The 121,896-nt window shown below is 37.6% G+C and overlaps 2 protein-coding genes, 1 non-coding gene and 2 pseudogenes across 4 annotated transcripts; 1 reads left to right on the top strand and 4 right to left on the bottom strand.

Moving 5' to 3' along the window:
* Window positions 1-5,202: 5,202 nt before the first annotated feature.
* On the bottom strand, window positions 5,203-32,551 carry UGDH (UDP-glucose 6-dehydrogenase). Its single transcript, XM_033106521.1, has 12 exons — window positions 32,394-32,551; window positions 25,224-25,392; window positions 17,761-17,862; window positions 14,177-14,377; window positions 13,892-14,089; window positions 13,273-13,420; window positions 11,320-11,414; window positions 9,672-9,802; window positions 9,313-9,446; window positions 8,803-8,894; window positions 8,577-8,687; window positions 5,203-6,520 (listed from the first exon to the last, which is right to left on the bottom strand). The coding sequence occupies exons 2-12, from the start codon at window positions 25,386-25,388 to the stop codon at window positions 6,410-6,412; spliced, it is 1,488 nt and encodes a 495-aa protein (XP_032962412.1). The 5' UTR covers window positions 25,389-25,392; window positions 32,394-32,551; the 3' UTR covers window positions 5,203-6,409.
* Window positions 15,954-16,261, bottom strand: LOC117022446 (ATP synthase subunit g, mitochondrial-like; annotated as a pseudogene).
* Window positions 32,552-43,127: 10,576 nt separating the features above from the next.
* On the bottom strand, window positions 43,128-101,713 carry SMIM14 (small integral membrane protein 14). 2 transcript variants are annotated; one of them, XM_033105954.1, is made up of 5 exons: window positions 101,414-101,713; window positions 80,134-80,243; window positions 57,065-57,113; window positions 48,487-48,629; window positions 43,128-46,255 (listed from the first exon to the last, which is right to left on the bottom strand). In XM_033105954.1, exons 2-5 carry the CDS (start codon window positions 80,206-80,208, stop codon window positions 46,223-46,225), a joined length of 300 nt encoding a protein of 99 aa, XP_032961845.1. In that variant the 5' UTR covers window positions 80,209-80,243; window positions 101,414-101,713; the 3' UTR covers window positions 43,128-46,222. The 2 variants fall into 2 exon arrangements, with proteins under 2 accessions (XP_032961845.1, XP_032961844.1); XM_033105953.1 differs by having other exon boundaries at window positions 101,441-101,568.
* LOC117022699 (U6 spliceosomal RNA) lies at window positions 59,650-59,751 on the top strand. Its single transcript, XR_004423103.1, has one exon. It is a non-coding gene; the product is annotated as a U6 spliceosomal RNA (small nuclear RNA).
* On the bottom strand, window positions 72,984-75,839 carry LOC117022176 (histone RNA hairpin-binding protein-like; annotated as a pseudogene).
* Window positions 101,714-121,896: the final 20,183 nt, after the last annotated feature.

Below are 121,896 nucleotides of genomic sequence, written 5' to 3'. Positions count from 1 at the left end.
GAGGTCTATACAAAAATTCTTGATTGGGCAGCACAAAATAATGCATCAGTGGTCTCCAATGTATGAAAATGTATGTGCCCGTTTCAGTATGTCTGATCTCTTCCTTTCTGTAGTACAAATGGCATTTTTAAGAAAACGAAAGTGATAAATGCACATGGTTTATAAGAAATCAACAGTACAGAGTACAGAGGTCCCTGCCCCTTTTCAAACCACTGAATCAGCCAACCCTGAAAGCCACCTCCTGTTTGGTGAGATAATGTCTTTCTTCATGACACCAGTTTGAATAGGATTTTATCTTACTTGATGCTGAAAGCATCTTAACTTCAGAAGTACTACATTAAGAAATGTGAGCACCAGTGGCCGTAGGCAAAAAAAGGGAATAACACCCAAAAAAAGATTCAGAATGTGAGTAGAGCAACACAACAGCAGGAGCAGCAGCTGAGGGATCTGAGTACATGGCGTACATCCCCCTGGGGATTCCAGCAACTCAGAAGCCACACACACACACGTTTATACTAACAGTATACCATTTTAATGTATTTTACATTGGGCTTCCATAAAAATTTCATTTGACAATGAATGATTCCCTTGGTAAAATTTTGGACACTACATTTTAATTTTCAAAAGCTCTTCTCTGGGCCGGCCCAGTGGCTCAGGCGGTTGGAGCTCCATGCTCCTAACTCCGAAGGCTTTAGGAGTTAGGAGTTTAACTCCGGTTCGATTCCCACATGGGCCAGTGGGCTCTCAACCACAAGGCTGCCGGTTCAACTCCTCCAGTCCCGCAAGGGATGGTGGGCTCCGCCCCCTGCAACTAAGATTGAACACAGCACCTTAAGCTGAGCTGCCGCTGAGCTCCCGGATGGCTCAGTTGGTTGGAGCACGTCCTTTCAACCACAAGGTTGCCAGTTGGATTCCTCGAGTGGACCTGAAGCTGAGCTACGCCCTCCACAACTAAGACTGAAAGGACAATAACTTGAAGCTGAACGGCTCCCTCCACAACTAAGATTGAAAAGACAACAACTTGATTGAAAAAAAAAGTCCTGGAAGTACACACTGTTCCCCAATAAAGTCCTGTTCCCATTCCCCAATAAAAATCTATTTTTTAAAAAAAGCTCTTCTCTGATAATTCCTTTGTGTTTTTTAATTTTTTTTTTTTATAATAGCATCCTGTACCTGTTTCTTAGCTGCAATTTCTTCCATTTTTCTCTGAGAATTCGCTTTTTGAAGTTGGGGTTCCTCTGCATTGAGCATTGTCTGTTCCATGTGTTTGTTTTGGTTTCTGCCTTTTGTGTTGAAAGCTCTCCTCAAATGTCTGGTGATCCTTGGCTCTGCATACAGTCTACGAACCACTCTAAAGCTGAAGGAAAGCTGGGGTAGAGGATGCTATCTAATTGATACAGAGCTTCGCTGTAAGTGGGGGATGAGCTGGATTTTTCAATGAAGGACTCACAAATGTCACGATTATTTCCCTAAAGCCATTCAAGTTGTTTTCTGTGTTTTTTTTAATCTGAAGCCTCCTGCCTGGAGGGTTATAAACTGCTGCCAACTTTCTCAGAGCCGGATGGCTTAAAGCAAGTAGGCTAGGGGAGTGTGGGTCTCTGTTCCGCACACAGGCTTTAATTTACTTCCCTTGTTTCTTCTGGCATCTCCCCAAGTCTGAAACTCTGATGCTATTTCCCCTGAAAATCAACCTCTAATATCTTATGAGTAAGGGGTGAGAAAGGTCCTTTCTTGGTGTGAGGTGGGGTAGAGACTTGGGTGCATCTATTCCATATCTAATCTTCCAACAAAGTCCCATTTTCAGGCCCACACCTCAACTCCACCGTTTGGGGTATCCGGTGTCTCCAATTCTTGAGAGTGTCTAAGGGGCCAATTACCTGCAACTAGAAGGCAGTCCTTCCTGTGGGCGTTGAAGTTTCTGTTTGCTCTCCTTTATAGTTACATAGCCTTCCACCTTCCAAAATTTGGTTGACACATCTCATCCACGAATGTCTCCTTTCCTGTTCTCTTTGTCCTTGTCTGTTTACAGCTTTCTAATGCCATTACTGCCATTTTAGTACGGTTCCAGAAGAGAATAAAAATAGCACGTTTAATTCAACCCTTTTAACCAAAAGTCCAGTCTTTTGACCTGCTGGCTTTGCTTTAGGGCAAATGCAGCTGGAGTAAACTTTCCCTTTGTGCCCACACTGCATTTGTTTTTATCATTCAGGGCCATTTTCATATTTAGTCAGTTATTTCTGTATGTGTCTTAGCTTCTCTACAAGGTTGCTCATTCATCTACGTGTCCTCCATTTCTCAGCACCTCACAGCATCTGCCTTATAATCCCACCTAAGTTGAAATATTTTAAAGAGTTACCTGACTGTTAGTACAAAGGAACTTACCTCGACAGCTAAACCTTAATTTCACTAGCTTGTCTTGCCACCCTACCCTCTCTTTCCCATTCCCAGCCTCTTGAACCTCAGAGACCCCTTTCTAAGTGAGCAGTTAGTTGGGAGGCCCCAGGAGGGTGAAGGGAATGTACTCACACCCTTTTCAGCTGTTGCTTATGCTATTTGGCCCTCCCCACCTTCTGATTCTTTCCTTGGAATGTTCTTCCATTCTGCCTAAGGCCACAGGTACTCATTCCTCTTAACACCTCTATAATGAGGATGCCTAATCAGGAACTTCAAGAAAAGCTCCTATTCAAACTGTTGTGACCGTGAGGAAGTTAACTTCATCTTTCTAGCCTTCCGTCCTTCATCTGCAGATGGGAAGAGGACTTATCTCAAAGGAGTTATGTGAGGAACAGATGAGAAAATACACCTAAAGGCCTTAGTGTAGTGCCTGCCCTGTAATGCTGTGTTAATTACTGTGCTCGTAGTGATTCCAGAAACTACCCTCGGCTCTGGTTCAGTGGGCCCGGCTTGTTACGGTGCCTAACGGGAGTACCTGCCTACCCTCCACTGTGCCAGTAAGATCTTTGTGTAAACATTGATGTCATGTAATCCTCATAACAACGTTTTGAGTTACAGATGAGTATCTCTATTTTAAAGATGATGAAACTTAGCCAAGATATCACACGCTAGTAGGTGATGCATTTAAGACTTAAAGCTGTCTTTAAAAAAAAAAGCTGTCTTATGTGGAATAACAAGTGATTTTGCAGAGCACATTGTGGGAGAGATTTTCATTTTTTTTTTTTTTAACATTTTTTTGGGGGAAGGGAAACAGGACTTTATTGGAGAACAGTGTATACTTCCAGGACTTTTTTCCAAGTCAAGTTGTTGTCCTTTCAACCTTAGTTGTGGAGGGTGCCATTCAGCTTCAAGTTGTTGTCCTTTCAGTCTTAGTTGTGGAGTGCACAGCTCAGCTCCAGGTCCAGTTGCCGTTGCTAGTTGCAGGGGGCACTGCCCACCATCCCTTGAGGAACTCGAGTAGTTGAACAGGCAACCTTTTGGTTGAGAGCCCACTGGCCCATGTGGGAATCGAAGCGGCAGCCTTCGGAGATAGGAGCATGGAGCTCCAACTGCTTGAGCCACCAGGCCGGCCCCAAGATTTTCATTTTTTATATACCTTTCTGTAGGTATTTTTTTTTACCACTTCCATGTATTATTTTCAGTTTTACTTAGCTAATAAATCTCACCAATATACATTAACCCCCACTAAAAATATTAGCTAATAAAAATAGAAACTGTATTATCAATTTAAAAAAAAAAATCATGGTCTTTAAATTTCTTAGTAGGGGAATTTTTCACACAAAGTTCGCAAATTACTGTTACCTCCCCAGTTACTGGTTTTTTTTTCCTTCCTATCACAAACATCAAATTTACATGGCTCTACGAATCATCTTTTTCCCATTTTCCTCCACTTATCAATTCTCCTACCTTTTAATCAGTAATTGTATTTTTTTATACATCAATAGTAGGCATTGAAACATGCTGCAAATAAAAAAACAGTGCCTAATTCTATCTGCTTTAGCAAGACATTTTTGGGTTATAATTCCTTTACTAGAACATAAAATTATTAAGCATAATACAAGAATACCAGGGATGCCAAAAAATACGTATACAAGTGGACACTTTGGTCAACGTTGCTCAAACAGTAGTTCGCCGTAATCAGAAGGGTCTGAATGCTGATGGCAACCACTCTGAGCACCTCTTGTAATTGCAGAAGTCAAACGTCACTTGTATTCATCTTTTGTTATCAGCATATATTGAGTATTACAATTTTAAGTTTTCCTTTCTTAAAATGTGTATACATTTTTTTGGTACCCTCTGTATTTTCAAGCAGCAATGTAAAGCAAATTCTAATTAATAAGCTCATCCTTACTTACAGATCTTATGAGTAAAGGATCATGTTATGTTCCAATACTCTGGTGTTTCTCTTTTAGGGGTCTGCAAATACTTTCTTGAAGGACCAGGTAGCAAATATTTTAGGCTTTTCAAGCCAAGGGGCAAAATTGGGGACTTACATAACCATTTAAAATGTAATCACGTAAAAATGTAAAAACCATTCTTAGCTCACAGGTGGCTGGCCAGATTTGGCTCAAGTTATAGATTGCTGATACCTAGACTACTTGCTAAATTTCCTCCCTTTCTTGCATCATTTGAAAGTATGATTGCATGCAGTGAACCCAGCTCCCGCTCCCCGCACAAGAACGCACGATATGGTGAGGCCAAAAAGGAACACCAAAGGAGCCATAGATAGGGCAGTCATACCACTATATTCTCAATGGTGGCTGGTCGAGAAACAAAAGCAAATATCCGCCAGCACCCCAATGAGGGGTCCTCCTGCACCCCAGCTTCGCCGGCAGCTGGGCGAGACAAAGGAAATAGGATCAACACGATCCGCGATCCGCCACCCACGCTTGCTAACCCACCTGATAGCCGCAATCGCCGTCCGCTTCTCTGCCAACCAACCAACTCCACGTACTAGCTGCAATTCGACACAACCCGCGCCTTCTAGACCAGCCACAGCAGTTATATCAGTGGCCAATGGCTAACTGGTTACAGCTGATGGCCAACTAGTCACAGCTGATAGCCATCTACTACCCCAGCCAGCACCTTTCCCCGTGAGGTTGAGAGCCTGGAAACGGCTCTCCTGTCTCTGTCCTCACAATGATGCAATGCCCTTTTCTCAAAAACGTAAGGAGTGACTTTTTCCTGTCTAACATCAGACTGTCATGACTCAGTTATTTGCACTGTGACAAAAAATACACCCACACAGTTGTTGATGCAGAATTTTTATTTATGTGTTTGATATCTATACAGATGTCTTTGTCCTTTATTTGTTCCTGTGTTCTTATTGCACAGCATTAATTCCTAAAGGATGAGGCCTGTATCTGCTTAACTCAGTTTGTACACTTTCAGCAGAACATAAGCATCAAATGGATATCTGACATATTTCAGTAATAACAAAACAGAAGAGAAAACAATCAAATATAAGTCAACAGAAGACATGAGAAAAAAGCAGATGGAAACACATACAAAAATTCTTATTTTAGAATTATGCTATATGTAATTCACAAAACCTGTCTTTACATTTATATATGAGATTATATTGGTTTTCTTATATAAAGAAAAGGGGAAATTGCAATGAAGAATGGAAATAAAAATGCAAAGTCAAGGTATTTTTGGCTCTTGGACTAAAATAATAATGATCAGTGAGGAAAAACGAAAAGTGAAGAGGAATGAAATAGACCACTACTGATTCTTCTGTTTATGTTAAAAAAGAAATTGCCTTTTACTCTTATTTGGATTAATTGGAAATAGGAGTGATGACCTTTTTGGGCTAAAAAACCAACGACACGGCTCATTAAAACAAAAGGGTTACTTCTAACATGGAAGCATAGAAAAAAATATTATAAGCATTTAAAAAAAAAGGTAAAGCACAAAAGGCCCCATTTTGTCCATCGCATCCAAGAAATGGCTTGGAAAACACCTTACCCAAATAAGCCAGAAACCTCTAAGTGACACTTTCTGAAAGGATAACAGGGTTAGCCCAGCATTTAGCACAGCAATTGTATGGTTTAAAATACATATTTAATGACAAATAAACAAACCGATAATCAGAAAAACTGAAGAGTGCCTTTCTGTTTACAATGCGATATTAAAGTGCTGCCTGTGGATATTTTGTAAGTAAAAAGTGTTTGAAGTTTAATTTTTGTTTTACAAAAATCGACACCATTAAAATCAACATGATTATTTACCACTCATCCAATCACTGAGGTAACATTATATTATAAAAATATGTAAAAAATATTCTAGATTCATAATTACCAGATACGCTGATTCCCATATAGCTAGTATAAATTGATTATTAAAAAATAGTTTTGTTTCCTTAAAAACACTTGGTTCATTTACCATTAAATATCTGATAGATATTTGCTATCCTGAAGTACCAAAAAAAAATTACAAATAAAAATGGCACTGTCTACACTTTGGGTTTCTTGTTAGGTGGATCCTGCAGACTGAACTTGGGAATTTCACAAGAAGGAGCATATGGAATTCTCTTTGAAGACACCTTTTTGCCAATTGTTTCAATCTAGGGGAAAAAAAGATTTTAGAAAGAAAACTATTAACAATTATAATTCATAAATGTAAAAACTATAATGAAGTATAGGAAAGCCTAGATTATTTTTTCTTTTTAAAAGCAGAAAATGTTCCTCAAGTTGTCTGAGTTGCAATGAAAGATCTTTGGTTCCTTCCCTATTTTTTATGTTCCTGGAGTCAATGTACATGCCACCTTTCATAGTCATATCTAAACACCCTCACTCCTGCCAATCCCAACCCCAGAACCCTTCAGAGTAGAGAATCATGCCTCTACTGTTTTAGTAGCATATATGAAAGCAATTAAGAGACTAATTCCAGTTAATTCACAAGCTCTCCTATACTCTATTCTCATGTCCACTTCCCTTATTCTAAAAAACTTCCATAAGCTGTAATAACAGTTTTTAGGAGATCAGACTTCAGAGTCTAAAAGGCCCCCGTTGGAATCCTGACTGGTAATTGCTATGTTAGCTAAACTCTCTAGGTCTTTCTTCTTTGTTTGTATTAATTCCACCTGCCTCAAAGGGTGTGGTTAAGGATTAAAGTGTTCAGCACGATGTTTGGCATACAAGTCAGCCTTCAATAAATAAAATCAAATTTTATTTTGCAGATTACATTTTTACTGTTTTTATATATCCAAAATCATCAATCTTATCTTTAGACACTGCTTCTTTAATAGCCATAAGTTTATCTCCTCTCTACAGCAGAGATAAATATACATGAAATTTTCTTAAATGTCTTTTTGAATTAAATTCAAAATGTTTTTTGAATTAAAAATATTTAATTCTGACTTGTACCACAAAGGAAGGGTTTCTGCTTTGTGTTAATTGATCATCTTAGTTAATGACTTATATTAATAAAGTCTGGTTTTTTCGTGATTCCATTGCTAATTGCTTTTTTCATCCTTACTAGGGAAAGTTAACATGTAAGAACTCAAACTCAGTTTAAATGTATACCTCTTTATATATCTTCTCCCTTAGATGCGTAAAACAGGAATGAGAGAAAATTTGTCTATGCCTTGCAAATACTTTTTAAAAAGTAAATTTCTGAGTTAAGTCCTGACTGGGAAAAGTCATGTTGTTATTCACTGAAGAGGGTTGGGCCAGAAGAACCCCAAGGCCCTTGATGGAGTATTAACAGACAAGGATGCCATATGATGCTTGGTGCAAGTGAATCTCTCATGAATGAGAAATGGACACTGAATTCTAAATAAGAAGGCGCTTCAGCAAGTCGGTGACAGTTTCAGACAAGCAGATATTCTGAACAGTAGGTGAGGCCTCATCGTGCTTCCAGGACAGCTGGCGCTGAGCAAATGCGCACGGCCGGCTCTGAACACCACCTGTCTGCTCTGCTGGAGGACCACGCGGACAGCAACCCCCTGGCACATTCTTTATACTCCCTAACCTCCCCCTGAGCCTCCCACCTCTATACATACTGCTGGGAGGAAACAGAAAGTAGCTCCTTCTTAGTAATACTTTTGGGACCCCTGGTACAACTGAAATAGATGCAACATATAAACGTACTATTCTGGGCAGAGGTTCTGTCAGTTCTTGAAGCATTCCATAATTAACTGACAAACTTTGAATGAGAAGAGGGCCAGTACCACTGAAACTTCCATTACGCATTTTGCAGTTTTCACCACATTTGTACAGGAATAAAAGCCCAGGCCTCTGAGGGGAGCAGTGTGCTGCAAACAGTTCAGTATAGCAGGCTTGTGCTCCAGTAAAAAACTTTGTTTAGTATTTTCTTACTTGATCTTTATATGAGGTAAGGCAGGGCACATTCTGTCCCTATATGATAAGCAACTGATGACTTCCCAGACAGTATGTAAGGGAGACAAACACTGAATGACCTTCAGATCACAAACTTAAGGAGGGAGTGGAAGACTTACAAAAATCCCATAGAGACTTCCCAGAGCACTGATCCACAACCATGTTGCTTCAGAGTCATGTTATTGCTAAATGAGCAAATATTAAAATTCTAAAACACAAAGCCATTAAAATGCACATGACCAAGCAAACAAAACCAAACCAGCCCAGGATCATGATTACCTGAAAGCCAATGGTTTGTAGTTCATTGTGGAGCCCATCCAGGACACGTCGTCCATCAAAGATAAAGGCTGGCTTCAGCATTTTTTTGTGAATACGTTCATAATCTAACTCCTAACAAAGATAGAACCAAAGGAATAATTAGAACATCTACATGAGCACATACTCAACCCCAACTGATACCAGAACACCTCTAAAACTTTCCTTAATACCATTTCTGTCACCTCACCTTAAACATGTCCCACTCGGTGCAAATAACAACAGCATGGGCGCCATCACACGCTTCATACGGATCCTTAGAAATGGTCACGAGTCTGGACACTGTAACAACAACAGCAACAAAAAACTGTCAATAGGAAAGGAATTATTTGAAATTATGTATTTTTAACATTAGGATTGCAGGTGGACTTGAAGGTCTGAATGAAATGGAATAGTCTGGTTGAAGTGTCACTGAGCGTAATGATGTGGGGCCTGAAGCACCCCCAATCTTACCCCAGAAGCATCTCCTTGGAACTTCTAGAGCTTTTTAGAATATGTAGAAAATATCGTTAGAGTAACTACATCACTTCAATTCAAAGCTGACAAAGGAATGCCTAAGAGTTTGATTTTAGACAAATGAGGTTGAAAACAGGGCCTGCCAATGATATAAATGATAAAAGCTGAACCAACAAAGGTTTCTGGAAAACAAACAAGTTTTGGGGCCCATACTCAAAGTCACTCATAAGACTCAAGGCCTTACCTTGGTCATCCTCTGAAACTCCTGGATGAGAAAGATCCACAACTATTTGTTCCCTTGGTACTTTTGGATCATATATATGGAGGTGTGCACCTTCATCCATCAAATATTTGCTAACATATATACTAGAAGATTCTCTGAAGAAGAAAAAAATCAGTATTGCTAAGCTGTTTAAATGGCATATACTCTAATACCTTAGAGGTTTAATATATAGGTAAGATCCTATTTCTTGTGAGATTATGGATGTTTATTTTTATTCTTTATACTATATATATTTCACACACACACATCCACCAATCAAACAGGATAAGATATGGAATTAGTACTCTCAACTGGGCTGAAATATTTTAAAGAACTGATACCTTGTATCACCAGTGTCCTTTTTGAATGCAAACCCCAAAATCGCTATCTTCTTATCAGTCACTGTATTAAACAGACTGTCTATAATCCGGGAAGCAAATCTTCTTCTCTGGTAGTCATTTATGTCTATGACCTGAAATTACATGTATAATTATGCAATGGTTAGTTAAAAGAAGTGAAGCTTGTGCCATACATTGCTCAGATTTTTATCATGAGTACTACTGTATGAATCCAAGCCTTATAAATTAATAAGAGGCAAAGATTAACCAACCTCTATAGTATCTACAGATTAAAAAAAAATTTATCCCCCACGTTTATAAAAAAAATTTATCCCCCAATTTTTAGCCATACTAAAAATTTTAATGTTCCTATGGCTTTATCTTTCCATGCGTCAGACTGGGATGGATGTAAAAATGGGGAACACAGCTTAAGTTTCAACCCCATTTGAGGTCCAGCTCCGAAGACAGCCTAAATAAGGTACGCAGAAAACAGTGTTCTCCTTAGACTTCTCCAAACTCTGTGGAAGCAAGGCTGTAAGCAATCAAATCCCAAAGTACTCCCGCATATGCTTACCCTCACCCCTCACCAAAACTGAGTGTGAATCGAAAGTGGACAAAGAATAGTCAAACAATGTACAGAGTTACAGCTGCCTCTGGATGAGCCATAACACCATGAACATTTGGCAGTTTTTAACTAAATGTTGAGTAAAAGTCTCTGATCACCTATCTGTTACTCTCCTAAGAGTTTATAAACAAGACTTCATATTGGTGGCTAGATGAAGATAAGGATTAAGAGACTTTTTTTGTGTGTGTGTTTTTTAAAGATTCTAAGCTAGGGCCTATATCAAACCCTGAGAACTTGGGAAATGAGCCCAAAGTATTGGAAAATCAAGCCTTTACCTGCATTTTTCCCACAATGGACAGTAAGATAAAGCCATCGTGATGGACTGAGTGAAACAAACTTAAAAGCGTACACTTCCATTAAAAAAAACGTGCATTTCCTTACATTTCCACCCAGTGTTGAAATCTGAAAAATTATAAACTTGAGGGGAAAATATTGGGGAAAGGTATATACACTGGTTGGTATTTTAGACAAATTACTTAACATCTCTAAGTTTCAACTTCCTCATCATGGGGGATGATGTGAGTGATGAGGACGAAAATGAACGCTAAGCAAAGTACTTAAAAGAGTCCCCAGCGCAGAGTAAGCCCTCAATAAATGTTAACTCTATTTCCAGTTTTGGAAAGGATTTTTAATTTTTAGCTTTGTGACTCTCAAAGGGACAAGACAAACATCAACACATGCAAACCACTTGAAATCATTATGGGTTCTTCCTTTATTTTTATTTTAATGCCTTTCAAGATATAGAAGAATTATAATTTAGAATAAGTTCTTGCTTTACTGTGGGAACAAGTTTAGTTATAAAATTAGAAGAAATACTGGTTTATCAGAAACTTCCATCACAGTTGATTAGCAAAAAAGACAAATTAAAAATATAGAAACCCAATAATAAACCTAAAATTACAAATTGCATATAATAATAATGGAGTTCCTGGAATAAAGAAATCCTATCAAAAATATTTCACAGAAAAAGGGTAACGTGTTTTATTTAGACATGAATCATTAGTTGTTGACTATAAAGCTTAATACCTGCTGCCAATAATGAGCTACTTCAGGCAGATTCAGGGCCTCACAGAGATAAACCAAATTCAGAACATCTTTTTGAAAGCAGCTCCCACCAAAACCTAAAGAAAAAGAAAATAACAATATATTCATTTAGAAGCCACACAACTGAATCACGTGACAAATTTCTGTCACACTAAATCAGAAGACCTATGCTAGGATTTTTAATACTAAAATTCAGATATTGGAAAATGAATGGGTTTATAAATTGTGTGAAATTTGCAAGCAACTAATCAATTCTATAAAAAAATCTCAAATAATTTTTTAGCTAGTTTTATTATAGCTATATTTTCTATTTTTTTCTTCACTCATCTGGTATCATTGCCCCACATATCTAACTCTAGCACCAGGCTGGCAAACCTTTATAAGCCAGATAGTAAATATTTTAATCTTTGTGGGTCATACAGTCTCTGGCACAACTCTTCAACTCTGCCTTTGTAGTTCAAAAACCATCATAGACAATATGTAATCAAATAGGCACCGCTATGTTCCAATAAAACTTTATTTACAAAAACAAGCTGTGCACCCGTTCTAGTGCAACACAGTACACTGTGAAGGTTGGCATGGGCTCGGGAGTCAGAAACAACTAGCCACTCAATAGTTGTATGACTCCTAGCAAGTTGCAAAAATTTCCCTGATCCTCAATCATCTATATAAAGGCTCTATACAGCACCTTCATAATAGGTCATAAAGATTAATAATGAGATATATAAAGTGCTGATTCAGAACGTGGTGCATAATATGCCTTTAGTAAATAGTTGCTATTTTTATTAAATAGTAGCTAGAAGAAAATATCAAAAAGATAGAAGAGGCCAGGGAAAGCAGTATTAGGAAATGGCGTAAGGCCCCGAAATGCAGGACAGGTTGCCTATGGCCCTATAAAAGGTTCTATTTACTTTTACATCAACCTTATTAACTTATATTAAATAATACAGTCAGTTTTCATTATAATCGGTAGTTATGTCCTACAAAATTGCCACAAACACCGAATTAGCAAATGCTGAAGCACTGCTCCTAGGTAAAGTGCAGTCAGGTTCCTGTAGTTTCTGGTCACATTTTCATCAACCAGTCGATACATAACCTTGTTTTATGTGTTTCTATTTATAGACACCTTATTTCATATGTATTGTTGGTTCATTAAGATTAAACTCACAGTCAACAGCACTATAACTTGTACCTGAATGAAGCTTATCTAATCACATACATTTTCTCCCTAAGGCACAGCACAGCTTTCTGGCACTTCAGAACACTAGATAGCACTTCATCAATATACTTGCGGGCCATTGTAAACAGTGAGATCACCAACAAAAAGCACAAAAATGTGAAAAACGGGGCACTTAATAGACCACAAAAAGAGCAGATGTTTGAAGCACTGAAAGAAGGAGGCAAAGGGTATTGCCTTATTCAGCTTCAGCTGAGAATGTGACTCAAATTTTTTACTGTTCTGTTCATGTCTGCAAATAAATGACCACAAAACACTATGAGTATTGATTTGGGGGTTACAAATAAATTTTAGTGAGTAAGCTAACTCACAAATATGGAATCTGCAAATAATAAAAATGAACCGTATTTCACCCAGGCCACATTCCGAAAACATTAGGAAAAGCAAATGATAGTGAATTGTTTATTACCTGCTTTGATAAGGTGTTACTTGAGTCATTTATTATGTGGTCCCCCAAGCTTATTCTTCCTAAATAAATACTAATTTATTCCTTCTAAAACACTGAACTATGTTTCTACTAATCAGTCAGTAATTATGAAACAATGCAAGTAACTGCTGCCTCATTTAAAAAGTGCATGAAAGGCCGAAGGCTGCATGTATAATGGAATAATTATTTTAAGGACATTGAGTTAAAGACTTCCTTAAATTTAGAGACCTTGCTAAATGAACCTAGTATGTGCCAAAAATTTTCATTTTACCAACACTGGCTTTCAGAAACTTATTTCCAATTCTCTGGTCCATCCCGATAGCCCTGGCCACCTCTTCCACGTCGGCTCCTGTAGCTTCACAGAGGGCACTTATAGAGTTAATACTGCTGATTCTCTGCGCAAGAAAAGCATTTGCTACCTAAAAAAACAAAAGGGGGGGTGGGTGGGTATGATGAGCTAAAATAGCAATTTTATACATCTGGGTTATATTTCTTTGAGTTGATGCCAATTACTGAAAGAAAAAAGTTATGGATGGTCTCCATGTGAGGTGAGGAGGCAATGGATGGGCTGGTAAAGGAAAATGTTTTAATTAGAAAAGAAAGATGATTAAGAAAGAGGGTAAAAGAAGGGAAAGAATGGTTTTAAAAATTATTCTTTTAATGTATCCTCCATTTTACCTTACAGTTCATGAAAATTTTATAATTTTCCAGACTATTTTATACACTAATATTTGGTCCCCCTCGTGAAAATTACTTCATAATGTATAAGAACACTATCTTCAAAAGCATACCTTTTGTTAAGAAAGTACTTTTCTATGTCACTTATTAGGTTTAAGAGAAATAAGTCTTTGGCTTTAAATTTAATGGAGAGTTGAATGTCATGTACCAACCAGTTTGGAAAGTTCTGAAGACCAGGTATTGGTGGTGAGGATCTTTTCTTTAGGAACCCAGTGCTCATATACAGCACACAGTGCCTGCACCGCTCTCTGGCCTTCTGGGGTTTCATCCCCTCCAATCAGTACTCTGTCTGGGTTCTTGAGGTCCTTGATGGCCGTTCCTTCTGCCAAGAACTCAGGGTTGGACAGCACCTAGAATTAATAGCATTAATTATGAACAACTTTAAGGCATCAATGTTTACATAAGAACCAGATTCTAATGCTTCCTTTTTTTAATACCTGTAAATTCAAGTTGGGTTTTGTGTTTGCATCAAATATTTGACGAATACTTTCTGCTGCCCGCACAGGAACTGTGCTTTTCTCGGTCACAATTTTGTACCCATGTGAGTTTTGCACAATGCGTCTAGCACAAGCTTCAATATACTTCAGATCTGCTGCACGGCCTTTCCCCATTCCATAGGTTTTTGTTGGAGTGTTCACCTGGTGAAAGTGTAAGGGAGTAAGAACAGATTATCTATGAGATACTCAGTGATTTCCAGGTAGGCCCTGGACCATCAATTAGCTAGTCATGTGGGAAGTTAACTACCATCAGTAGCCCTGACTTGAACCCTCTATCAGTTCCTGGAAAATAATACATTTCATAAATATAATCACCAGAAGGAAAGCTTGAAACATCTGGAGAGCTCATTCAATAAGTGTTCACAATCTGAAATGAAATGTAAGTTTTCTCTTCTTTCCTCTCTTTTTTGTAAGTAAGATATTACCATGGTCTTTAAAACTAAACTTCAAACTCCTTTTTCATTCTCCATTTTTATAGGCCTATATCAAAAGCTTTAAAAAATGTTTACAGTATCATTCACAAATGCTTTTTTGGCTCATTAAAGCTAGGAATCATCTGGCATCTTCAGGATACAGAATACTATATAGACAAAGACTATCAAATAGAAAGAAAAATAAATCATGAGTCCAGAGTCTAGGCATTTAGTTTTGGCTTAAATCTATTATATAACCTTGGGGGAGTGTGGCTGCCTTTGCCTCAATGACCTCATTGGAAAATGAGGCTAACACACTTTCTAAAATCTAACACATGAGTTTTATAACACTCTGATAAAAATGAAAGTACTCTGAAAAGTCCAAAATTTTATAGAGGAGTAATTTTTGAACCAGTAATAAGTAGCACCAATTGTCTTCCCTCGACAAGTTTATGACCTAATGGGAGACTAAATAAAGGAATTAACCAAAATAAATCAAAACTTAAAGATTGAGTTGAGGTGTGAAAAGCAGGAGGAAAAAATTGTTTCTGTGCATGGCACAACTTAGGAAAAGACTTAGTCATAGACGGCGGGGTGCAGTGAAGTCAGAAGGGCAATGACAGCTGGCTGATGGGATAAGGTAAAACATGCCAGAGATGGGAGATGATCAGATGGCTTCCCCTGGTAAAGGAGCGCTGAAGATAACAAATGAAAACTGATTTGTATAAAACGATTCGCATCTGGAATTTGCCTTAAAATATCTGCGGTGGGAAGAAGTGGATAGAAGTAGTAAATGAAACAAGATCAGCCATGATAACTGTTGACAATGGAGAATGAGTAAATAGGGGTTCATTATATTACTGTGTTCACCTTTTGTATACGTTTGATAGTTTCCATAATGAAAAGTATACAAGCGAATTAAAAAAAAAATGATCCAGAGAATGGAAACTAGATGTGAGTTATACAATAATAAATTACCCAAACAGGCAGGCACACAAAGCAACAGCTTGGAAAAATTCAGGGCAGCGAGGCAAATGTAAAACCAGCTACCTGTGCCAGCCCACCTACGGTGGATTCTACTGCCTAAGAGTAGATTATTTTTAAATACTTTCTTTACAGAAAATTTCCCAATTGCCATTCCAGGGTCTGGTTAGCCAAACTAAGATAATCAGAGAAATAAGGTAACTTTTTTTTTTCTTTAACATATTTTATTCAAATACCAGTTTGATCACACACGGCCCAAGAACATTCAAATAATAAACCCAAAAGAAACAGATTGGTCTTCAAAAGTTAAAGATTGGTCTTCAAACCTTATAGCCAATGATGCCAGCTTGCCTATGGTCTCACCGACATGAAACCACATCCCCACCTCAGTGGCCACCTCATTCAGCGGCGCTTCCTTAACTGTGAGCTGTTTGAAGCTACCAGTTTGAGCCATAATGACTTTTTTCCCTAAGCTCTGAATAACTGTAAGGATCTCAGCAGATGTTGGAGGAACCAGCTCAACCTTGGCATAGTACCAAAATGTGGCCAACCAAGGCTTCGATTAAGTCACAGCACCGTTGACCAGCGCCAGGGCCTTCTCTGTGAGGTTATGGACAAATTGGGCCATGATTCTAGGATGGAAAGTCAGTAACTTCTTGATTAACTCCAAGTATCTAGCTACTCCGAAATATTTTCTCATTTTCTCTGCCTCTTCCCTAACCTTCTGCAAACTTAAGCAGAGGATGGGTAGGTAAGTCAGAGAAGCTGCATCAATTTCTCTGAAGCAATTAAGGATGCCAAAAAAAGAGACTTAATTTATTTTTAATTTTCTTTCTTTCTTTCCTCCTTTCTTTCTTTTTTTAATTAAAAGTTTATTGGGGTGACAATGGCTGGTAAAGCTACATAGGTTTCAAGTGTACAATTCTGTAATACATCATCTAACCTTTTTCCCCAAAAATAAGACCTAGCCGGACAATCAGCTCTAATGCGTCTTTCGGAGCAAAAATTAATATAAGACGTGGTCTTACATTATAGCAAAATAAGACTGGATCTTGTATTAATTTTTGCTCCAAAAGATGCATTAGAGCTGACTGTCCGGCTAGGTCTTATTTTCAGGGAAACATGGTATACATCACATTGCGTGTTCACCACCCAGAGTCAGTTCTCCTTCCATCACCATATATTTGATCCCATTTATCCTTAATTTATAACAGTTTTACCACTGGCTTCATTACCACTTTCTTCTGGAGTTCACAGAGCTTCACAGTACTGCTTTTGTCTCACCAGTCAGAAAACCCCTTATTCAACAATTTACAGACCTTAACAAATGTATAATCAATTCAACAGCATCTACCCTCTATGGACCTCATAGTGTTTCCTTCCTTTATCTCATAGGACCCCATCAAAGCTCACACCACTGCCTTGCCCTTTATTCTTAAGGCCCTAAAGGCCTTGAGTCATATAACACCCTAGGTCAGCCACCAAATGGTTCATAACTATACCATCACACACAGAATATTTGAGTAGATGGTTACCAGGACATCAAGAAATAAGTTACCTTGGTTGAAATACTGAGTTACTAGAGTTTACTCCCAAGCATTAGACCTGTTTCTTTTTCATTGCAGAGGCACAACAGTTTAGCCAAATTATAAGCTGAAAGTGCCTGCGGAAGAGCCTGATAACATAACCAACATATGCCAACTTCCAAATAATTAATTTAAAATGACTTTTGGAACATAATTTACCTAGTTAGGAGATGTCTGTAAGTTTGCAAGTAAACTTTACCTGATTCTCTTTATCTTACCTCTACCCACCAGTGGAAACAAGAAATGATGAAATAGATATACTATCACACATGTGCTCATACATTACCAGTACTTCCTAATTCTAGATATCAGATTAGAACTTTCTCTGAATTTGTTTAATGGTCTGAAATGACATATTTGACCAAATGATTATAGGGTTTGGTGAAATGTTGGACAAAGTTAGTGACAACCAAAATTCAACTGCACAATGGCTACTAAGCAATGCTCAGGCTTAATACAATGGATTTACTATTAAAATAAAATGAAACTTCTATATAGATAAGAATACATTAAAACTCCCATAGCAAAGGGAAATACTTACAGAAATAAATACAAGATCAGCTTCTTTAATGGCATCATCAATATTGGTAGAAAAAAATAGATTTTTTCCTCGACAGGATTCTACCACTTCTTTTAGTCCTGGCTAAAATGAAAAAGAGTTGTGTATATACTGTTTACCAGTCATGTAAAATAACCTAATAGTATAGAATTACATGTGCTAAAGCAGAAGTTTATACTGTAATTTAAAGATCTAGACTTGCTCTCAACACCTTTGTAGAAAAATCAAAGACTATACACGAAAGGCCTTAAGTAAACATTATGTAACATTACTAAATAAAGCAAAATTGAACTTACCACAATTAAAGTAGTAGCTCAGTTTAATGCTGTGTCATTGTTTACCATGTACTTGACAGTCCATAAGAGTTAATAATTAACTCTGAGTATCAACACAATTATCAGAAAATTCAATGTCTTCAGTGATTTCAAACAAACACTTCATTTCTGCATTATCATTATGAATACAGGATTTTACCCCCCAAGAATTTAGGTCATTCATTTGGTTGTGAAACAGTCAGTGTTTACACATACATAAACATATTTTTTCTAAGTCCCTATTGTAAGAAACCTTTAATGAAAATTTTGTTTTCCCATACAATTTAACAGGAGATGCAGTAATGTTAAGAATATTAAGCTATACAACACCACCTAATGAGTATTCTTGGGAAAAAAAGACACAAAAAAATCAGGTCTAAATCTGATCAGACTAGTCCAATTAGCAAAATCCAGACTGTGAAAATGTCTACAGGATAAACAACCTGGTTTCTGTAACAAATAAACTAAAGAGAATAACAGAGGATGGGGGGTTGGGAGTGTTAAAATACTGTGTTCTTAAAAGACACTGAAACAATACAAATCTGTTACAATATATGGATCTTACTTGGAGCCTGATTCAAATAAACTAGGGATGAAGAACACGTATAAGAATTCTTAGTATTAAAAAATTGTTTAAAATGTTAGTAATGATAAGGGTGATGTGCTTAGGTTTTAAAAACTATTCTTTTTAAAGACACATAACGAAATGCTTATGGATGAAATTATAAATAATCAGGATGGTAATAGGTGGGTGAGGGGACTGGTCATATTGATAAATTTTTGAAACATGGTAATGGGCACATGGGGATTCATTATACTATTCTCTCCGTTTTTATTACATGTTTGAAATTTTCCATAATAAAAAGAAAAAAAAAAACAGACCTAAACCACTGAAGCTTACTTTTCTTGGGGAAGAAGTTTCAAAAAATACACACAATATTATGGATGTTTATAAAACTACCTATGTAGATAACAAAATAAAAAGCCACTACAGGTTTAGAATTATATCCAGAGGCAATTCACTTTTCTTCATGGTTCTGGGGCCTTTGAACATACGCAATTAGAGGAAGTGTAAAATGTAAATTCAAATTTCCATTAGTTTGACTAAAATGTTTAACAAGACCAGCAAGCAAAATACATGAACCACACTACAACCATGAATACAGTGTCATCAATCACAGTAACTGTTTCCTTGGTTATTTTGACTAAGTTCCAGAAAATGAGTGTAAAAGGTTATGAAATTTGGGGATTTAGCAGAGAAAATTTAATACAGGCCTATATATAAAATTTCTTAATACTGTGTTTAAATTGAAGTATCCTAAAATCAGAGCAATGCAGAATTTATACTAAGCCTTAATAAGACCTCAAAATGAACTACATTATTCTGTTAAAACCAACAGGATATTTGTAGATCTTCAAAATGATGGAAAAGCAGTTAATATAGGTTCTACCTCTTATTAGAGTCATTATGTAATTATCATAATTAGTATTTAGAAATTACATGGTGCTTTTTTTTTTTGGAAGAACTCAAATCCTTTCACAGGGTAAAATTATCTTTTATTTTATTCAGAAAAAGAAAAGCAAATTATCCATTTTTTTAAAAGTAGTTATTAAAAACACTGATGAACAAAGTTAACAAAAAAGCAATGACTATTCAACAAATATGGTAAGACAAAATAAAATGTTTTACTTGTTAAATGTTAACAGTATCTACTATACTATTTTCTGAGTAAAACTGAAGTATCTTATTACCACATTTTACCTAATAGCCTGTACTATTTCTTTCTCTGGCAGTAAAAATGACTACTTTTTTACTAATACAGTTTTGACCCATAAAATATAAGCTTATAAAATTAGAAAGAACGACAGTAAACAGAAGCTGATGGGTTTTCAATGTGGCCCGATAAATCTTTTTACTTGTCCTATTCTCAGATTACTGACTTATGATGGTTCGACTTACAATTTTTTGACTTAACAATGATGCGAAAGCAATATGCATTCAATAGAAACCATACTTTGAATTTTGAATTTTGATCTTTTCCTAGCTAGTGATATGCAATACCACACTCTCGTGATTCTGGGCGGCAGCAGTGATCACCAGGGTGAACAACTGATACTCTACCAATGTATGTACTGTGTTGCCAGAGTTTTTTGGATGTTGTGTTTTTGCATCCCCATCATGTCTACAAAACACCCATCTGTATCTCCTACTCTTGGTGAGAAGAGGAAGGCAATTACTCTTGAGATGAAACTGAAGATAACTGCTCATCAGTAGGCTACTAACGGAAGTATTCTGAGGACGTTTAAAATAGGCTAGTAAATTATGATGCTCAGCAGGTTAGACATAGTAAATGCATTTTTTACTTATACTGTTTCTAAGTTACAATGCATTTCTCTGGACATAACCCCATTTGTAAGTTGAGGAACATTTATACTGCTCTGACCCTTACTTCACGCAAGTCCTTGACCTCACACTACCCCTTTTATCTTCTCCAGAATATCTCACTTCCCAATTCCAGATTATTAAGATTACCAATATAGAAGTCACCTTTATTTCATGTCCCACCAACAAAACCGTATGTATCTTTATCCATCCTTGTTTTCTTCCCTCTGGTCTCCAAAGACGAGGCTTTCAAGGCCAATCCCTCCACTTATGCTTTTGATCCGATCCTGTTGCTATCTTTCTAGATTTTATTCCACCAAGTAGATCCTTTCTTCTTATGCTTTTGACCTTTCCTTCTCTATGTGATTTTATCAGATGCTCAATCCTTTATCAACCACAGAAAAGTATATGAATAAAATCACTTCCTTTACCCTGTGTCCCTCTCCAGTGATCACCCCTTTTGTTTCCTTCTAAATTAAACTTCTTATGAGCCTTACTCCTTGTCTACATTCTCCCACCCTCAATCTCCTACCATTTGGAATTATTCTTGCAAAAGTTACAATGGCCCCCATAATACCAAATTTAACGAATGTGTCTTAGTTCTTATTTCTTCTGCATTTGGCATAACTGACAGCTCATTCATTCAGCAAAAATTTATTGAGCACTTAACTAGGCATACACATCTTTTAGGAGCTTGAACTACTAAATCTATTCTGGTTTTTGGTTCACCTTCGCTGAACTACTCTTCATTGCTTCTCTATGGCATTCCCTCCTACAACCACCATCAAACATTAGAATTTTCTAGGGTTCTGTCCTTGAGCCATGCTCTGTCCTTTCTACCAGCTCTTCTTGGCGAGCTCAGCTACACTGATTTTAACTACTACCTGCATAATCCTAACTTTACATTTCCAGCCCTGAATTCTTTTCCTAAACTTTTGATATACACCCAGTGGCCTCCTGCAAATCTCTATCTGGACATCCCAAAGATTTTATAACTAAATAGGATCAAACAGAATTCACCATTTCATCTCCCATTACCCTCCACAACACTCTACATTCTTGATCTCAATAAATGGCACAATCATGCACCCATCTTTCAAACTGAAAACATGGATATCGTTCTAGATTCCTTCCCCTCCTTCATAACTGTTCATAATCAACAACCAACTCCTACCGTTTTCCTTCTAAATATTTCTCTAACTAGTGAGTCTCAGAGTGGATAGAGTGAAGGTAGAACAATTCTCAAGGAAACTGTGTACTCAAAAGAACACACTGAATATTATAATTATATATTAGTTACCATTTCTCTATTAGTGACCATGAGTCACACATTAGTCACCAATAGGGACTTCCTGACATGAAAATATATTATTAATATTTACAATGAAGAATCAATGTCATATTTTAAAAATATCCTTGAAAACAAATATCAATTTGGTTGTATATTTAAAAATGCATTATAGGATACAGATTTAAAGGAGAAAGTTGATTGCAATGCAAATATATCCAAGTTTTCTGTGAAAATAAAAATATTTCTATGCATTGTACAAGGTAGTCTGCATAAATTACAACTAGTAACAATATGTTTAAGTTACTCAATAAAGCAATTCAGAAAGCAACATGAACTTTGGTTAAACCTATACCATTCATTTTTCTTCTTTTATAGTTGTTCATATTTGACATTTCACTTAATATTTCACATCTCTAATATGGCCAAGGAAATATGCAGGGATAGTTAATTTTACAACATAAAGAAATAAAAATGGAACAAAGGCTAACATATCTCTGAAAATGGATATTGGATCATATAATTCATTTCCCCCCCCCTTTTTTTTCTTAAACACAATCTTACAGAAATCTTTTTTTAAAACTTGATTTATAAATTTCTTAAGCAGGCATATTTTAACAACTGATGTCTTAGAAAGACACATGAAAATTATATGCCTAAAATCACTTATGTGCTAAAAGGAAAATCATTCTACTTGCTAAGAAGATTTCTTCTAGAATTTTAAAGTTGCAGTGCCATGTTTATAATCTCCAAAGCCAGTTGGTTTTCGGAAAAAGATTTCATTTCCTTTGTAGGCTACTCCAAGTAGTACAGAACTAAAATAGCTGCCTATGTTATCATCATTTAATTGTCATATTAAAAAATGAGATAAAATTAAGACTTTAATAGCAAATAACCATTTAGTTAACTAATAACCATTAAATATAGCCAATACCATTATGGGATTTCAGAGTTCAGAGACTCACACACTGCTTCTTAATGAGCACAGACTTTCAAATATTTTATATTCCAGTTAGAGTGACTTAAAGAAGAAAAAATTTATGTATAAAATAAAAGTGTGAAACAACCAAAAATACTTTCATTTTTTTGTTTATAAAAGGTAGGTTATTGAGGAAAAAACAAGATATGGAAAATAAATCATTTTAGATCTTAACACTCTTAATATGACTATATATTCTAAATGGATTAAACGTCAATGTACAATACACTATTTTAAATTTAAAGCACTGAAGTCTTAGGAAGAGAGTTTCAGATATCAAATAATAATAGTAATACCAATAATAAGAGTCTGACTGAATAAGAACCTGGCCAGGAAACATGCCCGGCCAATTGATTTTTTTTTTTTTCTTCAAGAAAAATGTCTAATTCCAATTGATTTTTTTTTTTCTTCAAGAAAAATGTCTAATTCCGATATATTACATATGGTTTATACTTTTTTTCTTGTCCAGGATACCCTTTGTTTTTTCAGTAAAATTTTTATTGAAGTAAAACAAAAATACAGAAAAGTGCATATACATTAGTATAGAAAAATGTTTAACTTAATTTTCACAAGTGAATACACTTGTGTAGCCATTATCCACATCAAGAGTTAGAAGAACATTAACAGTAAATCAGAGCCTGCAATGTGCCCTCTCCTAGTCATGACCACCTTTCAAATTACCATCATGCTAAGTTTGTCTATTTTTGAACTTTGTACAAATGGAATTGTATAGTATGTATTATCTTTGTGCCTGACAACACATTACTTTTGTGAGAATTTAACCAAATTCTTGCATGCAGTAGTGTCATTGATTTTCAATGCAGCACAGTATTTTATTACAGGATGGAAACTACAATTTATGTATCCATTGTATTGATAATGAACATTTAGGTCATTTTCCACTTGGGGCTACTATGAATAGCACTGTTAATACCTGTCGTTTGACATGCACATATGTACGCATTTCTGTTGGATATATATACACTTAGGACTGAAACTGCTGGGTCATAGATTATATATATTTCAGCTTTAATAGATACTGCCAAGAGTACTACAAAGTAGTTGTACCAATTTACATCCTGATCAGCAGTGTATAAAGTTCCAATTGTTCTAAATCCTTGCAAACACTTGGTATTGTCAGTAGTAAAATTTTAGCCATTCTTATGGACGCCCTTTGTTTTTGAAGACTAGAATACACTGCTGGCAGAATTAGTTACTGAATGATTGGCTATAAATATGGTTTACAGGGTTTCAGATGACTTGTAGACCTTTTATGGATATCAGAATTATAAAACTCATTATCAAGTTATAGCTCCAAAATGTTTTTAAAAATTCTCCCAAACCAAACATAGTAGTAATGTTGTAACGGGGAAAGAAATGCTATTATACTGAGGTATGTAAAGAACTATTATGGGCGGTCATTTGGTAGAAGAAAGGGTAAAGTACAAACAGAAGCTACCACACACACAGAGGATATTTTCTAAAAATCTTAGGTCTGATTCACATGAGTAAATCCACGATGTTGAGTTGTTACTACTCTATGAGTGCTTTTTCATGGATTTTTATGTTTCATATGCCAATAAATAGCAGGGAGATTTATCCTACAGATTGAACTAGGCTGATACTTCCCTTCCAAAGGCCTAACATGCCTAAAGACTATGGTTGATTATAATCTTATAAAAAATAAAGCTTTTTGAGGGTGGTGGGGGGTGTTTTATATATATATACATATATATATATGTGTATATATATATATGTATATATATATATATATATATATATATATACACATACACACATACATATATATAAATATAAATGTTGGATAGAAAATGCTACCACTAAGTTTTGAAACATTTTCCTGTTGGTCTTTAAAAGCATAATATCTTGAACTCATTTTGTAATATAATAAAAAATTGGACAGCCAGCTTAATAAAATGGTTAAAATATATTTTCTTAACCATAAAACTGTAAATTCCTTAAATTCACATAAATTTTTAAATTCCAATTGAACTAATTTGTGATACTAAACACTAAATATGAAAGACATCATTTAGCCATCCAAGATTTACCTGATATAAATTTAATAATCTAAAAACATAAGACTTACATGAATTCATATTACAAACATCCAGTTTTATTTTATTTTTACAGAATGCCACTTCTAAATTTTACTATTTTAATATGATAACCATAATAACAGACAAAATTAGAAAGTAGAGAAGAGAAAAAATTACCCACAATCTCACTGCATTAATACAAGCATTATTAATATTCCAATATACTTTTTTCCAGTCATTTTCCCTGGTCATACTTGACATAATTGTAATAATAATGTCCTTAACATTGTGTATCTAAATGTTTTCATTTAATTTCTCACCAGTTGCAGTCATAAACTTTTATATCAATAGTAAATTTTTTAACAAAAACAGTGAGAAGATAAAGAGCATAAGAAACAAAGAGTTGTTTAACATGATTTACCTCATAAATAGGAAGCGTAGGAGAGTTCCATGCATTGATTCTTGATTCATTGACATCAACAACCGTTACCCTGACTTCAGGGCACATCTGAGCTATGACACTACACGTGGGTCCTCCGACATAGCCCGCACCGATGCAACAGATCTTCTTAATTTCAAACATCATTGTACTAGAAGGGAAACAGTAAGACTGTTTTAGTATTGAGAACAGAAAATTTAAAGACATCACATTGCACATTCATCACACTTTATAAAAACTGTCAAGGTGACAGACATTTGGAAAGATTACCTACTTTCACACTCATTAAAAATTATGAAAATAGTGATAAAAAATAACATTCCAATTGAATAACCTAGCCTGTTCTCGACTGCACTTGCATGAAACATACGGAAAAAATTACTGGAACTGAAGTTACTGGAGAAGAGCCACAAAGATTATAATGACCCAATATTTAAGAAAGTCAAGAAGCAGAATAAAACCTTACCTTGGCCTCTAATACACTAGGGCAACTTGACTGCTGAGGGAAAGTTCAAAGGTGAACATACTAGCGTAATTCTTGCTTAAATAAATGCTGGTATTCAAAGGTCAGCCTTGAGACAGGTTTAGACTAACACAACAGATATTAAGATTAGCTCCATAGTCCAAAATTGGACTCTGAGATTATATTCCCTACCCAATTGGACTTCAGTTTATTTTTCCCTATTTGACAATGACCTTAAACTCGATTTCAAATTTAATCAGAAACCATGAGAAGGTTAAAGGAAAGTAGTTACCAAAGCTGTAACACAGATTTTGATGTTTTCAAAAGCCATTAGGTAAACTGATTCACACTAATCAAAACTACACAGGGCTGATTTATACATAAAAATATTGAGTTTATTCATTATGAGAATACAAATTGTCAAACTGACCAAGTTCTTAGAATTTTAGTCCTGGCCAAATCCTCAGACATCTTTTAATTCGTGGATTCCAAAGAAAAGGAAAACGGTAGTCAGAAAGTTTAACAATTTGTTAGTATACTCCTGCATGGATCTAGAATGCTGATCTAATTACAATGCCTGGCAAGTATATCCCATTATGAAAAAAGATACACAAAGCACATAATTAAGATGATCCAATTCCCTTTGGTCTGAATCTGTATTACTCAAACTACTTTCTAATCTTCATTGGTTCTCTGAGTAGATTTCCTTATTGGAAGACAATGAGCTGATATAAGTATACTGGTCTGCATTAAGAAAACAATTAATCTGGCATATAAATTGATCTGTAGTTGTCATGATTAGCAGATATCGACTCGTAGAGTCTGATCTCTAATGACTTTTTTAAAACTATAAAAAGAAACAGAATTTTCTGAGCAGAATTTGGAATCTAATGATTCTATGAAAGAAAGCAATATACTTAGCAATATACATAAAGAAAAAAATCTTCATTTAGTTTTTGTTTTGAATAGATAATACATTCATATGGTTCAAAAATTAAACCTGGATAATAAAGTATATACACTAAGAAGCCTCTGTCCCCAACAACCCCTTTATTAGTTTCTTGCATATTCTTTCAGAGTTTTTAATACAGTACAAGTAAATAGACATGTATATTCTAATAACCCTTCTTTCTAAATTCAAAAGGTAGAATACCATATACACTATCAACATTTGGCTTTTTTTCACTTAATGCATTCTGAAGACCTGTCCATTTCCTCTCCTCTCTCTTGGTTTTTGTTTTTTTTTTCTTAATAGTTACACTGTATTCCATTGTTTGGATGTACTATATTTTGCAGTCTATAATGTGCACCCACGTTTTTGGCCCAAACTTTCAGGGAAAACAAATCTTTGGTTTTAATTTTTTAATTCAAATTTTTATTTGTTTACATTTAGGTACTTGTTTTTTGTATTATAAAGGAATTTTAGCATTTATTTTTTCAACATATTATGATACAAGAAATTTTATAATATATAACAAATAATTACAAGACACAAGAGCAAATACAAGGTATAAGAAATTTTATGTACCGGTAACAAATTTACGATATTTAGGCATCATAGAAGGCCAAGAACTCTTCATTGTTGCAAGTTCGTTGTAAGTTCAACAAAACCGATTATCATATTCCAGCGTATTATTTTGCATATGGATATTGCTATTGATTTCTAGAGTTACACTTTTAACTCATATGCATAAATAAAAGAATGAAAAACGTTTATATAGATAAGGAATTAGTACTACCCATGTATAATGCACATCCTTATTTTTCTCTCACAGATTTGGGCAAAAGAGTACGCATTATACATGGCAAAATACAGTACTTACCAGGCAATAGTAAAACCATGCTAAATCTGGTAGATTCTCTCCTTAATAATCTAAATCAGTGGGTTAAGAGTTCCCTACTATCACTTGTAAAGGCATAAAAATATGATATTCCTATCAAACATTTAGGATTCCAAGATTCACCTCAGCAAAAACACAAAATTTACTTTTGGCAACCATTCATCTTTCATTTCTTCACCTTTCTTCTTTTCACTTCTGCCTTTTACCTCTCTCCAGGCTTCAAGTGCCCTATCCACCAGGAGAAAGAGAAACTACGCGGGAGGAAAAGACTGCATTGGCACTGATTGCTAGTAAGTGGCTAAGGCTCAGGGGAATGTTTTCCTGAAAAGCTCCCATCTGTGGGAGGGACAGCTGAGCCTGGAGAAGGCTTACCAGAGATATGTCTGTCTCCAGCATTTACTGCTGCTGTTCCCACTTCCACAACAGAAAAGCCTTAGCATCCGGTTTCAAAAAAATTGCTTCAACTTGCTTCAGGCCTATTCTCTCTTCTTCACCTTCATGAAAGATTAATATTCCCAATTTAAGGGTCTACTGTGTGGGCATGGTAGAGAATTTGGCCAGAGAGAGATATAGGTCCTGACACTCAAGTATTTACAATTTATTTAGGGAATAATTCAATCAAAAACCATTAAATACCTTACTACGTAACAGTCACTACTGATCTATATACTGTGGCTACAATAGTGAACATGGCATATGCAGTTCCTACTTTACATAGTTATAGTCTAGTAGGAGAGCACACAAACAAAATAATGGCAGCTGTGGTAAATTCCACATAAAGGAAATAAACTTGTAGGAGAATGAGTGGGAAAGGCTACTTGTGGAGAAAGGACTACTTTAGATAGGGTAGTGAAAGGACTCTCTGAGAAGGGGACTTTTAAGCTAACTTAAAAGATGAAAAGGAGTTAGTCGCACATAAGTAACATGGTTAAATTATAAAAGGCAGTATAATCAATTAAATGAGAAAATGAGTGTTAGAAGTCCAGAAGGAAAAAAAGAAAATCAAAAGAATAAGGCATCTACATCAAGGCAAATGTAGAATCAAAGCTTGGCCTAATGAGTAGGCCAAGTAGGATGGAGTAGGATGGAGAAAGAAAGGTAAGTGGGGAAGGGCATTCCAGATGAGAAGAAGGGAATAACTAAGAACTTATACACAGAAATGAGATCTGCCTATTTGGACAATAAAAGTGGATATTGAGAAGTAGTGAGCAGCAATAATTGTCTCCTAGAGTGGAAATGAATTGCAAGTGGGTCTTGAATGTCCTTTCAGGAAAGCATGACCGTAACAATCCATGAGGCTATAATTTAACAGTTAACGACACACAGCTGAAAGTAACCTAAGGTAAAGTAAGCTAAAACCTAACAAACTCCACTGAAGGGAAAAAAGGGGGTTAGCAAAGGGAATGATCAACCTGGAAAGAGTTAAGCACAAGAATGACAGTGTTTATTTCAGCATTGTCTAGAGAAGACTGGCACAGACCCTGAAGTCAGAAGTATTTTGGTTTCAGAGAGGGGAGGTAAGAATAGCCTTTCCCAATGCTTGGACGGTATATTCCCCAAAGATTCCTTGTTCTGATTCCACGCTGCTTGATGCATTCAGATTCCCAAGAACCATAATACTAAACAGGGATGGCCTGGATTTGAGACACAAGTATTCCAGGCACTGGAATAAAAAAATGTCCCTACTGTTATAGCTTAGTTCCATTCATTCCAGTGTATTCACCAATCTCTTATGAGCTTAATCATCATAAGTTAACATCTAAAGCCTCATTAATTCTGGGTCCATGGGGGGAGGGAGGGAATCTACTTTCCAGATATGCAAGGCTGAAGATTACGTCCTGAACTATGATGGACCTGAAGAATATCACACACTGTTGTTGTCACACAGCTGCCTGCCCATCTGTCCCCTCGTGCCTACCCCTAAAAAGAAAGAAGAGTCCGTGAGACTATTCCTTTCAGGGACATTGCTTCACCTTTATGCCATCTCCTTGTTTGGCCCTAAAGGATGGCTGGCTAGCCAATGACAGGTAAGATTCCTCCAGAAAGGAACAACCTAAGACAGGCGCAGTCGTGTGGGGACCACCAGGAGAACTTACGGGGTTGACAGAGGTGGGCACAGCCCCCCACCTTCCCCCATTTAAGGAGAGCTTCTGCCTCTGTGGCTCTATTCCTTCCCACAACCTGCTTGGGAAGTGATTCTAGATGTGATAGCATCAGTTCTCCATCTCAGTAAGTTTTCAACATAAAGGTTTTGTCCCCTAGGGAGGTACAAACAATAATTATTTCTACATCATAGGACTTTCGACAGGCAAGGGTGATTGGTTTGAACCAGTTTTCTGGTATGATGGATGAGACTCACAGACCCTAGAAAAAACAATGCTACTTCTTTGTATGTGCATCAATAAAAGCCACAAGGTGGCCCAATTCAGGACTCTCAGTCTTTTGAGGCTGTGAGACCCTTGGCCCGTTTCAAAACTTTCTTGATTTCTGTTTCTTTCTTAACCCTTCCCAGCCCCTTCTCATTCTCTCACTGCCCGTGTTGCGCTGGACGTGACACACTGTAACACCCTTACTGGACAGGTAGCCAACCTCCCTCCTAATTAAAACCAGTGTATCTAAAGTACCAAAAACATGGCATCTCAAAGTATTTTTGAAGCAGAGGAACTTTTGGGGTTATCACTTAATCCCATAGCCAAGAGGTTATTAGGGCAGCTTATGCTCACAATCACAAGCAGAACAGGTTCTGCTAACATACTTATAATAAACATGGATTGAATGTCTACATGAGGCAACTCAGGTTCAAGAAGTTCATAGTTGAATAAAGTGCTCACAGGCTAACAGTTCCTATCTGCTGTTCACCTCAACACCTAGAACAGTAGGTGATCAATAAATATTAATTGAATGAATAACTCTCCACAAGGGCCTATCTTTTTGAGATAAGACTGTTATTTGAGTATCTTTAGTTCAGATGGCTGATCATAGATAGTATTTTTGCAGATTGTCCAGAATCCTATCTTCTTCTCTTATTTAGGTAGAACTTCAGCCATGTCTTCCCAGAGTTACTTCTTATCCACATTGATTGCCAGGCTGTATTCAGCTTGCCTTACATCCAGCAGTTGGGGTAAACTATTGATTGCGGGTGGACCTGTATTATAGAATGCATGTGTTTCTAGGTATCCCTGCATTGCTGTTTCATAAGAAGTATGGCTTGTAGATGACAATGGGAAAAATACAGAAGAAGCTAGATGTACAATCTATGCAAACCCAAATAAATTATTACTTGGAATTTTCAATAAGCTTTAAAATGGAGAGTGATACAATGTTAGTGATATACTTTCCCTGACACACATGTCTTCTGATTCTATTTTCTATTCCTATTTTTATGGACCTTCTGACCCTCTCTACTGTGCTGTCTGGGAAATGGAAATGTTTGCTTATTTTATAAGTCAGTTTGAAATGAGTTTTTACCTCTGTATTTTGGAAAAGCCACAACACACCAGGCCATTCCACAACTACTGCTCATTTAAAATTTTATAAATTCAGATCAATAGTTCAAGCTAGAAGACATGGCTAACAAATAGGGGAGGTCCTACTACAATCTAAACTAAATATAATCCCCACCCTTCATCAGTATACTCTGCATAATTGCCCAGTAGCTAAAGCAATGGATGTTATAGCTAGATACATCAACTCCACAAATATTAATCATTTCCAAAAATTAAATACTATCAGATGCTTGACCCAAGAAAAATACTTAATCAGGGAGAATATTAATGTTATATCTAAAGGGTTATCATATAAAGCTGTAGAAATAGCAAGAGGGAGGATGGAATATGCTTAGTAGTTATAAATTTTATGTAGAGAAAGAAGTACAGCAAAGGGAGAAATCAGATCCTTTCAATCAGGGTTGTCTACCACCTACCTTGAACTAGATGCTTGGGTACGACCAAGCACATTTCAGAACAGACAGTAAGATCTTTCATTTCCAGAACGCCCCTGAAGAAACAGACCAGACCACTATTTTCAATTTCTTAGGGGACTTGAAACTCAAAGACTCACTGTGTCTTTGAGGGCAGTCAATGGACAGCTACTCCTCTGTATATCCGTGAAAAGCTCCCTACCAGTGAATCCCTCTCTTCTATATACCAGACTTCTAAACCCTACTCAATATATAATATAAGGGTATAATTTTTCAAGGTCTCACACAAACATGATCTTCTGAAGCACTTAAAAAAGGACTTCACTGACATGAAATAAAGCAATTATATGGTGTGGTGGCCAACAATGGGTTCCAGGACAGCCTATACAGACGTCCCGATAGAATGTCTTAGGATTTAGCCCTCAAAAGGGCTTTCTGGCTTCGTTTTCTCTTTAGTTTCTTAAGAAAGGCGGCCAGTGCCGTGAGGAAAGCAACAGACCCCAGGTGAGCAGACTTTGCACAAACAAAAGGCAATACTCTGAGACTAAAATGGGGTCCCTAAACAGAGGACCACTTCCTTCGATGGACCGTCGGCTTTCTCAGGCGCCGGAAATAATTCTCATTTATTTCAAGTCAGAAAGTGGGAAAAAGAAGAAAGATGCGGCTGGAAGGCTCGCGAGTCTTGAATAAAAAGCCTAACCTATCCCATCCCCAAGGCAGCAGATCCAAAAGGCGATTCCCGCCCAGAACCCGAAAGAGGAGACGGGGTTCGTGAGACTGGAAGCCCGGGACCGAAGGCAGGGAGCGACCCGGGGCAGCGCGCACATCCCGGGGCAGCGCGCACATCCCGGCTCCGCTCCCTCCACAAGCCGCCGGGATGCCAACGCATCCCCACGCGGCGGCGGGGCCAGCCCGGGAAAGGTACTTACCCACTTCCAAGCACCAAGTGCGGCTTCCGCTCCTATCCTAACGGCTCCGACAGCTCCTCCCTCTGGGCCGCACTGCCGCCACTCCGCCAGATCTCCTCTCACCACACCCCGAGTCCCGGGCCCGGGCCCGTATTTAAACACTTCTGCCCGAGAAGGCGGAGGCTTCATTCCCCCGTAGCCAGACCCTCCCGGTTTCTGCCCTGGGCCGCAACCACACTCCTCCTCCCGCCACACTAGGCCCAGGACCCGCCCCTATTTCCTCCAGGGTCCAGGGACCGGGAGGCGGGGGCGCGGCTAGTCCTGGATGGGGCTGGGCCCGCCTGGCCGAGCCTGAGCGAATCCGCTCTGGCCAGATCAGCGGCCCCGCCCCTGCCGTGAGGGGCGCTGGGCGGAGCTGCGAGCGCAACGGGTCCGTTTTCGCCGCGGGGCTGGATCTCAGGCGCCTCACACCCGCGGCAATCAGAGGCGCAGTCTTGTCTGGCCTCGCTTCCCTCCCGGTATCCCGGTCTTGACGGACGATCGGCTCTAAGGTCGTGCCGCGTGCGCGCCAGGTCAGCCATACTCTGGGGCTGCGGGTGTACTGTGCAGGCTGCGGCCCAAGTGGACCGGAAGATCCCGGCCCTCTTTCCGGTCTCCCCAGCAGCCTGGCGGGCTGGCTTTTGTTTTGTCCCAATAGACCCTGCAGGTCAGACCCGGCCTGCGGCTCACTCCCCTCCCACGCCCTCCAGGCCCCTGGGTCCGCCGCACCCTCCGGGCCCGCGGCCTAAGGTTTAGTCAGATCCCTTGTGACCCGCGGCTTCTGGGAAGGAGGTACCTCACGTCTCGAGGATGCTCTCAGACGAGTCATGACTGGACCGGTCACTGCCCCCGCCCTGATCCCTGGGAGGAGAAGCGGGACGCCCACGCCCTCCAGAGATATTTTCCAGAAGTGGTACTCCTGCCAAATTCGGGATGTGGGGTGTCCGTGCACGATGTTTAGAGTATGCAGCATGTAAGTGGTGTACATGAGGAAGGTTAAAATTAACATACGGAGCCTATCCACTTTTAATGTGGAGGGCAGTTCCGTTCCTCTTTCCCCACGCAAAGGTCATCTTAAACCAAAAATAAGAAGAAAAAGCAGTCATGACTTGGTTTCCCTCATTAAATTAAGAATTACATCATGTGACATAATACGTACTTGAAGTCAAACATCATCTTTAAATGCGTCATGAGGAAAGTGATTAGGAGTTTATAAAGACACATTAAAATACCACATAGATAATGGTTTTCTCGATAGGATCATGACGACGTTTAAAAAGTTGTTGAATGTTAGTTAAATACAGTTTTCTGTGAATTATAGAAAGTGTAATAGGATATGTAAAGGTTGTACATTCTGTGCAGTTAAATTTATCCATCAAATATTTAGTGTTAGACATTATCCTAGAGAACAAAGATGCAAAATGAATGAAAACCCAATTCCTTCTTCCAAACTCACAAGCTAGCAGGAGAGAGAAATGAACAAGTAATTGCAATGCATGTGGTTGATACTATAATAGAGCTATCTTTTTGAACTTGGCATATATTAATACACAAATTAAAGTTTCCTATTACAATTGGCTTTCTAATAAAAACCACTATTCTATTATTCTTCCCTTTTTTTCAATTCAACATTTTGCTACCTATTATTACTTCACATTCTTTGTTAACATTTTGATAATAATCGTAATCTTCAAAACAATGGACCTTTGAATCTACAACAGTTCTCAAAATGTGCTGACAGTCTTTGAGACCCTTTCATCGGATCCAGGAGTTCAAAACATTTTCATAATAAAACTAGTATTACTTGCTTTATTCACTCTGTCACAAGTTTACAGTGGAATTTTTGAAAGGCTCTTTGACATGTGACGTTACAGACTGAATGCAGATTTATAGATTTATAATAGATTTACAAAAATAAAGCAATACCAATGTTCTTACTAATTTTTTATTTGGAAATAATAGTAATTTTCATTCAAATATACTACTTATGTTAACATGTAGTGGATTTATTAATCACTTTTAAAGAATTAGTGTATTTTTCATAATTTATCAGTTTTCATTTCTAATAGGGTAACCAATAGATATAATCAACAAGAAAAAAACTTTTGGGGGTCTTCAAATTTTAAATGTGTAAAGGAGTCCTGAGAACAAAAAGTTTGAGAACTTCTTGATGTAGGCCAATTATTTTCAAATTACGTGTCATGAAACCATAAGTTTCTTTGGTGGTGAGTCAGCCTCTGAGGAAAGAGAATGAGCTGAGCGGGAGGTTAAAAGAGGCAGGGCTCTGGGTCTCCCGCATGTATCTCCCTTCTCGAAATCATAGCGGTTTTACTATTACCTGCTTTATATATCAATTTTCATGTAGTATTTCAATTTATAAACAGGTTCCTCTTACAATTTAAAAACCATTCATTCATTCATTCATTCTGTATTTCCTCCAAGTGTTTATTACATGATAGGATTGTGCTAGTCACTAGGAATATAATTGTGAGTAAAGAAAAATTCATTGCCTACCCTCATAAATTTTACTTTCTCTGGGGAAACAATCGCACAGATAAATGTAAAATTATAACTTTAGTAAGGGGAGATACATAGTTTTATGAGAGTATACAATAGGAGTATTTAACATAGCAGGTCAAAGATGCTTCTTCAGGTTGTGATAATTGAGTTCCTAAAGGAAATACAAACAATAACTAGGGGAAATAAAGAGGGCAGTTAGAGGAATAAAACGAGTGAATATGGAGAGAGCAATTCAGAACTAATTACAGTTATCAAGAATTAGCATATCGAAGGCCGGCCTGGTGGCTCATGTGGTTAGAGCTCCATGCTCCTAACTCCGAGGGCTGCCGGTTCAATTCCCACATGGGCCAGCAGGCTCTCAACCACAAGGTTGCCAGTTCGATTCCTTGAGTCCTGCAAGGGATGGTGGGCAGCGGCCCCTGCAACTAAAAATTGAACATGGCACCTTGAGCTGAGCTGCCGCTGAGCTCCCAGATGGCTCAGTTGATTGGAGTGTGTCCTCTCAACCACAAGGTTGCCGATTTGACTCCCGCAAGGGATGGTGGGCTGTGCCCCCTGCAACTAGAAACGGCAACTGGACCTGGAGCTGAGCTAAGACTGAAAGGACAACAACTTGAAGCTGAACGGCACCCTCCACAATTAAGATTGAAAGGACAACAACTTGACTTGGAAAAAAGGCCTGAAAATACACACTGTTCCCCAATAAAGTCCTGTTCCCCTTCCCCAATAAAATCTTAAAAAAAAAAAAAAAGATTTAGCATATCGAGGATAGTAGCCATGGAGATTCAGAGAAATAAACAGATTCAAGAGATGATCAGAGAATAAAAGCATTAGGACTTTGGTAATAATTATACACAGCCTCCCTTCCCTGCCACACACAGACACACACGCACACACACACACCCTCCAAGGGTGACTGACTATATTATCCAGGCTTCTCACAATAAAGGTTAGTTTTGCCTTCCTTGCACAGATATATTTAAGGGAATCAATTTCTAGCTCCTCAGCATCCACAGGTCCCCTTCCCAAGTGATCTGCCTGAGAACAGTCCATTTTACAAAAGAAAGGCTTACCTTTCACTGAAGCAAAACCTTACTATGATCTATTACCCAGGGATAAAATTCTCCTGAGTATCAAAGACATAAACTGAATTCTGGTTTGGGGGAAGTCCCCTACAATGATTAATCAAGACACTTCAAATCTGTCTTTCCTCATTTTATACTTATTTTTGTTAAGGCTGAAGTTGAGAGTTAGAAACAGGACAGTTTGGCCTATGTTTGGATGTTCTGAATTCCAAAACAAGATGCCATATAAATTATGGCCTTGATTATTTTAAAAGCAACTTGAGTATTATGCAGGAATACTAAACCTTTCAAGAGATGTTGGATAAAATTTACAAGACTTATTCAGTAAAGTACTTCAACTTAGTTTTATCAAGTCTTACATTTTCCAGGCTGTTGAATCATACTGATTCTGGCACACTGGACAGCAGCTGGGGTTGTAGTTATCTTAGTGCTTTGGAGCTATCCAATTTTGTCTGCAAGTTTTGCAAAATCTCTTGTAGTTTCTGCGTTGTGATTTTGCTGTCACTAGTGGCTTTACCTTGTATTAAAATAAATAGAGGTAGTTTTGAATCTGGCGTAGAGATTCCACTTCGTTTGCTTACAGATGGAGCCAAGTTAAGTAAGTGAAAAGGTACAAGTCAAGGCTTAAACCCCCTTCTGCTTCCCTGTTTATTTTCTCCAAATAGAAAAAAAAGAATTAAATGACACAAATAGTATGGTTAGCTGAGCTTTTGAAGTGGGAGGAACACAATACGAACCTTTTTACGGGAGAGCATTAAGATTGCTTTGCATTTCAGTTCTTAAAAGAAAAAACCATGCAAGACAGTAAGGAGTTTTTAAAAATTCTTTTAGGAATATACAAGCAATAAAGGTAGCAATTACACATCTAGAATATGCCAGTGGGAGTGGACGGCTGCAGTTGTATGGAAAACAAGATCATTGGAGAAGAGTTAGGGGACTGAATATTGGAAGGATTGTCTACTTGGATGTAGGTATCACCAAGAATCATGACAGGAAGAGTGCTGGAAAGTCAAGCAGAAAGTCCAGCGCTAAAATCTTCAAGGAATGAGGACTGATCCCAAGGTCTATAGATGACTGCAACAGATAGGGTACCATGTGGAATACTCCGTCAGCATGAGCTTTCAAAGGATGGAGAATTTTAGGGAGGAGACAGGGACAGCCTGGCAGCCAGAAGGAGAAACGGAAGCAGCTCTACATTGACATTCTTTGGTTATATCGTTGGAAAAGAAAACAGCTGCCATTTAAGAGGGCAATGGGAGGGTCAGTGCCATTAAGGAGATGCCAGGTTCAGAGAAAAGGTTGAAATTTTTGCTGATGATGGCCCTTGAGGTTCGGGATACGAGCAAGGGTGTGAGTGAGATTGAATCAGTTTAAGGGGATGGGTGAGTGATGACCTGAGGGCTTGGATTTCTAGTGGATGCTGATACAAAAGGTATAGGACACGACAAGATCTATCGTAATAGTCTGTAAAGCCAGTTATAGCAAAGCCATGGATATAGGGAAATAGTAAAAAGGTGGGCTTGAGGGAACCTTGGCAAAAACAGGCAGATGTCAGTGGGTCTTCCTCCCAAACCTGAGAGTACTGCTGATGCCAACAGAGGGTGGACATCACTGTGGGGAAGTGGAGGGGGTCTGTGGGTATCGCCATACAATTCTGTACACACTCTGGTCTTACATCTTATCTTACATAAAATAACAATAAAAATCTCTCCCTCTCGCTCCAGACCCTATTCCACTCAAGTTACCGCCCCATTTCTCTGCTCCCATTCATTGTAAAACTCCTCTAAAGAGTTGCTTATACTTTGACTCTCCTATTTACTCCCAATTCTTTTCCTTAACTACTCCAGTTGGGTTTTCTTCCTCATTATTGCACCAAAATATCTTTTGTCAAGTTCAACCATTGAATCCTTTTTCCCAAAATGTTCAATTCTCTAACCCAATGGTTTGATTTATCAGTAGAATTTGACACCACTGAGCGGTCACAGGGTTTTCTTCTTTCACTGGTTGCTCCTTCTCAATCTACTCTGTTGGTTCCTCTCTCTGAACCCGAGCTCTCAATATTGCAGTACTCCAGGTCTCAGTCCTGGGATTTCTTTCTTTACTGTCTTTTTAAGTGACAGTCCCAAAGATTCAAATACTATCTATATTCTGTTGGCTTTAAATTTATATGTACTTTTATGATGGAATTTTAGTTCCATACATATCTATTCAACCACCTACTCAAGAGCTCCAGATGGATGTCTAATAGGCACCTCAAAATCATCATAGCCAATGCAAGTATCATTTTTCCTCTCTGGCCGTGACTGCAGCTGACCCCTAATTCTGTTTAGTAATAAAATTCCCAAATTTCAGCTGGTAAGATATTTCCCAAAAAGAAGACTACATTGTCTAACATCCTTTGGGTATGGTCATATGGCTAAGTTCCGGCTAAGGGTGTGAATGGAAGGGATATGTTCAACTTCCAGGAAAAACCCTTAAATGAAGAGACAGGCCCTCCAATATTTGCTTTCCCTCCTCCCCTCGGGCTGGAACACTGATTCAATGGCTGTTGTGGGGAACTATATTTGAACATGCAGACAAGAACATTGGGTGGACCACACACCAGCAGTTTGAGAAGCACTGTCTGAGGGGTCAGTGGAGCAATACCTGAGGCAAGAGTTTCAAATCCTTAATTGGTTATATTTTTGAACTATAACATGAAAGAGAACTGAAATCTATCTGGATTAAGCCACTACAGTCTATTCCAGCAAGTTAACCTGTATCTTAACTGTTAGCTCCTAATCTGTTTCTTCTGCACCTTCATTTCCCTTACCATAAAACTTTCCCATCTCAGTTTATATCGTCAACCACCCTGTTGTTCAGGCCCCCAAACTAGACGTCATTCTTGCTTTCTGCCTTTCCCTCATTTGTTGCCAGGCCATCAATGTGGCCTATTGGATTTACTTCAAAAATAAATCCCAAATCTTATCTCTTATAATTCACACTGTCACGAGCTTAGTTAAAGCTACTAGCATCTCTTATATGGACTCCAGTGGCTTACTAGCTTCCTGCCTCCCTTATTGATACACATTTCATCTTCTACACAGCAGCCAGAGTAAGATTATAAAGTCATAAATCAGGTTAGTCCTTAGTAGCTGTCTGGGTTATCAGATTGACTGTCAGTATGACAGTGCTTGCATTCAAGTAACCCCTATTTTATTTGATAATGGCCCAAAGTGCAAGAGTAGTGATGCTGACAATTCGGATATGCCAGAGAGAAGATGTAAAAGTGCTCCTTTTAAGTGAAAAGCATCTACGAAGATAGTCATAATTTTTAGAGGATTCTAGTCAAGATGGTGCAGTAGGTAAACACTACTCTCTCTTCCTCCCATGACCTCATCAAAGTTACAACTAAATAATAGAACAGCCCACCTGGAGAACCATCTGAAGTCTAGCTGAAAAGAAGTCCTATAACTCGGGATATAAAGAAGCCACGTGGAGATGAGTAGGAGTGGAGACATGAAATGGGCTGGCCCTCCATCCATATGTGGCGGTTGAGAATGAGGAGGAATATCCTGGTTGCAGAGGTCCCCCTTGAAGAGCGAGCGGTCCCAGCCCCACACCTGGCTTCCCAGCCCAGAGCTCCAGTGGTGGGAAGGGGAATCGGCACAACAGCTGGCATTGAAACTCAGCGATATTCCGTCCAGTCCTGGTGAGGCAGAGGGCTTCTGGAAACCCAGATACCCTCTCAAAGGGCCCAGGCACAGACTCACTCACTCATCTTAGGTCCAGTGAAGGGACAGAAGATCAAAAGGTGCCAGAGATGTATGGAAATTATATAAAAGTCTAACCACTATGCCATACTCCTGAAAGTAATATAAAATACCGAATGTCAACTGTTACTGAAAATGATTTAAAAATCATCATCAGATCATATGTCTCCCACCTCCTACCCCAGTAGCTTTTATACTCGTAATAGAATCCAAAATCCTTACTTTGGATTCCAAGATCCTACAAGATTTAGACCTTATTTCTGATCTTGTACAGGTCATTTACCCTTATTCTGGTCCTTTGAAAATGCCAAATCGGTTTCAATCTCAGGGCCTTTGCACTTTTTTTCTCTTGGAAAACTGCCTGGATGTTTGCATAGCTGTGTCATGCAGGTCCCAACTCAAATCTCTTCAGAAGGCTCTTTCATCATGATTGTTTTAATTTCTCTGTAGCAGTTAGCAGTCCCTGAAACAGTCTTACCTCATTTGCTAGCTTTTGTATTTGTCCCCTGTAAATAGAATATAACCTTCTTGAGGACAGGAACTAAAAACAAATGACCTTACTACAGAATTTATTTTTCAGAACAAAGTTTATTTGTGTGAGGAATGAATATTTACCCTATTAACATAATTTTGATCCAGTTCCTTGTAAAGTAGTATCCTACCTGTATTCCTTATGATAGTACTGTTTTTGTTTCCTTGGACCTTTTTTTTTTTCCAAAAAACACAATTTCCTACCTATATACAGTGTGAAAGTATTTTTTCTTTGTGTTTGTCTTTAATCTAGAACTAAACTCAAGGTTTAGCATTCTTTATGGTCACTGGTTATCACGCTTAGCTATTGGAAATCACCTATAGATCCACTGGCCAAACTCCATACCAACTAACCCCATACCAGAATCACTGAGCTGTGGGGCCAAAGCATCAGTGGTTTTTAAAGCTCTCCAGGTGAGTGCTATGTATAGCCAAAGTTGAAAACTACTAGGTCTAATAGTTTGCTGTTTAGCCTTTCTTGGAATGGATTTATTCATCTATTCAAAATTTGCTTTACTGTTTACCTTTCAATGTTTTAAAATTTTGATTAGAATTTTTAATCTTTTTAGAATTTTTAATCTGCAATATTTTAATCTTTTTAACATTTTTTATATGCCAGCCACTGACCTAAAGGTGCCATTGTCCATTCCTATTAGGGTGCCTTCCTTCCAATGGGAATTCAATGGAAGTGTCTGAAATTCAGTGTCCATATAACTTAAGGTTTTGAAGTGTGTGTGTGTGTGTGTTGGGATGCTGAAGGCCTTTACATAATATTTATTTTGGGTTTTACAAAGCATTTTTACAAACATTTCATTTGATCCTCACTTCAGTTTGCTATGAAGTAGTAGTACATGTGATAAAGGAGGAAATTGATGCTCTGAATTAAGTGGGCTGCCGAAGGGTCATATAACTTGTGTTCCCTAGTCAAGGCATTGGCTGCTCAAAATACCATTAGTCTCGCAGTAATTGAAAACATATGAGGTGTGACAATTAAGTTCAGGAACTTTTTGAAACGATGTTGCTAACCTTTTTTGGTGTCAGAGGGATTATTTATTATGAATTTGTACCAACTGGACAATTAACCAAGTTTACTATTTGGAAGTGCTGAGAAGCCTGCATGAAAAAGACAAAAACGACCAGAACTTTTCGCCAACAATTTATGGCTCTTGCATCACGACAATGCACCAGCTCACACAGCACTGTCTGTGAGGGAGATTTTAGCCAGTAAACAAATAACTGTATTGCAACACCCTCCCTGCTCACCTGATCTGGCCCCCAGTGACTTCTTTCTTTACCCAAAGATAAAGGAAATATTGAAAAGAAGACATTTTGATGACATTCAGGACATCAAGGGTAATACGACAACAGCTCTGATGGCCATTCCAGAAAAAGAGTTCCAAAATTGCTTTGAAGGGTTGACCAGGCACTGGCGTCGGTGCATAGCTTCCCAAGGGGAGTACTTCAAAGGTGACCATAGTGATATTCAACAATGAGGTACGTAGCACTTTTTCTAGGATGAGTTCACAAACTTAATTGTCAACCATGTATGTATAATTGCATCAGGGAACATAGTGCAACATTGAATGCAGAAGTAAAAATGATAACCCAGCTTTCTTCTATTAAGCCAGCCATTAAAGAGATTTGCAAAATGTAAAACAGTGCCACTCTTCTCACTAAATGGGGGCACCAACTCTATACATTGAGATTCTGAACTGAAAAAAACGACCAGATGAAATGGCAAGAAGCGAAAAATTTATTTTATTAGAATTCCATTTTCTGGGAGGAATACTAGTATTCAGAGTCATTAAATGAAAAGTTAGTTTTAATGGGGATTCAGCTGTCCAGTTACATATCTTTGACAAACTTTAGATTTAAATCGTTAACTATCTCCAGGCAATTATGTATTTCACAAATTTTGCTATTTTAAACAACACTGAAGTATTACACAGGCACTGACATCATAATCATGCCAGAGCAATTTTACCATTTTTAACATGTACACAGTTTTAATGATTTTTTAGTATCTGGATCCATTCCAGGTAACAGAACAAAAGCAAATTTTCACTTTTGTATGTTTTCAGTACAGTTACATGTCTAGCTCTTTATGGGTAATATGTCTGCTCAAATAATTAATTCTGTTGAATTTTATTCCTTCAAAGCAAATGTCTATTGACCCTGTATTCTAGGAAGAAATAAAAAATAATAATGAGGGGAGGCTGAATGGCTCAGTTCGTTAGAGCGCGAGGTCTGAACAACAGGCTTGTTGGTTCGATTCCCACATGGGCCAGTGAGCTGCGCCCTCCACAACTAGATTGAAAGCAATGAGCTGCCACTGAGCTTCCAGAGGGGATGGCTCAAGTTGATTAGAGCATGACCTCTCAACAAGGTTGCCGTTCAATTCCTGGATGGGATGGTGGGCTGCGCCCCCTGCAACTAAGATTGAAAACGGCAACTGGACTTGGAGCTGAGCTGTGCCGTCCACAACTAGGTTGAAGAACAACAACTTGGAGCTGATGGGCCCTGGAGAAACACACTGTTCCCCAATATTCCCCAATAAAACTAAAAAAAAAAAAAAATTCCCTATATAAAAAAAAATGAAAGAAATAATAACTGCGGTACTTTACTAGAGATGTTTAGAATTCCTACTTCTGAATACTGGCCCCATACTACTGTTACATAAATATTTTTCTTATATAACTTCAAGTTCTCTTTTAGGAAAGTCTTTAGTTGGGGGTAAAAAGTCTTACTAAAAAACTTTAATAAAGGATGTTAACATTTTACTAGGCAAGATATTGTTTCTCTTCCCACAAAAGCCAAACAGAAAACAATGAGTGTTACTAATGTTTTCTATTTATTCATTAATAAAAAGTGCATAGTACAAGCCCTTTATCCCAATCCAAGTACTCAGTAAAAGATTACAATAAACCCTGGGTGGCACAGACATAATTTGTTTGGCATGGTTTAAACATTTAAAAACAGCAATTAACATATAGTATATTACATGACCACTTTTGCTTTTCACAAAGTAATCATCAGACATGGTAACAAATATGTATGGTTTTTCATTTAGAGATATTATAATGTTACGACAAAACCTACTGCAACAACAAAAACTCATTAACTGAGAACTCTCATTTTTTCTTCAAGTTGCTGTTTTGTGTCTTAAGCTGAACTGGTCAAATTTTAGCACATATTCATTTAAAGTGACAGACTTTCATTCAGAATGATAATTTCCAAGGTTCCTTTAAAAATGTAAGAATTTGGTAATTCCATAAACACTGTCATATCACATACCACAAAAACACAAAAGTAACCATGGAATAGCTGAACTTAACAGCTACTTCAGAAAAATCTCTGCAAGTTGTTTAAAATATGACGTGCTGACTATGGGATAGTGCTTGGATAGATACATGATAAAATCTTTTACTACACACAGTTCCAATGTTAACTTTTTCCACATGGAAAGCAAAAAAACAAGTTATTTTGCATAAAAGAACATTAAATGACTAAGACAAAGTAAACTCTTAATGGCATTGGTGGAATGTTTAAGAGCGCAAAGTGAGTAAAATGTGATGATTCATTTTTTTCCAGATTATTTAAAAATGATTGTAGTCATATAGTTCAGGTGAACGTTTACAAGCCAAGTAATGACTATGAATGTGCTCAATAAAAAATTGTTTAATAAAGAATGTTAACATTATATGTAGAAGCTTTAAGAGTTAAAAATAATATAAATTATAGTTAGGTTAACAGGAATACTTTATATGCAGTAGTACACTGTCTATTTCAGGACAACAGAGAAATTTTATAAGCACGAAACCCAAGACTAAATGCTCCCCTAAAAACTTTTGTTACTAGTTAGACAGATGGTCAATATAGGAAAAGGTTAATTTCTAGATGTAATGTTCATAAAGTGTGTGTGACAGAAATGAAGAACCAGGAATAAGAATCTAGATTTCTAGGTCTCGAGCTAACACTAGACATTGTTTCCAAGTCATGGCCACATCTTCTACCAAAGCCAATTCTCAATTATTTGTGAGCCGTTGATATAGTGAATATATCCATATTTCTGCTAGAGATTGGCTTTCGAGCAGCTTAGAGAACAGATATGCAAGCCTTCCAAGGTCAAGAGGCAAGGGCAGAAAAAGGAGTGCTTCTAGGCATTTAGCTCCACCTGATACCATTTGTGCCCTCTGGGTTTTAAATACTTTAACAGCTGTACAGCTGGGAAGGCTTCCAGTAGGCCACAGCAAGAAGAAAAACCTTAACTAGTGTGTGTTTATCCAGGATTTGACTTACCTGTGTTACGATACCCCTCGATTAGCACAAGTAATTAAGAGTAGATTATGTTAGTTCAAGAAGTTGAGCACAAAGCCAAGATGTACAGGAGGAACGCAAGCAGTCAATACTGGATTATATGATGAGATGAAGCCCTTACAATGTTTATGGCCCAGAATGTAATCATAATAAAGGGAAGAAAATACCCTAAGAGCATCACACAATTGTATTAGAGACTCTATTAAACAATACAATGATATAGAGAAGTTTATTCAATTCATACAAGTAATTTCTCAGTTTGATACAGTAAAAAGCTGGACAGTCTAGGGGAAAAAAATCCTTAAGCTGATAGCAAAATATCTTCTAGCCCTCATAAATCATCTGCAATCACTTGCTAGGAAAAAATTCCATAACCACATAGGTCATGCAGACTTTTAAAAAACGCCATTTATATTCATTTTCTTTCTGACCCAACAATCGAACCTTTTACTTTTTATACATTTCAAAATTTTACCTATATTGCTCCTCCCCGACCCAATCTATCACATTACCATACAAGAATGAGATAAGGGGTAAGCAAAAGATCCTTTTCCCTTGGAGTAAACCAAGAATTCGTTAAATATTTTTTTAAAGTCTGAAGGATAACGAAAGATTCAAATTTTTTTCTTCAAAGAAAAAAAATAGAGCAAGTAAGTAAATAGCATTCAAATGTCAGTATCCAAACAGGCCCTCAATACAGCTGTAAGAGAGTTTCATTTAAGAGGGAAGTGTTAGAACAGAAAAGAAGCTTTGTGAGAGTCACCCATTTTTAAAATAAATTACAGATTAAATTATTACTGTATAGATTATAGCTGGCAAAGGCAGAAAAAAATAAACTATTTTCCTCCTTTCATGAGCCTTGCAAGGCTAGTGTACAGTGGCTTCAAATGTCATATAATGTACTGTAAATCATCCACCATATTTAAATCATGTTTAAAGTTTTCTTAATATTAGACATTTTTATCAGAATAAAAAACTTAGTAGACAATTATTTCATTTTTTTTCCTCCTCCTTTTCTAGTCACATAAGCCAGTTTTAGTGGATGATACAGATTTCAGCTGTAACTTGTAAAATATTCCAAAGGCTGCCACAGTGCCAAGAACTAGAGAAAACTGCCACCCACAAACTACCAAGGTAAATGTAAATACAGTGTGGTTCTAATTTTATTTCATACAATCTCAGACAATCCCAAGTAAGTTTATAAATACCTATGAAAAATGCAATTTTAAAACCTATCAAAACTATTTAAAATATTTAAATGCAGAGATCTCAAATTTCCTTCAATCAGGCCAAAAATCATCACAGAAATTATGATCATGGTTACAAACAGAATGAGTGGAATGTGTAAGTTTAGGATAACCAAAAGGCCCATGTAACTTTTTTTAAATAGAATCATTTACTCAAATATATTGTAAATAGGAATGGTGATAACACAAGAAGCAAAAATAAGCTTGTAAGTGAAATTTCTAGAAGCTCATGAAAACAATACCATCCCATATTGCAGATGCAAAAGGAAGAACAGTTCTAACGGGGTTAAGAGTACTCTGGTCATCTTCGTTCATTTGGTCGTGCAAGGTGTTAACTATTTTCACTTCCCATATCCCAGTTAGTCCACAGGTGGGGCTGGTGGATCCTGTCCCTGGTGTTAGAGAGAGAGAATTTATGGAACCGACTGCTTAAATGCCAGTGCACCCACCCTAACACACACAGTAAGAACTGAGCAGCAGTGCCCCACCCTCCCATCCCAGATCATAACCTTAGTTGGACTTTTCATGTTTTTGCACAAGGGAACACTAGATTAGCACTGTGATTCCCCAACATTTGTCTCATTCTTTCCTGTGGTCCAGAAAAATGGAAAATGTGTAACAGTGATTCGTTTGGGGTGAAACTGCTCCCCCTGACAACTCCAGAGGTGATATTTAAACCAATAAAGGTAGTTTCATCCTTCTTGCTATGCTGATTGACTGAGTACAGCACAAAGTGAAGCTAGAGACTGTTTCTCTACAGAATATCAGTGAAGACCCACTGTCTCCAGTTGCTATTGGCAGCCATGTAATGACCACAAAGGGAGCCCACCTTGGAGTGAAACTAGGTCTTTAATGACACTGTTAAACCTTCTAAACACTGACCCTACCTCTCGATATTCTGATGTGCAAACCAATAAATCATGTATTTAAACTAGGTTGAGTTGATTTTTGTGACTTGCAATAGAAAGCACTTGAACTGCGAAGGAAAGATCAGCACTTGTAGGACCCTTCAGGAAGATTACATTTGTGTACTCTGACACGCTAACATGAGGCCCTAGTTGAGGGTGATCAATTTTTCTATTTGGAATTAGCTGATATGTTTTCTTGCTTATTCTTAGGGCAGTAGGACTACTATTCCTAGAATTCCTACAATGAACTAAGATTCAGCGTACTGTAATTTTGCATTTCTGTCACTTTTAATGGCTTCTAAGTCAGCTTATTAAGTTGGATTTCTTTAGCTCCAAACACTGAGGAAGTTTCTCTTTGATATGAAATAAAAATGTACATAGAGAGTAAGAAAAAAGGCTAAGGAGAACACACTTTATCAAGATTATACAGGATGTTTTATGGGTAACCCCCTCTCCAAGAAGAAACAAAAATAAATTCAAGGCTTTTTATATAGTGTTAATGATGCCGTCTTTCTTAATTAAATCAGTCACCATGCTACATATGTACATGTTCTAATCCTAAAGAAACTAAAGCACTGACCAATTAACATTACACATTAGCTTTCTCTTGTATAAAAAATAAGTCTAACTGAACTTCTTCCCTGTATTAAGAAAACAAGAAACAGTTATTTTGGGAATTCCACATGGTGAAGGTTGAAAAAGATAGTGAGATAATTTGGTGTTCAACAAGTGAATCCATAATGGAAATATTTCTAAAGAGATAATATCGAAATCAAATAAAAATACATGTATAAATACTGATTCTGAAAATGATTAAAAGGAATCCTTTAATGGAGTTTCCATCAAAAATAGTACCAAAAACTCCCTGTTGGGTCACTTTATCATGTTTTTTTTTTTCATTTAGAAGATTCTAAAAATGGTTGTAATCATGACTATCAAGATTTATCAACATGGGGCCGGCCGGGTGGCTCGGTTGGTTAGAACATGAACTCTGACCAACAGGGTTGGTTCGATTCCCACATGGGCCAGTGAGCTGCACCCTCCACAACTAGATTGAAGACTTGGAGCTGATGGGCCCTGGAGAAACACACTCTTCCCCAATAAAAAAAATTTAAAAAAAAAAAAAAAAAAAAAGATTTATCAACATGAATGATTCCTACCTCTGCTTTTGCCAGCTCAGTTGATGTACTGTGATGCAGAACTGGAAAAATGAGTTTGAGAGAAACAGGATGGGAAAATGAGGAAAACAGGATTTAGCCATATAGGCTCAGTGTCTCTACTATATTTAATAGCTAGGACAGAGGAAGAAAATGAAGTGGGGGTGGGGAACATTTGGACAGTAGCTAGTATGAAAATGTAGGGAGCTGGAAGCATGAGAAGCAAGGGATCAACTTTGAGTTGAATAGGACTGGGGAGTATAGGACTGAGATTTGAGAAATATTGCTGTAGATTATCATAAACTGGATTTTTTATGTTTCTCGTGAGTAAAGATTGGAAATCATTTTAAAATTATTTTTGGGCTACTGTGCTGCTCTCTCTATGTAACTTCATGAAGACGAAGCCATTTGAGCTTGCAAGATTTGCTAGGAAGACTAATTCCATGAATGAAATCTTCCTCTTCCTAATTCAGATATTTCAGTCAAGACAAACTCATCCCCCTTCCCAGGCCACAGTCATCCCCCCACTGCAATGGGTATCTAATCCACAACACTTACATTATGAGGACTGGTTGGCTTTCCAGTTAGGTTGGATCCTCTTAGATTAGGAGGTCGCAGGAGAAACAAGATCACAGCAATAACCATCCAGGCCATCAAGATCATAGTGATACTGATGCCATTATCAGCGGAGGGTCCTGGTACTGAAGACAAACAAAAAATGTATTGCAACAAAAACTGTAGCGTGATTATAATACTGTTAAATAAATGTAAAAACAATTGCTTAAATGTCAACTTCAAAAACTGTATTAATATAAAAAGTTGTATCAACGATTTTAAGAAATACAATTATGAGGTATTACATTTTCAATTTCTTTCCTCCTGTGAGAAAATCTAAATGGTAAATGGTATAATAGTCAAATCCAAAGTCTATTAAATGAAAATTTTAATAGTGCAGTTCTTAATATTTTAGAGTAATAGAATCCTTTGGGAATTTGATAAAAATTAAGGACTCTTTCCACCAGGAGAATCCATGTACACACATTCAACAATTTTGCATATAATTGTGGAAGGTTCATGGACCCACAAAGCCACTAATCCACAGATATACAGAGATCTATAGAACCCAGGTTAAAATCACCTGATATACAGTAAGGACACTCTAACTTGGGTAGTGTGGAGGGGTAGGTGAGGGGGGGGCACGGGGGACTCTGAATTTTAATTACAGAAGCAGCAAGAAAACTAGAACTTAAGGAAAAGGGAACATCAGTATAATATACAAAGATCCCTTTGATGATATTTTGAAACAGAGATATAAAAGTGGCCTTCTTTTTTGCAAAACGAAGTTGGATTTAGATCTGGGTATTTTAAAGTCTACCCATTTATCAAGAGAAATAGGCCAGGGGTGTGTGTAGGTATCAGTCTTTCCCAGCTCCTTGAGGCAGCCACGTCTTATTCAGAATAACAAGTACCTACCACAGCACCTGGCCCAAGGTATGAACTTAAAAAACTTCTAATAAATGAAACAGATTTTTTTATTGAATTATATTAGAGAACACAAATGTCAGAAATGAAAATTACAGAAGACTGGAATTCTAAAAAATACATAGTATCTCTAGTTGGTTATTAAAATAGCCCATCAAGACTGTAACTGTTTGGCTTTGTTCTCTTTGCCTCAGGAAAAAGTGAAAGAAATCCAGACAAACAATGTTCAAACTAAGCTGATGCACTGCATTGGGGTCCATGGGCCTAGGGCTCACTCCCAAGAAATGGAAGGAAGGGATGGATGGCGTTGCTGAAGTCAAAAGATTAGTGATCAAAGGGGACAGAGTCAAGCAAAGAACTGAGCTAGCCCAAGAACAGGCTGAGCAGGAACATAGCCTCTGTCCCAAGCCCAATCACTTCCCCAGAAACAGCTAACGCAATACTCAGAGTCACCAGAATTGCATTAATCACCACACAACTCATCAGCAGTTTTGTTTTCTCAATATCCAAATCCATTCTTTCCCTTGTTCTCCCCCAATCATAATGAACATGCCTCCCTTCATAACTAAGACCAATTTCTTCACTTGAGCTTTGGATCCCATTGCTCTTGCAGAGATCTATCCACTATCCTTTCTCTTTTGTGTATTCAACACCCCCTTGTCCATTGCAGCCAACTATAATCACTTAACCATAATCAAGTTTCTCCTATCTTTGGAGGGAAAAAAGTCCCTCCCTCAACCCTTTTCTCTGTCCAGCTATCAAAGCTAACATCTTGAGAGCTGCCTACATCTCACTACGTCACATTCACTCGTCTGGCTGGTATCCACCTCCATCGTCATTCAAACAGCTCTTCAAAAGGTCACCTCCATGCTGCTAAGCCTACGGGTTAACTTTAGTCCTCATTTCCATGACCATTCTCTCCTTTTGAAAAATACTTTCTTCCTTTGTCTTCTTTACCCCTGCCTGATTTTCTTTCTAACACTTAGCCATCCTTTTACGTGTTCATTTTCCTTTTCCTGGCTGTAAAATTTTAGACTTCCTCATGGTCACTTTTAGGTTCCCTTCTCTTCTTGCTCTACACACACACTGTCAGCCTCACCCGTAGCTTCATTTACCTTCTGGATGCAGATCACACCTAAATTTGTACCCAGTCCTGACCCTCTGAACTTCAGACCCAAATCTCCAATCATCTATCCACATCAACAGTTCTCTGTATTTTTTTTATCTTTACATCAACAGTTCTTAAAGCGTGGTACACATCAGAGCCATTCACCAGCTTCTGAAAAACACAGGTGACTAAATCCCACCTTACACTTAACGTACTCAGGATCCCAAACTCAATCCATGAGCATCACCCCTGCCCCACCCTCCATGCCCCACCAAACTGGGTCTCCATTCATCCAGCTGCCTTGGCCAGAAACCTTTCGTTCTCTCTCAATGACCCTTTACTTAATTAACCCATCATGAAGTTTCTGTCCATTTTACTTCCTAAATATTACTCAAATCTGTCTACTTCTAGCTCCACTCCCATACTTGCTTAAGCTACAATTACTTCTTGTCCGATGGCCTCTTAACTGATCTGCCCATAACTACTCTTGCCTCCTGTAATTCTGTCCCCTATGCTGATCCAAGAGTGATTTAAAAAAAAAACACACAAGTATTATCTATTTTTACTACTAAATAATAGCTAAAATTTCAGTGGTTACTTTGAACCAGACATGATCTCTTACTCCTTTTAACAATCTTATTTTATGGTAGGTACTATCGTATCTTCATTTTACAGATGAGGAAACTGGGGAAAAGGGGGGTTAAATCCCAATGTCATGTAGTTGGTATGCGGCCAAGCTGGGATTTAAATACAAGGTCTAGTTCCAGCACCTGCGCTCTTGACCTCTTTGCTACGTCATAATCTCTGACAGTGACACACAGTGAGGCAGACCCTGAAAAGTATTAGTCCTGAAGGTAGTAAAATTGGAAAATACAGCTTTACAACAGATTTCTGATAAAGAAGCTTATAACTAACTTCTAAAAAATCTAGATTATTTAAAGTTAGTCAAAGAAAGATAACTGTACCTTCCATACATTATCACCTTTGACAGTGTCCGTCTATTTCAGAAATAAAACACTTAATTGTATACACCAGAGTGTAACTCCAATGCCAATTTTATGTTATTCAATTTGGAAAAAGGGTCCCTTACTTTTTGATACTCTTTTCAGTAAAAGACTCAGAAGCTTCAGAGAGTTGAATCTCAGATCACAAATTTACAATTCATATTTCTGGACAAAGCAGCCCTGATACAATGTCCACTCCTTTTTAAGACTCTACAGTGATAATATGACTTGTAGCTCCCTGTAGCTGTCCCCTGGCTTGGTTCTTATTGCAGCCTTTCCTTCCTGCATTTTGCTGCCAGAAAAGTCTGCTTAACACACTGCTCTTAACGCATCTCTGCTGACCAACCCAGTGACTCACTCTATACTGTCTATGCTTCAACGCTGAACTTTCAGCCTGGCTTTTCCGCAGATGATTTGGCCCACTCATCGGATATTAAGTCTTACCCTTTCTCAGAACGAGCACCCTCTGCTCTAGCCAACCCTACACCTTCTTCCTTCTGTCGCCTGTGGTTCCTAGCCTGCCTGGGCATCAGAATAGCCTCTGAGGACACCAACACCACAGAGTCTAAGACCCTGCCTCACACTATCTAACTAAGGAGCAGCTCAGGGATGGGGTCAGGAAACAACAATAATTTAAAAGCTTTCCAAATGAAATCTGACGCAATAGTCAATGCTAGTTTGGCTGACAGCATTTGCCAACTTTGGAAACTCACCCTAGGGGTACTCATTTTTCCCTTTCTGGCCTGTTCTTACACCTAACCTCCATTTATTCACCTATATCCTACACCCCTCTCTCTTCTGTAAAAATCTCCATTTCCTCTGCTCACTCTTTCTTTTCTTCTCTAGACTAGTGTAGCATTTTTAGTTTGAAGGGATGGTTTCCTGTTTCTCCTAATTAGGTTATTAACTTTTTAAGAACCGAAACTTTCTCTTAGCTAAATAATCTCTATGCCTCAGTTTTGTTACCTGTGAAATAGAAATATTACCATCACCTATCTCATAGAATAGTTGTAAGGATTGAAACGGTCAGTACATGAAAAGCACTTAGCACAGTACCCAGTAGATAGTAGGTATTCAATAAAAATTAGCCATTACCAGTATTAGGGTCAACTACAGCACTGAAAAGTCTGAGTGCAGATAAACCCTACTGGGAATAACTGGCCTGGATAAGATGGTGAAGAATGGAAAAGGGTCAAATACAAACGGGTACTAGGATGGAAGAAGCACAACACTTCATGATTGACTGAACTGGTTACCATGTTTCATGTACATGATTGACAGCAACTGGAGGAGGAAGGAAAAGAAGTTAAGGATGCCTCTAAAATTTCTAAAGGGTCGTAGTATGCAGTAGAATCTCTCTACTTAAAAGACTAAGTGGATATAGTTCTCCCGACCTCCAAGATTTAATAAGATCATTTTCGTATTGTTTATTAATTGAAGGTCCAGCTCACAATAAAGGGTAACAGATGAACCAATTAAAGTCGAACCTCTTAATCACAGCCAATGTTTTTCATTTATAGCAGTCTCACAAAATTAAGACTTGCTCTAGAATGTACTTTCACATGGGCATATTGTGCAAGGTTATTAACAAAAAACTGGAACAAACCTAAATGGCAGCCAAGAGTGCCTGATTAATAAATTATGGTACAGCTATACAATGTATACTATGAAACTAAAAAAATGTTAAAGGAAGTCTCCATGAGATATGCTATTTTTTTTTTGACAGGTAAAAAAAAAAAAAGCAGATGAAGAATAGTGTGTCCAAAAAATGGGGGCAGCAGAGACAAATAACATATTTTGCTTGTACATACATATGAAATTCTGGAAACAATATATACACAGAAGACTAATAGCATCTAGAGATAGAGCTTGGGTAGATGGGAGAATGAGTAGGAAGACAATTTTTCACTGTACACTAATTAAGTTCTTGATTTTTGTACCATATGTAAAATTAAATATATTGAATTAAACTAAAAAGTACCTCTAAAATCTATTGGGGTTTGGAGATACTGGGTATCTGAACTGAGTTAGATTTCCTGAAATATTGAGGAACAGAAACGAATGACCCTGTGGAATGAATGAATCACCGAAGTCTTTCTGTGATTATTCACAGTCCCCTATGACAAGACCCACTTCCTTTGTATAGTCTCAGAACTCATATGCTACTCACACTCCGTGACACTGCATGCAGCTAATACAAGCAAACACTAGGAGCAACTATTTTAAGGTGAGCTTGGAGAGGTGAATGGGCCTTTAAATGATCTGGCCGCTGTGGTTTTTATTGTGGTAACTGGAAAGATGTCAAATCATGAAAATGTAAAACACTTTGTACACCAAAATACAGTGTTCTGTTCTGCTTAAGGATTAAGTCTTTGGTTTTAAGCAAAACAGGACTATTATAAATAAGAAGCCAAATGGAATATTCACAATGAAGCTATTAACTTAGCTGAACACAGGAAGATGAAAGAGAAGGAGGCTCTACAAGCTGGCCAATCCTGGAGGACTATTTCTACATACTTTTATAGGTTTCCAGTGGAAAAAGTGGAAATAGAAAGTGGACAATGCACCAGTAGGCTTTAAGCCTGTAATTTTTGGTTTGTATACAGTAATTACATTATCCTCACTACAGCTACCATGTACTTCAAAAGTAAGTTAGTGATAGAGCTGGTTTCCATACAACTCTTTATACGAAAGGCAGTCTTTCAGAAGAGTAAGCAGACTTATTCTATACTGTTCTGGAGACCAAACTGGGGTGGACATCACAATTAAGTGGAACTTAACTCATTATAAAGAATCACACAACAACTAGATCTGTTAACAGATTGCAACTAGATTCTGCGGCCTCATGAAGTAATGAGAGCCCTATTCAATTAAATCATCTCAAATACATGCAACACACCATGGCAGGCCCAATGGGTAATGTGATATTGTGATATAATAAGAAATATGTATTTGGTTTGCATCCTGGTTCCTCGAACAAAGCTTCCAAAGCCCTTGGAATTTCCTGAGTGACAAGATGATAGGACCGTTTTTTGTTATTCATACCGTGTTTCCACGAAAATAAGACCTAACCAGAAAATAAGCCCTAGCATGATTTGTCGAATGACATCCCCTGAACATAAGCCCTGATGCGTCTTTTGGAGCAAAAATTAATATAAGACCTGGTCTTATTTTCAGGGGAACACGGTAATAAATCCCTTTCAACCATGCCTGAGTTTATGCTAATGAGGTGATTCTCGGTGGGCCCCTATATACCTTCAGGATGCGGGCTGGTAGCCAGAGTTTAACAACCAGTGTGAACAGAGGGTTGGAACTTTCAGCTCTATGCCCCGACTTCTCGGCAGAGGAGAGGGGCTGGAGATCCAGTTAATCACCAACGGCCAATGATTTAATCATTTGTGCCAATAGAATGGAACCTCCATAAAAACCCTAAATAATGGGGCTCAGGTGCTTCCTGGCTGGTGACCACATGGAGGTGCTGGGAGGGGAACACACCAAGAGAAGACAGGAGAGCTCTACACGCCTTCCCCTCAGACCTTGCCCTATGCATCTTTTCCGTCTGGCTGCTCCTGAGTTGTAGCTTCTATAATAAACCAGTGATAGTAAATTAATTGTTTTCCTGAGTACTGTGAGCCACTTTAGCAAATTACTGAACCTGAGAAGGGGATCGTGGGAACCTATGTTTTCTGAAAACAGCATGAGCTCATTGGAGAGATTTTAGAACATACAGAAAAAGTGTTTCTATTTCCCAGAGGAAACAACTGCTTAAGCCATTTAAAAATATGGCTCTCAGAAAGGATTTCCAACGAATGCTAGAAGAACTGGGGGGAGGCGGGAACTTGTCAATATGACTAAATTAATATTCAAGATCTAGAATTTGTCTTTAGATTAAGGAAATGAAATTCACTCTGAAATAAAGAGTATATTTGGTTACAGGTGGGGCTGGCTCAAGGGTCACAAATACCACAAACATAACACACACTAGTTTTCCTGTAAGAAGTTCATCAGATTATTTTCAACTAGACGAACAAGTTTTAGCTTTACCTGGTGAGGCAAACACTTCAGTTGCTTATCAGAGGGCATGATGCAGATTAATGAATGCTACTGAAGAAGCGAAATAAAGAAACATGAAGTGAGGGCCCCACCACCCATCACCCTAACAACCTAACACAACATCTGCACATTACCATTACCTTCTTGTCCAGAGCTTAAAATTATTAGCCTGTTGCACCAATGGACTACATTTTGACAAAATTCCTACTTTGGGCAAGGCACTCTACCAGCTCCTATTTCTTTAAAATGTTATAGTTATGGAATTTGATGGGACACCCAGTTCACCCAGCAGTAGCAACAATTAATATCGTAATAACAAGCCCCTTTGTAGTGGTACCTTACTGTGTTTTGTTTTACTTTCAAATACATAATAACGTAGAGCTTAGCTTCAGAGATGTTAAGTATAAGCAACTAGCTTATTAATAAATGCAATTTAGCACTATGTCAAAAGCCTTAAAATGTGCATACAAAGGATGTTTAACTATTGCTTATAATAGCAAAAAAATATATAATCAACCTAAGATTCCAACAAAAGGGAGTCATTTAAACACTGATTAAATGACCCCTAATAGATTATTATTTAGTCAGTAAATATTTTTCAAATAAATATACACTGATATATTCATAACATAGTAGTGAAAAACAACACATACAAAGCAATCGATGATGCCACGTTATAAGTGTACATGAAATCTAACTGTGCCGGTCTTCACCATCCTGTGAACATCATACTTCCCTTCTTAACAGTCGAATTAATAGAGCACAAGACTGGGCAGGCTTAAATGTTAGTTATTAATTCCCCTTCAAGTATCCTGCAAGTTATTTCTGTCCTGAAAAATGCCTCACATAATGGCCACTAAGTCTGTCAGCTCCATTCACTATGCAGGACCCACCTTCCTGCTCTGATTCTCACTTTACTATCGCCACTGTATAAAGCCACATGGAGAGAAATCTCCCCACTGCCCATTCCCTCTTGAGAATGCGGATGTCAGAACCAAAGGAATGACTCCACAGGCTCCCAAAGCTTCCAAACCTCGGAAAAAAATGGCCTCTTCCTTTACTCCAAAGTTCTGAAAGCTGCCAATGGATGAAAATAGATGTTAAGGAAAGAGTGAGGGGTTTGTGCTAGCAGCCTCAATGTTCCAGTTCAACCAGCCAAAAGTGCCCTGTGACACGTATATTTGCCAAGAAAAAGGTCTGGAAGAGTTTACACCCAGTTTGTCAACAGTGTTTACTTTTAGTATTCTGTAAGTTTCTCCTTTTCTTTCTTTTCTTTGATTTTTATAATTTTCTTCAATGAACAGGGTTTGTTTTTGAGGCAGGAAAAAAAATTTTTTTTAAGTTAAAAAATTAAATATTTAGTAGAAAACATGTTACCGAGAAACATTTCCTTAAAAAACAAACTGTAAGAATAATTTTTGACATTCAGTCATCTGGCCTCTAATTCTGCCCCGAACACCAAGCCTCCTCCCGTCCCACCGTTACTTACATTCCTGAAGACATTCCGTGTCTGTGCAGTAGGACTGGGACTGTCTCAGCTACAGTGAAGAAGAAGAAAGGAACGTTAGCTCCTGGACCTCACCCCAGACGGATACTATATATTAGAGAGATCATGTTTTGTTTTTTAATGCATGCTACCATAGTATACATCAAAATCAGATAAACGCAGAACATACTGAGGGGCTGTTCAGTTTGGGGGGATTTCTCCTACTCAAAATAGTTTTCAAATATACTGTGATACTACTGCAATTCAACTGTTTGAATTAAGGAATTAAAAAAACATCACCTAAGACAGAAACTCCTACTGCCTTACGTTATTAGATTTCCCCAAGGAAAACCGCTGTACTGTAGAGGAGAGCTACTAGAGAGAGAATAAACTTTGTTAATGTGATTTTTTTCCCCATTGAAAACTAAAGCAGATAGGAAAAAAAAAGATTCTATTTGTAGAAAATACACCTTTGAAAGGGAAGAACACATACTTTTTTCCTTTTTGTTTACCTCTGTATAAACAGTGGTCGGATAAATAAACTAATAAAAACGAACACCACAGGGGTAGAGGGTGGGATGGAGCAGCAGGGTGGGCTCTGACAACCATGGGAAGTTAGGTGGGAAGTTCGTGTTTTCAATGCCTATCTTTTTACATTACCTAATTTCGGAACGATATGATTGTCAGGTTTAAAAAAATTAAGAAGAAAACTATCTATCAATAAATATATATCATCCTTTTATGAATGTTCACCCTATGCTGAAGCCTTTTGGGAGGTTTAGAAATGATAATCGCATTAATCTTAAAATAGAGATGATTACATAGTAAAGAGAATAAGGAGCATGCAACTTTTCAAGTCAGCCTCCATTCAACTACAACTTTTCAATACACCCACTCTCACAACTTGTGATTGTTTGGGGAAGCAACTATAGAGTAGTGTGCTTAGTAGTTAAACATGGGCTCTACAGAAAGACCGCTTTCAAGTCTGGTTCTGCAACTTTCTAGAGTTTCAAGACCTCAGGCAAATTCTTTAAGAACTCTAAGCTTTAGTTTCCTCATCTGGTAAGATGGGGATAATATTACCTGAATCTGATTAAAATAGACGATACATGTGAATTGTAGTAACAATCCAAGAAACACTAACTATTATTATTACTCTGCCACACTAATTATGACCTTATCTAAACTAATTATTGGAATTAACAGCTAGACAAATCATTTTGTAAACTGTTCTCTAAGATGATCCTGCTTGCCCTGGTGTATACCACTACATGCAATCCTACTGAAGTAGAATGGGAAAACAGCTCTTAATGAATGCAAAAATATGCTGCATATCTTAATGCTTTCTAAATATGAAAGGAAATCAACCCAAAAACTCTTAAAATCACACATTCTACAGGTATTATCAAAAAGACAAGAAATAACCAGTGTTGGAGAGGATATGTAGAAAAGGGAATTCTTGGTGCACTGTTGGTAGGAATGTAAATTGGTGCAGCCACTATGGAAAACAGTATGGCGGTTACTCAAAATTTTAAAATAGAACTACCATATGATTCAGCAATTCCACTTCTGGGTACTTATCTGAACAAAAACTAATTTGAAAAGATAACTGCACCCTCATGCTCACTGCAGCGTTATTTACAATAGCCAAGGTATGGACGCAGCCTAGGTGTCCATCTACAGGTGAATGAATAAAGAAGATGTGGTCCATATATCCAACGGAATCCTATTCAGCTATAACAAAAGAACAAAATCTTGCCATTTGCAACACAGGTGGACCTTGAAGGCATTATGCTAAGTGAAATAAGTCACACAGAAGAAGATAAATACTGTATGATCTCACTTATATGTGGAATCAAAAAACAAAAACAAAAATCCGAGCTCATGGATATAGAAAACAGATTGGTGGTTGCCGGGGCGGGGGGGGGGGTGTCAGTGGTGGGCAAAATGAATCAAAAGGTACAAATTTCCAGTTATAAAATGACTAAGTCATGCAGATGTAATATACAACATGATGACTATAGTTAATAATACTGTAAAAAAAATACACATTCTACAGAAATTGGGGAAAAAAGACCCTTAGACCCTTGGTCACAAAACAGACATAATAAGCCTCTAAATTTGCATATATTTGAAGTTTGATTTATTTTTTCCCCAATAATATGTATACACAGCAGAACATTCAAAAGTACAAAAGGATAGTTTGCACAAGGCAAATCTCCCATTCTCTCCTATCCTTCAGCCTCCCCAGCACTCAGGCGTTTTTTGTTTGTTGTGTGTGTGTGTGTGTGTGTGTGTGTGCGCGCGTGTACGAATCTCTCCAGAGATGTTTTTACATTTTTATAAGCATGTGTGTCTTTCCCCATTACTCCTCCACATACAAGTAGCATTGGTAGAGAATGTAAAACAAAGAGAGATTTATTACGTAAAAAGCTCCTTGGATCGAACAAGAACTATCTAATTACTTAAGGTATCAAATAAGGAGCCAAAATAACTTTCCTACTCAATTGATTATCCTGGGTTTAATCTTTAGCAATGACATAGCATATCCCAAAATCTATAGCTGTGATCTAAATGACCAACAAATTGTGCTCGCTTTGGCAGCACATGTACAAAATTGGAACGATACAGAGATTAGCATGGCCCCTGCACAAGGATGATAACAAATTCGTGAAGCATTCCATATTTAAAAAAGAAAAGCAAAGAAAAAGAAAAAAATAAATGAACACCAAATTATCAGGTCATTGTACATCATGTAACTCGGTGTCAGCCTGGCTTTGGAAGTGCAGCCCTTGCCTTAACATCTGCCCTTAAGGTCTGACTGGCTATCTGTAACTCAACAGTATCTATAATACATGACTTCCATGTGAGAAGTCCAAAAATCTTTATACATCTATTTCCTCACAAACCTACTTCTACGTAGGGCCACGTCACCAGCTCTAAGCTCCTTCCTTAGGAATCCACCAGTCCCATCGTCCTTTCCAGTGTGAGCCTACTAGATGCTCACTGCTTTTTTTTCTCCTTCGTGACAATCCGGGTCTAGTTTTCACCACACATCCTTGTAGTGGGTTTGTGGTCTACAGCAGGAGTCACCAGCAGGCTGGAGGCCTATTTTTATAGTTTTACTGAAACACACCCATTCATTTACACATTGTCTACGGCTACTTTCACTACAACAGCTGAGTAGTTGCCACACAAACTCCAAGACTAAAATAGTAACTATCTGATGGCCTTTAAATCACTGAACACTGCATGGGTTAAAGACACCTAGGAAATACCACAAGAAAAAGAAAAAGCAAATATTTTTGTGTACGTATATAAAAATATTCATTTAGAAATGTGAGATGCTCACTAGTTATGTCTAGTAATGCAATAATCATTTATTCACTTATTCATTCAAAATATTCACCGGCCCGGTGGCTCAGGTGGTTGGAGCTCCATGCTCCTAACTGAGAAGGCTGCCGGTTCAATTCCCATATGGGCCAGTGGGCTCTCAACCACAAGGTTGTTGGTTCAACTCCTCGAGTCCCGCAAGGGATGGTGGGCTGCGCCCCCTGCAACTAGCAATGGCAACTGGACCTGAAGCTGAGCTGCGCCCTCCACAATTAAGACTGAAAGGACAATAACTTGACTTGGAAAAAAGTCCTGGAAGTATACACTGTTCCCCAATAAAGTCTTGTTCCCCTTCCCCAATAAAAAATCTTTAAAAAAAAAATATTTACATATTGAATGCCTATTACGTATCTCCAAGTACTGGGGATATGGTATGAATGAGATGAAATTTCTATTCTTGTGGATCATACAGCCTTGTGGGGGAAATCAGACAATTGACAAACATAGTATAAAAAATCTCATAAAGGACATAAAAAAATTAAAGCCACGCAGAAGACAAAACAGGATAGCAAGATATAGTGGCAATCGAGTAGCCACTTAGGCAGATAGAAGCAGTAACACTTAAGGGCTATCCACATGATAAAGATCAAAGGGATGAACATTCCAGCCAGAATAAGCAACTAGGAAAGGTCCCTGGGTGAAAACCAGTGAGTTGGTGATGAGGAACCGAAAAGCCAACGTGGCCATGCTACTTAGCTGTAGTATTTAGTCAACCAAACACTCTTTATAATGTGCTTAAATCATCAGTTTGCTATTAGTAAGTCATTTGTCTGACTGCCTCCAACTTTAAGACCTATCAATATATAACAAACACCTATATGTTTGATCAATGTGGAAAACAGGAATACTTTCTCATTATATATTTGAGATATATTTAAATATAAACATATTTTAATGATCAGTTAAAATTTACATATACTACTTTTTAAATGATTTAAGAAATAATTTATATTACATATTATAACATTACATAATTTTTAGAAATTAATGTAGAGTAACTCACTGCCCTAATATAATCTCTTTATGTTCATTTCTACTGTTAAAATATGCACACTTTCACACAACTACAATTATTATAATAACAAATATTTACTAGAAAGTTGTATGTGATAGGTACCATACTAAGAACTTTATTATCTTATTTAATCCTCACAACCACTGTCAGGAAACAGGTGCTATTCTACCTAATTTATCAATGAAGAAACCTGGGTTTGGAGCAGGTTAACTAACATATCCAGTACTAACTCCAAAGTCGAAATTCTTACCACAATTCCATTCAACTATACAAGGTATAAAATTTTGTATCCTAATTTTGGGTAACATATCATCAGCATGAAACATTCTTTCAACCACAATTTTAAATGGTTACAAAATACTCTTTGTAACCAGTTGATGTACTACTGTACAATTGAACTGAAGTAAATTCAGAGTAAAGTGAAAATTACAGTTACGTAATAGTCTCTAAGACCAATACAGCCAATGTTTTCCTTCAGCACTAAAAGATAGCTTTCTTCCTTTAGGTATCACCAGAAGAGGACTATGACTTAAAAAAAAAAAAAAAAAAAAAAAGGTGGTGGTGGGGGGTAATGTACAACTTGTCAGTTTAATGTGGAAGCTATGTTGGTTCTGAGGAATAGAATAAAGGAATAAAATGGAGTCACTACAGTCGAGCTGCTAAATTACTAAAAACAAGTAGGTTGAGGTATGAAGAAACTATTCTATTCTTGTTTTAACTAGCCTGGGAACTTAAAAATTTTGAACTTTCCAGTCCTACGTCAATGCCTGGATATGCATCAAACCTCCAGGTAACCCTCTGATTACTCCTGAAGGACTAAGGAAAGAATTTTCACGTATCCAGACCGCCTGACATCCAGTATCCAGACCACCTTTCATCTATGGAACAATCTCAGACCAATCCAGAGGCTAGAATGCAGGACTGATTCTCCTCAAGAATGTACTTTTCACTGTAAGAACTCTGAGCTTTTTTTTCTTCTTTGAAACACTGGGTATTGCCTAGTTGTTTCTGGTTTGCAAACCAACCAAGAATGTGAAAATATCATTCACTGGGAGCCTGGCTGAGTGAAACATGTCATCTCTAGCCCAAGCTGCAGCAAACCTTCGGGACATTCCATCAAGAGCTGGGGTTGAATCCTGCCCTCTAGCTGGTCTTCTATGGGTTCCTGGCTACATCCTTCATGTTCACAAAGAGGTGATGCTGCAGACTCTGAATGATGAGGTGCCCAAGTATCAGGACCACATTCCTACCCCAAGACACAGTGTTCTTTCCCCCACCAGGGTGTTGGAATCATTTACCCATCACAGCTGTTTGAATCTGATATACTGAAAACCCATTCCAGTGTATCAGATTCAAACAGCTGTGATGGGTAAATGATAGTCTTTACAGAATTCAAAAACCATATATTTAAAACAAGAGAATCTCACTGTTTTGATGGAACTCTTTAAACAGAGGCCTAATTTACAATGCAGATTGATTTTCTCTTGACTTATTTGGAGAATACAGTGGTACTATTGATGCAGATTTTGGCTACTCCAAAAGGAGACAATTTGTGAAAACAAACATAATTAGAAGAAAACCATGGATAATATGTGAAGGAAACAGATATGGCAGTACCTATAGGATGGAGCCATAGAACTTCAAACATTTTCTGTGTTGTGACGGAGGAAGGAAGCGCAAGTGGGCTATCTATAGCCAATAGTTGCTGTACAAGTAAACATTCATGTTATACAATGATCCTAGGATCCCCGGGAAGAATTAAAAGAAGATTTCGATCTCCTCACTTAACCAGAATGGTCATGAAAAGTTCATGAGGTGAGTTACCTTCCAAATTGCAGAGACAGCATAAATACGAGTAGAATAAATGTGTTTCTTCATTGGGGGAAAAGGCAGAAAAAAAGACTGAAAGAGACTGAAAGAATAGAAGAGTCTTGGCACAGAAATGTAATGTTAGGGAAAATTACAGAACCTAAAATAGTCTATTAGAATATTCATGAAGCTTACCAGAAACCTTGGCTGGCAGAGGCGTGTGGGAAAATGTAGATCAGAGAAGATTCTAATGACAAAAACCAGATAAATGTAACTTTCATAAGGAATCTTACCTTGGAGAAACTATTTGAAAAATATTACAAAGAACAGAAAGTCTCTCTTTGGAGTTATAAATATACCTTCTATGGACTAAACGTTCATGCCCCACCCTGTCCCTCCCCAATTCCTATGTTGAAGACCTAATCCCCAATGTGATGGTATTTGGAGGTGGGGCGTTTGGGAGGTAGTTAGGTTTAGATGAGATCTGGAGGGTAGAGCTCCCATGATATAAGAAGAGGAGGAGACCAGAGCCGTCATTCTCTCTGTGCTATGTGAGGACACAGCAAGAAGGCAGCTGTGCGCAAACCAAACGAGGGCCCTCACCAGACATCCAATCTGCCGGCACCTTGATTTTGGAATCCCAGCCTCCAAAACTCTGAGAACTAAAGCTACCCAGGCTGTGCTATTTTGCTGTAGTAGTCTGAGCTGACTAAGTACCTAAACATGATCATATTTGCTATTTTTCTATGTCTACTCAAAAACCGCATGTATATTGGAGGTGCCCTTCTTTTCCCTGAATAGCAGCTGCCTGTGGACTGGTAAACAGTGTGGTACAAAATAGTAGTTAAACAGAGAAGCTTTAAAGTCAGAGGCATCTGAGTTCAAATTCTGTCTGCTACTTTCTAAGGCAGAGTTTCAAACAACATTATGAACCTTAAGGTCACTGCGTGGATTCAAGGATGTAATTAAATATAAATATATATATATATATATAATGTATATATACATATAAATATATATATGTATGTATATATATACATATAAATATATATAATGTATATATAAATATATATATAATGTATATAAAGAACTCAGTTCATGACCTATAGGATATTTTCAGATCATAGCAATATTGTAGATATTATGAGGTACTTAATTAAGAAAGTGCCCTAACAGAACCCCAGTGCTTCCTAACTAGCACGATTTACATCCTCCTAGAACCTTATTTTTCATTGTGTCCTTTCTACTTAGAAGTGAAACCTTAAGACCTCTGTCTTTTATATTTTGGGCTTGAATCTTGTTATTTATATTGTAGCATTTTTCTCTATATACTGTATAACACAATGACTTTCTAATATTTTGTACCTCAAATATTTATATTTTGCCTTCAAAATTCAGATGTTTACGTTCTTTTCCTATTAAGCAGATTTTCCTGTTTAACAATGGAGTTTTATACAATTTGTCCTTCACTTTCTAAACAGAACCTAAATTAGATCACTTTGTTTTTTCAGGCAGCTCCATTATTATAATTCTTATGGCTTTTAGAATATGAAGGTAGAAAAAGACCTAAACTTCCAAGTTACATTGGTCACCACTCAGAATTGGGGGGGGGGCAAGGAGGAAGAGAGAGAGAGCAAGAGCGAGCGAGAGAGCGAACGAGCGAGCGAGAGAGAGCGAGAGAGAGAGAGAGCTCACTGGTAACTAATTCAACGGTGTCTTTTCTAGATATAACCAGCACTTATTGTAAGGTATGCTGGAAGAAGAGTAGCCTCTAACGACCCAATTTTACTATTCTACTTTTGTTTCTAGTGCCTGCGTTGCTCTTGCTTGCCCCACAACTTTTATTCAACGGGCTCCTTCCTTTATAGCAAATGGTTCATAAAAGAAAATGGAGGAGAATGGATTCTTTTTGAATATGAAATGAGCAAGTAACCTCTTATGTGTTCCCGTCATGTGTGGGATTGGTCCACAAGTAACTAAAATCTAATTCAACATTCATTCAAACTGAGTTTGTGCTTCACCTTTGAATTTTTTAACTGCCCCCCTTCCCCCCAAAAAAATCACAAATGAGGAAGAAAGAATTCATGGCCTCAGGAGGTCTGAGTAAATAATGACATTTAATAGGTGGTTATCCATACGAGCAACATTTTACTTCTATGGACACAGAAACCTAGTCCCTAACCGACCAGATACAGGAAAGGGGGAAAAGTCCTACTTGTTTGTGCAAATAAGCCTGCTCAAAATGATCACTACTATTTTTATTTTTTTAAAAGAAAACTAAACACCAAAACCAACAACAAAAAAAGTACTTTTAAATCAATGGTTAAACAGTTGGTCAACGTCCTCTCTACCAGACCTCACACAGCTCACAGGAGGTTAACTTGAAAATCTCTAAGCAGTAAGATTTCTGCAGCTTTCCTCAAAACATAAATACAGAAAAGTATTCATTTATTTGACAACTATTTAACAAGTGCCTTCTATGTGCATGTTGTCAAAATAAGGTTTTCAGATTTTAAGAGGCTATTTTTTTCAAATTCCTCAGAGGAATTATATATATCAACTTTATTTTTAACAACTCATTTCTTCGCCAGCATAAGAACAAGCTATTATTGAAAATGAAGATGTGAATGAAATAGGTGTACCCAGTTTTAAATATTCTAACTGGTCATCAACGTCAGGTCATGGGTTCCAATTTCGGGTTTGGGAGACACAGCCATAGAAATACTGAGTTTACATTATGGATCAGAAGATATAGCAGAGCCTAGTGTGGAAAATAAAACAAAGTCTTATTTAAAAAAACAAACAAAAACATTTCCTATGTTCTGATGTTACTCAGTAACCTTTAAGTAGTTAGGAATAGAGCTGTGAACAAAATGGACAAAATCCCACCATCCAATGATAACCATTTCGTTAACATTTTGGTTCAATGTGTTCAGGTATACATTTTTTGTAACATATACCATATGTTTGTACATACAATTTTATAAACAGGACACTCTTCATGTTACTTTGTTTGCTATCTTTTTGCCACATCCAACACCTACTTGCAAATCTTTTAATGCCACAACCCCACTCTACATAACTTTTAATGCTGCAGTGTTCCATTTAATTCCAACATTTCCAAATTTATATATGAAAAACAATGCTGTGGTGAATGGTCCTATAAATACATTCTTACACACTTCATTAATCTCATTAGGATAAGGAATAGAAGAATTGCTAGAATAAAGATATGCACATTTTAAGTTTTGGTACACATTGCCAAATTACAGGAGGGGAACTTTAAAGAAATGACAAAGTACATTCAATTCAAGTATTTCTGCATAATTCCACCATTGTAGAAGTTCAGTGTTTCAACTGGGAGACCAGCTAGAACCTAATATTTCTGATTACACTTAGTTCTTAATGACTAAGTAACATCTCTGCATATTTTCCTACAACATCAACAAAAATAATTTTGAAGGACCACAATAATTTCACACTTAAGCCTCAAGACTTCAAATAATCAAGTTAAAGGCAAGTCTGAATATTCTGAAAATATTTTTTAAATGCCTAACACTAATAGGTTTGGCTGCTTTGCCCAAATGATATGTACATCCTTTCCCCAATCCTATAGAATATCATCTGAATTTGCGTTTAATTGATTTACTGAACCAAAAATCATCACATAATTTATGGCCACTGATGAAACAATAGTATAGTTTATATGCCATACCCTTATGGTAAAATCTATTTTTATTATACATAATGATATATAAATGCATAGATATGTGACTACAAAGTCCACAAACTTAACGCAACCTCTTACCAAACGAGTGATGGTGGTCATGAGGTAGACCGGTGAGTGGGGGCGGGGGGCCACAAGAAGGGGGATTTGACATTTTGCTCTATATTTCTGTATTACTTCATGTATTCATACTTTAGATATACACATATTTTGTGTGTTATTAAAAGACAAAAAAGACACACACACCGAAGACAAAATTCTAAAAATGAGGCTGACTTTGATTTGTTGTTTTAGACTGAATATTTGGGTCTCTTCGCAAAATTTGTATGTTGAATTCCTAACTCCCAATGTGATGGTATTAGGAGGTGATTAGGTCACGAGGGTGGAGCCCTCATGAGCGGAATTAGTGCTCTTATTAAGAGACCCCAGAATGTTCTCTTGCCCCCATGTGAGGATACAACAAGAAAATGAGGTCCGCAATCCACAAGAGGGTTCTCACCAGAAATGAACCACGCTGGTACCCTGATTTTGGACTTCCAGCCTCCAGAACTGTGATAAATAAATTTCAGTTTATAACCCACCCAGTCTGCAGTATTGTTTTAGTAGCCTGAACTAAGACATTGCTAATATGAAAAGATATATGAAGTGAAAAAACCAAGTTGCAGAAAAATGTGTATGTTCTATGATCTCTCCTATGTAAAACACATTTCTAGAAGGATATACGTGGCAGATTATATTTCCTAAAAACAGCCACAACAGTATTTCCAGTCACACATGCTCTTCCAGAATCTTACCACCACTCCCCATCAGGAGATGGAGTCTATTTGCCCTCCCCTTGAACCTGACAGCAGGCCTGTGGTTGCTATAACCAAGAGTTTAGCAGAAGTGTTGAATGTGTGCGACTTCTTAGGCTAGGTCTTAAAGTCTCCAGCTGCTGCCTGGTTCTCTCCCTCTTCCATCCTCTCTTGGGAGGGATGCTTGCCTTTGGAACCACGCCACCATGCTGTGAGGAAGCCAAGCAGCCATATGAAAAGATCGTATGTAGGTTTTCTGGCTGACAGTACTAGGAAGGGTTCCAGCCACCCGCCAGCACCAACTGCCAGTGAGTGAGCAAGCCTCCAGATGTTTCCTGCTCCCAGGCTGAGTCTCCCGGCTAAGAATCCAGACATTGTGTAGCAGACAAGCCATCCCCACTGTGCTCTGCATGAACTCGAGACACATAGCTTGTCAGCTTAATAAAAGGTAGTTTTATCCATTAAGTTCTGGGATAATTTTTTATACAGCCATAATAACTGGAACAACATAAAAGAAAATGTTAATAGTTCATATTCAGTCAAGTGGAAATGAGGAGTTGGGGAACACGGGGAGATTTTTTGCTTTTCCTTTTCTATACTTAGTACTGCTTGGATTTTATGCCACGAAGACATGCAATACTTATTTTATCTTTTAAATAAAACAAACTCACTTCCTAAGTGTAAAATCAACTGTACAATTAACCACAGGCGGACTATCTAGTCTTCCAGTGCCTGGATGATAGTGATAAAAAGTATTCAGATAAGAAAGAAGTCCAATAAAATTTCCTTTACTGACTAAAATAAAGCCCAAAAGTTGATCATGATTAAAAAAAGACTTTGTAGCAACATGGAAAATGCTAAATATTATTATTAAATTGGGGAGAAAATACATATATATATATATATATATACATCATAGTATCTAAATACATATTTGTTAGAAAGACCTGGGAAGAGGCACACCAAATTCATCAAGGGAAGCAGGGAATAAACCAGATTTGGAGAAGTGACTGAGGAGTTTAGTCTTACTTTAAATGTACTGATTGGTTGTTTTTTGAAAGAACATAATCACGTATTATTTATATCAATAGTTAAATATTTTACAAAAATATAAATAGGAAAAGATAGTAGTAGATATATTTGTTGGGTACAGGTTTCTCAAGAAAATTTTCAGACATACATATTTTTTTTCCAGGAAAAGGCCAATAGGTTTTAACGTGACTTATTTAAGTACAGTAAATATCAGTCACAATTTACAGTGACTTTGGGCCTATAAAGAGGAATCTGACCAAGGATCTCCCAGAATCACATGCTTATAGTACTCTAATATGGAAATGAATTTAAGTAAATTAAAGATGTAGAAGTTTCAATTACACTGTTTAGATTAGAGTTGAAATACAGAGTTCAACAAACAAAAAGGGATTATCTGCATTCCTAATCTCGGGTTACAACAGAGAATAAGAAAAACACAGAGCATAATCCAAGTTCACATTTCTAAATTCATCTGTTCTTTCTGTAACTCCTATCATTATAGAAGAAACTATACACCAAGAAACAGCCAAAGAGAACAGGAGAAGGAGGTGGTGGCAAGGGAACAGAAGAGGGTGAAGCTAGAATGATTCTGCCAATAGCTTCAATGGGAATTAATAAAAGCCCCTCTCCAGGCAGTTTTTATGGTTGTAAGGAAATGAGTGGTTTAAAACAAAACTAGATACATTAGCTGTAAGAAAACAATACTTTTTTTTTTTTTAAAGAATACTAACCTTAGATGGGGCACACACACAAAAAAACTAGACAACTTAAAAGAATGATCTATAATTATATTATGGTTTTGTGTTGGCATTTTTCTACATATGTAGTAGTGTTCTATTACAACATTACTAAAAATCCGTATTTATCACTGGGCATATTCCCATATTAAATCAAGTAATAAAACACAGAATTATATGTAACATGAGAAAGATATCTTATTTTAATTGAAACTCACTGTATATTCCTATCCACCTCTTTGAGTTCTATTAGCCAGTATTTAACAAGCATGAAAGCTCTAATTAGAGTAGTGGACTAGGATAGAAAAATATCTGTAATGTCAGGTAATACCTCCATTTTTAATGTTTCTGAACATTCCTGAGACAAACAGAAACATACATGCACCTGGCAAAACACAACTACATTAAGAATAGTCTAACACTTGTGTAACTCGATGTAATTAGATCATAGGAAGGAGACATGCCAAGAGAAGTAAAGCTTTGTCATGAGCACCCCAAAATGGGCATTCTCTGTACTACAGTCTTATCAATTTTGAACTTTAACATTATTTATAATGCATCATTTAAAAATGCTCCTATAGTAATACAGAGATACATTCATTTACTTTAAAGTCCATATTGCAGATAGACAATAAAAAGAATGATAATCAGATTTATATTCTTTGTACTGGTCAGCTTAGCAGTCAAGCAATCAAAACGCACTTAAGTATTGATGAGGCAGCAGAATTTAAATTACTATTTGTATCCATTAAGCTTAAGGAAACACACAAATTTTATATATATATATATATATATATATATATATATACACACACATATACACACATATATTTATATATAGAGAGAGAGACATAAAAAATTATATATACATTTTAAGAAAGGAAAATACTATTAAAAGCATGCTGATGGTAACCACTTTGAGCACCTCTTGTAATTGGAGAAGTCAAATGTGACCTGTATTCGTCTTTTGTTATCAGTATATATTGAGTATTACAATTTTAATACAGTTTTTTCCTGTCTTAAAATGTGTATACATTTTTTGGCACCGTGTGTGTGTGTGTGTTTGTGTGTGTGTGTGTGTGTTTTACATTCTGATGAGAAAAAAAATCTACCAATTTAGAAATCAAAGAAGAGAAAAAGTCTTATCAGAATTATTGAAAAGCTAAGTATCATAGCATATAGTATTTTCTTTTCAAATCATGTAATAGTGCATTCAAAATTTTTAATCTCTAGTGAAAAAAGTCTGTAATTACAAATTTTGCTATATGAATGTACTGCTTTTAATACCTTTGAAGATGCTTACAAAGTTTTATTTTTAATTATTTGAATAGGTAATACATTCACACAGTTTTAAAATGTAAAAACACAGTGAAGAGTCTCCCATTTTCTCCTGCTTGAAATGAAGCAGACTCTTCATTTCAAATACGGTGCTTTTTAAGGTGCCCGAAGGAGATCAACAGGCAATGGAGCAGAACATGGTACTAAAGAAACATTACAGGGCTTGGAACTAAACTCAGGGTTGAAGTGCCTCTGCCACCCTCTGGTCAGCTTCAACACCTGGGAAAAGGGACTCACCTCTCTGTATCTCAGTTTCCTCATTTGTGAAAGGAAAACCTACATCAGACATTTTCTATGGGCTTAACAGTGCCTAGACGCCCTTCAAACTCTCTCTAATACAACCATTGTTACGAGTCTGAGGTGTATCTCTTGGAACCTCTTCCCTGCATTTACATTATACTGACCTACACGTACACTCTCTCTAACCTGCAAAGGCATCTCGATGGCTTTCACTACCATTTCTCAGATACTTCTAAAACATGCTTCTTCTTATATTTCTAGTGGTGTTTACATTCTGTTTTCCGGACGTAAAGGTTTGTATCTTTTAGATGAATTCTTTTTTTAGGGGGGGTCAATATAATTCTTGTGTTCCATTTAATTGTTTTGGCTTTGAATTATATTTCATCTGAGATTTAGAGTATCACATTCTTTTGGGACCGCTTTTTCCCACTCCTTTATCATTTATCTAAGATATTTTGTTTTCAGTGTCTCTCTTGGAAACAGCATTTAAAAACTCCAATCTGGGGGCTGGCCCTGTGGCTCAGGCGGTTGGAGCTCCGCGTTCCTAACCCCGAAGGCTACCGGTTAGATTCCCACATGGGCCAGTGGGCTCTCAACCACAAAGTTGCCAGTTCAATTCCTCGAATCCCGCAAGGGATGGTGGGCAGCGCCCCCTGGAACTAAGATTGAACATGGCACCTTGAGCTGAGCTGCCGCTGCGCTCCCGAATGGCTCAGTTGGTTGGAGCACGTCCTCTCAACCACATGGTTGCCAGTTCCACTCCCGCAAGGGATGGTGGGCTGCGTCCCCTGCAACTAGCAATGGCAACTGGACCTGGAGCTGAGCTGCGCCCTCCACAACTAAGACTGAAAGGACAACCTGAAGCTGAACGGCACCCTCCACAACTAAGATTGAAAGCACAACAGCTTGATTTGGAAAAAAGTCCTGGAAGTACACACTGTTCCCCAATAAAGTCCTGTTCTCCTTCCCCAATAAAAATCTTATAAAAAAAAAAGTTATGCTGAAATTACTAAAAAAAAAAAAAAAAACCTCCAATCTGTCTCTTCTAATAGGGGAGTATAACCTATTTACCAGTACCATTTACTTTATGCTTTCTATCAATTATGCTTCCCTTCTTTCTTCATGCCTGCTTTCACAAGTTAATTTCAGTTTCCTTTTTTTTAAAAAAAAAATCCCTTATTCTCCTTCCACTCAAAGCTTCTCAAACGTGTCAGTACTAGGGCGTCCTGGATATGTAGGAAGCAGATCTTTGGTTGTTACTGGCTTGTGGCCCACGACTTCCAAAAAAAAAAGTCCTTCACGTAAGTGAAAAAAACACATTCACGTAAGTGAAGAGTTTATAATCTAAGTACATTTCAAAGAAAAACACGAAGTACTTTTCAAGTGGCTTTCCTTGACACTGAATTATCAAGGAATTTAATGACTTTAGCATTTAAATCAAGGGAACATTATACTTAATTTCGTTTACAACATTACCAAGAATTGTTCCCATTTCAGAAAATCATGTTGCTGGTGGTATTTAAGACCAGCACAACATAGCTGTGTGAGTCTGTGTTCACAATCATAACATTCTAACGCTCCCTCATACTAGAAGTAGCTAACTATTCATCTTGCCTTCTAATGTAGCTGTACCCCATCACATCATGGTCCTCTTATTTTCTTCGACTACTCTGCTTGTTTTTCTGCTCACATTTATTAATAAAGGACTAGGTCGGTGAGCAATTAAGGTGTACAAAGAGCTTCCCTTATCAAGGAAGCTTGCAGGCAGGCCAGAGAATCTCCCAACGCTCAAAGCAGGGAAGGCTTCATCGTATTATTTCATTTCTGGACCAAGAATTATTTCTTTTTTCTAATTTAATATTGTTTTGGTTAAGGTTTTATTTATTTGTTTTTGCAATGTCATTCCATACAAAAGCAACAGAAACATAACAGTCTTAACAGGAAGTTTACAATTAATATTTGAACAGAAAACCTGTATACATTCTCATTTACAGCAATTTTACATGAGAAATTCACTGTGTAAAAAGTTGTTCTTTCTAAATCCCTCTGGTGCCTCAACTCTTGGAGTATTATTGGTAGAAGTCCTACATAGCACAAATTAAGACTGTATAACTTACATAAAACCTATTAATTTCACAACTCAATTTAATACCTTTGACTATCCAGTGCTCTGTATGAGGGAAAAAAAGCCATCTTTACATATTGATAAAAGGCCAAAACTTAAGTTTCCATAAAGATATTAAAGGTATCTGATCCTGAGAATACTTATTAGTCAGACACCAGTAAAGAAAGCTGATGTTAGATTGCTCCCGTGAACATAGGGTTAAACCCAAACCAGCCATCTGACAAGTGGAAACTTAATGTCTAAAATACACGTGAGAAACCAGTTAGTATGTTTGTCGGGTTACCTTGGAGGATGCTAGGGACCAAGCAATTAAGTTTGTTGGAAGAGTGCTTCAAGTTCAATTTTCATTGGATTTAGCTCCATTTTCAGTTTAAAACATGCAAAATTCACTCTACATAAAATTGTTTCTTAAGAAAATAAGGCAAGTATGACAATTCCCCATGAGATAATAATTAACAGAAACCACACAGTTGCAAACGCAGAGGCCAGGTTGGCTGGCCCTCCCTTCAGCCAGGTAGAGGCAACTTGCTCTCAGTGGCCTCCTTATGGCACCAGTTCGCTCATAGCTGAAAAGTCTTTCAAGGGTTTACACAAGCTTCCAAATCAAACTCATCCTCTACTTGACAATCTACGAGTCCACCTTTGGTAGGTGTGCCAGAGTACATATGGAAGTTATCCTGAGAGCTTGTCTGGGACTCGGAGCTGCTTTCTATGGATTCAGTCTTGGGATGAAGGCCAGGTTGTCAAAGGAGCCTCTGGACTTCTGTTATACAGTGGTCATAGGCGATGATGTGCTTTTCATAGTTGATCTGCTTCTGTCTTCTCGTCGGGACACTTTCATCTGTCTCCAAGTGGGTGAGCACTGCAGACATCAACTCCTTCAAATCAACTTCCCGATGATGATTTTCTCTCTATTCCAAAGTCATTTATAAGGAGTTTTCTTTTATATTTTGCAATTTCTTTAACTCTGGTCCTCATTTCATCTTCTTCAACTGTACTTGCAGTTGTACAGAACCGGGCTTTGAGCCTTCAGGAATGGTAAAGCTGTCAGGTCTGCGGTCCCCTGCTGGCTTTGCGAGGCCCCTGGCCCTGCACGAGCAGTGGGCTCTGAGCTTGCCCCCAAGACTCCAATTCATGCCCAAGGCTCTAAATCATAAGGGGCGGAGGAGAGGCCACGCCCCAGGCATTCTTTCTTTCCCTTCTTTACATCCACTAAAGAGGTTTGGAGTTACCTGGCTTCTCTCTTGGTCCATAACACCCAACTAGGAGCCTTCCCCATGAATAGCTTTCCCTCTTCTTAGAAAGCAGTAATCCTGGTTTTAGCCTGGATAAAGAAGGCCTCAGCCAGTCACCTTATATCCCATAGAGGGGAAAAAGACACACATACAACAGATCCAGCTATCTAAAACATTCACACCTACTTTTTATACTCCTTAACTTGGAAGGTTTTTGCTTTTTGTTTTGCTGTTTTAATTTTTATTAGTTATTCATGTACACGATTCAGAGTTAAATACTTCTACAAGTTTGTTCCCCAAAAAAGCAGTTCCTCATTCCTTACTATTTCCTCTCCAGAGGCAACTACTTTCAACTTTTAGCTGCTTATTTTAGTATTTATTCCATGTCTTTATATATACATATGCATTGTTGCTACTTCTTGATTTTTCAGTTTTAAGCGATATATATTGATTCACCAGTTTAGAATAAGACCAAGTTCTCTTCTTTTCTTGACCTCACCTCACATGTTCACTCTTCCCATCTCCTAATAATAGTTATATCACAAAATGGTTTAGCTCAATAGTCAGTTTTAACTTCACTATAACTATGTAAATGCTCTTCACAGTTGAGCCATGTAGTAAACTATAATTGCTTTTTCTTTTCTGTACAATTTTCAGTGTTACCGTAAAGTTAACAATATTCTTTTGATTTTTTCATTTACTTGATTTTCTGTGACTGTTCACAACTTGTTTTCAGTTCTCTAGATCACAAGGTATTCCCCAGGATCACAAGGTACTCCCTGTCTAGATTCCCGAGGTATTCTACCAATTTATCTTTCTGAAAAAGTCTGTCCTAGAGCAATGTGACACCCTCCCAACTAAACCAGCTCTCCTGTGGCCCTGGTGCACAGCTGTCACTAGTGTTTCCAAATTCTCGACATTTTGGAACCTTCAGGAATTGAGAATGGGAAATCTTAGTTCCCGAGAATTCTCGAGAATTCCCGAAATAATCTTTTTTATGTAATTTTTATTGATCATCTGTAATAATGGCTGTCACAGTAAATGTTAATAAACAGAAAAGCTGTAGAGAAGGTGGGGTAACGGGGGTTCATGGCCCTGGTGAAGTCTTTCAGAGTTTTCGAGACACTCCCATATGCAAAAGGTCGACGCAAAACTTGAGTAAATAAAATTTCCTAAATGGAGGTTGACTGGAATTCCATGACTAATGCATCTCTTGCCCTGAGCGCTAAACAGGGGTCACTATGGTATCATTTTGGCTAGATTTCTGTTATATTTCAGGTTTTCTCAAAATATAAACAATGTAATTAATACAAACTTTATTTAACCAAACCTTATAGTATACAGTGAGTTTTTACATATATCTCAATCTCATTTAAATATTTTATTAAATTAAACATTAATAGAAAACAAATGCAAATATTCATTTGAAAACTTAAAAAATACTTCAAATATTTTTTATTTGTCATTTTTAAAATGAAACTTTAAGAAACATAGAGCACTAATTGCCTGCTCAGACAATCGTAATCTTCTTTGTAACAAATATACTTGATGTGGAAAAATTTCTTTCATTTTTTGTAGACGTTGGTCTAATTGTTATGAGTGCGTCTAAAAGCATCTTCAAGTTGGGAGTGAGAGAATGCATTGCTTCATATAAGCTCATTTCCTTCCTTAAAGAAGCAAATATTTTGTTTGCATGCATAGGGATAGGCTTTGATGTCGAAATTGATATTGCTTTAGTCATTTCACACTTCAGATCAGATTTTGACTTAATGTCAGAACTCTCTGTAAGGACATCCTTTATTTCTTCTCTTGGAACTTCTGCTGTAAATGATCCTTTAAAACGTCTTTCCATTAATGATTTCGCCAATCATGCAATTTCATTCTTACCTGACAAGGCAAAAAAATTCATCCTCGTCCATCTCACATAGACAACTAACGTTGTTCAAGTACTTTGTGAGACACAAGATCTTTATTTCTATGTTTAACCAATTCAAATTTTATTTCCTTTAAAAGCATTAAGAAAAAATTAAGACAGACCTATATTGTGCCCCGAATATTTATAGCTAAAAAGTGCCACAAAACATTATGGTAAGAGATTGGAAATTATTGTAATATTGGAATAAAATATTAGCAGGGCAAGTTGTTTTAAATAGACTGACTTACCCACCGCAGCTGAGAGAGCCAAGAACACTCACATACATCACAATCGTCAGCTGCTACCAAACTGATCGAATGTGGTTGGTGGTATCCACTGTCACTTTGTAGAAATGATTCATCGTGGAGAACAGAACACAGTTTGTATTTACACAGAGAAATATTTATTTTCACAACCCAGGATTTGACTACAATGTCATATTAAGTAAGCTACCTTAGATTTCCTTAGTTCACCTGAAGATGACACTGTAGTCAAATCCTGGGTTGTGAAAATAAGTATTTCTCTGTATAAATACAAACTGTCTTCTGTTCTCCATGATCAAATGTGCTCAATGTACAAGAGCTAAAATTAGTTGGTCATGTGATATCTGATTCTGGTGTTGCCCGTGCATGTCTGGTGGCATGTAACATTGTAACACAATGTAACTTTACATAGCCATAAACAGGAAACATGTCTAAGAGATACATTGTGAGTAGTACCTGTATTTCCCATTGTGGGTATTACTGGGTTCAAAGAGCTGATTTTCCTGATTTCTCGACCAACTTTTCTCAGGATTCAGGAACGAGAAAGCGAAAAAAATTCCCCAGAACGGGCGGGAAATAATTCCCGCCTGGAAACCATAGCTGTCACCCTGGGATTTCCCTTCACTGTTATCCTGGAAGTTACTTTTGCTTCTCTTGTGTCCTGGATCTCCTACTTTTAATACTCCAAATCTTAGTCTTCTTTCTTGGCTTATGCCTTCATTTTGATGAAAAACAGTTCATTGTTTAATAACTAAGAAAAAGCAGGAGATAAAATTTTTGAAGACAAATTTTTAAAGACATCCTACTTGACTGATTGGGTGGATATAGAATGCTGGCTTGGTAATGATTTCCCTTCTGAATTTAAAGTCATTGTGCCAATGCCTTCCAGTTTTGCTGTTTGTGAGTTATATAAATGTCTAACCACTATGCTGTATACCTGAAACTCATATAATATTGAATGTCAACTGTAACTGAATTTCTTTTTAATTAAAAAAACATTGCTATTAGCGTGTTATACATGGATTACCCATCAATAATTTACATTGTGTGAAAATATCCAGCATACACTAAAAAATGTGGACTTTGAAAGGAATTTATAATATATCCTCACATAATTACAAGGTACTTCAATCCAGGACTGCTATAAACAATATCCCGTCAAGCATAAAATAATGTGTCCGTAACAAAACAAAAAAAAAAAAAAAGAAAAAAGCTAAACATGCCTTTCCTGACCATCTACTAAAGTAGAGAATAGAAATGCACAGGGCATCATACAAAGTTTTGGCTATCCCTAAAAAAGTGCAGAGCTAATAGAAAAAAAGCATGTTACTATGGTAAAAGTAAAAAACACTATACTAATAAAAAGAGTAGTAACCCTTATTAAAAACTGTTCTCCTAGGAAAATTTATCAGTTAAATTACAAATTTTTTGTTCTTAGTATCACAGTAATTTGAAAAATTTTTGCCTTAGGTTTGATTGAATTTAGACATATAAAGTATCAGCTCTAACTTCATAACAAGAGAAGATATTTTTTAAAATATTCTTTCCTCAGACTCATCTATTTTTACATCAAGTTATCAGAGATATGATATTCCCATTATACGTGGTCTGACAATTAAGTTTGAGAACTTGCCACCGTGTGCTTACATTGGCAGCGCTGTACAAACAGCTTGGTAAGGTTTCATAACCTTGGTATATCAGTGTCTCATAGCTGAACTCATGTCAACATGAGGTGATGTCTTGCTGAGTGGCATTCATTATTGTGGTTGCGTGTTTTTGTGTGCTGTTGCGAGAATGTCTAAACTTGAATTAGAGCAACAAACAAACGTTAAATTTCTTGTTAAACTTGGCAAGAGTGGAAGTGAAATCAGGGACATGTTAGTCCAAGTTTATGGGGATAATACTCTGAAGAAAATGGCAGTGTACAAGTGGATTAAACGTTTTTCTGAGGGGAGAGAACGCATCACTGATAAAGAGAGGTTAGGGCAGCCCGTAACGAGCAGAACTGACGAAAACATTGCAGAAATTCGTTGAATTGTGCATCAAAATCGTCGGCTGACTATGAGAAGCATAGCAGACCAAGTAAACATCGCTAGAGAAACAGGAAAATCTTAACTGAAAATCTTGGCATGAGAAAGATCTGTGCAAAAATGGTCCTAAAGGAGCTCTTGCATCACGACAATGCACCAACTCACACTGCACTGTCTGTAAGGGAGTTTTTAGCCAGAAAACAAATAACTGTATTGGAACACCCTCCCTACTCACCTGGCCCCCAGTGACTTTTTTTTACCCAAAGATAAAGGAAATATTGAAAGAAAGACTTTTTGATGACATTCAGGACATCAAGGGTAATATGATGACAGCTCTGATGGCTATTCCAAAAAAAGAGTTCCAAAATTACTTTGAAGGGTGGACTAGGTGCTGGTGTCAGTGCATAGCTTCCCAAGGGGAGTACTTCGAAGGTGACCATAGTGATATTCAGCAATGAGGTATGTAGCACTTTTTCTAGGATGAGTGCGCGAACTTAATTGTCAGACCTCATATTTCTATACCCACAGAAGTCTGATTTAATTTATAAGTTCTTAGTTTTGTTTTCTATCTAAACCATTTTTTAAGATCACAAGTCCTAGTATATGCTGATTCTAAAAGAAATATCATTCACAAGAAACACACTTCTGATCACTAAATCTAGATACTGAGTCAACAGAAAACCTTATGTGCTACCAACAAATCAAATATTTAAGCAGATGTTTGTACCTGCCTTTATTAACTCGCCCATGATAATATACCCCTATACAAGAGTATTCTAAAACAGCAATGAAATGTTGTTATAATGTATGACATAACAATATACTTAATAATGGTCAAATTTCTCCTTTTGTACATAAAAAGTATAATACATAAACAGCTCACAAATTCAAGATTATAGATTAGGAAAGTCTTAAAAATCCCACAATTCAAATCTCTCCACCATCAATTCAATGGGACTATCCAAAGCCTGTTGTTCCGAAAGCTGACTGTCAAAAAATTAATTTGGATTTGGAAATGCTTTATATGGAGATTTTTATTGTCATGCCGTTTGGCAGAGTAGGATTTGAAATACATTACAACAGAAACTGACTTCAGAGCAATTTATCAGGTAAACACGCTCCACATAACTAATGACTATATGCTTCACTACAGAACAGAAAAGGCTGTATTCAAATGTGTTACCCACCCATGATGGGGAACTTCACCAACATAAATCTAACATAAGGACAAATTTATCTCCACTAAAAGAATTGCTGTAAGCATTTTAACCTTTACAACTTAAAACCACTGTGGAATTTCAATTATGAAATGACTTTAGTGACCATCAGATGAAAATCTTCCAATAACCAACATTTTCACAGAAACAGGATGGAAGTGGTACAGTTCAGTTCTGAATAGGACTGTCCTGTTCATCTCACCAGATTGATCAGCCTTCTCATCGCATGTTCATGAGAGCAAACACATTCACAGGGATCGAATCCACCTTCTGCCATGATTACGCAGCTTGATGTAAGTTGACTGTTTAAATCTAGGAGGAAGGAAAAAACATAAGACTACCATTCAGAGTTATTTTGTCTTGAGCTATGAAAATTTCATATTGTATAGATTCACAATAGCTCTCTTAACTTAGTTCTTATTTATTAATGACCTGTATCTATGAATTTATTACTACTCTTATATGAATTAATTTATATCAATTATAAATCTATGCAAATGATTGACTACCCCTTCTGCCATCAGACTGATTTCCTATAAAAGCGAATGTCTTCAGATGCTCTGTACTGGCTCCACCTGGGAAGCTGATGATGCCAGAGCCTTACTCTGCTTAATTATTTATTTGTTAGCTCCAGTACTGCTATGGACTGAATATTTATGTCCCCTCTAAAACTCGTATGTTGAAGCCTTAATCCCCAATGTGATTGTATTTGGAGGTAAGGCCTTTGGGAGATAATTAGGTCACGTGAGTAGAGTCATCATGAATGGGATCAGTGGCCTTAAAGGAAAGAGTTGAGAGAAATGATCTCTCTTCTCCACCATGTGCAGATACAGCAGGAAGGCAGCCCTCTACACACCAGGGAGAGGGTTTTGCACCAAACGATGAATCTGCGGGCACCTTGATCGTGGACCTCCCAGGCTCCAGAACTATGGTGGTTTGCTATCACAGCCCCAGCAGACTAAGACAACTTTGCTGCTTTTATCCTATACGAAGAAAAGCCTCGGAAAGGAAAAAAATGAGTTATCTAAAATGATACAAAGGGTTCTCTGGGTTTGTTTGTTTTTTTTTAAGGGGGGAACAGGGGTTGGACATGAATTAACATTACTTAACATGACAAGGGACAGAAAATAGCTGGGAAGGTTTTAAAAAATAAAATAACAAGTAACAGGCCAAGATGGAATACTATCAATATTTAAGAGGGAACAGACAGATCAATGCAACAATTCATAAATTAACTTAAAGGAACTACATTTATTCATTCAAAAACTATTTAGCACCTTTGCACAGCTTTAGAAATACAAAAGTGAACAGAAACTGACATAATCCTCACCCACAGAATGAGAGAACATACTCTAATGGTGTTCACATTCTAATGGTGGAGACATATACTAATCTAAATATTTTTAAAATTATAAATACAAATTTGTAAATGCTACGAAAGATAAGAACCAAAACACTAAAAAGACAACCCACAGAATGAGAGGAAACATATCCAAATCATGTATCTGATAAAGACTTAATATGCAGTATACATAAAGAACCCCTCTAACTCAGTAACAAAAACAACTCAACTTAAAAATGGGCAAAGGAGGCCGGCCCGGTGGCTCAGGCAGTTAGAGCTCCATGCTCCTAACTCCGAAGGCTGCCGGTTCGATTCCTACATGGGCCAGTGGGCTCTTAACCACAAGGTTGCCAGTTCAATTCCTGAGTCCCGCAAGGGATGGTGGGCTCCATCCTCTGCAACTAAGATTGAACACGGCACCTTGAGCTGAGCTGCCACTGGGCTCCCAGATGGCTCAGTTGGTTGGATCGCGTCGTCTCAACTACAAGGTTGCTGGTTCTACTCCCGCAAGGGATAGTGGGCTGTGCCCCCTGCAACTAGAAAACGGCAACTGGACCTGGAGCTGAGCTGCGCCCTCCACAACTAAGATTGAAAGGACAACAACTTGACTTGGGAAAAAAAGGCCTGGAAGTACACACTGTTCCCCAATAAAGTCCTGTTCCCCTTCCCCAAGTAAAAAAAAAAAAAGGGCAAAGAACCTGAACAGACATTTCTCCAAAGATACACAAATGGCCAATAAGCAGATAAAAAAATGCTCAATGTTATTACTCATTAGAGAAATACAAATCAAAACCACAATGAGATAACCTTTCACACCTATTAGGTTGACTAAAATAACAAAAATAGAAATTAGTGATGTGGAGAAATTAGAACCCTACCATATTGGTGGTGGGGATGTAAAATGGTGTAGCCTCTCTGGAAAAGTTTGATGGTTCCTCAAAAAGTTAAACAGATAAGAGGAGGTGGGGACTGGAAGGCGAGTGGAGTTGCAGGCAACCTAAGCTGAAAAGTCTAGCTCTCCAGAAGTAGGAAATATCAATATAAATGCTGACCACTTCAGAGTGTTGTCCACTGTGTCCACATTTTTCTGAAAATTGATTATCTTTCATGTTAGAGAACTAACTGCACATATCCAACACAGAAAACCCTGAAAGTAAATATACTCCACCCTTATATGTAGATAAAGTTCACCCTTGGAAAGCCTTTTTCTCAACTGTCTTTTCAAATTGTCCACAAGGGGGAAAAAGGCTCCAACTATACTGGTGTGGAGCTCAGAAGCGTCCACTGCTTACAAACACTGTCTTACCCTCTTTCCTCCCAATTTGTGCCTCCCCAGGCCAATGATAAAACATCAGGTGAAATGAAAGGATACTGTACTAAGATTTTTAAAAACGAAATTCAAATACTAAAATGAGTAATACCTGTACAGTTCTGTAGCCTCTAAACATGGAAATGCTAAGAAAGTACAACAGGTCCTCCAATAAGCTGGTTTCATTGTTAACACTGCTGAGAAAAAAAAAACTGATTCACGGCAGGAGCCACTGTCTGTCTGGAGTCTACGTGTTCTCCCCTTGTCTGCACAGGTGTTCTCTGGGGACACCCCAAAGATGTTCATGTGAAGTGAACTGGTGTGTCTCCATTGTCCCAGTGTGAAAGAGGGAGAGGGAGGGGGAGAGTGAGTGTGAGTGTGTGAGTGTGAGTGTGTGTGTGTGTGTGTGTGTTTGTGTAAGGGTGTCCTGTCCAAGGAGGGTTCCCGCCTTGCACCCTGAGCTGCCAGGAGAGGATCCAGCCACCTGTGACCCTGAACAGGAACACGAGGGCTAGAAAATAATTACCTTGTTTTTATTAATCTTCCTTAAATGTATAGCTCACATGTATTTCAATGATTAATATTACAAGTGTTTTAGGTCTTTACTTAGAAGTTCGGTGATATTTTTGTGACCAGAAATATGCCATAGGAACTTAACTCTTATTTATATCAATTAGCCTATAGTAAAATTGGTTTCTTTATACAATGTTTCACTTAAAGTTGCAGTTTCCAAGAACCTATCAATAACATTAACTGACAACTTATGTACTAGCAATCTGACTTTTATAAGGAAAGGGAGACTTGCTTTTATAGCCCATAAAAATTGTAAAACACAGCTTTTAACTCTTTTTGATCCATCTGATTAACAAAATTAGATTCTACCCCTACCAGCCCCCCCCCCCCCCTAACCCCCCCCCCCCAAAGAAAAACAGCTTCTTAAGGGCAGGAACCTATCTTAGTCACTTCTGTCTGCAAACACCTCCTGAACTGCTTAAGCCACAGCAATGATTAAATATTTACTGAATTTTGACAATGTTTATTTTCTCTGTATCTATATGTACCAGGAACATGTAAATCAATGAGAATTTTATAGTATACTCAGTTTTAATTAGCCTCCAGTAAAATGAGAAAATGTATTTATAAATAGGACATTCCTCAATAGCGCTATGCTTCTATGGAAATTTCGTCATGTAAACTTGAACGTTTTAAGTACTATTCAATTTTCAGATAACAGTTTCCACTTTAAAATTACCTTTTTTTAAAAAAAAATAGAATGGAAACAAGTTCTCTTTTAGCTAGGACCTCAGAATGAGTGTCAATGCACACCAGCAGCTAAGCACTAGAGCAAAAAACTTAACCAACCCCACCCACATTTATACCCCATGTGTCCAGAGACATCAAGAAGCTGCTCTGGCCGGGGCCAGACAGAACCTGGGTTACTGAATCACAATTCTGATAAATCAGCCTAGGAGAGTCCTCTGACACAAAATAATTTAAAACAATGCTTTTGCCTTTCATGTTTCAGAGGAATTTTTCACCTCCCCGACACATATCCCTAACATGACAACTGTTAAATACCAAAGGCATGGGCTTGACCCCTGAAGACACCTGCTTTACCGCAATTGGTCACAAAAGGTCTAAGTGATAAAAATATGAACAGTGCGCTAAAAAAATTCAAAATAATCCAGAGCAGGAGGGAGAGAAGTAAATATGGGCACAGATGAAATAGATTAAATAAAACTGGCTATGAGTTGATAATTACTGAATTTGGGTCCTGGGGTTCCTACACAATTTTACTTTTTTATATTTTTGAAATTTTCCATAAGTGTTGACTATTTATATATAAGTATTTTCCTATTATAATTACTATCTGTGATAGCAATCTGACTCTGGGTCCAAATTCAGCAGGAGTTTATAGGTGACTTTTTATGCAGCACACAGGACAAAACAGGTGCACACATGTAAAGATCTCAAACCACCCACTCCTAAACAACTCTTAGCACAGAAAAAGCAGTGAAATAATGCACACTATGTTGGGAGGGCAAATAAAATCCCCCACCGTCCTCAAATCCCGGTCACTTCCTCCATCCACTACAATTAACAAAACTTTCCTGGTAGAGTTCAGCTGTGGTAAGTCAGTTGAGTCATCCTGTTTCTGTATGTGCTGAGGGAATTTTCCAGGCTGTTAATGAATTTATTGTCTGCTGTTAGTACCTTAAACACTGGAGCCCAAGCTGGGTGGGTTTAATTTACTTTACATCACCTTTAGGGAGTCAAATTTAATTGCCTGCTTATAACTTTGGAAAACGTGAAAAAATAGGTACTGTAGTTTCACAATAGTGTTTTCTAGAATTATGCCATGGAAGTACATGCTTATACATAGGATTGATTTTTGGGAAATAAACTTCTCAAACGTGTTTCTTAATGAGGCCGAACACTCTTAGTAGGAAACAGAAAAACAGCAAAGTTATCAGTGTTACATATTTTTACCAGGTGTCAGTGGTATCCCCAGAAGTACACAGAGTAAAATGGAAAATGTCAACCTTCCCATTCCTCTCTCCCCAATTCTCCTCCCTTTCCCCAGAAGGACCACAGTTAATAGTCTAGTGCAAATACTTCCAGGTCTTTTTATATGTATTTACACCCTTAATGTAAATAGATATACATGGGTTTTATGAGATCATCTTATACATGTTCTGCAACTTATGCGTGTTCTGTAACACAAAAGCCTTGGCGACCTTTCCATACATAAGGCTCTACTTCATTCTTTTTAACAGCTATATACTACTCCAAAACATGAACATACAATTTTAACATTCCTTCAGTAGAGATTACTTAGGGCCTTTCCAATTTTTTTTGTTAATATAATGTTGCAACAAACATCTTTGTGCCCATATTTCTATAGGACAGATTACAAAAAATGAAGTCTCCAGGTCTTAAAGACATTTACAGAAAGCCTTTACCAATCTTAATCCTATCAACAGCACACAGTACATATTACAAATTGTACAGCATATTAACTAAGTATATATTATGAACTGTATAGCATATTAACTACATACAATATTATTACTATCGCTAGTAGCACAATAATATATAGATATATTCAATTAACAAATGTTTGCCAGGATATCAGGACCAAAATGTTATCTTATTTTTTTATTTTTTTATAGATTTTATTGGGGAAGGGGAACAGGACTTTATTGGGGAACAGTGTGTACTTCCAGGCTTTTTTTCCAACTCAAGTTGCTGTCCCTCCAATCCCAGCCGTGGAGGGTGCCGTTCAGCCTCAAGCCGCCGCCCCTTCAGTCTTAGTTGTGGAGGGCGCAGCTCAGCTCCAGGTCCAGTTGCCGTTTTCTAGTTGCAGGGGGCACAGCCCACCATCCCTTGCGGAAGTCGAACCGGCAACCTTGTGGTTCAGAGGACGCATTCCAACCAACTGAGCCATCTGGGAGGCAGCTCAGCTCAAGGTGCCGTGTTCAATCTTAGTTGCAGGTGGTGGAGCCCACCATCCCTTGTGGGACTCGAGGAATTGAACTGGCAACCTTGTGGTTGAGAGCCCACTGGCCCATGTGGGAATCGAACTGGCAGCCTTAGGAGTTAGGAGCATGGAGCTCTAACCGCCTGAGCCACCGGGCCGGCCCCAAAAATGTTATCTTATTGATTATATTTCCTAATTCTAAAGAGGCTGTGAGGCTTTTCAAGTTTACGCTTCTTCGTTTTCAAACTCTTTTTGTCTTACTGATTTTAGCAGCTCTTTATATTATTATTAATACACTGCTGTATCATAGTAAAATTGAGAACTTTTTATAGGTTGTTTCCCTTCCTTCTAGGTGGCACTAAAACCAGATTAATAATAAGCATTTATTTTCACATATTTTTCTCAACTATTTATCTATCTTCTCAGACTACTAGCTAAAGAGTTAAAATTGCAAACCACAGAAAAATAAATCTAAAATCCCAACACAGCAATTGAAAATATCAACAATAACATGAAATATTGGGAGAGTATTTTCGTTTTCTTTTATGTTTTAACACATTAATTTCTTTCAGGGACATAGTAGAGGAACTGAAAGTTAATGATAAACCCTGAATTTTCTTTTGACAATTTTGCTTCAGCTCTTTTATATACGACCTATTTTTTGCTGCTACAGGGGTTAAGAATGCACATGTAGGATAAAAACAATGTCTTCAAACAAAGCCATTAAAGATTTAGGGGGAAAAGTGTTTATAGTGTGTGTGTGTCTGGGTGTGTGGTGTGTGGTGTGTGTGAGTGTTCATTTTCATTCCTTTTTCAGAAGAAAATATTTGATTTGGGATATGTGCTTTTAAGAAACTATTATAGTCTACATTTGTTTTCTATAAAAAGATACATTATAAATATCTAGGGGTAACAAAAATTCCCAAAATTTAATAAAATGTCAACACAGGTTTCAAGATTTAAAAAGTACTTTTCAAATATGTTAGCTATGTTTGTAACATGTTGCAAAATAGTAAGGATTTTAAAAGTGCTTTTAACACATAATTCTTGGGAGAATCAAGAATTTTAAAAGCAAATAAACCAATCATATGATAGATTAACCCATAATAGTTCTCACATTACTTTGAGATGAAACTACTATTACATGACTTTTACCTAAAATGACCTTACTTGCTTATTTACCAATGGCTACAAATTTCCTCCCAGTAGATAAATGTAACAGAGTCAAGGAAAAAATTAAAAGAAAACAATAGGACTAAGAATGATGTGGTCGTGAGATCTGAGAAAAAGACAAAACCCTGAAGACGATTAAAAATTAAGGGCTAGGCCCGGTGGCACAGGCGGTTAGAGCTCCATGCTCCTAACTCCCAAGGCTGCCGGTTCGATTCCCACATGGGCCAGTGGGCTCTCAACCACAAGACTGCCAGTTCAATTACTCAAGTCCCTTCAATTACTGGAGTCCCGCAAGGGATGGTGGGCAGCGCCCCCTGCAACTATGATTGCACCTTGAGCTGAGCTGCAGCTGAGCTCCCGAATGGCTCAGTTGGTTGGAGCGCATCCTCTCAACCACAAGGTTGCCAGTTGGATTCCTAGACTCCCGCAAGGGATGGTGGGCTGCGTCCCCTGCAACTAGCAACGGCAACTGGACCTGGAGCTGAGCTGCGCCCTCCACAACTAAGATTGAAAGAACAACAACTGGACTTGGAAAAAAGTCCTGGAAGTACACACTGTTCCCCAATAAAGTCCTGTTTCAAAAAAAAAAAAAATTAAGGGCTAGTAAGCAAAATGTAAATAAATGTCTTATGTCTCTAAGGGACAAAAGAGTTAAAATAACCAAGAGTCTATAAAAAATTTTTGAAATAGGTAAAGGGAAAAGATAATTCTCAAAAGAGGTATTATAGCTAATTAACATTTTTTTAAAGGTCACTTTAAGTCATCCAATAAATGCAAGTTAAAATGTGAACTTTCCCTTAAACACAAAACACAAAAAAGTACAATGAAAGTTTAGTCATACATTAATTCTACAATTTACGACAACTCTTCTGGAATGTAATTTGTATCAAGAACTATAAAAACGTTCATATCAATGACATGTGTCTTATCTGTGGCTTGCTTTAAAATATTCCAAGGGAGAGAAGGGGACAAATCTTCCCTACAGAATTCCAAACAACGTTAGATTTATCCCCCTCCAGGAGGTGAAGCTTAACCCTCTCTCCCTTCCTTGAATGTGGACTGGACTTAGTGACTCATTTCTAAAGGACAGAATACAGAAAGAGAAGGTAACTTTATAGTAGAGAAACCTAGCAAACACTACCTTAACCAAAAAAAATCAGATAAACAACACTAGTGGTAAGTCATGTTGATATCATGTACCCTTTGATATGATGTGATGAGAAGGGCACTTCAGTTCTGTGGTATTCTTCCCCAAAACCATGACACCAAGTCAAATCATGAGAAAAATCATCAAACCCAAATGGAGGGGAATTATACAAAATATCTAACCAAACTCCTCAAAACTGTCAAGGACATCAACAACAAGGGAAGCCTACAAAACTCACTGACCAGAGGAGACAAAACTGACTAACACTACTTATAAATGATAAAAATAAATAGATTACTGCTGACATTTTGTCTACTATCTTAAGTGAATAAAATTGGGTAACGCACTATTAATCTCACAGTCATCCACTGTTCTCCAGAAATTTTGGGGATCACCCTCCCTGTAATTCTACTAAGAAGCTTACAAATTAATTTTGATTTGAAGCAGAGCGAGGCATTTCTGTCCTTCCATGAAGCATCCAACCCCTGTACATTTTATGACTTGGAGCCTCTGGCTGCCTCGGCTTCATTGTGCTCTCAACATAAACTGAATGAAAGGTCTTTTCCTTTCTTTTCCTTTCCTTTTTAAACAAATCCTCCCTGGTACCCACATCATCACAGATGTCAGCTTATCCTCTACACACCTCAGATTCATTCCTTACTTAAAAAAAAAAACAAAAAACAAAAAAAAAGCAGTTCTAAGAACCCAAAATTTGATTTTTCAACTCGATTTTTCCTTTATTTTTTTCAAGGCTGAATAATAAAAATATGTACCTTTATTTAACCTCCCTGCTCTTTTGCCAACCTCTAGTTTCCCCTCTTCAATAAAGGTAGCTCCCTGTTCCTCTTCCAGGAGTAATACTGCTAAGAATTTCACTTCCCTCATAAGCAATGAGTCACAAATCCAATATGCTCAATGTGAAATTCTTGCAGTTAAGGGGGAAAAAAGCAGAATTACTATATGGCTACAATTTAAACCTAGGAAAGAATTACTCTACTTTAAAATGATTATATTGGTTCTGTTAAGGTGATCAGATTTTTTTCTCATTTTCCTAATTGTCTATACTACATTTTACTTTCTGAATTATATATTTACATATGGGTATGTAAACATGTACATATATGTACATACACATTTAAACAAAAAATTCTACCCAAAATAAATACTAAAGGTTCATGTCAAAACTCCCACACATTAATAACTTAAAGACAAATTTTCACCTGTGGAGAAAAGCTTGCAAATGGCTTAAAACCTTAAGAATTTAGCATTTAAAAATAATTTATTATTGGTTGCCTCTGAAAAGGGGGCCTAAGTGGCAAGGGAATACAGAAATAGTAAGGAAACTTTTTACTCTATACCGTTTGTGTCTTCTGAACTATTCACAAAATAATAACTTTTTAAAAGAATAACCTTACAATGAGCTTCTTGTTTTTCCCCTTACCAGAACCATTAGCTCTAGGGACAAATAATCTCAATTTTCTCTTGAACTGAATGTTCTAAATTGTCCTAACTCTCTATCTGACGCTCTGTAATCACTGAATTTTTGGGCTACAGTTAATATATAATAAAAACGATTCTAAACTCTATTAAAAAAAATGTGTTACAAAATGAACCAAATCCCATCATCAATGAGAAATGACCAAATATAAACAGACCGTATAACGGATACTTCTAAAGTCAGCCTTTGTCCTAAATCTGAAGTAATCACTTTACAAAATCAGTTTTCAAAGTTTACCTTTCCCTTCCCCTATCCACCCTATGGTAGAAGCTTTAAATTTAGAGAATCAAAATAATGAAACAACAGTGTATGTAACAACAACTGTTAATGTTGGTATAATGCTTTGTCAAATTGAGTTTCAAATAAAGGCAAATGGAAATTCATTTTATAATTCATTTTTAAAATACACATAAAACAGAAGGGAAAAAAGAAAAAAGATAAGGACTAGACTAGTTTTGTTTCAGGTGTTTTCCTAAGGCACATTCGGAATCAAAGACATCTATATGCATACATACTACAGCTAGGATGGCAAGCAGAAAAAAGAAGGTAGAGAGAGGACAGGGATAAGAGATAACAGTATATCCAGCAAATAAGAAATCAATTTTTCTTTCTAGAATTTTCTGAACATGCCAATCATAAAATATATTTATTTATATTTATATATCAAAACGTGAATCACAGGGACAGCCCGGTGGCTCAGGTGGTTGGAGCTCTGTGGTCCTAACGCCGAAGGCTGCCGGTTCGATTCCCACATGGGCCAGTGGTCTCTCAACCACAAGGTTGCCGGTTCGATTACTTGACTCCCACAAGGGATGGTGGGCTCTGGAAATAACAACGGCAACTAGACCTGGAGCTGAGCTGTGCCCTCTACAACTAAGATGGAAAGAACAACTTGACTTGGAAAAAGACCTGGAAGTACACACTGTTCCCCAATAAAGTCCTGTTCCCCTTCCCCAATAAAATCTTAAAAAACAAACAAACAAACAAAAAAAACTTGAATCACAAATAAATGAGGAAGGAATCAATATTTCAAAAAATGGTCCTAGGGAAATAGTCCTGCTAGCAATTAAGGAAAAATACTTATCAGCAATTCTAGAAGACAAGTTAGGTGAATATTGAGAAGAACTTCCAAAAGATACATACAATGGAAAATATCAACAAATTTACAACATAAGAATGTGTGCATAAAAATAAATAAATAAATAAATAAAATTAAAAGAGCAAAAGAATTAGGGGAAAAAATTCCACTAATATGGCTGGCAAAAGACAGATTAATAACGGCGTATGCAAACAGACCCTTAAATAAATTAGAGACTGCATTTGATATCACAAACTATAGTAACTTTTATGGCAATACAAATTCGGAAGTTAAAAATGCTCGTGTCCTCTGAATAATTCCACTTCTAACGTTCTGTAACAAAAAAAAAAAAAAAAAAAAACAAGAAAACCAAACAAACAAACAAAAATAATCTGGGGCGGCCGGATGGCTCAGTTGGTTAGAATGCAAGCTCTGAACAACAGGGTTGCGGGTTCAATTTCCACATGGGGCCAGTGAGCTGCTCCCTCCACAACTAGATTGAAGGACAACGACTTGGAGCTGATGGGCCCTGGAGAAACATACTGTTCCCAAATATTCCCCAATAAAAAATTTTTTAAAAATCTAAGATGTACAGAGATGGTTATCACAGCTTTATAATAGTGAAATATTGGAACAATCTAAATTAAATGTCTGGCTAAAAGGGAATGTTTAAATTACGATACTGTGTTTCCCAGAAAATCAGACCTAGCTAGACAATCAGCTCTAATGTGTCTTTTGGAGCAAAAATTAACATAAGACCTGGTCTCATGTTACATTACATTACATTGTATTATGTAATACCGGGTCTTATAGTAAAATAAGACCAAGTCTTATATTAATTTTTGTTCCAAAAGACACACTAGAGCTGACTGTCCGACTAGGTTTTATTTTCGGGAAACACGGTACATACTGTGAAGTATTATGTAGCCAAATGTTTCATTTTATTTCATAATGACATGGAGAAATGATCACAACACAATATAAAAGTATTCTAAATAGGATATAAAAATAAGCACAGCACATGCAAATAAGTTTAAAAAGCACACACTCTAAAAAATTGAGACATACCAAAACTTTAACATTGGTTATCCCTTGGTGATATGATTTTACTTTTAACTTTGTACGTTTTTCAAATATCGTACAATGATCATATATTACCTCTTATAACCAGGAAAAAAAATTCGGATGCAGCAGCTAAGTCCAGGAAAACTTAACTCAGATTTTTCAATAAATAAATGGCAAAAAGTAAGTAAAACTTTAAGAGATGGCAGGGATATGATTACAGTTTGAGAGGTTTAAGAGATATCAATCAAATACCATGTATAGACCTTGTTTGAATCCTGATTCAAACAAACCTAACAAAGGACATTTCCTGGACAATGTTCCTGGAACAACCAAGAAGTTTGAACACTGACTGGATTAAGTGACATTTAGCAATTACTAATTTTTTTAAATATAACTACAATGTCAATTATCACATCTAAAGAGTCCTTATCTTTGAGAGGTCCCACTAAGTATTTTTATTTAAAGAGATATAATGCCTGGGATCTAGTTGAAAATAATGTTGCAAAGGGGGCGGTATAGACAAAATAAAACAGCCATGAGTGAATAACTGTTGAATCCAGTTGATTGGGTACAGAGGGATTCATTATACTATTCTACCTTTTAGTACTAAAAATTTCAAACATACCACTTTTTAAATACTTTTTTATAGAAAAACAAAACAAAAACTCCTTCACTCCCTGCCCCCCTACCCCCACCTAAGCAAACATAGGGCTCTTCTAGAGAAAGCAGGGATAACAAAGACTAATTCAAGGTCAGAATGAAAACTCTCTACTGTGATTTTAAGAAGGTGATTTACAATGAAATCACCTTTTCAAATAGCCAGTCAAATCTTTACAGTGATCAAAAATGATTATCAAAATTCTTCCCATTTAAAAATTACAAATAAAAACCCACAGCAAGAGCAAAACACAAGTAACAATTTAGAATGCATGCAATTTGTTTTTATAAGACAGAAAATAGAGATGCTGGCCAACGAAATGGGGAAGTCAGCAGAAGCGTTCTAAAAAGAAGAAATGGGGAACTCAGAAGAGGCATTTATCTAAAAAGCATCAAATCTATTGATTAGAGTTCCAAAGTTATAAAACCATGGAAGTCAATCATATGCCAGAAACTGCTGGAACTGTCCCCAGGACATTCAGGAAACCTACACTTGAGTTCGCTCTCTCTTTTTAACCTTATTCCCAATTATATATTGCAGGGGTAATTACTCACCTCTAAAAAAAGTATTTTTCTAGAAATAGCTTCCTGACCCCAAATTTTTACCCAGTAGCCAATCAGAAAACTGATCAACCAAATGAGCAGATATCCCAAAACTCGGGCTACCTTTCATATTAAATAGGGAGAACAAAATATTTGTCTATCAATTTCAGTATTACTATCATATTATACTATACACTAATGTACTATAATAAGTAGTTGGGATTACTTTTATCAGATGACCCAACATCTCAAGGTAATAAGGTGTTCAAATTCACTCATATACAATACTTTTTTACAACATATTAATTTGCTTTATTCTTTTATCAGAAACAGACCTCAAACATAGCTATAGCTAATAATAGTTTATTATTAGCTTTACTAACTACTTTCACATCCTAAAAACCACCCTTCTGACAAAGTCAAAGCAGGAAAATTATTCCTGCTTTACAATGAGGAAAATAGGTTCAAATAAGCTAGCAATTTAACTAAGACACATCTGGTACGAAACAGACCTTGGACAGGAAGTCACAATGTAAATTCCTGACCAGAACTCATTCCATATCTGTCCAATATGACCAACTATGCTAGTTACATTTATTTCACCCCTATAAAGACAACTGTAGAGCAGTACAGAAATTAGGTAACTATCAGTTGACCTCCTATTACTTCTTATTAAAGACATTTTTCTCTTAAACTACATTTGCATCTTTGATGGGAAGTGGGCAAGGAAAGGATGCAGAGTCAAATTCACATCAATCAATCATTATTTGTTTAAAAATGTGATAAAGCTACACCTGGGGGAAGTTAAAGACATTTTAAAAATTTAAATATTGAAATAAACCCTAAATATCACAATTCTCTGTGCTTAAAAAGAGTAAAGACTCCCTGAATTCTATCATGACATTTTTTTTTAATTCTAATTTATAGCCAAGCAATTATAGTTACAAATTCCTTATAATATTCCCTATACTGATCCAATAAGGTAACCCTATATTGTTCCATCCAGTAGCTATTTATAAGAGTAAAATACAATAAAAACCACCTCTGAAATTCTTATCATAAAATGTTTTTACAGGATAACAAAAAGCTTAAAAGACACGGGTGGCACAGGCGGTTGGAGCTCCGTGCTCCTAACTCCGAAGGCTGCCGGTTTGATTCCCACATGGGCCAGTGGGCTCTCAACCACAAGGTTACCAGTTCAACTCCTTGAGTCCCGCAAGGGATGGTGGGCTTCGCCCCCAGCAAAAGATTCAACACAGCACCTTGAGCTGAGCTGCTGCTGAGCTCCCGGATGGCTCAATTGGTTGGAGCGTGGGATCTAAACCACAAGGGATGGTGGGCTGCGCCCCCTGCAACTAACAATGGGCAGCTGGATCTGGAGCTGAGCTATGCCCTCTGCAACTAAGACTGAATGAACAACAACTTGACTTTGAAAAAACCCTGGAAATACACCCTGTTCCCCAACAAAGTCCTATTCCCCTTCCCCAATAAAATATTTTTTTAAAAAAGGAAGCTTAAAGACACTCTTTCAGAGGCCACATTATTCAAAAAGAAGAGACTAGAGCAAGCTAGAAAAACATGACAACAAATGTTTATTTTCCATACAGTAGAATGGGAATGTATACGGGAAACAAGCTCGCAGGATCAGGATGTCTTTGCAAGGTATCACTGTATATAGATCAGGTATAGATTAGAGGATGCCAAGTCTTCATTTATTCATATTCAACAAATCACAACTTCACAAATAGCACTATTAAAATTTGGAGGATGCACCAGGTCTCACCCACCCATTTAAAGAGGAAAGAACTGATGTCCAGAGAGCTTCAGTGACTTAGCCGAAGTCACACAGCAGAGAAGGGATTCAAACCTAGGTCGTTCTCACTTCTTTCCTGAAAAGGATATAGCTAACAAGTCCACAGGGAACTAAGTAAGTGGCAGAAGAGTTCTGAGAAGGATACAGAAAAAATAAAAAGCAGCCCTTACTTCCAAGTTCTGGCAATCAAGTTAATTATTAATTATAATTAAAAATTCATGACAATAATATAATTACATACCAATTAGCCAAAATAAATGTCACAGACAAATTATTTCTGTGATAACCTCTCTGGAGAAAGCTCAAATTCAAAGAAAAGGAGAACTACTTTTCTCCTATTAAAAGCTTAACTTTCAAGGTCATCAAGAATTTTCTTATTTCCTTAATTCCCCCATGTCTCTGCAGCACAGGTCTCTATTAAAGGTCCACCCTGGGACTGCTATCACTTTTCTGGACATTCTCAGTTAATGTGACCCTATTTTCCTATGTCTTAGACATTACCTTCTCTTTCCTCAGTGACCCTATTATTCCTTACCAGCATTTGATCATATTCTAGTAATCACCCTAGCAACACTTGCTAAAACATCATGGGATAGCAAAAAGGAATACACCTTAGATAAATGATTCAAGTTGTGGCACTACACTGAGGAATGGATAAATTGCTTAGCTTCTCTGTGACTTCTTCAGTTTCTCTAACAAAACAGGAATGTTAACTGAAACTATTCATTTTAAAGGGTTGTTGCGAGGATCAAGTGAGAATTTGTAAGAGTGCTTTATAAACTGTAAAATGCTCTGGGCCAATTCAACTCTGAGCCCTTAGATTTGAAATGTATCTTCAACCCTCAAGCCCAAGTTCTTATATACTGCTTTGGAGTGTTTGTATTCCCCTGGGGTTCAGCTATCACTTTTAGGCATAAAAGGGAAAGGGAGAAAGAAGTCTTCTGTTCTGAATTTTAGTCCCTCACCTAAGGATTTTTTGTCCTTCCCTGATAGTTCCTTACTCCTGGTACAATCCCAAAGATTCTCTCAAGGTCCAGAGGTAAAATTTATTATAAATGGTCAAAGGAAAACTTTTCAATTATTTATATTCAATATCATAACCCAAAGTTTCACATTACGGAAATGTTTTCTAAAATTTCTACTCAAGAGTATTTAATACACCTGAAACTAAAAGGGAAAAAAAAGGAGTAATTAAACTCTGAATTTAAAAATTTAAACTCAGGAGGATAAAAGTCTCTTTTTTGTAAGTTAAAAACTGAAAAATTCAATAGAAAATGATATAAAAATTCCACACTATGTGATCCCAACTCAGTGAACAAGTTATTTTATAAATGTGAAGAAAGCAGTTTTCAACAACTGTATTACCAATACTAGTGTGTTGTGAAATTGTGAAGTACATACAAGTAATGTTAAATGTAATATTACCTTATTTTTTAAAAAGTATGTTGTAAGATAAAACAACAAGATAACAGCCAGAACACTGCCCTCTAAGTCTGGTACATACACCATGAAGATGCTTACTCTATCCCTAACTTGAAGAACTTTTATTAACTGTTAAATTTTAAAAGCGCTGCACCTGTAACACTTGTCAATGCATGCAGTCAAGCAAAAACCAGCTTCATTCTGTAGTTTTTACAAAGCTGAGACGCACATCTGTGCTTTGAACTAAATTTAAAAAAGGAAATGAAAATTCAGTATGAAAATAAGCAACAAGAAGGTAACTTTCTCCAAAAGTACTGAAGTTTAAAATGTTATAAACCAAATATAAACCCTACTATCCCCCTAAAATTGGTTTTAGTTTAGTAAAATATACTTATCCAAAGAGTTGAATTTAATTTTAAAAGCTATACACATTTATAGTTTTAAAATTCAAACATAGAAAGGCTAAAAAAAATAAACAAAACCACAAAAGTAAAAGGTACTGTCCTCTCCGTAGAGGCCGCTATTAAAATCCTTCATGTAAATTTTCTAGGCATTGCAAGTGTATGTATGCTGTTTATATTTGTTGAATTATGATTAAAATCGCTACATTTCAAATCATTAAAATGTCTTAAACATGACTTGTTTTGTAATTAAACTTGTTGCTCTAATTTTTCAGAGTTTCAGTTAACTATTTAAAACCATAGTTCATCGCAATATTTATAATGGTGAAAACTGGAAACTACATTCATGCCCAAAATTAATCAGTTTTATTCAAAATATCTCATAAAATATTGCCAGTTAAAATCAAGGTTAGAAAGTTTCTAAGGCTATGGTAAAAAGCTCATTAAGTTAAACTAAAAAAAAATTAGGATACAAGCTTATGTGGGTATTACATCTCATTTACACGAAGATGAATTAAAATAAAAAGACTGGAAGGAAATACGTGCATAGAGATGACTTCCAAATAAGTGGATTGTATTTTGTTGTTGGCTTTATATATACGATCCTTTGCAGCTTTTCAACGAACATGTCTTGTGTTTACAAAAAGGGGGCTATTAGAAATGCATAGCCAGGGGCAGCCAGATGGCTCAGTTGGTTAGAGCGCGAGCTCTGAACAACAGGGTTGCCGGTTCAATTCCCACATGGGCCAGTGAGCTGCGCCCTCAACTAGATTAAAGACCCACTGCCATTGAGCTGCTGGTGGGGCAGCCGGATGGCCCAGTTGGTTGGAGCAGGAGCTCTCAACAACAAGGTTGCCTGTTGGACTCCCGCAAAGGATGGTGGGCTGCGCCCCCTGCAACTAACAATGCCAACTGGACCTGGAGCTGAACTGTTACCTCCACAACTAAGATTGAAAGGACAACAACTTAACTTGGAAAAAGTCCTGGAAGTACACATTGTTCCCCAATAAACTCCTGTTCCCCTTCCCCAATAAAATCTTTAAAGAAAAAGAAAACAGACTTGGGTTCAAATCCAACTTTCTGCCACTTGCTATGTCTCAGTTCCTTCCTTTGTACAATGGGAATAGGAATAACTACATCTGAATTGCTCTACAGTTAAATGAAAAACACGTAAGAGTTTTTAGGTTAGTACATGACATATAGTGTCCCCCAAAATGATAGCTATCATTACTAATATAAAGAACCAATCTCCCAGAGAAAAGCCATTAAAATATTAAGACATTTTATTAGGATATAAAATTTTGATTAAAGTTTAAAAATCACCTGAAGCACTTGTTGAAAATGCAGGTTTCTGGGACCCATTCCTCCCAGGGATTAATTCTACAGGTCTAAAGTAGAATGTGGTCCAAACATTGAGAATTATTGAAGTAGGAGAATCAAGACACTGCCCTATAAAAAGCTGAAAATTAGGGTTCTTCCATAGAAACAACTGGTCTAAAACAGACAGTACGGTTTAAAGAGGAATACTGACATATTCACCAACTTCACTAATTACACCAATATTCATTGAGTACCTATTATGCAGTGAAAAGGACAGATAAGGTCTCCATTTTGGGAGTTTAATTCCTACTGTAGGAAACAGAATATAAAAGAATAAGGAAATTCCAGATATTGACAATTGTTAGGAAGAAAACAAAAAAGAATAGAGAGATCATTGGGGGCAATCTCCTTGAAGAGGCAACATCTAGAACTAAGACCTGAATGACATCAAGGAAATAGCAGCAGCAAAATCTGGGAGAAGAGTACGGAAGCCCTGGGGTATAGCAAGCGCAAATGCCCTAAGGCAGGAGCAAGCCTGGTGAGTTCCAGGGACCAAGCTAGTGAATCTGGAACACAGGAAGAAATTGACGTGGCCAGGCTCCAAAGTAATGATCTAGGCAGAGGGACACAGGGTGAGATAAGAGTGGAAAGTAGTGCCAAAACATGTAGTGCCTGGCAAGCCTTGGTAAGGAGTTTGGATTTTATTCTAAATGTGACGGGAGGCTTTCAACAAAGGGGTGATATAATCTGATTTACATTTTAAATGATCTGTTAGGCTGTAGTAAAGGGAATGCAGCATAAAAACGCCAAAGTGGAAGCAGAGAGACCCAGAGGTTAGTGCGATAGGCCAGGTAAGAGACGGTAATAGTTGGCAAAGGTGGTAGTCGTAGAGGTGGGAAGAAGTGGACAAATCTAGAATGTATATTGAACATTATAATTTAAAGGCAAAACAAAGAAAAAGAACTAAGTCACATAATGAGTAGTAAGCCTCTAGGACTAATTATCCAAGAGATACAGAATGAAAATTGAGATTTAAAGGTTTTAGGTAAGTTTATGACTAACAGGCACCCAGATGGGTTATCAGCATATTTAGGAGACTTCGTAGTATGTATGTAACTTATCCTTTGAAGTTGAGGTGACGGGAACATTTCCTTCTCTTTTGGCACCACCCATAAAGCATTGGACTGAATGGGCAAACATCCAAGGTTCAACGTGTAATAAACCATATTAAGTGTGATTCATAAAGTAAAATCTTTCAGGACTTTACTGCTGCAGGCCCAAACAGATGGGCAGCATTGGGAGCACAGTGGAGCAATGGAACAGAACTAAATTAGCAAAAACTTTTTAAACTTCCATATTGTCAACTCAGGTTATTCTTTGCCTGCTTTCCCAAGAGTTAAATAAATAAGCAAAGCCTTACTTTGCCGTACAATGCATATTAATTTCTTAAATCTTACAATATCATTATAGATATTTGGGAGGAAATCTTTTAAAACCATGATTTCAACTGTTATGGTCTAGCAAACAGTGAATATTCCCTAAAAGTTAAGGTCCAAAAGTCCATATTTGGGAAAACAGGTTACAGAAAAACATATGTGGTATACCATTTTTGCATAAAATATACAAATACAAAAAAATCCGTCTGGAAGGATATAAACTGCTGTTAACACTGGTGATCTATGAATGACAGGTATACTGATGACTTATTTTCTTCTTTTTTTGCTTATCTGCCTTAATATTTTCCCCAATTACCACAAATTATTTTGTATAAGCAAAAGTATTCAATTACAGGTTAGCATAAAAGGTAAAAAAAGAACTTTAAGAAAACAATTTGATTTGTCTAAATCAGCAGGATTCCAACTGTGGTATTAAGAAAAAAGATCTCAACTGCCCACAAGGGAGGAAGAAATTTGTCAAGAGCTCCATGTTATACCACACAAGAACATACCTTTCAAGGGAGTAGTCTAAACTCCTAAGAACAGGATTTGGATAAGGGGCAATCAATTAGCACATACTTTTGTTTTTCTTTCTTGCCGTTTACCAAAGAAACACCTCAATAAATCAGTTCTCTGGAGGAAATGTTCTTTTTAAAAACCAAGTTCTGACAAAAAGGAGGTTTGGTCTTAAGGTCTCCTTCGTTCCCTCGTGGAACACGGAGGGTGGTAAGGCTCAGACAGAACAGGCTACACTAGAGGAATCTGTGCGGCCAGTCACCTGAAGTGGAAAGCAACACAAGCTTTCTGCAACCTCCACAGAACTGGGCAGTGACAACAACACTTCCTAAAGGTCTCAACACTAAAACACCTGAAAGGTCTACGCTGTCCAAGTTACCGCAGGCACAGCTTCCAACGATTTCTGACAATAACACACAAAAACTGGAAGGTCTCTGTTCAATAAACAGGTATTACGTGCTTAAGGCTCATCTGACTCTCTTGATGCAAATCCAAGACATTCTCTTAGTAAGGCCATATCTTCGATTTTGCTAACTAGGACAACTGAAAACATACTGTTGACTCTCTACAGCTAACAAACATCACTATGGCTAAAATCCTAACACACAGAAACAAGCCGCTTTGAAAAACTTTGACTTTAAATGGCAGCATGGGACTTCAGGTACTCAGGTAACCAGTTTATCGTACATTATCTGTTCGAAAAAAAGGTGCTACCTCTTTACTGTCAGTTCCACTTACTGAACAAACAGATAAATGGGAATCCTTTAAATTTGCAACACATTAAAAGGATAAAAAGCTCCCACTTTCTGGATGACAGCTTTCGTGTTTCATCAATCACAACAAAAGACGCATCCTAGTGACTTCATCAAACCCGGCAAGAGCTGAGGGACACAGGTAAATGAGTGTGTGGATTTCAGGATTTGTAGGTTTCTCCTTCCAAGCTATGACTCTCTTCTTTTTACTCCATTACACGCCTCCACCCGAGTTGACTGTCTTACCCTAAAAATAAAATCACCCGGGGCTACCGTTCACTTCCCTGCCAAGCCTGGACTCTGGCTTCCTGCAGAGAAAGCCAAATTGCAGGCTGTCTGCCTCACTCTTCGCCGGGAGACGCGGGCTCGGCAGCAGAGGGTTTCTCCCGGGGCAGAGTCGCCAGCCCAGCCGGGCCGGGGAACCACGGAGCCCGAGAAGCAGTCCCGCACTGCCGCAGCCTCCGCAGTCCGCGAAAGCCTGTGGAACCTCCGGGAAAAATGGGGGTGAAGGGAAGGTGGACCGGCTAACCGTGTTGGGAGATGGGGAGACACTCACCCGCCCAGACAACAACCGACGGGGCGGGGAGGATGGGAGCCGAGACCAAGGCTCGGCAGAAAGACCGCCTGGAGCTTCCGGAACGTTGCAGCTGCTCTCCGGACGCCGCCGCCGCTGCTGCTGCTCCCGGCCGCCGGCTTCCTCCCCTCCTGTGTTTTGATTCGATTGACCACGTCACTCTTAGCCACGAGACCCGGATCTGCCCGCTCCCGCAGGCGGCGGCGCAACAGATAGCAGCTGCTCGAGACCCCAGCGGCCCGTCTGCCGCGCATGCGCGCGCTCCGCGCCTGCCCAATGCATCCGGGGAGGCGGGACGGGCGCGAGCGCTACGGGAGCGAGCAACACGCTATTCGTGGAGCGTCGAGCGGAGGTTGCAGTTCCGGTTGGGGGCTGGGGCCGTGCGTTGTGAAGTAGTGAGGGCGAGGTCTGTTGAGCTGGCTCGCGTAGCCTCTGTTTCGTAAAGGGTGGGCAGTTTCCTGTACTGTGCGTCTCCCTTTGCCTAAGCCGATGCCTTCCCTCTCCCGGAGTCTTTAGACTAGCGGGGGTAGAGGTAGAGGTGGGCGCAGGTTGATGTCAGCTGAGACAGGGTACTACGTTAAAAATTGTGTTTGTGATTACTCAGGCCCAAGGGAAAAGTGGACATACAGGATTTTGTCTAACGTACACAAGTACGTCAAAATCTGGCAGTTATTAATCCCTTTTACCCACCCTAACATATTTGTACCCGGAAAGCTGGCTAAAATTAAAAGGGAAGATGCCACCAAAAATGACTTGCTGGTGGGGAGATGGTGGGGGAAGGGAAGGGGAAAGCTGTTATTAGGCAGCTAGCCCAAGCCTTTGCTTTGACCTTGGGGGCCGGAATAAGGATACTATTTGTGGGTAGAACGCCATTTCTTTTTAGACCAACTTGTTCCTTCCTACCTCAAATTCTGACGACCTCAAGTCTCCCTGCTAAGACGTTGGGGCCCGGGAAATGTCTCAATTTGGCAAAATTTAGGGCTATTCTGTTGTTTTCTTAAGGCCCATGAGTTGGCAAACTTTAATTAAAATGGATCAGTGGTAAAAGTGTGAGTTTTAAACAAAGATTTCACAAAGGTCCCTCTGCCTATCCTGCAGGAGAAGTGAAAGTGTAAGAAACTTCCTTTCTCTGACAGGTGACCTTTTCACCTACTACCCGGACTTGTAGCTCAGGTTAATCATTTCAACTAGCTGAGTTACCTTCAGAAAATTAGTATAATCTGCAAGAGCTTTTTAATTAACATGGCTATGGAGTACAGGTAAAGGTTTCTAGAAAATTAAAGGTTTCAGGTAAAACTCAGTGTTTCCTAGTTAATTAACAGATTAAAAGTAGAAGTCAAACTTCTTGGCCCTGAATCTGCAATCTTAAACTCTGTTCAAATTCATAGAGTTTGAGGTAGAATCTAGTGGCCTAAAGAAATTCATGGGCTGACCCTGTAGCAGAGGGTCTTTAATCAGTGGAACAGGAAGTCTTGTATGCTTGGATGCACCCATGTGCATATATGTGTTTGAGAACATAGCAGTGCTTAACAGATCAGTATGATACAAAACTAGACTTGTACACATTGTTGCAAAATTATGAGTACTTACTTTGTGAAAAAAAATCAAGATGTTAGGATCCCTGATAGCTAGCTTCCAAGACAACCCTGCAATGATTCTCTCCTTTGGAAATGTAGTCTCCTCCAGCCCTTTGAATCAGGGCTACTCCATTTGACCTGCAGAATACAGCTGCAGGTGTGTGACTTCTGAGACTAGGTCATAGAGTCACTCATTGCACCTTTCCACCTCATTTTCTTGGATTGCTTGTTCTAGGGGAAGCGAGTCTCCATACCACTCCACTCAAACAGTCCTATGTCTTCATGCAGAGAGGAACAAAAGCCTCCACCAATAGCCAGCCTACACCAACTTGCCAGCCATGTAAATGAACTCCCTTGATTGGGTTGATCCTGCAACCCTAATCAAATATTGTGTAGACTGCCTACCGGTCCAACATTTGCTTGCAATCTCATGAGAGAAAGGGCTAGCTCTTCTATTTATATGAGACAGAGTTTGAAAGGAGTCCAGCTCATATCATTGTCTATGTCAGAGATTGTTTCCTTTTAAATGAAGTAGGATCCTGATTTTGAGCCCATGGCTAAGAATACAAGGTCTGTCAGTTAAATTCACGAACTCATCCTAGAAAAAGTGCTACATACCTCATTGCTGAATATCACTACGATCACCTTCAAAATACTCCCCTTGAGAAGCTATGCACCGATGCCAGCGCCTAGTCCACCCTTCAAAGCAATTTTGGAACTCTTTTTCTGGAATGTCATCAAAATGTCTTCCTTTCAATATGTCCTTTATCTTCAGGTAAAGAAAGAAGTCATTGGGGGCCAGATCAGGTGAGTAGGGAGGGTGTTCCAATACAGTTATTTGTTTACTGGCTAAAACTCCCTCACAGACAGTGCGGTGATGCAAGAGCCATAAATTGTTGGCAAGAGCCATGAAAAGTTCGGGTCGTCTAACTTTTTCACGCAGACTTTTCAGCACTCCCAAATAGTAAACTTGGTTAACTGTCCAGTTGGTACAAATTCATAATGAATAATCCCTCTGATATCAAAAAAGGTTAGCAACATCGTTGTAACAAGTTTACGAACTTAATTGTCAGATCTAGTACATAGTGCTAAAAACTACCCTCCCGAACCCATTGTATATCTGAAGAAGCATGGGCTTTTGGAGTCTATCTCTATCTATCCCTCTTGGCTTGGTGACCAGTTAAGAACAGTACCACTGCTGTTATCCCGTCGCTCATATAAGGGAAAGACGAGAACAAGTGAAAGTTACCTTTTTCGGGGAATGCAGTGTTCTCATGTTGTAAAGGAGAGTAGGGAATTTTCTCTTTCCCCAGGACCAGGGAGGGAGTCACCAAAAGAATCACTCATAAATCTAGGGGTGCTTGAACCCTCTGAACCATCACCTGCTTCAATAAGCTGAGAATTGGTGATTATCTCCAGTCTAAAAATTGCCAGGCCTTTGACCTAGGGAATGGAAAAAGAGGCATGAGAGGGGGTAAGTAAAGCTGACAGAGGGCAGTATCAGCTGAGTAGTGGGGCAGTCTGCATTTCTCCTGTTTGGAATGGTAAGAAGTTTCCCAAAAGTCACGTGGTACTACATGGTATAGCAGGGCCCTGGACAACTGTCCCATCACCACACACACGCACAAATGCACATGCAATGCATACCCACCCCAACTATATACTATCTCCAGTTCAAGCAGTCAAAAGAAACTCCAAATCTTATCTTTTAGAGATACGTAGTGATGTATTTACAGATGAAATAAGAGTCCTAGGATTTTCCTCAACTCTTCTAGTAGTAGGGGTAGTGGATATAGCCATATGTTATATTGTTGAAGCTAAGTTTTGTTATACTATTTCCTCTACTTTTGTATATTAATTTGAAAATTTTAATACTGAAAACATTTTTTAAAATATTTGGGCACAAAAAGCTTTTGTAAAAAAATCAATTAAATCAATCACAATTTATAGGCTTTATTTGGATCCCTATTTGAAAAAACTTTCAAAAATCATAAGACAATCAGGAAAGTGCAAACATTGACTGGATATTTGATGATATTAAAGGATTTCTGTTAATTTTTTCTGTATAGTAATGCTATTGTGGCTTGGTTTAAAAGAGTACTTTTCTTTTAGAGACATATAAAAAAATATTATAGATGAAATGTGATGTTTGGAATTTGCTTCAAAATTGTCACAGAGAGGAAAATGGGTGGTGATATAGATGAAAGAAGCTGGACCACTATCAATACAGATTGACCATGTATTGATAGTTTTTGAAACTGCGTCATTATTATTTATTTTTCTCTTTACTTTCGTAAAGATTTATCTATAATTTATATTTCCTCAATAATGTGTTTATTTTTGGTTGTTTTTCATTTTAATGCATGGTTATTTAAAATTTATTTAACCTTGCTTTTCACTTCTCTATGAAGAGTTCATTGTTGGTCATTCTGTCTAAAGATCAGTAACTGAATCAGAAGTTTTAGAACTTCCCAACAATATTCAGAAGGTACATGTTTCAACATTACATTTCTGATTCTATATCCTGTTATTTCCATATACCTATTAAACTTACATTATCAATAATTAGCAGTGTGCTGGAGCCACCACTTGCTCCTTCCTTATGAAAGCCAATTGTGTCCATCTCTTCCCAACTTCATGTTCAGTGATGTCACATTGATAGCTTGAAATTGGCAGCTTTGATAGCTGCCAATTGATAGCTTAATAGGAATATTAACACCATGGAAATTGGTAAAATTGGTAAATGCTACAAATCAAGGGCTACTTCCCCCAACCCCTTACCCCAGACAATTGTTAAACATTTACCATCACAATACTGCCAATAATTTCCTTCTTGCCATATGAAGTAGATATTTGTTAGGCATTCATAGTGCCATTCATACAAAGGTGCCCGCAAGAAGGAAGTTTCATATACTAAAGACTAAATTTGATATAAGTATTAAAGGAAATAAAGATTATTTACATGATAAAAAGAGTTTTTAATGTAAAATAATTCTCTGTATAAGCATTATTATACATAACTGTCCAAAACTGGAAAATATCCAAATGTTATTCAATAGATAAATGGATAAATAAACCATGGTTCATCCACACATGGAATACTCAGCAATAAACAGGAATGGATTATTGATACATACAACAACATAAATGAATCTCAAATGCATTATCCTGAGTGAAAGAATCTAATATCAAAAGATTACATACTGTATGATTCCATTTATATGACATTCTAAAAAAGAATAAATACAGGAATAGATATAATTCACATAGATCAGAGTCAAGAATAGGTGTGGAAAAGGGTCTTAAATACAAAGGGGCAGCAGGAGAGAATTCTTTCGGGTGTTGTTTTGTAGCCTATCTGTGGTGGTGGTTACAAGAATCTATGAGTGTGCATGTATAAAATCTCATAGAAATGTACACACATCAAAAAGTTAATTTTTATGTAGTTTTTTTAATTTGAAAAAAAAATTCTATGCATAGAGAAGGAGCTTCCTTGATGCTTTAAAAAATGTTACCTTGTTTGCCTATATTTAGCTTAACATAGGTTTTCATAAATCTGTTGTATGAACTGAGGCTCACTGAAACTATACCAATTTTCCCCCAAGAAGTCTCTCTGTACCTCTGTGCAAAAGATTAAGAATTTTAAAAACAATCTTAGTGAAGTAAAATTAACTTAAAATAAATCATATGTTTAAAGAGTACAACTTGATAGGTATTAACATATGTATACAACCACGAACTGTCACCATGACCAGGAAAACTAATTTATTGTACCCAAGTTTGCTTTTGTAAAACCCTCCCTCCTGTTCCTCCCAGACCCTCCTACCCAGGTAATCACTGATTTTAGTTTCTATAACTATAGAATATGTTTGCATTTTCTAAACTTTTATATAAACAGATTCATACAATAAGTACTCCTTTTTTTGTCTACTTTCACTCAGCATATTTATTTTGAGACTTATCCCTATTTTTTCATGTATCGGTAGTTAATACCTTTTTATTGCCGTGTAGCATTCCATTGTATGGACATAGTACAATTTGTGGGGGTTTTTTAAAGATTTTTTTTATTGGGTAACGGGAACAGGACTTTATTGGGGAACAGTGTGTACTTCTAGGACTTTTTTCCAAGTCAAGTTGTTGTCCTTGCAATTTTTTTTAGTTGTGGAGTGCGCAGCTCAGTTCCAGGTCCAGTTGCCTTTGCTAGGTGCAGGGGTCGCAGCCCACCATCCCTTGCGGGACTCGAGGAGTTGAACCGGCAACCTCACGGTTGAGAACCCACTGGCCCATGTGGGAATCGAACCGGCAGCCTTTGGCATTAGGAGCACGGAGCTCCAACCGCCTGAGCCACTGGGCCGGCCCCGATTTGTTTATCCTTGAACTTTTGGGTTCCTGGGAACCTTAATTCCTCCATATCTTTACCAATAATTGTTATGGTCACTCTTTTAATTTTAGGCATTCTAATAGGTGTGGAGTGTTATCTCATTGTGGTATTAGTTTGCATATCCCTAATAGCAATGATGTTGAGCATCTTTTCATGTGATTATTTGACATCTATATGTCCTCTTTGGTGAAGTAAATCTAAAGATTTTAATGAAGTATCTTTCAAGAGACATAAACACGAAATTTAACCTTTCAAGTATTTACTATTTCCTTTAAAAGCTCCTTTTTAAGTATTTGTTTAAATAATAGCTTTATTGATCTATAGTTCACATACCATAAAATTCACCCATTTAAAGTGTATAATTCAGTGTATATTCATAGATTTGGGCAACCATTACCAGTATCTACTTCCAAAACACTTTCATCACTCAGAAAGAAACCCTATAACCACTAAGAGTCACTTCCCATTCACTACTATTAGGTTGGTGCAAAAGTAATTGCGGTTTACAAGGTTAAAAATAATTGCAAAAACCGCAATTACTTTTGCACCATTCTAATAGCTCCTGGCAACCACGAATACACTTTCTGTTTCTGTGGATTTGCCTATTCGGACATAGCAATCGAATTTCTGGAGCATATCGTAACTCTAAGTTTGACATTTTGAATAATTATCAAACTGTTTTCCAAAGTGGCTATACCATTTTATAATCCCATCGACAATGTGTGAGAGTTCTAATTTCTCCACATTCTCACTAACATTTGTTATTGTCATTTTATTCAATGTTAGCCACCTTATTGGGTATGAAGTGGTATTTCAATGTGTTTTTGGTTTGCATTTCCTTAGTGACTAATTATGTCAGGCATCTTTGCATGGGCTTACTGACCATTTGTATAGAAACATCTATTCATATCTTTTACCCATTTTTTAAATCGAATTGTCATTTTATTCAGTTATACTAGTTCTCTATATATTCTGGATGCAACTCCCTTATCAGGTATATGATTTACAAATATTTTCTCCTATTCAGTGGATTGTCTTTTCACTTTCTTAATAGTGTCCTTTGAAGCACAGAAATTTTTAACTGATGAAGTCCAGTTTATCTATTTTTTCTTTTGTCACTGGTGCTTTTGGTGTTATACCTAAGAAAGTATACTGCTTAATATGAAGTCATGAAGATTTACTTCTATGTTTCCTTCTACAACTTTTATAGCTTTAGCTCTTATATTTAGGTCTATGATCCATTTTGAGTTAATTTTGGCATAAGTTTTGCATGTGGAGACACACCTGTCCCAGTACCATTTGTTGAAAAGGCTTATTTACTCCATCTTTTTAATAGTTTTAATTCCTGATTAGGAAATATATCTATGCAAAATTCATGCATCACTTAATTTCTAAATTCATTTTCATCATATTTATTTAATGACTACCAGAATTATCTGTCATCTCATGACCTGAATTTGAATAATCATAGTTTTAGTTTGCTTTCACTTCTGAAAGATCTTCAGGAAGTAAGCCGTATCTGCTTTTCAAAAAAATTGATTCCTGTATAATAATAGTTTGTTATTTTTAGGGACAAAAATGTGTAACTATTTGCAAATTTAACTTTTAGTACTAGTTAACTCTTTACAATGTTATTTAGTCCTATAGTTTCATTTATAACCTATACCATTTTTTAAAGTGCAAAAACATTGATAGAACCTTTTGCTTATATCCAATGATAACATTAGAGCTAGAGCATTGATTTTCCATTTAGCTTTAAAGTTTACATTTTTAAACAAAATTGACATAACTTAAAAGAAAACATTTGTGGTGGATTTGTACTGTGTTAATTTAGTTAAGCGGGAACTATCATTCCCAGAAATTCCCTTCTCTACGTAGTTACAGGTTAGCCTGGGCCACAGACATTTTGTGCAAGACTTAGAAAGACAGGCCGGTCCAGTGGCTCAGGCAGTAAGAGCTCCACGCTCCTAACTCCGAAGGCTGCCGGTTTGATTCCCACATGGGCCAGTGGGCTCTCAACCACAAGGTTGCCGGTTCAACTCCTCGAGTACCACAAGGGATGGTGGGCTCTGCTCCTGCAACTAACAACGGGCAACTGGATCTGGAGCTGAGCTGCGTCCTCCACAACTAAGATCGAAAGGACAACTACTTGACTTGGAAAAGACATGGAAGTACACACTGTATCCCAATAAAGTCCTGTTCCCCTTCCCCAATAAAATCTTTAAAAAAAAAAAAAAAACTTAGAAAGACTGAAATAACAGCTATCTTCCCCCCCTTTAAACAGCTTTATTAAGACATAATTCACATACCATACAACTCACAGTTGTCATCTTTTACACTCAGAGGGTCAATGCAGGGTACCAGGTACTTGTGCAGTTCATGCACACTGTCGCTGATTTTTTGACCCACTTTGGAAAGGTGTGAGACAGCAGCTGGGTCCACAGCAACTGTCTCCTGCTGGTCCTTCCGCTTCTGCAACTCTGACTCCTGGGTCAGGTGTACATCAAGCTTCATAATGAAGAATATACTTCTCTTGCAGGTCACCTACATCACTGAAGTTAGAGGCTTAAAGATGATATGGGACCAAGGCAGGTTCCAGCTTGTCCTCATGGGTTCCAGTTTGACTTTGCTCGCCCCACTTCATGTCCACCTTTTCTTCTGGACTTCTTGCCATGCTGACATCAGGCCCAGCACCAGACACAGAAGCAAAAGCTATACATAAACTATTTAACCAGTTTCCACACCTGTGTGAAGGCAAATTCCTGTAACTAATACCATATCATTCCCAGTGGTGCTGTTTCTCTGATCAAATCCTGTTACACCTTTACACACTCACAATCTTTGAGAATACTTCCTGTCAATAAGACATCCAAGGGTATAATTAATGGAGAATCAACTGATCTAGGCAGCTTTCACCCCAATTCAGAAACGTTTGTCTGGAGGGTATTTTGTTCAAGCACCTCTTTGTGAGCTTTTATTTCTTACCTTACAGTATTTAGCTCAAGATTATCACTTGGATCTTCCCCCATATTCAGCTTTGGTATATCAAATGAACAACAGATGGGATGAAATGGCCTAAGGATAAAGAATAAACTTTTAGATCTATTAAATACAGGAGCACAATGTACAATATTGGCTAGGCTTGCTAATCAGCCCCTTAGGGTGACAGAATTAATTTAAGGGATGTGGCATACTACTGTAAAAGGAATGACAATTAAAATATGGTTAAAATTTAGAATGTATGATTTTAAAAATGTATATTGTGGAGGTGTCTCTCTACCTGAATGTATAATTGATATAGGCATAATGTTTGAAAAGACATTTTTCCCCTACTGGGTAGAATTTAAAAAGGAATGATATATTCATCAACCCTTTGACCAGTATTAGTTGGAGATGCAAAATAGGAGCCTTTGGTTCCCTAAGCCAGACCTCGCCTGCTGTTATTGTAGAATTGGGCCTCTCATTTCAACCAACTGTTCAAGGATATTAGGCAATTGGCCTGGTTCATGATAACAATTCCACAATGGAACTGGTTCATTATGGAAAACTGTGACTCAGTGTCCAGTAAATGGTAAAAATTCTCATGAAAGAAGATAAGAACAACTTGGTCCAGGAAGCCTAAATTATAGACTGTGTTCTTGGCAGTGATAGAAGAATTAGAGACAAATAAATGTCCTACTCTTTGAGTATATACTGACTCTTGGATTGTTACCAGTGGATTTGCATTTTGGTCTGGCAAGTGGACCATAGATAATTGGAATGACAAAAGGAGTACTGCTCTTTGGAAATCTTCATGTAAATACTAAGGGCAAACCAAAATGGGCTATGTTGATACTCACCAAAGAAATTTTATGCAAGGAATCAACAAGTTGATACGTTGTTTTGATCTCTTGAAGTGGCAACCTGTGTCCATGAAATGAGTTGACATAGGGGAATTCAAGCCATGAAACAATGGACCAAATGCAAAATACACCAGTGGCCCTCATTTAAAGTTCAAGCCATTAATAATCACTATTCTGTTTGCCATCAGGAAAGACAATATTTGCAGTTAGTCCTAGGAAGTAGTCCCAGGGGCGAAGGTCCAGCCCATGGCTGGCAAGTAGATAATACTGACCCTTTGTCTATTGCTTCAAAGGAAGTGGGACATGACACAGCCTGATACATACATATTCTGGGTTTTGCTTTGCATACCTACTGACTGAAGCTAATGCTGTTAATACTATCAAAAAGCTGGAACAAAAATATTGTACCAATTTGGCCTTCCTAGTTACATTTCTTTGGATCGAAGCAATTCTCTGCCCACATGGTACAACAGTGGGTTAAAGAACCCAGTCTAGTCCAGTGGACTGGACTTACATTCCTTATCACCCTCAAAGTAGGAGATTGATAGACAATTGCTTGAGATACAACAACTGCTTAAAAAGATGCAGGGGTGACAATTAGTCTACAAACCTTAGCTTGTGTTTTGCAGCTTAATATTAGGAGGACAAAAGTTGAGTCCCCATTAGCTAAATTGTTATGCTTTTACAGTGGGAATAGAGAAAATAGAGCAGGAGATGATTTAATAGATTCAAATAGTAGTTTACTACAGTTTTCTTTTTCAATGTGTCTTGGTCTGTTTGGGCTGCTATAACAAAATACCATAGTTTGGGTGACTTATAAACAACAGAAATTTATTTCTCACAGTTCTGAAGGCTGGAAATCAGAGATCGTTGTGCCAGCATCGTGAGGTTCTGGTGGGAATCATCTTCCAGGTTACAAACTGCCAAATTCTGGTTGTTTCCTTACAAGACAGAGAGCAGAGAGCAGCAATCCCTTGTGCCTCTTATAAGGGCACTGATCGCATTACCTCCCATGAGCTCATCTAATCCTAATTACCCTCCAAAGGCCCCTCCTGCTAATGCCATCACATTGTGGGTAAGGTTTTAACATGAATTTGGGGGAAAACGAAAACCTTCAGTCTATAACAAATGCCAACTCAGTAGTCCCCAAACTGGGTGTATAATTAAGGACTCCAGAGGCTAATGATCTAAAATGAGATACTGTGCCTATTAATTTGAACCTAATGCAAGAATTGCAGAGACTGATAGGGGAAAGATTATCCCTTCTCCCAGGTCACCACATCGGAGCTAACTGTGTAAATGTTTTGTTGCCTAGTGGACAAGATAGCCCCACTTTCCTTACTTATCCAATGTGACCCCCTGTAATTAGGGATGGACTGAAAGGGAAGTCCAACCATGTCTCGTCTTGCTACCAGCCCTTTGGACTAGCTCAGTGGCTGAACCAGAGGGATCTGCTTCAGGGGGAAAGGTTTGGGTTAAAATTAATGATTAATGAAAGAAGGGCGAAACTATTGCTGAGAGGAAAGGAACCAATAAATGAGTTTTATGAAAGGGAAAACCTAACAATTTTGCTGAGGCTTAGAGAGATGCTTAGACCAAGAGAGTAATATTCTGTCTTAGCTTGAACTCAGATACCTGTTGCACAGAAGGACCCTGATCAAATCTTTTCCTCTTTTGAAGGGCCAAGAAGTGAGCAAAATGAAAAACAACAAAAACTTCTAGAAGTGGTCTATATTCTCAAATAAAGAAAAGGGAGCTCTAACTACGACTATCTAGAAAAACACTAATGTGGCTATGTCTTTCGGTTTTTGTTTCGCAGGACATTATCCCCGTGGAGGAAAACTGGCCTAAGGAAGACGTAGACTTGATTAATGCTGGATGGATTAGGTACATACTCATGCAGCAGATGACTTAGCTATCTATAAGGGATAGCTATCTATACCTTGAGGTTCAGATAGCTATAGATCAAGGAGGCAAGAGAATTATAAAGTCAGTATAAAACAATGAGAAAATTTATGCTGGTGTTATTAGTTTCTGTTTAAATCCACACCAACTCTTCACTGGTTATTGCAAATGTTTAGAATCTGTGCGCACATTTCAACGGCAAGGCAACTTAATTTCTATCAAACTAAAGATAATCTTTTGTTGTAAAAAAAAAGTCTTGAGCACAGATCAGGGTAGAGGACCATACTATGACAGTTAGTTCCAGTAGTTCAGGAATCAGCCTGAATTGTTTTGCTAAAGTTCCTACATGGCACTGACCCCTGGTCAAGGCATGAAATATATTGATTAATACTGTTATTTAGTAACCACTGGGCTGAGGAGTTTTGGGGTAGTTGTAGTTTCTACCACTTTGTCAACATTGATTATTTATATCAGTGAGATCAAGTAAGGGCTCTAGAGGCTGATAATCTAAAATAAGAACCGTGTCTATTAATTTGAACCTAATGTAAGAATTACAAAGATATTGATGGGATAGGGTATCCCTTCCCTCATTTTTCCAACTGGGGCTAACTGTGCAAATGTTTGTTGCCTATTGGACGGGATAGCCCCATTTTCTCTACTCATCCAATCCAACTCCCTACAATTAGAAATGGACCAAAGGGAAGTCCAACCACATCTTTTTTTGCTAACAACTATATGAACTAAACTAGTTTTATACCTGGTCTCAGCTCTGCTGTTGAAAATGGTAACTTAGCAGGAATATGTTCTACGTAACCAGCAAAATACAAAAAACTGCACCCAAGACTCTATTTTGGGCTTTTTGCTTCCAAGGTATCTTGAGCACATGTCAGTGTTTCCTGCTTTGTGAGAAAAACTGCATCTGGTCTCAACCCTTATAAAGGGCGAACAAAGCAGCCTGCCCTGGCCTTTCTTGACCCCTTAGTGTGAGGCAGCCTTTGTTATGATACAATCCTTACTTTCATGGCATTGATATATAGTTTCCCTGTCACAAACTATAAATGTGTAAGCATTGTTATTTTGAATCTTTTGAGTCTTTTTTAGTAATTAACCCTGTTTAACTACTACTGCTAGTGCATGTTTAGATATTACACATAAACTGAAAATATATAAGACAATAAGGGCTTGCAAGTTAAATTATCATCAGGGGCTCTGTTTAAAAGATAAGTTGGCCCGGTGGCTCGAGTGGTTGGAGCACCGTGGTCCTAACACCAAGGTCGCCAGTTCGATTCCCACATGGGCCAGTGAGCTGCGCCCTCTACAGCTAAGATTGTGAACAACGGCTCTCCCTGGAGCTGGGCTGCCAGAGTTTGGTGAGAGCTGCTGCCAGCTGCTGCGTGCTGCCAGGAGTGGTCGACAGCCATCTTGAGCAGCTGTGAGCAGCCGACCGACAACTGGCGACTGACTGCCTCAGCCTGGGGGAGCTCAAGGCTCATAATACTCACATGGGCCAGGGAGCTGAGCTGTGTCCTACACAATTAGACTGAGAAATTGAACCGGAGTTAGAGGCAGAAGAAAGGGGGGAAAAAAGATAAGAAAGGAAATAAAGGATGATGAAAGAATGTAATACCTAATTTGGGAGAAAAAATAATGAGCAGAATATTTTGACTCCAGAATCCCACTTCTTAAAAGGAGTCAGAACTGGCTGCTCCAATTTTAATCAGAACTATCCTGAACACATAGAAGTTTATTTGAAATTAAAATACTTGGCTAAACATTCAGCTGGTATGACATCACAGTATGGCTGGCCAAGAGTATAGTCAGAGTCCAACAAATTACTTTATGACATTTAAACATATAATCCTAGAGTCTCCCCTAACTCCAAGCTAAGGGCATCATGATCCATGAATAAATGAGATAGTGGGGAGATTTAAGAGTGGTATTCGTGAATAAATTGGTATGTTTGGTGAAATACTTTGTAGCACCCAATAAGAATTAAAATTGGAAACATAAACCTCCCATAGAAGAATTTTCAGTTCCTAAATATAAGTTTTCTAAGGCTAGGGCAAAAGTTTTGAGAGAGTATAAGATCAGATGGATCCAGCAGATAAAAATGAAAAAGAGATGAGTTTTGGCAATATTTTGAAAGCATAGTGTAAGAACAAAGAAGTCTTACCCTAAAATTATAAAAATCAAAGTATTTGTATTTGAACCAGGGACAAAATCCAAGATAAAGATTTCTGAACAAAATGATATATATGAATGGAGGCCTGCTTTTCCTACTGGAAGACTGGCCCTACGTACATAATTTAGGACCAGATATAGCACTTTCAACAATTAAATCATAGAACTACTGCGTAATGTAAAGCCAAAGACAGACACTGTGGTTATTTAATGACTGAATAAACATGACAGAAACAGAACACATAGTTCTTGGCTTTGCTAAATAGTTCTCCACCCAAATACTGGAAATCACATAAGCAGCAACTGACATTAAATTATGGATGACTCTGTCCACCAATTACTTGTAAGCAGAGCAGACAGATCATCAGGGATAGTCCAAAGTAAAACCTAATAGTCATAGCCAATGCTCAGTCAGAGCTGAGCATTTTGACGTGCCAACTTTTGTACTGTGTTGAGCATAGTGTGTAATTCTCATAATCACGCAATAGATAATATTACCTTTTTATTGATGAGAAAACTGAGAACACTCCAACTTTCTGACTTCAGAGCCAAAGCATTTAATCATTCTCCTCTAAAACTCTAGTCTCCACAGGCCATTGTTTAAGACCTACCTATGCAGAGTGGCTAGTGGTAGCAATGGGGAAAGAATTTCTGAAAATAAAAATGGAGCTCACTAGATTTTAATCACCGAAAGTGATTACTCCAAATGAAGAGTTTATAGTACAGAATTTATTCTAGGGCGCCGGATTGCTCAGTTGGTTAGAGAGCAAGTTCTGAACAACAGGGTTGCTGGTTCGATTCCCACATGGGCCAGTGAGCTGCACCCTCCACAACTAGACTCAAGACAATGAGCTGCCACTGAGCTTCCGGAGGGGCGGCCGGATGGCTCAGTTGGTTAGAGCGCGAGTTCTAAACAACAAGGTTGCCAGTTCAATTCCCTCCATGGGATGGTGGGCTGCGCCCCCTGCAACTAAAGATTGAAAATGGCAACTGGACTTGGAGCTGAGTTGCGCCCTCCACAACTAGATTGAAGAACAACTACTCGGAGCCGATGGGCCCTGGAGAAACTCACTGTCCCCCAATATTTCCCAATAAAATTAAAAATTAAGAATTCATTCTATCTCTTCTGTTATGCATAGTTTATACGAATCACCCACCATAATCAAAAAAATCAATCAACAAATAATTAGTGAGCATTTACCATGTACAAGAAACTTTGATGGACATTTTGAGAGAAAAATGGAAATAAATGCCAGGACGTCTGCCATGAAGCACTCCACTGAGTTGGAGAGGTAAGAAAAACAAATGAAAAATGAACTCCTTTTTAAACACTAATCCCATAGCTACAGAGACGATGTAGTAACTTGGTTCCACAAATACCTGCCTCTCTGGCCACGGCCTCACTCTCTGTTGCTGGCTTCCATCACTCAGCATTGACCCTGTAATGTAACTGTTCTCAGTGTTCTCTTGTTCTCAGAATACACTGTCACCCTAAATGATCTCAAATTCTCCCAAGCCTTCAAATTAACATCAATGCAAATAACTCCCAAATCTGCATCTCTGTGCCCTGGAATCACATTTTCAAATGCCTGCTGGACTCGTTCCAAGGGACTTTGTTTATCTCCTCTACAATCCATTACACCCTAGTTCCAGAAGTAGGTTTCATTGATCTAAGAATTCTATCCAACCACCTGGCTAGTGATTGGTTTAAATGAGCACAAAGCATTCCTCCGGCCTCAGGGTAGACTTAGTGCTGGGCATGAGATTCAATCTAGGCTTTGACAAGTGAGGAAAGAGCAATCTCTCATTTCTCACAGGGAGAGATGGCCTCTTTTCCCCCAAGATAGTCATGTGCAGGTGTGAGGCCAGAATAGTTGCAGCATTCTTAAAAGCTAGCCTAAAGAAGAATCTGACATGGGGAAGAGAACAGAATCAAGAGAATCACTAGGAAATGGAACTGGGACACTTTATGTCAACTCTAAAGACTGTCCCACCTCTGGATTTCCAATTTCTGAGCCAAATATTGTCATTATTTCAACCAATTTGAAGTGGCTTTGTTGCTTGTAGCCAAAAGCATAGTAATTGATATATAAATAGGCCCCTTGCTGGCTCAAAGTACATGATATCTAGAACAGAGTTCATCAAATTTTCTCCCAAACCTGCTCCTCAGTGTGTATTTCCAATGTTGGTTAATGAATTTGTCATGGACCTAATCACTTAAGCTAGAAATAAGAGTTATTTTGGATGCCTCCCTCTTTCACAATCACATTGTTCTGTTGTTTCTGCTTCCATAATATATCTCACCTTGGTTCCTTCTTTTCATTCCCAATTGCCATCCTCCTATTGCCATCACTTGTCACCTACAACGTTGCCAAGCTTTCTAACTAGAATCTCCCTAACTTTAATCTTTCTTCTTCAACTTATTCAACATGTTTCTGCCAGCAATCTTCCAAAATATAGATACATGCCATAATCTTACAGAAACTCCAATGGACTTCCATTACCTATAACAGCATTTCTTAAAATGTGTTCCCTTATATTGTTCACTGGAACAATCGTGCCAGGAAATTATCATTTTGAAAAAGGGTTTTGGGAGCACATACATTTAGGAACTTCCTCTATGGTCGCAAAATTCCATGATAATCCCCAATGATCCCTATCTCCTGGTATTTACTCCCTCCAGTAGTGCTTTCCCACACTGTATCAGGGTTGGTCTATGTGACCCCTAGAATATGGCAGAAGTGATGGTATATCACCAAAGTTAAGTCATAAAGACTAGCTAATGTGTTGGTATTTTTTGGATCGTTCATTATGGGGAAGCCATTTGGCATGTTGTGGGAAGAAGTCCATTTGACAAAGAACCAAGGCCTCCAACATCCAAAGTCCACCTGACGGGTTTCTAGCCTTCTCTACTGAAGGGATTAAAAGAATATGGTGGAAGGGCCCTTTCCTACTTAATACCCTGTCCCTTCAGCCTCGACAGATAAACACAACAGACTCTGTTAGAATCGAAAATAATAACTACAGAGGAAAATTATAATATAGAGAAGGCAAGGGTTAATATACCGCTAACTTGAAATTTCTGTTGCATTCCAGAAGGGAAAGAACCCAAAGACTTTACTGAGAGGGAGTCCCCTTTGGGCCATCCCCTCTGTTCCTAACAGGAAACTCCAGGTTTCTGCCCCTGCCTCAAGTACCTCCTCTTTAAGACACACAGTCCTACAACCCCACACTATCCCTGGTGTGGGGGTGGGGGAAATCTGCTCCTGCTCCTTGCATAGGAAGAGATTCTGCCCCTGGACACTTCTCCCTCAATCTGCCCTGTCTAGTCCCTAAGGCCTCAAACAGGGACCACAAGAAGAGAAGGAAGCCAATACAAATCACTAATAAGACTGAGTATATTGCATACCAATACTTATCTGCTCTGGCTGGGCAAGAATTTTTCACCAGCGGGGTACTCACTCTCAATGGCTCTGGTCTCAAGTAACTTTGTGAACTTCAACTAGGTGGGGGGCAGCCACACTGCCAGTCCCTTGGTCATATTTAAGGTAAGCATATCTCCCAAGAACTTGCATTAATGATTTTTCTTGAAGACATCAAAAAAAGTCTAAATTCACAGTGAAGAAAGATTGTGTCCTCTGTCATCAAGACTCCCTGTTGAGTTAATAAGTTTCCAATGAGGACATCACAAATTTACTTACTGGCAATTACAGTCTCCCTTCTCTCTAACTCAGAGATTGGCTCTTACCACTGTACTTTGGACCCACACACTCCTATTGACAAGAATTAAGAAAGACATTGTTAAAACTTTCCATCGTAAGAGCATGGTCCAATGAAAGTAAGGACAAAAAAGATCAGGAAAAATTTTTTTTGATACCTGAATGCCTAACTCCAGGAGAATGTTTTCATGTTTATTCATGCAACTATCATTTACTGAGTGCCTGCTATATGCCAAGTACTGTAGATACAAAGCCAAGTAAGATGTAAAAAACGATTCACTGAGAGCTCATAGTTTGATAGAGTATTTATTATTGAGAAATTGTTTGGCCAGGTGTTGTTTTAACCTCCCAATCTATGCTCAATTTATTAAATTGATTTCCTGGTATCAAAGCACAGTTATAAAATTTCCTCAGAGTCTTAAAGCATGAATTCCTAGGCTCTTACATGTACAATATTTGATTTGGACGAATCTGTAATTTTCAATTCCTGTTTCCTAACTTGATTGTTTTTAAACTGTAATTTATTTATTTTATTTTTCAATGAATTACAATCAGCATTCAATAGTATTTTAAATTAGTTTCAGGTGTAAAGCATAGAGGTTAGACATTTATATAATTTATGAAGTGATCCCCCTAATAAGTCTAGTATCCACCTGGCACTATACATAGTTATTACATTATTGGCTATATTTCTTATGCTACAATTTACATTCCTGTGACTATTCTGTAACTACTAATTTGTACTTCTTACTCCTTTCACATTTTCCACCCTACGTCCCAACCCCCTCCCATCTGGCAACCATCAAAATGTTCTCTGTATCTATGAGTCTGTTTTTGTTTTGTTTGTTCATTTATTTTGTTCTTCAATTTCCATATATAAGTGAGCTCATGTGGTATTTGTCTTTCTCTGTCTGACTTATTTCACTTAGCATAATACCCTTTAGGTCCATCCATGCTGTCAAAAAAGGTAAGATTTCATTCTTTTTATGGCTAAGTAATATTCCATTGTACATATGTACCACATCTTCTTTATCTGTCTAACAGCGGACACTTAGGTTGCTTCCATATCTTGACTATTGTAAAAAATGCCGCAATGAACATATATTACTAAGAGCAATGTCAGAGAATTTACTGCCTGTTTTCTTCTAGGAGCTTTATACTTTTGGGTCTTACATTTAAGTCTTTAATCCATTTTGAGTTTATTCTCACATATGGTGTAAGAAAGTGGTTTAGTTTCATTTTTTAAAGTGAATCCATCCAGTTTTCTCAACACCACTTATTGAATAGACTGTCTTTACCCCACTGTATATTCTTGCCTCCTTTGTCATAGATTTATTGACCATATACGCATCGGTTTATTTCTGAGCTCTCTATTCTGTTCCATTGGTCTATATGTCTGTTTTTATGTCAGCACCATGCCATTTTGATTATTATAGCCTTGTAGTATGGTTTGATATCAGGTGGTGTGATTACCTCCAATTTTGTTCTTCTTTCTCAAGATTGCCATGGCTACTCAGGGTCTTTTGTGGTTCCCTATAAATTTTAGGATTATTGTTCTAATTCTGTGAAAAATGTCAGTGGTATTTTGATAGGGATTGTATTGAATCTACATATTGCTTTGGGTAGTTTGGACATTTTTTTAAAAAAGATTTTTATTGGGGAGGGGGAACAGGACTTTATTGGGGAACAGTGTGTACTCTCAGGACTTTTTTTTTTCCAGTCAAGTTGTTGTCCCTTCAATCTTAGTTGTGGAGGGTGCTGTTCAGCTTCAAGTTGTTGTCCTTTCAGTCTTAGTTGTGGAGGGCGCAGCTCAGCTCCAGGTCCAGTTGCCGTTGCTATTTGTAGGGGGCGCAGCCCACCATCCCTTGTGGGAGTCGAACCGGCAACCTTGTGGTTGAGAGCCCACTGGCCCATGTGGGAATGGAGCCAGCAGCCTTCGGAATTAGGAGCACAGAGCTCCAACTGTCTGAGCCACCGGGCCGGCCCTAGTATGGACATTTTAACTATATTAATTCTTCTTATCCATAAGCACAATATATGCTTCCATTTATTTGTATCTTCTTTAATTTCTTTCTTTGGTGCCTTAACATTTTCTTAGTACAGGCCTTTTACCTCTTTGGTTAAATTTATTCCTAAGTAGTTTATTTTTTTCGATGCAATTGTAAATGGGATTGTTTCCTTAATTTCTCTTTCTGATCATTATTGGTGTATAAAGGTGTGATTGTTTTCTGAATATTAATTTTGTATCCTGCTACTTTACTGAATTTATTTATCACTTCTAATAGTTTGGGGGTGGAATCTTTAGGATTCTCTCTATATAGTATCATGTCATTTGCAAATAATGGCAGTTTTACTTCTTTCTTTCCAATTTGGATGACTTTTATTTATTTTTCTTATCTGATTGCTGTGACTAGCACTTCCAATATTATGTTGAATAAAAGCATTAAAAGTGGACATCCTTGTCTTGTTCCTGATCTTAAGGAAAATGTCTTTAGCTTTTACCTGTTGAGTATGATGTTAGAGTGGGTTTGTCATATATGGCCTTTATTATGTTGAGGTATGTTCCCTCTATTCCCACTTTGCTGAGAGGTTTTATATAAATGGATGCTGGATCTTGTCAAATGCTTTTTTTGCATCAATTGATATGATCATATGATTTTTATCCTTCATTTTGTTTATGTGGAGTATCACATTAATAGATTTGCAGATACTGTACTAATCTTGCATCCCAGGAATAAATCCCACTTAATCATGGTGTATGATTTTTTTAATGAATTGCTAAATTCAGTTTGCTAATATTTTGTTGAGCATTTTTACATCTATGTTCATCAAG

Source organism: Rhinolophus ferrumequinum, chromosome 5 (assembly GCF_004115265.2).
Source record: "Rhinolophus ferrumequinum isolate MPI-CBG mRhiFer1 chromosome 5, mRhiFer1_v1.p, whole genome shotgun sequence".
NCBI classification, from domain to species: Eukaryota; Metazoa; Chordata; class Mammalia; order Chiroptera; family Rhinolophidae; genus Rhinolophus; species Rhinolophus ferrumequinum.
The sequence above is the reverse complement of the archived record's forward strand: the minus strand, read 5'-3'. Positions and strand labels throughout refer to the sequence as shown.

What these genes read in the sequence shown, in the direction of transcription:
- UGDH (XM_033106521.1), bottom strand. Translation starts at nt 25,388, where the DNA reads ATGATGTTTGAAATTAAGAAGATCTGTTGCATCGGTGCGGGCTATGTC. An exon ending in CTGATCTTGTATTTATTTCT is followed by an intron (nt 14,378 to 17,760) that starts GTAAGTATTTCC and finishes CACTTTCACCAG; the next exon opens with GTGAACACTCCAACAAAAAC. An exon ending in AGTTTCAGAGGATGACCAAG is followed by an intron (nt 8,895 to 9,312) that starts GTAAGGCCTTGA and finishes TTGTTGTTACAG; the next exon opens with TGTCCAGACTCGTGACCATT.
- SMIM14 (XM_033105954.1), bottom strand. Translation starts at nt 80,208, where the DNA reads ATGGCAGAAGGTGGATTCGATCCCTGTGAATGTGTTTGCTCTCATGAA. An exon ending in CACGGAATGTCTTCAGGAAT is followed by an intron (nt 48,630 to 57,064) that starts GTAAGTAACGGT and finishes GTTTGTCTTCAG; the next exon opens with TACCAGGACCCTCCGCTGAT. An exon ending in AGCCAACCAGTCCTCATAAT is followed by an intron (nt 46,256 to 48,486) that starts GTAAGTGTTGTG and finishes CTCTAACACCAG; the next exon opens with GGACAGGATCCACCAGCCCC.